Source organism: Balearica regulorum, chromosome 6, assembly GCF_011004875.1.
Source record: "Balearica regulorum gibbericeps isolate bBalReg1 chromosome 6, bBalReg1.pri, whole genome shotgun sequence".
Classification (NCBI taxonomy): domain Eukaryota; kingdom Metazoa; phylum Chordata; class Aves; order Gruiformes; family Gruidae; genus Balearica; species Balearica regulorum.
Window position 1 is genome coordinate 8,546,004 of NC_046189.1, and position 128,574 is coordinate 8,674,577.

Sequence of the window (128,574 nt, forward strand, 5' to 3'; positions counted from 1 at the left end):
CCATGGACATCTCCGGATTAAAGATCAAAACTTAAGTTGTGTTGCTGAATCCATGGTGGATCCATGTCCAGAATGCAGTCATTAAAAGATTACTCTTGGAGGCAGTGGGATGTTCCAGTTTCAGTGGGGATTTGTGAATGTTCCTATCAAACTCACATTTCAACTTTACTATTTTTGTTATAGTAACTCCAAGACCCCTGAAAATGTCTACTCATTCCTCCTTTCGGTTTGGTAGCATCTGCAAAGCAAAGATTAAGATTCCTATCAGGAAATGGCTGAATTGATATGGCAGCAGAAGATACTTTTGACTTACTCTGATTTTTGTGTGGAATCACACAGCATGTTCTTTAGAGGGCAGAGGCTCCTAAATTACAATGGCGGCTCCTACAATCGTCACAATCTTCTCTCAATGTCATGGTTTTTTTGTCACAGGAAAGATTGCTCCCTACCAAACATGTAAAAATATTTTGCTGAAGTTTCTAGAATTGTAATATGTTCTTTTGTTGTAACCTATTGGTTTTGTATCAGGTTTTTCACTTGGTTGACTAAGGCCAAAAAGCAGTTCTGTGATGCTTTGTCAGACATGAATTTGCATGTTTTTTCCTGCACAAATACTCCTAAATAAGGCAGCAGTCTTCTCTGTAGGGTGGATAGTAATACCTCAAGGAAACTAATTTTGCAATAGAAACATTTGATAGTGTACCATTCTCTGATATTGAGAACACAACAGATCATAATGATTATGAAATATTATTTAGAGAAACCTCAAGCCAGAGCTTATAGAAAGATGGTTTCTTACTCTAACAGCAAGAAAATAAAAATGTGCCAGAAATTAACGTGCGGGGAGTGGACTTTTCCAACATCTGGCTCAAACTAGCATTGTCTGATACCTAAATGCTTTTCCAGACCTTCTCCCAACAAATAATAAAACATATAAAGCTGATAGCACAATAGATACATTAGCAACCAAGCTCCCTGAGTTTTCTTCTATGTCGTGTAAATATATGAAGCATTTCAGTTTTAATCTTTGCATCCCTCTGCTCAGGTCCTCCTCCACACTGTCCAATCCATTGGCTCTACTGTGTCCTTTCTTATTGAGCTTGTGGAAAAAAGCAGATTGTTTCTTTTACTGTTCCTAAAGACATTTGCCAATAATAACCTCATAGGAATGAGCAGCAACTTCACAAGAAAGCTGGTCTTTTGTACCTGGGTTCTCCCTTTGTGACCATATGTATGCTCTCTTGGGGCAATCAGGGTTTAATGCAGGTGATTCTTTAACATAATTCATCATACTCTTCATAATATTTTTCATGATCTCTATTTGATACATTAATAAGCATTACCTCTGATTTTAACACAAGTTAAACTTCTGAATAGCACGACAGCAGGTAAAATAGGCTGGCTAAAAATATTCTACCTTTTAAGACACTGAATCTAACTCTCTGGTACCCAACTAGCCATTTAGCTCAAGAAGGCTGCTTTATGGCTATTCTGAACTCTGCAGAATATGCTTGAAATCACACACTTCAACAAAATCTTTAGACTCCTAGCAAGAAAATTGCAATCCACTGGACATAATAATCCAGAATCAAAATAACTTCTTTTTTTTTCCCCCCTGTAGCATAAAGACACAGTTTGGCCAACTGGGTGTATGGGTCTGCAGTTTCTTTGGCATTTCTATTTCAGCTACTGAACTGCTGATTTTGTTTTACCTTTTGTCATGAATTTTTTTAATGATAGTACCATAATTGTCTAATACTATAATTTTTACCTTGTTTTCTCTATGGTATTTGCCTACTTACAGGGAATCCTTCTTTTCTTCTGTTGTCATTTCTACATTTCCATATAGTTCTGCGCTTCCTTTTGCAATTGGTTTATGCTGTCTTCCTGGAGTCCTATTTTTTTAATAAATATAGCCTCTCTCAGTGAGATCAACTGCCTAGTGAGTATTAATCCTTCAGTATAGCCTTCATTTCCTGAAAAAATAATAGTAACTTTTACAAATCCATAGATTGTGAGAGTGTTTACCAGTTCAATAACTACTTTATCTCCTGTAGCTGTCTGAGATTGAGCAAAAGAAACCTAGGGGCCCTTACCCAACAGTAATACAAAAAAAGTAATACGTTTTGCTATTAACTCATATTTTTACTCTTTACTTGCCTTCATAGAGTAAAAATCTTCCTCACATTCCTCTATTTACCTGCTATGCTTTGTAGACTTTGGCTGTGTTATTTCCAGCTATAACACTATTGCTTGATGCATTCTTCTACTGCATATAGTACTCCTGGTACAGAATCTTTTTAGTATTAAAAACTTAGAGCTGAATATTTATGTTAGCTACAACAAAGCTAACAGGCAATGAAGGAGTTTGGAAGGGAGAGGCCATGAGATTTGAAGTTACGCTCTCATTCACCCAGAGACAACAGAGTACCCACTGAGCTAGAGGGGAGTACCAAATCAGAGGAGAAAGGGAAAGGTTTGGGTGGAAAGAGAGTGGGAGGAGAGGCATCTAAAACTGTTCCAGCCTTTCAGAAGAGCAAACAGTCAACCCAAATGTAAGTTCTTGACAGTCACTCTAAAACTGAGGTGCATGAATCCAAAACTGTGATTCAAAACCCCTCTTGTTCAGGGAGGACTTAAACCATCCATTCCTTGTTTGCCTTACATTTTGAGCATCCAGAACTCCTCAGTATACCAAGCTCTCTGGAAGAAGGCGCTGATGCAGTAGGCAGGCCATGATCGCATTTGACATATGCAGAGCTAGGCTCCTTTAGGAAATACAAAAGGAGCAAGAACATTTTTTCTTCTTTTTACAATATTAATATTACTTAATTATACAGTATATAAAGCAATATTAATACTGCCCAGTGAAACCACTGGGCATGTTAGCTGATGTATCCAATAAACTGTAACACTGTGATCAGTTCTCTCCTCTGTATCTCTTTCTGCTCAAAACAAATTAAGAGAAAACGTCAAGCAGGAATAAGAGAAAAAGCCTTAGAGAAGGCATTATTAAAATCTTTACAAAATGTAATATATATTTAATATAAAGGTGAAAGATCATTAAAACTAATCAACAGTAAAATAAGAATATGCTCAGCAATACTTGAATCCCAATTCTTTGTTCATTGTGATTGCAGATAAACTTTTTCGTTTTTGGGAACATTTATCATAACCTCCAAGGTCCACTGAGCATATCGGACAGATCTTTCACATTTTCTCACTCAGGACAGGTGAGTTATGGAAAACAATAGCAATAACCAACTCTTATAACTCGAATTTAATTTAAATGCAGTCTCTGCTATTATATTCTCACAACTACTCTAAAGTTCCTTTTCTACCATTTCTGAGGCCATTTGCAACAAAGACAGAACTGCGCTACATGTCATAAATAGCTGATATTTACTTAATATTAGTTTACAAATCAATCAACCTTTTGCAAATTATCATGTCATACTATGTTCATGAAATTAAAGCTGTATCTACATGAGGCTATGCCACACTGCCTGGATAAGAAGCAAAGCAGTTTAAAGCGGTGACATTCCCCCCACCCTTTTTTCTTGTCTGCTTAAAAAGGTTCTACAATACTTTGAAGAATGCTTAAACAGAGAAAGAGATGTAATACACATGTATGCTCTAAACGTAGTTAGTCAAGAGAAGGAAAAAAGCATGACCAACCACTTGAATTACAAAGACTCCTCAAGTTAACTACTTGGATTTCCTGAGAGCTCACACTTCAAGCAAGACTTTGCTTCAGTGATTCTCCAGCAATGGTTTTAACAGAATATCACCTTAGAGTGCTTTCTAGTTGAAGCTCTTTTTCAGTGCTCAAGGCACCCAGTTGAGGAACTACTGCACACTTCATACGGAGATAAAGATGCAAAGAGAGACTTGAAAAGAAAAAAAAAAAGTATCCTTCATAACGAAATACTCTTCAACAACCTCACAAAACATTTATATTAATCATGGATTGTAATACTCTGAAGAAAATCAGAGATTAAAAATAACTTTCAAACATGCATCTATACTCCAAATGTTATTTATTTTGTGTATCTGGATAAACATCCTGTAGAGGTATGATCACAGCCACTGGACATCTACCTTTGCATGAACGTATTGGAGCCAGCCATGACACCTCAGATTATTCAGTGAGAGGAACATTATCTAAAATTTCTCAAGGATCCAAAATGAGAAGCTAAATCCTCAGTCACATATTTATAGAAATTATTTCATGCAAGTAAAAAAGAAATCAGAGGTTCCTGCTTGGATAATAAAAGCAAACAGGTAACGTCAGCATGAACCTGTCACAACTTTCCTGTTCCCAGTCCCTACCTACCCTGCACGGACATGCATGCGAACAATTGGAAAACTGCTAAGCTCCTACCCTTTCAGGAGGAGGAAAGGAATGTAAATTCTTGCCTGCCTTGCTACAATGCAACTTTAGCGCTTGTCCAGAAACTGTTTTCTATCAGTGATAACTTACATTGACAGTGGGAATTGACTAAGTCACATTTTATTCAGTCTTGAATAAAAATTCTCTTTCTCTGGAGTCTCAAACAATACTAGTCAGGTAGCTTTAATAGGACTGCTGGTGATTACTTCATACAAATTGACACCTATCTTGTAAAAACTGGCACAAAGAGGGCATTATTCAAAATACCTTTATATTCTTATGTGTAAAATACTTCAGGAGAACGCATTGCAAATGAGTTATTCAAATAGCAACAAACCAAAAGTAAATACTTCTATTTTTAATTTCCTGGAAATGAACTGATATGGGACACACTGGAAGGAATTCTACAAAAAGGAAACCACTTACATAGCGAGAAGCATGTATTTAATTAAATGCTTTGCAAAGATACATGAATAAAGCTATGTGCATGACTTTCTTTAGGGATGGCCCCAGCTGTTTATTTTCTTTTTTAAAGGAACAAACAAAAAACGTGGAGAGCACAGATGCAATAAAGAAACAACAAAAAAGAAACCTAAGTCAGTTTGTACCCACATACTTTACAAAATAAAGCATGTTAGTGGTACAAAACATTCTATATACTGTATGACCAACAAATAAATGCACTGTAACATCGTTCTCTCAAACACCATAAGCCTAACAGCTAAGCTCAGAAAATGACATTGACAGTAGGCGTCTTTATTTCATCAGCCTTCTACAGAGTCATTTAGCACCATCACTTTTTTGTTGTTTTTGCCCTGCCTATCTTCTTTCTCGAAATAACAACAGAAGCATAGCACCTAAAATAAAAACAGGAATATTAAATGCATCCCAACTTCCAGAGATGAGGTAGCTCATGCTAAGAAATGATGGAATTTTCTTGCCTTGACAATGCAAGGCCAATAAGTCAAATTAGTGGTGATGCATGTCTGGATGTCAGCTAAAACCAATGAATTTCTAAACTTTCTTTCTCTTTATTAGCAATTGGTCTGGTATACATGTGAATGATTTGCAACATACATAAATTGGCACCATATATAAAACATCTGTATAATTTGATATGTAATGGCTTCCTAGATGGGCAAGTATTGGAAAATCAACAAGTATTGGGTTTAAGATGTATTTTGAAGATTAAGGATAATTTAATAGAATTACACAGATACATTGTGAGAAGTGAAGTCTGGCCTTAAAATTTAAGATATGGGACACCCCTACTGAAAATTCATATTTACCCCAGTAGTATTTTTACTTCATAAATAATTCATGGCTATGGAATACTCTTCTGAGCAGACTATGACATAGGAAAGTGCAGGAAAGACAACGCCAAATTAAGATGGATCTTGTTTGAAGAGATTTTCTTCTACAAAAGACTGTTAACAAAGACAGTCATTCTGTTAATGACTATCATGCTGGCAACCACAGGAAGACAAACTGGGGTTGAGGGAATATGTTTGCTTGAAATACAGCCAATGGTTCACAAAAGTGCTCTACTTTTCTGTTATTTAGTATGCATCCAAGCAAAAGAAATAATCCTTAGAGCTTAACATAGTTCCACATTAAAACTATCTATTTTGAATACCTGTAAATTTTGAAATAATTTGAAACAAAAGCGAGGAAAAAAGATTCATATTACTTTTAAAAGGTGGTCATCGATCCTCTTAAAATTGTACTGTTGTACTAAAAAGTTGGTTTCAATCATTTAAAACGGAAAGTTTGTAAGTAAAATAAATATTCAAAAGGAGGCCGGGCATTTAAAAAGAACCGTATATACAATGCTGATCCAATATCAGACATTACTTCAAGAGTCTCAGGATTAACTTCAATCAGTCTAAGTTCGTGTGTTTAATTGCTGCTGTTGCTGGGTATTGTGTTAATTTCCCCCCTTTCTCTTACACAAAGCAAACTGGCCCAATTTCAATTCCAAATTCCTGGTCGGTACTGCCAATGTCCACTGGTGCAATATCAATGATAGGTAAGCGTGCCACGTTCTGTGTTCTGTACTCAAAGACAGTCTTGCCAACATTCCCATTACGTTTCTGGAGGGGGAAAAAAAAAAAAAAAAAAAAAGAAAATAAAAACTTAGGCCAGAGCTCATGTCAGAAACAGCTTGAATTCCAGGTGGTGAGCCTGTTGTCTGAGGTCATTCAGAGAGATCTCACTGTATCTTCACTGACCAACACCCTTCTGTCTGTACTGCACCTTGATTATTTTTAAATTTATATATCTTGCTTCTACAATGACGCATAGACCTGTCAGATTGACACAGTAGGATTTCCTCCTCAAGCTGGACTGATTTTTCTTTATGTTAGGAAATTCTTCTCTATGTGTTAATATGCACCTGCACGCATATTCTTTGGCTATATTACTTTAAAGCACAGAGAGTACTCTAATTTATTTCAGGTGCAAAACTAATTTTAGAAATATTTTGCCAGTATCTCAGACTTGGCTGAGAATGCTAAAGAATGTGAAAAAAATGTACTACTTGCTGCTTTTTATGGCCTCTAAGAATTTTTTGAGGAAACATCTTCCTTTCCAACTCAGGCAGGCATAGTACCAATGGGTTTCCTCCAGTGTATTGCTGCAATACTCTTACCCATCTGGCAGATAAATGCTTGAGGTTATCTGACCTCTTTGTGTGATTCCACACAGAGGTACACAAACACTGGAAAATGCAGAATAGCAGGATATGTATCACAGTATGCTCACTAATAACTAGTAATTTAATAAATATCCTCTAAATAGTGCAGACTTCTACTATGTGAAGCTAGAATTGCAGTATAATACCTATTCTATAATTCATGGTGAAATTCTGCAGCATTTTAATTACCCCATTCTACAGATTTTTTCTAAATCAAAAAAGAACTGAAACCATTAGACAAACCAAAAAGAGAAGAGTCCTTTTTCTCCATAACAAATGACAAAACTCTCAAACTCACAGAACAACTGTCATGCAGAACAGTGTATCTGAATCGGCTGTTTCCCTCCGCTTTGATCTCCAGGTCATTGGCCCCCTTCAGAATTACGGCTTTTTTCAGGTTCTTAGTCTGGTCATCCATGTACCCAACACTGTTTTTACAAAGGTAAGTGATATTCTGGGAAGCTTCCTTTGATAGGAGGCGCAGGAATGTCATCTGAGTGACAGCTGTATCCCCGTACAGAAACTGTGAAGATAAAGAAACAGATCAACATATATTACATGAAAATTCATTAAAAGTTCATGAATTTTAGAAACATCTGTCATTATCATAAACCTGTCCAGGCATGACTAGCAGGAGCCCTATTACATAAAATCTAAGAATGGTTTCTTTTGTAATTTGCTGCCAGTTGAGGACAAAGAAATGTAGACATCCTGTAACAGGGATCATTTTAGAGAATTTTGACTGTAAAGCTCTGCAGCTGAACAAGTGAAAAGCAGTTGGGTCTCCACAGACATGTCAAGTTTTGGAATGAATTCTGCCTTCTTTTAAAAAGGAATTCAGTAGGAGCCAAACCTTATATATGAAATAGTGCATCAGAGCAACCTTAAACTAGATAAGAAATGGCAAGCACAGAAACCCTTTTTATGGTGTACCTGCTATATTGCAAGTTTAGTAGCTTGTTTTCTATAGGCTTTGTATTGTATTTAGAAGCATCAGAGTCAGATAGTTTGACTGTATAAAAATAACTATAGATTTGCATACAGACATTATCAACTCATTAACTTACATGGAAGTTTGTTTGAAAAATATTTTACGATGTGCAACTGTTTCTATAAAAAACAGAAGCAATTTTTATACCAATAACAAAAATTCTAAAATTCCTGAGATATTTTCCGTAGCTGTGCAGGTTTCATTTTATTCATGCTTTGTGAATCATTGCAGGGGAAAAAAAAAAAAAGGTCATGAATGACTAAAAACGTATACATTTCTCTGAAACTAGTGAAGAAAAAAAGAATGTCTTACGCACCCACACCATCATTTTTTACAAAATGTGTTACCTCTGTTTAGCAATCTCAGCATATTTATTATTTAGAATCTGTAAGGAATGCATATGACTGTTACAGAGATCATACTGTTAGTTATCAAATCTGACAGTGTTTTCAAAAATTAAACACTCTTTTATAGCATTCCTGAAGATTACTTCTTCCTCCAAAGAGAATCTGACTTACAAAAACCATACGTATAGAGGGAAAACTCAACAGAAAGCTAGGAGTGGAATTTTTGTTTGCCTGGAGACTGATGCATTCAGCACACATCATTCTGACACAGATAAAAACAATCATACTTTTTTAAAAAAAGATTTGCTGAGAGGATTTATAAAGTAAGCTTTGTAATTTTTAGCAGTAAAGAGCTTTCTCGGGGGAAAAAAAAAATATAATTCAATTAAACCAGCAGTGATTTAAATCATATAATAGGGTAAAAAGTTCACTTTTTAATGACAAGGATAGTGATTTACTGAAGTAGGCTGCTAGAGAAGTTGAAGTTTTTGGGATCAAGAGAAATAAATCTCTTCCTGCAATGGTATACTTAGAGCCAATCCTGCCTTAGATGCACTTGCATTGTTTCTCCCAGCTCTTTCCTATGTTTACTGTATGATAACAACAAGTTGAATATATAAGCCAGCAAATCAATACTTATAATGTTCTGACTGTAGCAGAATCTGCTCAGAATAGCAGATGAAGTGCTAAATCAGAAGGAAACAAGCTTCATAGAAGTCAAATCTTGACATTAAATACAAATAGTTACCTGTGATCCCCTGTTCATATCAAGGCCATACCAAATGGGCTTTACGTCAGATGACCTGCTGGCCCACCATGTTTTACGTGGTATAGTAGACGGGTTTGCAGAAATACAGGTCTCTCCAGTTTCCATGTTGCAGTATACTTTTATAGCATCTTCAACACATCCCTGGTTAGGATCAATCCAATATTCACCTGCAGAGAACGTAAAATATGATTCTGTTACACTGTTAAGATTCTTGAAATAACTGAAGAGATAAAAGCAAAAGTATGTCATGACAGTACAAAGCACAAAGAAAAGAGGCATATGTTTCACATAATCTGATGCATGTTCTGATGTGTGCATCAGGTATACACTGTAATGTTACTTCAAGATACAAGCTGATCAGTATTTTAAATATTTCAAAACTGGGGAATGCAGACTTGAAAGTTGTTTAAATCCATTGCAAAGCTCCTGGACGCTCCAAGTGCATAGAACGCTCAACGGCTAGACAACAGTTTTCCCTACATATGAGAAACTGATGGCAGCCCCTCCTAATGTTGATGTGGGAGGCAAAGTTTCAGGAAACAAGGAAAAAGCTGGCAAGGCCTGCTGCAAATTATCTCTACCTTCCAGTCTGTTCTGATTCATCACTGGTAATCCATATAAATTAGGGAAAGTCCCAAATGGCACATTAGTGCATTACAAATTGCCACTATGGAGCAGCAGCAGAGAATTCTGGATGGAAAGCACTCACAGGTTATCAGCCCACAGGTAACATTTTGCACTAATAGCAATTAAGCAAATATTCACAATTGGTGTACCAACCTAGCTCTGTCATATAAGTGGTACTCCATGATGAAAACACTTTCAGAAGTAGTGTTTCATGGAAGTATAAAGTATTTCAGATTTTAAAATACATCTGAATACATACTGAATAAATAAATATGGGATACACTAAAATATATACTTCATTGGTAAGAAGACGTTTTCAAGCTCCCAGTGTGAATGTCAATTTAGACCAACAAAATCTGCATTATGCATTTTTTCCAGTGACCAAGTATCTACTGGAAATAAGACAGAATCATATGACACATACAGGAGATGGTGTGTTTATACGTACCGCTCTTCTTGGATGGGTGGCACAGCTTCAGGTCATCACAAGTCCGTGCTGGGTGTTTCTTTGAACCATCTGGGCTGCGCATAGTCTCAATCTGGCTGCTCAGTGACTTCAGTGTGGCATGGACTCCTGGGTCTGTTTTATTGTGGTCATCTGGGGCTGCTTCATCTTCAGTAAACTCTGGTAGTGGATCTGCCATAGCATCATCATAGTGTCCCATAATGTCACCAATGGCAGCAGTGAGATGGCCTGGAGGTCCTGGAGGGCCAGGAGGGCCAGGATCACCTGGCGGACCCTAAGGTTAACAAAAAAAAAAAAAAAAAAAAGCAACAAAATTTACAGCAGAGTAAATACTATGCAAAGTGGTAGCAAAGCCAGCCACTAAAAGAGCAAAGCTTCACAGCCAGTCACCCTAATGTGTAGGGAAAATTCAGGTATAGATAAACAATTCATGTTTCTAGGAACAGAGACTAGAACTGCATGTGAGGTATTCTCTCTGCTTCATGCCCTCTCTGCCTGTCTTAACTTATTCTTACTCCTGATTTCAGACTTAACAGCTGGAAAAAGTCATTAAGGAATGGCCTCCTCATTCAATTTTTTAAGCACTTTGTCCCTTCTTGTTCAAATCCCTGTCTAATAACTTTATTTCTTAAAATTCCCCAACAGCTCTAAGTGATTTTTAGAGCAATCTAAAATTCCTCCTTCCCCCTGAGTCTCCTCAGGCACATTTTCAATTAGTAAAGCCTGGACCGAAAATTTGGCAGTCGAAGCATCTTTACATCTATCCTGCACAGCGCTGAACTTTCTGGTCACAGGTACGTGAGACAGAACGTGCATCATCCTTACTTGGCAGAGCAGGTGTTTTCCTGACTAAATGACGGGTTGTGAGGTCCTTCTGTCAACCTGAATTGTGACACTTGGGGAGGTAACTGAGTCTTGAGACAGAACATATCTGTTAATAAACATATCTCCACCTGCAAGCTCTGCCAGCTCTTCTTCGGCAGCAGAAAGTCTGTAACATAACTCCACTGTAAGTTTGATGCTCTGGTGCATCAGATGGTATATCAGAACATGGCATTTCCATTGAGAGTAACTACTCCAGAATTCACAACTAGTGCTCCAAATGTTTACTACAGAGCACACACCCAAACTTATACATACTGCATCTGACAAATGAAATCTTAACTTTTATTTCTTGCTTTGTGGTGCCAATTTACAGTTGCAGCAAGCCACCACGGAAAACAAACCCAAAGTTACTGGTATGCGATATTTCTTGTACTGTGTCATTATAAAGATGAAGGATCGGGATACACATTATATTCTTATGCTCTGCCATAGACTGGTCTTCTGGCACCATTCAAGTCTGGGTGCCTCAGCAGAAAAAGATACCGATAATGGGAGAAATTCAAATGAAATAGGGTGAATGTTAGCACGTGATAAACACAAGAAACATCATGCCTTACAAGACAGAAAACCAGCAGAAACTGCCTTCTCTGTCTTGCTCATTATTTTATTCCACCTTTTCTACTTCTTCCCCCAAATAAGCAATACCAGTCTTTTAAGTCTTCATGTAATCATCCAGACCACCCTTCTCTCAAATCCTTCTAATTTTCTAGCTTATCTTCCTTGGGATAGCATAACTTACATTTTATAACTTAGGGTTTCATGAATTGCTAAATGTGGAATATGCCTGGGGCATTTAGCAAAGGTTTAGGACTTTTTCCAAAATGGTCAAACTATTTTTCATTAGTTGTGCATCAGCTCATGGCTGATGTCTGTAAACCTCAGAGCAGGCTAAAGGTCAGCTGAGCTGAGTGTTAACGTCTGCGCTGTTCATTTGGACCAAAAGATTTCCTTAACGCAAGACATAATGGAGTATGCTGCTGGAAATCAGTCACATGGCTGTTCTAATTCAGTGCCACCTTTGTGGGGCTACTGACTTGGAACTACGGCTGGTTCCAGAGACACCAACTGACCTAAGCTTAGGTCTGAGGTTTTCAACTTGCCAAATAGCCATGTTGAACTGCAGACCCAGCAGGATCCAGCGGCCTAACTGCAGAAGAAGGCCTAGGTTGGCCTAAGGAGAGCATAGGTGGATGAGGCTGGGACCATCACAGGTCCAGAAGATGAAAACGAGTAAGAAATGAGTCCTTTCAATACACAGTTACTCTGGCTATTTGTTGGAGAAACTGTATCAAATCTTACCATTTGTCTTGAACTCAGGTTCAAGATGTTTGAGAAAGTGATGCAATGGACTGTAAAAAAAAGTCATTATCTGAGCTAACCTACTCCCTTCATATTCACCAACTTACCTCAGGTCCGGCTTCTCCCACACTCCCTCTAACACCAGGAGGCCCAATTGGCCCAAGTGGACCAGGACTTCCATCTTTGCCGGAAGGACCAACTGGACCTGGAGGACCCTAGAAAATATAAAAGAAAGAAGGAATGTATTTTAGCATTTAATAACAAAGTTGTACAAAACAGCCCTGTACAAGCAGTATCTTTTCAGAAAGCAGTCCAATTATTTGTGTCTATTACCAAACTTTTAAAAATCACCCTTTTTCTTGTTCTCTAAAAGTAAGAAGACAGTTTCAGTGCTGTTCTTCTAAAGTCAATATACCTTAGATCAACTGTGTATTTTTTCCTAAATCATTTAAGTGGGTTCAATTCCAGGTGCTACACAGACTGCAGTAGCTGCTGTACACCCACACGTATACAGATTCAGAGATATACTGCCACTTGGGAACATCCAAGGGAGTTGTATTTCTCTTTTACTTTGTGAATGACATACATGGGGGTATGAAAGGCAGAGTAGCAATTAGCAGAGCTGCCACATATATGGCTTTGCATCAGCTGCAGCAAAAGTGTCTGCAAAAAGAGACGGTAGCTCTGTAGTTATTGTGAACTGACCTTTTTACCTATTTATAAACTACATTTATGTCAAAGCTTTGCCATATTAAATAAGGTAATGTTGCTCAGCAAAAAATAGTAGGGTAATCACCACATGATACTGAAGTCAATAAGTGAAGCAGAAATAGAAACCTGATTGTGGAAAAAAACCAAGCAAGAAAATCCTTAAACCTGAATCATTATACTCACCCGAGGACCAAATGGGCCTGGAATGCCAGGACTGCCCTGTTCACCAATAGGACCCTAAACGGAAGAAATTATCATATCATTGTGATATTTAAAGCATATTCCTTTAGTTTTAAAGAATTAGTGTGTGATATACACAATTCTGTATGAATAGGATTATAATATACATGAACAATGGGTAATACCTTTCCCTCTTACAATTCATGTTCATTCTATTGTTCTCTTTTGTCACAAACACAGAGTAACAACTGTAATCACAATTTAGATTAATAGAATGTACTGGTGCTTGTCTATACATAAAGTTGTTTCTGCAGAAAAGCCTTGCTTTCATGACATTTAGAATCAGACTGGATTACAAAAGAATAACTGACAACACTAGTATGAAGTGGAAAGATGATTTGGGTGTTGGGTTTTTTTGTGGACTCTTTTCCTGCATGCTGGAACTTCCAGCTCTTGCATAGGATCAGTGAATAAATGTAAAAAATTAAGTTTTCCATGGCATTTCCATTCAATTACCACTGAAATCATGAAGTTCTTGCAAATATTAGTGAGAGATACTATCACAGTCCTCATGGGATTTTGCATTTTATTCCATGACTGTTGAAACACTGGCAAAAAGCATTTTACACTTTACCATGCTTATCTGAAGTTATCAACTTTTGTTATCATCTTGTGCTGACAGGTCATAGACTGTCAGTAATCAGTCACTGCAGGACTGGCATAAATGGAGAAAGAGTAAGAGAACACGTATCTTGCAAAGCACAGGTTTACCTCATCATGCAATAGTACTGAAAAATTGCATTAAAAATCTTAGCAAGTACAGACAGCCAGGCTACTCACAAACATCTTGTGGGAAAAAGTAACTCATGTTAGTTATTTAAAACAGGGGGGGGAAAAAAAAAAAGCAAGCAATGTTCCCGATACATTATTTAACTATCAAGGAAATAACATTATATTAAAACCAGAACTACTTACAGGAGGACCAGGAAGACCTTGAAGCCCAGTGAAACCCCTGTGTCCTTTCTGGCCCCTATCGCCTCGATCTCCATTGTCACCTTTGTCACCACGAGGTCCTTGGGGACCCTGTAAATATCAGTGATGAAATGTAAAATTCTGAACTGGGGAAAAAATATACCCTCAACCTCAAAACCCCCGCATTTGCTTTTAGATGCTGCATTCAGACCTCCCTCACTTCTAAGCTGGAAAGAAGGTGATGCTGGGGCAGCTCCAAGAATCTTAATTTTTTCACCAAAGAATAGGTAAATAATTACAGAAAACTGTGTTGTGTTAAATTATAGTAGTGGTAAATTGAGTCTATTAGGTTCATAATACAGTCACACAAACCCTCTGTGATAATGATACTAAATAATTTGCATAACAAAATTTTTAAGATTGAGAAATTTCTTTGCCTTACTGGATATGGCAAATGATTTTCACAGATGAGATTGAAATATTGTGGCGCTCTCACACACTTATAACGATAAAACGTACTTTCAGTATGAAATACTCCATGCTGCATCTTTACTTCTCACAGCTCCTTTCACCTTCACTATGATTAAAGTACAACTGAAATTCCATTCCCTCATTACAGACAACAACATTCAGGCTCAACATTCAGGCTCCCCAGTACAAATAGCCTGGTTCTATTACTGTCATAATTTCATTCTTGGTATTTTTGATAGTTTCAAACTTTTCATACCAATTCAAGAATCATTGGAAAAAAATGGCTTCTGCTTTCAATTCTATAGTTTTCAGCCCAAATTGCATGCTAAATTTCTCAATGCTAGATTGAAATAGTTTATCAATGGCATCATTATCACTAACTACTCAATAAACTTTTCCTGTCTCTCATATGACATCTACTCAGGGACAGGACAACATTCTTTTGAATTTCCCAAGTTTGCAATTAATTTTTTGTTCCAAGCTTGGATTATAAAAGAGTTATGTAACAAATAGATGGGGTTTGTTTGTTTTTCCATTTGGACTGAAGTCAGAATCTCATGAGTTGAATTAAGGCAGTTTCACAGGAACAGGTGATTTTGTTATATTTCTGCCATTTTTATATAAAAACCTGCATTTTTTGTTCAGCATTCATTTCTTTGCCCCTTATTTGAATTGTCAAACACAGACTCCAGCCCTTTGTTAACTCAGGTCCTACTGTCGCGGGGACAGCGACACACTCCAAATAAAGAGGCTTCCAAAGCATTTGTTATTTCTCTGCAAAGTATATTTAAAGAAAGTGTAGAAATACTAGTGTATTCAAACAGATTTGTGCAGCTTTGCAGCTCAGACTACCTGCATCCACTTGCAGTCAGAACACTACAAGTCGAAGCCCTGTTCAGTATTCTAATGTGGGCTCAGTTTCTCATACACTTTCCTATAAAAGTATCTCAGATAAAACCAGAGTGACCATGGAGAACTTACAGGTAAACCTCTTTTTCCTGCACGACCTGGGGGACCCATTGGACCTCGAGAACCCTACAAAGATTGCATACAGAAGATATGTGAAGCAATGCACAAAAGCACACACAACAGCTTTTTGATAAACCAAGTATTAAAAAAAAAAACAAAAAAAAAAGGTCTCACTTACAGTTTCACCTCTTTGACCTGCATCTCCTGGAGGCCCAACAGGACCTGGAGTTCCGGGACCCCCTGGGGAACCTGGTAAGCCTGCAGGGCCAGGCTCACCACGGTCACCCTGCAAAACATAATTTCAACATTATTTATCTAAAGAGGACTGGACTAGACCAAAGCAACAGGACTTTAGCATTGCTAATCTATTTTCTAGCAATTACAATCTACAAAGATACTTCTCCTCTCCTGTAAGAACTCAAGTCTGAGTTCGTAAAGGCAGGTGCTCTTAGACTTTAGCCAGGTTTCCTCAATTTTGAGAGGTATTACTTATTCAAAGCTGTGACATGCTTTCAGAACAAGTTCTCCATTCATGTTAACTGAATGAAGAGAAAAGCTACAATAAGTCCATAATAAAATGGAGATATCCAGAAGTGACTTAAGAAAACAATATATTCTTACACGTTCTCCAACAGCTCCATCTCGTCCAGGAGTACCATCATTACCAGCAGGTCCCTGAGTTATGGAATAAAAACAGGGTTATTGATAAGCTCTGTAATCTTGCATTTCTGTAAGAAGAACTAGAAAGTTGTTCTCCACCCCCAACTTCAAAGTCAAGGAGAATAACCACTAGACTGTCTTTTTTTTGCATATTATGAGGCTCTAATACTTACTTCTGGACCAGCTTCACCTACAGGTCCAGTGGCACCTGACTGGCCAATAGGTCCTGGGGGACCTTTATCACCAGGTGGCCCCGTGGGACCTTGTTTTCCTGGTGTACCCTAAAAAAGATGAGAAATATCATATCAATATTTTAATCACAAAACAAAGAAAGCACAAAAAACCTGCTGCCTGCAAAACACTACTCATTAATCCAGTCTGAAGTACCATCAACATTTGTAACTTCCAAAAACGGATAATTACAGAAAGAGTTCTGATAGATTTTGAATATATATTTAATATACTGTGTATTTATAAGCAATTTAATTGTGTTAGTCGCTTTTGAATAGGCTTTTATTGACTAGAAGTTGCACTTGAAGTCTGTCTAGTAGCAAGTCTCTTAAGGACACACTCCCTTGATACATCAGTATGTCTGACGGCATTATCTGCAACAGGTAAGGTGTTTTTGACTCTGGAAAAATGTAAGGTAGTTTGAAATAAGTAACATGATTTTATTTTTCTCTGTTTTAACAGCAACAAATCTTGTTCACTTGGAATAATTTCTGGCCAACTTTAACTATAAATTGATTTTACGGATCCAGTGGTAATGGCAGATCCTCCATACCACACCTTTTACTAATACTTTATTTAATGACTTGATCTCCTGGATCATTAGGCTTTCCAATAAGTATCTATAAATCCTACATGAAAGCAAAGAGAGCACAAATGGCAATTCTGAAGATTGTAGTTCACAATTTATGAAATAGCAGTTACAGAGTATTTACTCACATTCAAGTGACCTTTGGGTACCTAAATGAAGAGTCCGGGGTTGTTTTTTTTAAGGACCTAGTTTTAAGTCAAATAGGAACATTTTAACCAGAAATCTTAATGCCATTACCCATTTATTCTTAATTCAGGTTCAGATCTTCCATTATGGCAGAAAAAATCTCCCACCTCACACATTTCCATGAGAGGTAGTTACTGACTACTCTCTATATATTTTCTCCTGCAATTGGAGTTTTCCAACTTTGTCCTTGTGTTATGGGGCACTATGCTCTCAATCCCACAAAAACAATGAGAACGCCCAAGCTGGTGGTATATTGATTTGATCATTACTTACTGCAGGACCTGGCAACCCTGGCATGCCTCTTTCCCCTCTCTGTCCTGGCATACCAACAATGCCTCTTTGACCAGTAGTTCCTGCTGGACCAGGAGGACCATCTGGGCCCTGAAATCCATAAAGGATAAAACAATGTTACTATCATCACAGTAGCAATAAGTGTAAGTGACAATGAGACCAAGCCTAGAGTTGGTCTAGGGAGAATTAATAACATCAACCAGGACATACCGGCTGCCCATCTTCCCCTGCGTCACCCTTGTCTCCAGGACCCCCAGGGGGCCCAGCTGGCCCTCGATCTCCCACACGGCCATGAGAACCAGGATCTCCACGAAGACCTGGGGGACCTTCTTTTCCTGGCTCACCAATAGGCCCAGCAGGCCCTGGAGCTCCCTAAGAAGATTAAAACACCTCGTTACATTGGACCCTTTTCTGATCAGGACAAATAAATTTTAAGGACTGTGTTTTGATTAACTATAAATATGCATACTCTAAGGAAGGCCCAAAGTGTGAATGAGCTAAGAGCTATTACCGTCTCATTTATGATCCAATAAATGAGATGAAATAAACATCTCATCAAATTATGTCCAAGGTCCACACCCTCCCTCTGTCCTGGTTTTGGCTGAGATAGAGGTAATTTTCTTTCTAGTAGCCATATAGTGCTGCATTTTGGATTTAGTATGAGAATAATATTGATAACACACTGATGTTTTGAGTTGTCACTGGGTAGTTGTGGTGCCTACAGTAAGTCAAGGATTTTTCAACCTCTCATGCCCAGCCAGGTCCACAAGAAGCTGGAGAGCACAGCCAGGACAGCTGACCCCGACTGGCCAAGGGGATATTCCCTGCCAGAGAACGTCATGCTCCCTATAGAACTGGGTAAGCCAGCCTGGAGGCTGCTGCTTGGAAACAGACTGGGCATCAGATTGTTTTCTTTTCCTTTCGCATGTGTTGAGCAATTGCATTTGTGCATCACTTGTATTACTATTAGTATTCTCTTCCTTTGTTATCCTATTAAACTGTCTTTATCTCAAACCATGAGGGTTTTTTTCCATTCTCCTCCCCATCCCCTTGGGGTGGGGGAGTGGGGGACGGTGAGTGAATGGCTGCATGGTAATCAGTTACCGGCTGGGGTTAAACCACAACCATCCTACCCCCAATTTGCAATTCCAAACTCCTTCCTTTAAAAGACAGTCTTTCCCCCCGCCCCCCATTGTTTTCTTTCTTCTTTTTTTTTTTACCTCACTCACTCTTGCCCATTCTTTCCAATACCATCAAGCGAAAGTCCATATTCAAACTTTTCATTCACATGGTACAAATTAGTATTTTAATGGACCTTTGTTCATTTCTCAAATACTTTAAAAAGATTTCACGTTTACATTGTGTATTCCACACACTACACCTTTTCATAAACTTACAACGATTGCAAGTTATTTTTCTCATCAAAACATGTCACAGTCCTCTGTGTGGAGTTGAAACCTTACTTGCTGATCCACAGTTGATTTTCTGTTTCTGAAAACGTTTAGACATGAGAGATTCTGTGGCTTTGTTTGTTTGTTTTTAAATTTATTTTAATGGATCTTATGAGTAACTCCACTGATGAGATAACCTAGCAGAGGCCTCTTCCTTTTCCAAAAACTCTCCTAACTTCAGTCACCAGTGAAGAGACAAAAAAGTAAAAAGTACAGGAAGATATAGGTGGTTGGTTTGTTCCTGTAAGAAACTAAGTCATCAGAGCAGATTGAACAGCTCAAAACCTACTTAAGCCAGTGAAAAGTCTTGCTCTAATTTGGACACGTTGGCACTGGGTCAAGCCCAAGACTAATGAGTTTTATTTAATGAAGTTGGATGTAAGCGTACAGTCGCAGAAGTCAGTGCTGACAAGCTGTTCTTTTCCATAGCATCAGGCTATAAATACCGCTTAATCTTTCCTGCTTTATTTCATCTTCAGGTTTTAAACGACCAGTGTGTAAAACACATCTATTAGAAATATGACAATTGACTTACAGTAGGTCCTGGAGGTCCAACTCTTCCAGCAGATCCCGGGAATCCAGTAGCACCCTACAAACATTTTAATGCCAACTTTATTGAAAGAAATACAGCACTAGTTACCTCAAATGTTCTCAGCTGAATTAGTGAGCACATGTTGTAATTACAGACTGTGGAAAAATAAGCTAGGATGAGGAATGAGACATGTTACATACAATTTCAGTATGAGATTATCTGCAGTCAGGTCACAAAAAATAAAATCTACTTACAGGTGGACCTTGAGTTCCTCTACCACCTTTCAGACCAGGAACACCTGGAGGGCCCTAAGAGAAACAGAGAAAGAGAGGGGTGATAGTGAACACCTAGGACATTTTAAATAAACAAGATCAGCCCATGCAACTGGTTTTCTGACAATGTTATTTATACTTACCGGTGGACCAGGAGACCCAGCAAGACCCTGTGGTCCTGGAGATCCAGCATCTCCTTTCTGTCCAGGTTCTCCAGGTTCACCTTTCACACCTGGCTGACCATCAGGGCCCTATAAGAAATAATATTTAGAAGAGACATCAGGTCAGAGAATATAAAATCTTTCCAGCCTAAAAAAGTAATTTTGTAGGGAATTTCTAGAAGGCAAAAAATAACAGGAGAACAAATCAGCCCAGAAAATAGTGCATTTTCTTAATGGTTCAGTTCAAGATAATTTTAACAGTTCAGCACAGTCTTTGGCAGATCACAGATGGGATTTTCTGAAGTCTATGAAGCCAGAATTTCCATTTAAAATATTTTCTTACTTAACTCACGTTTTTCTTTCCTTTACATTTTCTATTTTCCTCAGCAGCTATTATACACCTCAAAGCAAAAGGGACTGAACAAACATTGTCTTTTCTAGTCCTTTTTTTTTCCACCAAGGGAAGCAGGTGCCTGACTCTTTGTGAAAGGCCTGAAATGCAGTATTTAGGCTGTGGGAAAGTTTGGGATATTTATCAGAAAACTCACAAACCTTCCATTCAGTCCATCAATGCATTCCAGCTTTCACTACTGACAGAGCAAATCTTTGCTACCTTCAGTAGAGGACACTTTATAACTTGCCTCGTTTTAATCTCAAAGGAGCAACATATTATATTCATGAAAATATGAAATATGGTGAACAATTACATAATCTTATCAGTGTCTAGGGTATTTATTGGCCCTTTTCTTTACTTAATATTCTGATGGGAAAATGAAACAGCTCTTTTTGCAACAAAAATGTGACTCATGTTCCAGAACACTGCAGTATTATTCATAATGAAGGAAACTAAGTATGTCAAAGCATGACTAAAGGAAACTCATTAGTGTTACAAAACACATACCGGAGGACCAGCAAAACCAACAGCGCCAGTTGGGCCATTTTCTCCTCGGGAACCCTGGTCAAAAAATTTAGAATAACTGTATTTAACATAAAGTCTTTCTATATACAGTATAATTTACAGTTAAATATACAAGAAACAATGTTAACTATTTACTGTCATAACTGTGATTATACTTTTGCTCTATTAATCAGAATCAAATGATCTTTTAATCACAAAACAAATGATGTTAACTATGATGTTAAGATCTGCCAAGTGTTCAAGACCGTATGTAAACTTTCAGATTTTCAGATGGAAGGCATGTGCAAGTGCTAAAACCACAACAGGAGAAATTCTGCTCACAATCACTTCCAGCGATGGCAGGATTAGCCAAAGTGCACACGCTTTATGCAACCTAGTATTCCAATCAGATAGGATGGGAAAACAAACAATAGTTCAAAGATGTATTCCTCTACAAGGTCCGAATGGGCTATGAGCTGCTTCAGCTAAGATTTCCACACAATGTTTGTTTGGAAAAGAAGGAGCTGAAGGCTGCCAAGCTCCAGCACTCCCCAGAGGGGGTGGAAGCTATTCCAATTTACAATGGAAATAAGGCTGTTCTGATTTATGGCAGAGACATAATCAATTCCAAGCAGTATGAAGGATCTAGAAGGGCAGAGCCTCTAACTCCCTAATCAAAGTCAACCCTTAAAATTGCAAATAGATGGAAGATGACAAGACTTAGCATAATTAGCTGAAAACTAAGATACACTTCTGTGCTTTGTCCATCTAAATATTTGTATGCGTACAGTAGTATCTGGTATGAGGATGCTTTTTAAAAGATTTAAACATTTAAAAGTGGTGGCATACTTTCAGGAGTGAGGTAAATGAGGGTAACTCAAGGTAAAGAGTGCCCTAAAACAAATGTAGGATGGAGGAACAAAATCTGCCAATAGTTTTCTAAGTGCACAGCATCAAGACAGGAACTAGAGACTTTGGCTACAAAGAAAGGGAAAGAAAAAGAGGAAGATACAACAGGAAATGAGACAAAACCTGGAATTTGGATCAGTGTTAGATATTGTTAACTTACGCCAGGCAAAAACCAAACACGTTTACTTACAGGGTTTCCACGGGAGCCAGGAGGACCAACTAGACCTCGAGGACCTGGTTCACCCTTAAAATAAAATGAAAGGTTATTTCCCAAGTAACTTATTAGACAAGTAGTGAAAATGCCAATAAAATATGACAATATTAAGAAGCTTCAGTAGAGAATGGCATAAAAATCTGTTTACCTTTTCACCAGTGGGACCTGCTGGACCCATTGGGCCTATTGGACCAGGGAGACCCTTTGAACAAATTAAGATAAAAAGAAGTTAAAAAAGTGATGCTTCAAAACAGTTGATTTAAAACTTTCATATACTTTTTATTCCTTTAAATTCTTCTCCTTTATCTCTGAATCTTGTTGGGTCTTTTAAACCTAAAATTTACTTGCATTTCCTCACCCAGTGACCAAAATCTCATATCTCAAAAGCCCTGCTTTTGTTCATTCTCTCTTTCTTCACTAACTTCATCTACTCTATGCAGCATTTATGAATAAGGCCAATGATAAAAAAGCCTTGGCTTTATTTTGCGTTCTCAGGAGGAAATGATGTCCTTTTTTCCCTGCTTGCACAGAAGCCCTCTATTTGTTTTATGCTAGTATTTCATTGTTTAAGTTAATGTTACTATGTCCAACATTACTTTTGAAGATTAATTTATATCTTGAAAACTCCTCAAAAGTGTCCTTTTTCTCTTCATAGGACAAATAGGTTCAAATCTCTCCATCCAAACCCATCAACTGCACATAATGATACTGCAGCACTGTTCATATTACAGTCCTGAATATTTAGATATCCCAGTTACCACTCTCTTTCACTAGAAGCAGAGTACCGCAAGCTTAGAATCATAGAATGGTTTGGGTTGGAAGGGACCTTAAAGGCCATCTATTTCCAACCCCCCTGCCATGGGCAGGGACACCCTCCGCTAGCCCAGGTTGCCCAAAGCCCCATCCAACCTGGCCTTAAACACTTCCAGGGAGGGAGCACCCACAGCTTCTCTGGGCAACCGGTGCCAGTGCCTCACCACCCTCATAGTAGAGAATTTCTTTCTCATATCTAATCTAAATCTCCCCTCCTCCAGTTTAAAGCCATTACCCTTGCCCAATCACTCCATGCCCATGTAAACAGTCCCTCTCCAGCTTGCTTGTAGGTCCTTTCAGGTACTGGAAGGCTGCTATAAGGTCTACCTAGAGCCTTCTCTTCTCCAGACTGAACCACCCCAACTGTCTCAGCCTGTTTTCAGAGGCGAGGTGCTCCAGCCCACTGATCAACTTGTACCAAGTTCATCTCAAACAAAATTCCCCCTCCCCCCCCAAAAAAAAATCTGCACTGTAACTTAGTTCAAACTGAAGAGAAATACAAAAAAGACAGCATTAACAAAGGATAGTGCATCACCATCAATGCTCTAGTGATAGGTAGCAGAGATATCTGCAGATACCTAGCTTTAGAAGAAGGATGTACATTTAGTTCATTACTTTATTAGTTACTGTAAAATATAAACTTGCCTTACAATGACTAAGAACTGTTCTGTATCTTTAGATACTATCTGATTTACAAATTCCAGCTCACAGCTGCTAATTTTAAGTGCTTCTGTATGCTAGGGTTTCTCAAAAAACCTCCTCTTTAACTAGAAATTTAGTCCAGTCAGAATCCTCATCTTTTGTACGTATTTCAGATTTCCAAATGCCTGTCAGTTAGTACTCCAACCAGTTTGCAAAACCCAAGAATCTCAGACAGATATGATTTAAGTAAAAACTAATTCAAATAGCTTTTGGGAAGAAAATATAGTCAGTGCATATACAGCAAACCCAGTACATTTGAGATTATTGGACAGCTGGTCTATGTAGAAGTATGCATGCAACATGTCTTGAACATGTTGGATTTATTGCATGTGAGCAGATCAGCCATGTTGTTTATGCACATGAGGTTCAAAGCTTTTCTGAAGTGTCAGCAACTTACTGCCCATATGGGGCTCAGTACATTAACAGGAATTTTCACCTGTGAAATTCAGGACAGACCGTGGGCAGCTCAATCCAAACAATAAGGAGGCATCTGCCTTAGTCCAGAACTGGTGGCTTTGCTTTTTGGCTATTGATCTCTGCCTCTCCCTTTTTTCATATTTTTATTATAGTCAGCTTAGCTGAATCCCAAAAGAACATGCTACCTCTGGGATTCCTTTCCATTGACTCCCATTTTTTTCTTAACTCCCATTATTGATTATACAAAACACAGGCTTGGAACACAGACGTCCTAAAACGTTGTGTACAGCAGTCTTGAAAAACTTCAAGACCAAATTTGAAGGGTAGGGGGAATGAGGATGACTGTCAACCCATGAATATCACCAAGTTCAGTAGTGTCTAACTCTATGAGCTGAGAACCTCTGGCACAATAAACAATCTGCTGTGTGGACAGTAGGTGTAAAAAGAGCGATAGATTTACTTACTCTTGCGCCATCGTTACCAGCTGTACCTTCAGCACCTTTCTCACCTATGCCACCCTACGGAAAAGACCCAGAAAGTCTCAATCATAACACTGAATGCTGAGCACTTCATACCCTGGAACAACTGCAGTATTAAGCGTCAGGTGATTCTACTCAACACAACAGAAATAACCAGACTTACTCTATCACCCTTGGGGCCAGGTGTTCCAGCAATTCCTCTTTCTCCAGGCATACCTTGAAGACCTGGTGGGCCTGGATCACCAGGCGTCCCACTAGGACCTGGGCTTCCCTGAAACAAATAAAGAACAAATTGTTGTCTATTCATCTCAAAAGTATCTTTGTCTCTAGGCTGCAGAACACACTGTGCTTGTGTTGAACTCTCTGGGGTACAGTTTTAAGTACTAATTTTGTCTTAAATTTGGACTTTATTCATGTCCAAATACTGTTCTTTTCCCATTGTGTTACTCAAGAAGTTCAGTTGTAATACCATAGTCCTTCCAAATACATTAGTATTTATTCAGTGCATAATGAGGATGAGAACCGGCAAAAAAAAAGAAGCTCAAGCATCTTTCTAACTTGACCTTGATGCCACATGGGTCTATTACAAAGTAGCTACATGCAGAAGTTGCCAGCGGCAGAGATGCTTTATTTATGCTTTGCTTCTCATAGCTTATGTCCATTACAGGTCCTGCATTACTAGAGGCACTCCCTACCTGAGGTGACCTTCCCAGGCCCAATTATATCAATTGCAGGTGAAGAAAGGCATGCAGTTTTCAGTATTATCTTTTAAACACTCAACCCTGCCAAGTCTCTTTGTGTAAACTGACATAGTTTAAAATGGAGGCATTGCCAGAGGGTTTTCTGCAGTTCAGAAACGGCTTTGCCCTGTTCTACTGAGAAACACAACAAATATTTTAAAATTCAGACCTATATAAATTAATATAAAATGTGATTTCTCAACATTTTAGTATCTTGCAAATTACTAATATTGTTATACTTGAATAACTTGTACATCCTCCTAGAACCCTTATATATACATATATTTCATGAAAACATATCCCTTTTATAATAAAAAGGTCTCTCTCTTATGTTCACGCAAATGAGCAGAATTATATATTACATCACTGTAGCAACACAAACCTCCATTCAGCTTACCTTTGGACCATCAGGCCCATGACCTCCAGCCATACCCTTTTCACCCTGGAGTCCTGATGCACCTGGTTCTCCCCTTTCCCCTGGATTGCCACGTTCTCCCTACAAAATGGACAATTATTATTTATTTAGAAGTCAAGGTACAGTCCTGATAGGCGAAATCCTAAATACACAGTAAGTGCAGCACTGCTATTTGAACAAAGAGCATGTGAACAAATTCTAGGATAACTGATCAAATAAAAAACAGCTTTATGCTTTTATTGTTAAAGGAAGAGGAAATAGCATGTTGCTCAGCAAACCAAAAACTGTCATTTCACAGCTGTAAATCAAATCACTTAGCAGCTAGTACTCAACACCACTTCATGAGCTATGAAACCATTAAAGGTGGTAGGTTTTACAGAAACCATCTTAAAATGTATCCATGTTTACAACCATTTTATTGGTGGGGAAAAAATCAAATATTCACTTTAGCTGTTAAAGTCCATATTATATATTAACTTTCAACCTCAGAGAACTGTTATGAATGTTTAAACTCTGAAAGAAAATATTTACCCTAGGACCCAACGGACCAACAGCTCCAGGATCTCCAGGCACACCCTAAGCAGAACAGAAGTCACCATTAGCATGAGAACATTATTCATAGCCTTATTGTTATGGAAATTAGAGACAAACATTTTCATTTCCAAAGTACTATGAATGCAGATGGATAGTTCTGAATATTATCTGTCTATGACAAGAGGAGATAGTCCAAATCAGACCAAAAAGATGGTCAGATTCTAGTAAGTGTTTTATCCAAAAGCAGTTCTCAGACAGCTTGCAGACTACACCAGTACATAGTTTGAAACAGAGTGGGAAATTAAAATACAAAGAGAAGAAAAGGAAAAACTACTTTATAAAGTGAATTCTTGTTAAATTACACAGAAATTACCTGATCCCCTGGCTTTCCTCCCTCACCTGGAGGACCTGGTGGCCCAGGCAAGCCCTGTAAAAAAGTAAATAAAATGGTCACTAACATGAAAGTTATGTAAATCCAGATTTAATTAAGACACCAAGAATATGTATATAGTATTATACTCAGTACAAAAGTATGCCTTCAGAGATCCCCAAGCAAAATAGTTACATGAATATTGCACCAGAGTGTTTTCCCCACTCTAAATGAAATGGCAGCCCTTTAACATTTGTAGGACATACGCATATCAGCCCTAAAAATAAAGTTCTCTATAAACAGAGATTGATTTAACTTAATTAATACTTCATTATCAAAACAATTCTTTTACTCCATATTTGGAACATCTTTGGAAAATCTCCAGATTAAAACTGAAAAACAACAAAGGTTTTCTCAAGGGATACAGAGCTGGTATTTAAGCTTTTGTCAGTTCAGTTTAGTGCACAGCTGATGTGAAAGCTAAGTACCACCAATTATTCCGAGCATCACTGCCTTAATTCTGAAGTTGTGTTTTGTTAAACATTACTTAATTGAATTTCTCCAATATAAGCTGATAAAGACATGGCTGTTTATTTTTTTCTTTAAACAAAAAAAGAATGCATATACCTGAAACCCTGTAGGACCTGGAGGGCCTTGTTCTCCTCTTTCTCCTGCCAGACCCTACACAAAAGAAAGTAGTAAGTATACAGCAGAGGAATATAGGCAGGCTCCACAATTTTTCTTCTCTCTGAATATGTATATTTTCAATTATGTATTTGTTTATTACACATCTTTACTTACCCCAGGCCAAGATATACCCTATCTAAAAGATGTAATAAGATGTATCTTATTTCTTTAAGATCCACCCCCCAAAAAAAATATCTGTGCTGACAGGAAAACACGCAGTTCCACTGAAAACAAGGAAGCTAGTAAAACGAACCATGAGAAAATTTTGCTCCTTGCAGTACTTTTTGTAACGGTCAGTAAAAGGAATTAGATTACTTATATATGTGTGCGTGTATATATATATTTTTCAATACAAAGCTTCCTATTTTTCTAGGAAAATGTTTTCTTTAAATGTTCTTCGAATTTTTTTGTTTGGAATCAACCACTGGCATGAAGATAGATAAAAATAGAAGCAGAGAGTAATGAATGGATGGAGTGATGGGCAGGTAGGCAGAGTGGTAAAACTTGACTTACTGGTGGGCCAACAGGACCGGAAGGACCAACTTCACCATCTTTACCAGGGGCTCCCTAAATGAAAATGACAGAGGAAGAAGTCTTGTATAGTGAACATATAGAACAGAAAAGCATCATTTTCTGTAATCACTGCAAATAATAGTCACACTCACTCTCTGTCCTGGGACACCTGCATTGCCTGCTTCTCCGGGTTTTCCAGGATCACCCTAATTTGCAGAAATAAAAATGACTATTTTTAGATACTGTTTCCATCAATTAAAATACATGCACATGTTTAAAGTTAAACAGATGTTGGCTACCAGGTGTCATACTCACACTACTACCCTTCGGCCCAGGAAGGCCCATGCTGCCTGGCTGACCCCTGATTCCTATTGAACCTGCTGGACCTGGACGTCCATCTTCTCCAGGAGCACCCTACAAAGGAAAAAGCATTTTCCACATTAAATTATAAATCTATTTTAGTCATATGAACCTATTTACCCCTGGAAAATGTTTGTATATATAAAAAATAACATTAACCTGGTTTGCTGCTACAGTTATCAGTCAAAATGCCTTTAAAGCAGACATAGCTTTAGTCATACTGTTGGATTTAACCAAATACTATGCAATTACCATCACTGAGCCATTATGTACAAATACTTTATTGTTTCCTTAAAGAGACATTGAGAAAAGATATTTAGTACAAAATGGTTTAAAAATACTGCAGCACCTGCTAAACAACAGTCACTGCTACACAGCCAAAACTAAAGGAATGTTATCTGCACTAATTTTGGAGTCAGGAATCTAAAGTGAACACTTAGAAGATGAACCTTCAGAAATCAAGAAAATTCAAGTTAATAAAAGTAATATCAGCGAGTTGGGACTTTTGAATTCCTGTTTCCATACTGAAAGGACTAATTTTTGTGTCACTTACCAAGGGGCCAAGTTTCCCTTCAGGGCCTTGAACACCTGGATTTCCTGTCAAACCCTAAAAGCAGGAATAATATTGATGTTACATTGTGCATATAATTCTAGAGCAATGAAGAAATGTAAATAAATCCAAAAGATATGCTCAGTTACTACCATGATACAAACATTAAGGTATTCTTTACACAAGAATATCTTCTCTGTATCACAGGTACTCATCTTCATCTTCACTTTAGAGCTTCATTCCACACTGCCTTTTATCTTCCCTTTTCATATTCTCCCTCTTCTTGCTTTCACACCTCTTGAGCTTCTCACAGGCTCATTGTTATTTCTGCCACCATTACCCAGGGTTCTACATCACATCTTATACTTGGTGCTCCCTTTCTCTCCTTTTGTGATATTCCAAATTCTCCTCAAATATTTTTCCTGAAAAAAAATCTCTACATGACATGCACCACTTGACTATGTAAGTTATCAATCACCAATTTAATGAAAGTCTGGCCTTCAAGTCCTGTTATCTGTGGCAACTATGTACTTGACAAGCGCACTTCCTTCAGTTGCATTAACCAGTCTCAATCAGGGCTATTTCTCCTTTTTTGAAGACAAATGAAACCTGTGCTTCCCAACATCAGCAGGAAAAAAGACAGGTATTTTGGCCTTTACCCTTTAAATAACCCCACTGAAACAAGTCTGTCCTTGTGTAACAGCTTCTTAATTCTGCAAAGTTCATTACTGCCTTTTGAAAATGTTATGGTAGATAGTCATGGTTTACAGTGTACTGTTATTAGTTCCTTACCCTTGCACCTGGGAGGCCAGGTTCACCAGGACGCCCAGGATCTCCCTGACCTCCTTTAGGACCAGAAGAACCTGCTGGACCACGCTCCCCTTGGGCACCCTAGAAAGATACCAATGGGCTACTAGTTAAAGGTAGCAACAGTAAGAGAAGGTTAAATAAAACAGGTATCTTATATTAAGGACCTATTTTTGCAAACAAAGTTCCAAATCATTAATACTTTCATTATTATTACTTTTTCCCCAAACTATAACTTAAAAGTTGTCTCTTCCATAAAACACATATATGTAAGGATTTTAGAATTCCTGTGTTTTTACCAAGAAGCTTGGAATTTAAAGAAACACTAGACAAATACATATGTGAGTCACTTTCTTGAAGTATTATAGCACTTATGAAAGCCAAAGACAGATAAGACCATCTGTTCAAGGGACAAGCCTAGAAAAAACTATACCACACACACAGAGAAGACAATTCTTCAAATAGTTACCTAATATAGAGTAATACATAAAGCAATGTAGTAGCAGAAACAGGTCAATGTCTCTTATCTATTTACATTGCAGCATAAGGGAGCATTAAGTCAGGCATAGGCAAGGAAAGCTGAACATCACAGGAATTGAAAGTGACTTTTCTCAAAAAAAATTTTAGTCTCAAAACATTCAGGCCCCTTTTTGGCATTTGTCAATTCCTTTTGATCCTACTTCCAATGATTTTCAGGATCTGCCCATTTGCCAAGAAGCATATTTTTTAATGGAACACTTTTTTCCTTTATATCTGCATGTATGTAAATTTTCAAAATTACCCAAATAAAAGACACTTTAAATTCATTTACCTTTGGTCCAGGCAAGCCATCAGAACCTGGAAAACCACGATTACCAGGAGCACCCTAGGAAAAGCCATAGATACAAGTTTATCATCTTAATTTTTGCATAACTTATTTGCAAATAAAGCACTAGTTTTATGGTTTGGGGGTTCAGTTTATTTCCTTACAACTTTCTAACTTCAATACCTTAAACTTGGGGCTTTTTTACCACTTGGAGTGGTAAAAATATCAATGGTTCACTCATGCATGCTGAACAGCTCCTATGTGAACAGCCTCATTGTAAACAAGATGGTCATTTGTACAGGGGTTAAGCAAAAAATCTGCAGATTAGCTTGTCCTATCTCCATAATTTCTGTTATCATACTATCCTGTGCACTGAAATCACAAACAAAAATATCCAGAGTAAAAATGGGTATGACAGATTTCTTTTCCCAAAAAATAATAATTAGAAGAAAGATCTATTCAGGATGCCAAAAACATCATGCCATATTTCTATATCCTGATCCTCAGGTTATCATTTTGAAAAAGAACATATCACAGAAGACAGTATCCTAAAATCACTAATCTGATAGTGAACCAAGTTTAAAGACACAAATTACCTACTGTTAGGAAAATAAAGTTTGACCACACCCAGCATGAAGCTGTAAGAAAATCTGGGTTGCTTACCCTCTCTCCAACAGGACCTGGTGGACCTACTGACCCTGGATCACCTCGAGGACCTCTTTTCCCTTCTTCACCTACAGGGCCAATGGGACCCTGGGGACCTTGTGGGCCCTAGTGAAAGTAAAATGTTTTTTAAAAAAATCATTGTTAAGGTCACCACTTCTCAGGTATATTGAAATAGACTGTCTTCTAAACATCATAAACATTTTTCCAAATAAAGAAGAAAAAGTATAGTTAGGTTTTGAATCACGTTACAGATGCAGCTTTTCAGCATTGGCTTTTCTCTTTTACATTTATAAGCTAATACTTCAGTAAGAAGTGCACTATGAATAAACCATAATTCTGCAGTTCAGCTGTCCAGTGCTTCTTATAATCACCTATTTGCTCAGATACAACAATTTGTATTTATTATTATCAATTGGACAAGCTGTAAAGGATTCAAAATTCACTGAGACTCTTGTAGAAGTTCTCAAAGGAAGGAGCAGACAGACAGTGGTAAGGAAACCATTGCTTCATCTGTACAGTTTTGTCAGTTATTATGTGATCATTTAACTGACGAGGAAAAAAAATCCTAAAGATTGGTTGACAAGTCAAACTGACTCCAACTCTGAAGAATCACTTTTCTTCCAAAATTCACATGGTTACAGCATGGAATTAGCCACATTCTCAAACATTAGCTGTGGGCTAAACAGCTATTCATACCATACAGGTATAAATATTTATATTAGTGTGTAAATAAGATATAATTAATGTATACTTAACTGCATTAAGTATAAAATGTATTAAAAGTAAGCTTAGAATAAAAAGGACTTTATTACGTTTAACACACAGATCTGTGTGCTCTTAAATGTCCAGATGCATATGGATCTATTTCTCATGACACGAAGAAATTAGAATAAACTCATTCTGCGTGCTACAGAAACCTCAGTAGATGCATTAATTGGTTTCTCAGTCCTTGAGTCCTGTAAGGTCTATACTGGGTAGGTGATTTATAACATTAAAGGACCTGCTTCACCAGTCATTCTTAGTACCGTCTAGCCAGGTTTACTGTGGTTTGTCTTCCACAATAATTACTCGAAAAACAAAAAGCATCAGAAGTGTCTTGAAAATTTTAAGAATCTATGCAAAATACTCATATAAGTCTTTGTGATTCCTTTTCATCTTACAAAGCATATGGAGACTTACAGGTTCACCTTTGGGTCCTGCTTCTCCCTTGAAACCTGGGACACCAGGGTCTCCCTGAAAACAAACATGAATAACACCCATAAGGTCAAAACTCTGCGTAAATCATTCAAACATTTTGGGTGATGCTATGAAACAGAGAAACATTCCCTAGTTTAGTTACTAGTTGTAGTTTATATCATACGATGCTTATAATAGTTTGTCTTTCCCCTTAGCATACTTTTTTATTATGACATTATCAAGACAAAAATTTAAATGAGACAATTTCAGGAGACAATTGTTACTGTTTGTCCAAGTTTATATAGACACTCTTCTTTCTTAGGCCTCTAAGAAAGCAAAAACAGTATTTTGGACCCACAGAAGATTCACAATATCTGAGTCTCAGCATGCTCGCTAGCATGTTATTAATCTATTTAAAGGAATGTCACTGCTAATCACTGTTGTAGTTTCATAGTGTGACACATTTGCTAGACATCATGATTTCCAGAGAGACAAAGACATCATTACCGGCTGGCCTCGAATACCAGGTGGGCCAGTACTGCCTTGTGGTCCTGGGGAACCAGGTGGGCCTGATAAGCCAGGGGGGCCTCCAGTGCCTGGAGATCCCTATAAATAGAAATAACAGCAAGCACAGTAAGGAAAAATAATAAAAATATGGAAATAAAATAAATCCATTTACACAATTTCTTCAACAGGTGATATGATCACTTACAGTTGGGCCCTTAGCACCCGGGGAGCCATCTGTTCCTTCAGTACCCTAAAAATAATGTACCAATCATTAAAACTAATTTTAATGAGGAGGGTATTGATAACAAAAGCAGATGATGATAGTTATTTTATCTACTTTACAAGACCAGACAATAAAGGCTGTTAAATAAACACAGCAACGTAAGATCTACTTGTGCAAATGCTAATATGAGTAACAAAGCGTGCAAATTAACGTGACTTGTAATCTTTAAGATCCTATGTTTCAGCTTAAGCTTTAAAGTACTTATAGGATTGAGACTATCAGGCTGTGTAACTTTCGGTTTTCCAAGTTGTTTTAATTAAATAATGAAAACCTATTTTCAACAAAATAAGCACAAAACAAATGAACGATACCTTTCATTTTCTGGGAAAAAAGTAATTTGAGCAAAACTCAGTGCCTATCAAGTGGGGTATTAAAATCCTCTGTAAACAGGGCACATGCACAAGCTGAGCCCTGGGGAACTCAATTTAATGTACTTACAGGAAGACCTTGTGATCCAGCTGGGCCCTGTGGACCTGTTTCACCTCTTTGTCCTTGAGGACCTTCAGGACCACGAGGTCCCGTTGGACCTGCTTCACCCTAAGATTGCACATGAGAAAACAACTGGAGATTATTTTGCCCTAAAAAGCAGCACTTCAAAGCAACTAAGGAAGAATACTGAGTTTATAAGAGAAAAACAATTCAGGTTTTTAAATAGCTTATTATCCTTAAAACGTATTTTTGCTCACCTGATTCTGCTTCTACTACTTCTACGTGAACGTAAACTTTAAAAGTACAAACAGAATTTTTCCTCAGTGTATACAAGGACAAGGAAACTTTCTACAGAGAAGCAGCACTATATAGGCTCATATTAGATCAAATATTTTAGATAGATATCTCTCTCTAAAATCCCATTATGTATCTGTAATTTGACAACTTTTTTTTTTTTTAGCTTTATTAAGCTAAGGCTTAAGCTTTAGAAATGATAACACGTCTAGGGTTTTTTTGGACCTGTACAAATTAACTCACTGTTGCAGCACTATGTTAAATATAAAATCCCTGTAAGATTGGACTGGATGCTCTAATTAAAAAAATTCCTCCTAGCATCTCCTTTGAATTTTATCTTTGTACAGGAATTTGCCTTTCGGAACTGATGGCTGTTAATATTGTGTTTTCATAACCCAAGACCACAACTTCATTGTGTGGTCTGCTTAGCTTTTATGAGTTCAAAGCACCTATTCTAATTTTACATCATCTGATGATTAAGCTTGAACGTAGCTCCTCCTTTTCAAAAGCTTCCATTGATTCATCATGTGATAGCTTCTCCAAACATTTATTTAGGTATTAAGTAGTGCTTATCCATACCACAATATTTTATGACATGCACTAAAAGGTCTGTCATGTAATTGTATACATTCTGTTAATACTCTTAAGATTAGTTTCCAAAAAATTGTTTCACAAATGTTGCCAGCTTCACAACAACACAAAACATCTGCTGAACTTGGCTACCTGACTAATTCAGAGTTTCTTCTTGTATAATTTTTTCCTATCATGTTTTAGGTGTGTGAAGGAACAAAGAGGAGCAACTGGATGGAGGGCAAGTATAAGAAGTATAAGGAAGCTGTGTGAGTTGTCTTTTCTATCTTCTTTGCAGACATATTCTCAAGGCTAGTTAAAAAAAAAATTGAGTGCTTTCTTGAAAAACAAGAGAGGAAAGTCCCACAAAGACAGCGCTGCATCCAGCAAAAGTATTCCATTTCAGCCTAATCACACAGAGCCACAAAAAGAGGTAATCACCATTTGGCTCTATTGTGATGAACAGCAGTACATCTCTGTTGGGGTTCAGGCATTTTTCTTACCAGTCTAGGTCATCTCAAAAAGTGCTCTCATCTCAAACTGGAAGTTTCAGCACTAGAAGGTACTGTTTCCATACCATCTTAAACTAGTCCTCGCAACTTAACTTGTAATAATGCATCTTGTTATTCCTTGAATATACTGAACAAGATTCCTGAGGCACATCATGCCAGTCATCTTATAATCACCCCTTAGCTCAAGCAAAAGTGAAAGCAAAGAAAGTATCCTAGCAGTGGTAAGTTGCAATTGCTTCATCTGACTTCTGATTTCTATCTTCTGTCTCAAGGTCTTGACTAAGATTGATTTCACAGCACCTCTTAGGGACTTGTATACGTATCAGTCTGAACTCTTTGTAGTCTATTACACACTTTTTAATTCTGTGTTGTTAGACATATTAAAAAGATTTTTTTTTTTTTTTTTTTTTTTACCTTTACACCAGGAGCACCTGGAAAACCTGGAGAACCAGTTATGCCAAGTGGGCCCTACAAAAGACAGACACACAAAGCTGTAATTTTGCAGTTTAGATCACACAGATCAGTATCTAATCACTGGGTAAATATAGTTCTGGGATTAAATGTATTTTTTAGTCATAAAACATTTGTTCATAACAAAACCAAAATAACTATAAATAACGTTTTCTAAGTGATACACATACACTTTATGGAATTGTGGTGCAGTATATTAATAATGTATTTACTGACTTCAGCAAAGTTACAGCTCTTGATTCAGCTATTAATGCATGAATTGCAATGTACACAGTTGACAATTATTATAGCAATTGTTTTTAAATTTCAGTTTTTAACAAAATATATCCTCTTTTTATATCTATGCCACTGTGGCATGGTAATGAAAAGATCAGATATTTACTAAGTGATCACAATTTGTCCTACAGACTGTAGGACAAATTAGAGTTGCAATTCTTTTAAACTTAAGATAGTAATCTAGGAAAAAAGAGAAATACAAGCCACATATATATTGAAACAACTGGGTTGCTAGACAAAATTTTTGAGGTAAGCAACTACGTGCCCTGCTTCCTACTCTTCCGCCCCATTGAGATTCCCAAATTCACAGCCAAATTCAATTGCAAGCTTTAAAACACGCCTTTTCTATCAAATTTTCAAGGCTGTATAGACAAAGATGTACAGCAGAGACAGTTTGCTGCTTGGATCTTTGTTCAGAGCTAGACAGGTATTTCTGGAAAAGGCAGTGGAGGAAAGCCTGGGCTATGGCACACCAGGAAACACAATGCTGTGCAGAGGTACATCTTCAGCTCCCAGAGCAATATAGCTCTTATCTAATAGCATTATATCTTGAGAGAGTCGATGCTGCATCTAAAAAGGGCTGACAGCTTGAGCAGATCGCAGTATTGATGTGGCTATGCCATTTCTGGTTCTAGAGCAAAACTCTTGGTGCACTGCACTGCAGAGTGTAGGTACACCTTGTGGCTGCGAGGACATGAAGTTTGGGCAAGGATGCAAACAGCTGGGGCTGCATTACATGGCAGACTGTCCAAACTCACTAGAAAGCAAACTTCAAGTGTATATACTTAAATATACCGGTATGATATGACGCAAACATTGTTTTGCTAAATGGAAAGACTTCCAATTAAGGGCTTTAGAGTAAATTTGTAAATTGTTTCCATTTTCATAATGCCTCTTGTGCTGAACAAGACATTCAAAAGACCTTTTAACTGAATTATAAACTCTCTGGATGGCGGCACACAGTGGTTACAAATATTCACTACAACACCATTCCCAGATAATTCCTCTTTATCTTGTCCTGATTTTCTCTCTTTTTGTAAAATATGATGCATACTGTGAAAAAATGTTCTATGTAATAAAGCTCTGCTGACAAGCTTAATAAGAACAATCTGTCCCAATGAGCATTAATTACAGACCACATTTCTGCCATGACCTTGCACTGAATTTCTACACAACCGATATAACAGCTCACTAAGTATATTTTGGAAAACCTATGTCCCAGTTTATTGGATCACAAATACGTCTGCCAAATCTCTTTCTCATTGCAGGAAGAATTCCAGAATTACAGTGTACCATTGCACTGACCCAAATAACAATGCATTTCATTAACAGTTCCTCCAATGAGAAACATATGTATTAAGTATCAGTATCTCCCTTGTGACACTACATGGGATTTCATCAAAAATGTTAGCCAACCAATCATCATGTTCACTGAAGCTGACCTCATATTTTATGCCAAAGAAAAATTTCAAGCTTCATGTAGAATTTCATATATCGGGACCTAGTTTTTAAACTTTATAATTTGCTTTCATTATTTAAAAATTTCTTCTAACAAGTTACCCTTCTTTCATGATATAGTAAGTAACTGAGTTTTGCACATTTCAGACACACTCATTATTTGAGCTTCTATTACAGTTAATTATCTCTTGATGAAGTTTTTAATAAAACAGTCTGTTCATTAAGATGACACAGGTAAATTACTTTTTTTCAGGACTTATATAACTATTAAATAAAGAGTATGGACAGAGTGAAATATTAATTGCAGGCAAGTGTGTTCTGGGATTGTGAGGATATTTTTGGTGTGTGGGGTGGGGTTTTTTGGGGTTTTTTTGTTTGTTTGTTTTGGGTTTTTTTTGTGTAAGTTGAACATCACAAAGTGGTAAAAGTTCAGGCTGGCTACATCAATGGGCAGAAACACTCAATCACATCCTAGAAGTAATGCTTTCCAAAAAAGCAAACAATAAGAATACCACATTTTTAAAGTGGGAGCTGGCCTTGCAGAAATAGTGCAAAATCATCATAAGCTTTCATTTGCAAAAGCAATGCATAATTAACTGTATGTATGTGAATCATGCCACTGGTTTCCTAAAACTCATGTGAATTCATTCAAATGCATTTTGCAAACGCACTATGAGATTGGATTGTAGGACTGAAATGATCACCCTTTGATACACCAACATCCACAGTTTAAATTGCCACGGTCATCTTCAGCCTTGTTGCAATTGCGTGAGAACTACAGTCATGCATACCAGGCTTCCTCAGCTTAGTAGACATTGACACATAGGCTTCTGGTTCTTCAGTTCAATGTGTGACTGTCCATAATGAAACGGCTCTCTTTTACATGTTTTGTAACGGATCTATTGCAGGTAGCGAGTTCTGCTATCAGTGAGTGGCATTTCTTCTTGCTGAGAATGGGTACAATCTCATTTGCCAACTTTGTATGTGAAGAAAGATAATATGCAATTATAAACTGTTTTATATTACAGTATGTATCTTTAAGACACTTATCTCCCTACAATATGGATCCCCCTTCATAAAAGCAGCAAAGCATCACCTCTCCAGGGAAGATGCCACTCCTCTGCAAATTAAAACCTTTAGATGAAGCAAACTATACCATTTCTCAGAGGACAGCACTAAAGCAAAAATGAGTAGAACGAGGAATCACTTACAGATAATTCCAGGTGCACTTAACTGTTACCAGCAACTGCCAACCAGTTTTTTGTGCTTCTTTTGGTACTGTCAAAAGGCAAGTAGGAAATACAAAGTGAAAAAAATAGGTGATTAAGAAAGAAACTTACCATTGGCCCTGGCTTCCCAGGCATACCATGCTGGCCACGTCCACCCTAGATATGAAAATAAATGGGATAGAGCATTTATAATAACTCTATATAATTTTTAAAAAATTTATTTATTGTTAGCATTTGTGATAACAGCCATACATACTAAAGTGATAAAAGAAATGCTGGATTGCAGAGCCCTCCAAACACTGGCAGGGAAAACTTCTGGAAGAAATTATGCTCCCCTTCAAGTTAATGGATTTCTCTGTTTTCAGAGATGCCAATATTTTGACAGTGTCATTGTATGGAGCACATAACATAAACACAGCACATAAAAGTCATGGGGAGAAATGCCAGGAAAAACAATTACTTGACACTGGACATAAAGCGACTCAAATATGATCTCATGTCAAGGCTAATCCCTCTTTTTGCTGAAAAGCAAAATATTTTTTTTAAGATGACAGCTTTATTACCTGGAATTAAATTATAAGACTTAAAATCTAAACTTTCATTTTAAACTTACATATTATTTCTAGTTCAGTAATTTTTTGGTGAAAATAGCCTCTCGAGAGAAATTTCATAGGAACAAAGGAGACATTTTTGTATCACAGAAAGAAGTGTTGTGAGAGTATTTGGCCTTGTGGGCAGCTCTAGTATGAGAAATTACCATACAGCTAGCATTCTCCTTTTAAAACTGTTTTTGACTTTTGAAATTTATAATAAAGGTCTTACCCTACAAAACTTTGCTCAGCCCTAACTTTCTTAAGCTACAGCAGAACTCGCCACAGAAATGACTGGCAGTCACATGAATCAACACTTTCAGGCTCAGGGATTTAAATTTAAGTAAAACAAGGGAAGAATCACAAGGAGAGAAAAAGAAGATCCTACTTACAGGGGCACCTTGTGGGCCAATTCGACCTCTTTCTCCTGGCATTCCTCTCGGTCCCTTGAAGAAAGAACAAACAGTGCATTATTTAGGAGCTCATCGTGGCAGAATAACAAAAAAGGGAAAACATAGTTCACTTAATTTTTCCCCCCTTAGTGGAGAGAACATAGACCACCCTCTCTTTTTTTTTTTCTTCTTTTTCTTTGCTTTTTACCTTTTTTTTTTAAATAAACATACTTGACTTTTCCTTTGCTTCACATAAGTTTTACACTGTATCGCTCTTCAGCAATTTTCTGCTCAGCCTTCTTTATTTGCTTTTAACAAGAACATGATTAGGTTCACTGAGACTACAAGCATGATAAGGACAGATGATGCAAGCAGTTATAGAACCAAGTTATTTTTTTTCCTCTTGCAGCTGTAGCCTATCTTGTCCTATAGCAGGGAAGCAGCAGCTTACATAAATCCTTTCAGCCTCACAGCCTTGCCAGTGGAAATTTAATAGACTGTAATTTCTCTTTTCCTGTTCCAACAGTATTTCTAGTTTTAAACACATTAGAATAAATTCTGTATATACTCACCAGGGTCAATAATGAAATCTCATTTACTACGTTTCATTCACAAACTAGGTTCCACTTCAAGGGTATTACATTCTGCATGACACAAGATAGTGCTTCACAGAGAGATGTCATTATCTGATATCAGAAAGGTGCTTTACTTCCAGAAGCACTGCTGAGAGTCAATTTTTGGCATATTACACTGCTCGTAAGTATTCCGATGTCCAAAACCACATCTAAATGAAAACTAGTCTGAGAAATAGTTTCCCTGTTTCACTTCCATGTCATGCATGCTTATCCTCACCATAACCTCCAAAATCTTCTGTCCATGGTTTTCTTAGCCAGTGCATTTCTGACTTAAATTATTGCATTTCTATCTCAGAGCAACCTAAATCAGTTTTTCTCATATTGAAATCACTCCACATGAAGCATCAACATGTAAAAAAAACTTAGTCACCCTACACTTACATGAGTAGGTAAACAATCACAAAACCTACATTCAAGTTTCTGTTGAGCCTTCTGATTTTTCATTATTATCTACGGCTGTGAATTGCAAAGAAAGCTTATAGTGGACCAAATTTGCTGTTAGTGTAATAGAAAACAAAGCCTTAATTAAGAGAAAATTCAGCTTCATGACATCAAGTACAGATATGAAAACCTTAAAATTCCTAGTGGCAATAGCATTTACAATCTTAAAGACACTTTTGTAATATCCAATACATGACACTCACAAGAGGACCTGTTGCACCCATGGCACCTGTTGGTCCGGATTCTCCCTAGAAATGGAAATGAAATGACACAATTAGAGGAAATATGTTTCCTCCCTGTCCTCCCTGCTTATGTTAGACCTAAGAGGCAGATCCGCACAGTCACCTGTGTGCATCAAGGGCACTGTTCCCCATGCTGGTGGGAAATACCATATTTACATATTCTCAGTGAAGCAGATTGAACTCCTACCTGTTCTAGCTAACAGCCCACAGGACCTACCTGCAGTGCTTCTAGCAAGCCTCCTGCTGTGGTTGCCTCCACAGAAGGTGGTAGGCAATCTCAGGAAAGAAACCTTTTCTTAGGCAAACACTCCTTCACTACTGATTTCACATTTAAATTCAGATTTAGGAAGATTCACTTCATTTACTACATTTATAATCTAAAGAAATAGTCCTGACCCACCTGTGATTACTGCCTGCACTAGGCCAAAAATGTTTTAAAATAACTTTTAATCCACCTTGAAAGAATTGTCTCCAGCTGGCTATCCTGTGTTACCACTGCTTTGACCTGAAGTTGTAAGGGTCAGTGAGGGTCAAAAATTATAAGAGAATAAAATTGTTAGGTGAAAAATAGTCCGTTTGATAAAATATATTCTTTCTTCTCTCCAATGCCTGTTTCTTTTAAGCCAATCTCTAGTATTGTAACCCAAAAGAGGAGAGTCAGATTATGTCATAGTTATGCATTAGTTATTTTATTATCTTTCATTATTTTGGCATTACAGAAAACATGCTTAAGTGTTTAGGTCTTTGGGCCATGAAAATACCTTTGCTCCAGCTGCTCCAATTTCACCTTTTGGACCGTCAAGTCCTTTCAATCCCTGTAAGAGTTATAAAAATACAGAGAAATTATATTTACATATGTACACACACAGAGCATTCCTACTATTATTGTTAAAATAACTCAATACTAAAGTGTTAAGAACGGCTCTGAGGTGGCAAGAGCAAGAAAGGAAAAAAAAAAAGAAGAAAAAAACCAGATGGAATAAAGTTTTTCAATGTTTCCAAAGTGGAAAACATTTGTGCAAGGTACATTTCCTTGGATTTGGTTTCCTTTTTAAAACAAGAACGTTTAAAAAAAATTCCTAAAACAACAAGAAGGAGGCTCTGAGCCATAGGAAACCTATTTATTCCTCCCTGAAGTAAAATTCTGGCCAGAAAACTTGGTAATTTGTAATCAGTCCATGTTGCAAACATATGCACCTTTCAAGTTCCCCACCCTAATGCAAGACTTGCCAACAAAGCGAGAGAATTGTCAGGTTTGTGCCTCCCGAAGCTCGACAGGGCTCACGCAAGCACGTTCCAGATTCCCAGATCACTTGAAAAGAGAGTGAAGAAAGCACTAGAGAATATAATACAGAGGTCAGCTTAAAAGGGAATAGTGCTGATTCTCTGCAAGGCCCTCTTCTCTCAAATGCTAGTGCTTCTCCTGCAATTGGTAGGACTAAAAGTGTAGTCAAATTCACGACTAATACAAAAGTTGTTGAGTATCCCTGCACTGAAACTGCCTTTAAACACCATCTATGAGGAGAGGGAAAATTTTGTTTCTTACCCTGTGACCCTTGAGACCTGGGAGACCAGGAGCACCAGGAAAGCCTCGAGGCCCCTAAGTAGGAAAAAGTAAAAACAAATAAAATCCTTATTTCTGCAGATAAACCTGTCAATAGTGCTGCTAACAGGGCAGAGGGTACCAGCATTAATATTAACTTTCCTAACACTCCTTCACCTTGGTGACAGAATATAGTGAGGCATGACATTTGAGCAGGTCACAGATGATACAGCATAACATGCTATGATGTTAGACAGTCTCAGCATTATGTACATTTTCACTGACGTTAAAAGCTTTCTTGTTTACATTGGTGTATGATCAAACCTCAAATAGAAGTAATGACTAGTGGTAGATCAAGTTTTGAAGCTTAATATGAAGAAACCTTGATTAAACAGAGGTCAAAACCCAGAGCTATCATTTAAAATAAAATACAAACTGAGACCAAACTGCACACGTTCTTTCAGAATATGTCAGGCAAGTTGCATAATAAACAACTGCTATTAAAACACATTTAACAATTAAACAAAAGTTACCTTGCACTTAGTTTCCTACCAAGTTTCCTGATTTCCTTTCAGGAAAGACTAAGTAATGGAAGGGAGCTAGGTGCCTCGTGTTAGAGTATTGGTCACACGAATTTACAATGGAAATCACATTAACACCTTCATACTCCCAGATAACAACAATTCAACAAACTGTTTAAACATATCATTTCTTCCTTTACGGTACCTCTGAACCAAAGTTCTCAAAAAGATTACAGTTCATACCTCTCAGCATAGCAAAAGATCACGAACATATATTACAGAAAATGAAGCGACACTGATATTCAGAGGAGGGAAAAAAGAACATCTGCGATCTCAGCATTAGAGAGAAGAATTTCACATATGGACAAGCTGTTTCCTTGTTAGCATCAAGGAACGTAAGAAAGGTCTTTGTCTTCCTATAGTCAATTATACAGATAATGTTTGATCATAAAGTTCAGTGGGAAATTACTCCAGAGTTTGCGGACTCCCATAGGGAAAATTACTTTATAAAGGTATGAAATTTCTGAAATTAATATATTGGATTGCTTAAAATTATTTATACTCAATGAGTTTCTCAGTGAAGGATGATCTCTGTTATCATACAAGGTCTTACGTGTAAATTTGAAATTGTACAGATTATGTTTATTTAGACTGAACCTAGCCCACAAAAGCTATTTATTTGGCCTGTGCTCAGTGGTATGTATGTATCAGCCTAGACAACCAGGCGATCAAATGATGAAGCTCACACATGGGATAAGTCACATAGCAGGGAGGCAAATCACGTACAAGGGGAAACAGCCATCAGGTATCTCCATAGCAGTGTATGAGCTTTGTCATTGATCAAGACACGGCACACTGACAAACTATCAGGGTATTCAGTGGTGTTCTCTACAGTGCTATGCAATTACAGCAAACTCTTAACAAGATTTTTGTGTGTGTGTGCAGTTGCAGTACTTCTTTCCTTCATTAGAAAGTCTTCTAAAAGATAATTTTATTGAGCAAAACAGCTTGATACAGAACAGTACTCCACAGACTACATTTGCCTCAAGCAGTTTACAACACACTGCATTTGACCCATAAAAATTAGGAGGAAAGCTTAGGAAACAACACTGCCTTGTTAAAAAGTCATTTCTCTCTCCAAGAGATCCTATCTCTAGTTGCTAATAAAATCGCCAGGCAAGAACTTGATGCTTAAAAAAGAAAAGGAGGCAGCTTAAGAGATGATGTGTATCAGGTGGCTTCAGTTCTGGGATTTATCTGTCCCCTTTTCAGCCACACTACAGCTCCCCTCCAGGTACAGAAACTTGACTAATGAAGGCAGAACTCATAATATGGGCCAAAATTATATAAGATGATAAAATTAGGTTATTTTACCATCAGATATACCTGTTTTATTTCTAGAGTAAACCATGACAAATACTGTCTGCAGTACAAGTACGTATTATTTGGAAATCCTTTAATCACATTTGTATATTGAAAATATATATACAAACAAATTATATATCCCCTCTTCCCCTGCCCTCAGACTGACTGTTATAAAGGTAAACAGTGCCACCCCAACCTGACATCATTTTAGAGTCTCTGAGCACTTCCTGCACATGATTGCGAATGACCATGTGATACACTGGGAAATAAAGTACAATTTGTACATACTGTCATCTGTTTCATGCATATTTCACCTACGAAACAGTTGAAACATGCACGTGAAATGACTGTCAGGATTAACTCAAGGACTTTTGAATCACCTGTTTGGTTCTGAGCTATCACACTGATCTGGATCATTAGAGTAAGCTAACTCAAGTACTTCAGAAATCGAATGGCAGAGCTTTGCACTCATTACTAAAAGATAGTGATGACGTAAGTATGACTACTTTGCTAAAACATAAATAATCATGCTCTTACTGGAGATCCTGGAAATCCAGGCTCACCGGATTGTCCTGGTCTACCAGGTTCACCCTAAAGAAAGAAAAAAAAGGAACACATGAAAATAGCAAATGTGAATATTAACTTATCATTCTTCCATTCAAACAAATGAGGACATTCACATCAGTATTATACATCTTCTCTTTACCGTAACAATTTCAATGATAGCTTGGTACTTCTCCTTCTGTTCAAACGTTTTAAAATGTGTATAATTTCATTCTAGGTCAGTGACTACTCTCTCTGTGATGCAATAGGAAAGGAAATATGGTAGAATCAAATAAGCGTATTTCATATATTATTCAAAGTCCTCCAGAGTCACAACCAAATATTCCTTATTTTATTTTCCTAATTTAATCAGTTCAAATACATCCAGGGCTCTGGGCTGCAGGAATATGAAAGGCTTCAGAAAAATAGTTTCTGGACAGAGAGGAGGTAAAGTGCTTCACAAATGCAACCAAAGAAACTCATATGTACATTGGAAATGGAAGAAGTTCTTTGAGCAGTATCAAGACTTGGTTTCACTGCACTGATAGTTAATTGTTTTCAAAGATTCTTATAATGCTTTGTATAGTTTAATGGGAGAGCAGCTGTTACACAAGCTATGGTAATTTTTATACTAAAATATCCGACATCTGCAGTTTTCAACTCATTTCCAAGTTATAAATTACAATTCAGATGGATTTAGTGTGCTTTGCAAACAAATAATATATAGCTACTGGTAAATTCTTAGGCTATCGTTGTGCAGTATATATATATGTATGCAACAAGTATAATACATCTTACATATATGCGTACATAGAGTCATAAAATCAATTATGAATATAATAAATTATTAGGAAATTTAAAAAAAACGCACAAACTAAAATTGTATTGTCCAGATCAAGATGAATGTTATCATTACAGTTTTTTTAATTAATCACGTGATCTCAAAGAGAGGAGATGCTTCCAATTGCCCCTCCTAACTGTGGTCTATTACTATGTCTGATTTCAAGAAAGACATCTCAGTCAAAGAACTGGCAGAAGCAAAAAATAATACAGACACAGTGCTTAAACCTTAGGTATTATGGTGATATTTAAGAAAAAGATAGGAGGGTTTTGAAAAGGGTTGCCAAGGTTTATAGTTATGACACTGCACTTCAGGAGGACTATGATGACAAAGAAAAGTAAATAGATAAAAGTAGTTACAACAGGCACATCTGCTGGTTAGTCACTGTCTCAAAGATGCCAATATTTGTTTTATTAAAAATAAAACAAGATACAAAGAATAACAAACTTACATCTTCACCAGGTTTGCCTGGAGGTCCCTCTGGTCCACGAGAACCAACTGGACCCTAAGAAATAAATAAAAGTGCTGAGAAGTCAATTTAGCCATCACTAAAATATCTATTTGCTCCATTTCAAAGTTTTGTTTTATAATAACAGATATAGGAAAAGGATGATTTTATGTCTGAGCACACTTGCTTAATTTTGTAGTGCTCTTTCTAATCATCCACCCCTAAGAAACCTATATTATGTTATATAAAAATACAGGAGGGATTCTTTAGGAGAAAAAAAATACATTAAAAGTCACAGTTGCTGTTGTTTCCAACCTCTGGCTCTTGCTTTTACTTTTGAATCAGTTTACCACCTCCAAAAAATAAATATTCTCATCACCCTTTGTGTAAGTTACACTAACCATCCTCAGGTCTGTGCTGGAAAAGTAATAATGACTGTTTATACTCTAATCATTATTATGCATGTTCAAATCAATTCAAATTCATTGATTCAGAACAACATGCTTTGCACACCACAACTCTTGACTGATGTTACTTAATAGGTTTGGCTGAGACAACACGAAAAATAAATCTGTTCTGAAGCAAGAAGTTATAATATATTGTCTGCAATTTTATTGTAGAAATGTTTGTATTTATTGGTCTTACCATAGGTCCTGGATCCCCAGGTTCACCAGGTGGGCCTGTGGGGCCTGCACCACCCTAAAATTAACCAAAGGTGAACACAGTTACAAATTCCAAAAAGTAAAAATATAAGGATAATAATTAAAATCTGTGATCAGGAAAATCTCAGCCCATGGGACAGTCTGGATTCTAATTCAGAACCAGCTCACATTGTAAAACGAGTGAAAGCTGGATACTAAAATCCCTCAAGCTTTAGCTAAGTCCTGTGCTATACACAAATCCCACTGGAAACTTAACACCATGCCAATACTGAAAACAGAACAGTCACCATTTTAATTGCTGTTCCCTCATTAAATAATGTGTGTTGGGCTAAAACTTTGTTAAAGATCTAATAAATTGTTCTTTTTGAGTTAATTTCTGTGTATAGAGTACATCTGGAGCAGAGCTTTTGAGAGCAGCATGTTTAGATTCACCTCTAGATGAAGATGCATTCATACATGCGTCACTGAAGATGGACACTGCCACAGAGATGCACACACCCCAGTTACCATGTGCTTTGTCTTCAACTCTGTCAGTTACCTTAAATCCCCTAAGGTGAAGTACTTACTTGTTTTCCTTGGAGACCTTGAGGACCTCTTGGACCCACTGGACCCTATTGAAAACATAACTTGTTACACACTGGAAAACACCCTTCCCCAAGTAACATTCATCCTACAAAGACAGCAAAAAGGCCTGATAGTGACCTCCAAAATAACATTTCTATGGTCAACCCTTGGAAAGGCTTTTAATTCAGGAGACTGATGTCATGAAATAGAGAAGTACATAGAATGGAAATCTTCAAACTCAAAAAGCCACAGCAGCATAAATTCGTTAGCAGCTGAAAATATGGGCTTGCTTGCTTTCTGGAATCTCACAGTCAGAATAACTGGGTTGCCTGCATAGCTCCAATGAAAAAAATGTAATAACAGAATAGAGTTGGGGGGAATAGTCTCTGCTTGAAGGGAATTCATTACTCAGATTAATCTCATAATGGAATCAATGACAAAAAAAATTCATGCTGCTGTTCTCAGACGTGAGCAGCAACAAGCAGCAATGGAAGGACATATTTTCATGAATCATACAAACCACCCAAACAGCTTCCAAACAGTTCTAGTTAGTTACAGAAAATTCAGATTTCCCTTTAAAAAGTTTTACAAGATTTTTTAGGAAAAATCTCATGCTTACTTGTAACTTATACCATGAAGTAAACATAATCTTGTCTGAAAGCAATTCTCTTGCTTCTAGCAACATAAAAACACCTATAGCAGACAATTACTTGCATTTTCACAGAGGGTCAAGATTTAAGTCTTTCACACACAATTCATTAATTTTTACTAATTTTTCCAAAGCAAATGTAGAAGAGTTACTAATAGGTAATTTAAAAATTCTAATCAACTTTAAAAATAAAACAAAAAAGAATGGTTGGTTCAGCTGAATGACTGTCAGTTACTCAGTTTACAAGGAAAATAAAAAAGCGTATCACAGAATATGATGAATCAATGTAAAGACAGTGAGTGCCAACTGACTTCAGTAGACTTTGTATAAGGCCTTAGAGAGACCTAGATATTGAAAAATACCTTAAAAGAAATATTAATATTAAAACGAGTCATATTTGAGAATGACAAAAGAAGAAGCAGTACAAGAGATGCAATGTCTCAAGACAAATTGAGTGAAAGGATTAAGCAAAATGATGGATGGCAACAAAGTAAGTAGGACAGGCTTGCAGAACAAATCATTGAATGTGCACACAGCAAATTCACTGGAGGTAGATATTCATAAAAAAAAGAAAGTTCTTTGAAGAAATCACTGCAAAAGTTAATACTAAGGCAAACCATCAGATTATCTTTAGAACCTTTCAAATTGTATTGAAACTGGGTTTGAAGGTTACTAGTGGGGACTTGGAGGCATAAGATTCAGGTAGGCAAACTCAGGGACAGTACAATCACTGAAGGATGGTTTCCTTTAAGAGTGAATGTTAAAAATAACACCGAAGAGGGTAACAGTATAGTGAAGAGAGATAATATTCAAAAATAACCCCAAGATTTCTAGCAGAGACAGCTTAGGGTGCTGAAACAGCTTTCACAGATGGCAAAAAATTTCAGTGCTACCATTAAAGTCCCAGTGCACTGAAAGTACAAGGCATATCTAAACAGTGAGAGATGCCAATGATAAAATTGGACCCATTGGAAAAGCAGAATGTATTTCTTAAAATAATAAACCACAGCTTTCACTTAACAGTTGGTTTCAGAAATAATTTTTTTAATTACTACCAAAAATAACTATCTTTGATGTCACAATGTGAAAAGAAGACTTCAGTTACGTATTTGTTTATTCTGCTTTGCGTTATACCTGACGCTTTGCAGTTACTCTGGAGTGACTCAAGATATGAGAACATCAGGAGCTGGGGTTTTTTATTTCCTTGTACCTTACTGTTGGTAGCTGCTATATTTCAGAAGGAGAGAAGGAAGACAAGAAGGCGGCTAGAGGTGGGGGAAAAAAAGCATTCAGTTTAACAGAAGAAATTTTTTTTCACTTTTTTCCAAGTACTGTGCAAAAATTCATTAGAACACACTGTACATGCAGGTTCTAGAGATATAGGAAGTTGAAGATGATGAGTTCGCCTTTGGGTTTTTGCACAGGCACTCCACTTCCACCCTGTTCTACAGTACAGGGCTAATTTGGTCTTACCACTGCACCAGGCATCAATCCCATCTGACTACCAAGTCCAGATTTCTCATCCAGTCCTGCCATCTGAGCTGCAAATGGCTGCAAAAATAAAAGGGGTGATTTTAGCTGTCAGTCATTTTGATGGTTCATAAGGCAAAACCAATGTAGCCACACCTTCATTATTTACATTGGCTTTGCAGCGCTGACAACTAAATTCTTGGTTTAATCATTAAAGTTCTCTTTCCTTTAAATTTGAGGTGGTTTAAGGCTTCAAAGTCCAGTCAAATGCATCATATTGTCTGCTTACTATTCTGACTCTACCTTCACTATAATATTAAACAAATGGGAAAATGACCTAAAAAGAGTAAAGCCTCCTGTGAAATTAATAGATTTCTTTTACTACCTTCAAATTTAAATCACACCTTAACTTCACCTGCAAAATTCCTTCATGTCTTCTAAGCCTTTTTTTTTTTTTTTCCCCCACTTACTGTGCAACAAGTTCAGAAATATCTTACGGGAAATGGAAACGTAGTTGATTTTATGATTGCAAATTAGAATGTTAGTCTTCTCAGTGTTGGTCTAAACAATTCCAGCAAGAAGTATACTTAACCACATTTTAATTTCTCTCATTAGTTCTTCTTTTATAATTCATCTTACTTTTTATTTTCTGTATTCCTAACTTGGTACACCACTTTCCCTGTACTATCGCCCAGATCCCTTGGGTTTAAGTCAGGTGGAAGTAATGGAACCCTATTGAGGGTTCTAGATTTGGCACTTTGGCTTTTCTAGATGCTAAAACCCATTGTGAAAGGTGTGTCATTTCCAAGGTTTCTCACGCTCAACTTGCCCCAATTTTTGGCAGAACTTGCACTGCCACTACCTGCTGTCCATTATAAATGGGAGACAGAACTGTGGGCACAGTATTCCACATTCACTGAAGCAAAGTTACACTTTATATCATGTGGATCTGGCCCAACACTCAGTTCACTTTCTACTAAAGCATGTGTAAAACCTACCCTGCTTAGTCCATCTGGTCCTGGGTGGGTAGGATGCCCTGGAGGACCAGGGTCACCAGGCTGGCCAGGGATACCAGGTTCACCATCAATCCCTTGAGGACCCCGAGGACCCTAGAAAGAAAATCAGAAATGCCAACAGTGTGCAAAGTTATTCATTAAAATCATTGTAACTGGCAAGCAACTGCCTCGTTTGTGATAAATCTGTGTTTCCTGAAAGATCTTCAAACAAACAACATCCCTCAAGATCTGTTCCTACCTTCAGATCAGAAACATTAGCTAAAATTAGTCACAAAACCAACACACAAGTAAACTGCAGTAATTTCTCTCACAGACTCTTTTAGAAACTCAGGCTTCCTATCAATTCCATACTAGAGTATACTATTCCTGAAAAACTATTTGGCTTTGCACACAATATAGAATAACACGAATTTACTTCTAAAATACACATAAACTCATATTAGCGTACATACTTACACATGCTTAGGAAATTCCATCATAAGGCTGGATTTTTACAGCTTCCTGACATCATGAATGGTTTAGACAGCTAATACTATTGCTGAATTCTCAACACAGTTACACTGCCAAAAATGCAGAGTAACTCCCTTGGCGTCTATGTTATTTCTAGCTAGTATGTGCAGAGTAGGCTATGTGGCCGTCCAATTGCTCCCATTTTGATCACCCACTTTTGATTCCTAAACTGCATTCATCTTATCTTGTGTCAGAACTAAAATTAAATATAGAAGCAGCTAATAAAACATTAGTGGAACAAAATCAATAGCAACAGGGCCAATATATCTATACTTCAATCGCAAATGCAGACTTTAAAGTGCTTGTCACTACTGCTTGTTTCATTAGAATAAAATGCTTGACTATGGTGAGGAAAAATTTTATATGGTAGAATGAGCTCTTCTGTTTTAAGGACCCTTAAACATAAAAGTTTGGGAGCCTGGCTCAGTGAGTCATCTTTACAAACACAATTATAATCAGACAGATTGCTTGTATTTCCATGAAATGAGGGCTGTGTTTCCTTGCAGTCTGCAACACATTTCAGTGGAATTTATGTCTGAGCTACTATAGTTTGAACTAGTATGGTTCGCATGCTAAAGAAAAAGCATTCCCTTGGGAAAGGGCCACACTGGGATAGCACTGACAATAGGATTCCTGGAAACTCCCAGTGAATGAGCTCATTCTCCTAATTCTCCATCTATCTTTATGGTCTGCAATTTCTATAAGCCTAGTGATCGGGGAAAATCTTTTTCTTATCAGACAGACATGTACACACACACCTCCCTACTTGCAGAATGAGTTGTGAGTAGATGGTATTCTGAAACAAATGAGAAGATTCATGCATGTTGGACGGAAGCAGAAGGTTCTAGCAGAAAACTGTATTATTAAATATTTCTATTATAAACAGAAGTAGAGACTGCCAAACATAAAAGTGCATACTGTCCAAAGGAGGAAAAGAATGTTATCTTCTTTCATTTGTTCCCAAAATAAAAAGAAAACAAAGCATTAGAGAAGAAAACAGTTGCCTATAGAGAATTAAGCAAGCTTCTATATGACTACTGATTTTCAATAACCAAACCAAGACACCTTAACAAAATCTGATATAGAAAAAAGTCTTTTTTTCAATTCTTTTTAAAGAAGGACCTACTTTTTAATCACCAAAAATTAACCTGCTTAAAGAGCAAAATTGCAAAGCCCAACCTCGAACCCAAAAAGTCCCCAAAAGCACGTTGTATTTGTACGTAGCAGCTAACCAGCAACATATGACCACTGTCTGGGGTTTTTAAAATAAATTCTTGATTATACTTTTATTTTATATTATATTTATATTTTATATTATTTATCTATTCGTATGTATATTTCTAAAAAAAAGCCCTTTGATTTTCTTTCACCAGCTCAAGGTCAGTGAGGGTTAAAAAAAAGGGGGGGGAATTCTCACAAAGACCACGAGGTGGCAGCGTTTAAACACGCAATTTACTCATTCTGGCCCATTGCTGCTGCTGTTCAGGGAACTATTACAGGTTTTGACTGTCACGGAATAAAAAGAAATGCAGATCGTGGTAGAACACTCTTAAACTACTATCTATTTTAACTGGTGCTGCAATGACAATCGAGTATAAATCCATACTGAAACAAAACATACCAATGGTTCTGAGGATGCTCAAGCTTACTTTCTGTCTTCAAAAGATCATTTGTAAACTGAAATTGTATCGTGCTCCAAAACTCCCCCTCCCCAGATGCATTTTGCAAACGCAAATGTGCTATTCCCTAGCTGTTTCTCTCTCATTGTTACACTAACAAAGAATTTGAAGTAAAAAATATGTTAATATTCCAGAATTAATTTTACATCCAAGGGTCCTGCTTTTGTAAAAGGCCATAGCAAGGTTGAGTTCCTTCTGCTCACTAGTCAGTAAGAGCCTTATTTTCAAAGGAGCTGACTGGTTCCTAATCCCCTGATATTCCTTGAAAGCAGTATAATAACCTATGTCAAAGGAACTCAAAACTATTTACAGCCTTTTGGTATTTTAGGTGCTTCTAGCTACCATTCTGTGGAGACATGCAAGGGATGCATGGCACAGAATCAGAAATGATTTAGCGTCTCATTGACAATACTGCATACTAGGAAAGCACTTCAGACATCTCTATAAACACAGTCAAGATTCCTCTGTGCACCACAAGATTTCACAATTACTTCCAGAATTCTTTTAAGCGTCTTGATACTCAATCACCAGACAAACATCTTATGGTGATCTAGAGAGCAGCAGTGGCTTGGCATCCATCTCAAAGAGGCTATGCGCTTCCTCCACTGCTTTAGAAGAAGTGTCATTACCATCTATGGACAGCAGGCACTCACTAGAGGAAGAGCAGAAAAGAGTCAGTTTTAGGCCTATGCCTAAACTCAGTATTGGCTTGCTCTCTCCTGAGGCATAGGAAATTATCCACATAAAAATTACAGTGATACAACTCTTCAAAATCTGCTTTTAGCAGCTTCTGCTCTTTGACCTAGCTTTTTCAACACGAACGTGTCGTCTTTGGTATTTTCAGCACTCCCTTTTGGCCATTCTGTGGTTCTCCACATGCAGACACTGACATTCCCTTATGAAGTCTTTATTTCCACTGAGCAATCTTGATTATATTATTCACCAGCATACCAACATATGTAGTCACATATTAACTCCTGCTAACTTCCTGAGCTTTGCCGTTTCTGAAATACTCTGAGCCACACAGCTCACACTGCTTCTGATAGACAGCAGTAACCAACAAAAAGTCAGCAAGTTCTTCAACAGGCGAATGTGATGTTCCAGTTTTGTTCTTTGTTCTTTTTTTTTTTTTTTTTTTTAATCCTGGAGAAAGCCATAGTCTCAGACACTGCTTTGGGTAACTGGCGAGAAAGTATGGCTTCTAGTGGAAATACTACTAAACCTCTGTAAATTATCTCAAAACATTCAGGTATAAATCTACTCAGGGAATGGTGAGGTATAAACATTTTTCTGTTTGTTACCTGATTCTTGGTAAATATGAGGAAAGTTCTGGTAACTCCAGAAGACATACAGACAGTTTAAAGCCATCTAACCTTTTGAGGTTAGTCCAGTACTTGATTTCTGAGATACTTATTAACTTACAGGTCTTCCCTTTGGCCCTCGTTCTCCTCGTGGTCCTTGTGAGCCTGGAGGCCCCTAAAAGAAAGATTAGAAATATTAAGTACCTGTTAAACTAGTTAACAATTAAAAAAGCTCTGAAAATATGAAATGCAATGCTTATTTGAAAATTAATTTGTGGTTTTTTTTTTTTTCCCACATGATCATAAAGAAAACATCTACAATCACCAATTATTCAATATTTCTTCTCAATTGAACATTGCCTGAAGGGAGTAGAACCAGGATGCAGAGATCAACAAAACAGTTTAATCTCTCACGTGCTCCATAGGTTAATTTTGCAAAGGTTTTCTGAGTACTGGTGGGTCTTAATGTGGAGATGAACGGGTTTGAAACATAGGTTCCTGCTAGTCCAGAACTGCTCTCTACTTAGCCACAGATGGGGAGCATACTGCACCTCCTTCTACTCTTGCTAGATCCCTGCTAGAAAAGCATCCCCCAGCATCATCCTGGCACCGAGGTCCCTAGACACGCATGTACTGCAAGCACACATCCATTCATTTAGGGGATGGGCTGACCTCAGACTAGTAAAAAATCCCATAATCTTGTTTCCTCCTCAAATGCATTGGCTTTGCAGACAATATCCACTACAGACACAGAAGAATCCTCCTTCACATTATCCTCACAATACAAAACAGAAAGGCAAAAAGTGGAAAATGTTATCATCAGAGAAACAGAAGATCAAAAAATACTCACAGCTGGTCCCGGGCGGCCTCGTATTCCTGAAACCTAAAGAAGGCAATATAAATTAAAGTTACCACACAACATTATGGCTATATCTGTAATGACTACCCTACAGAAAATTAGTTACTGAAAAGTAAATAGCAAGAGAGAAAACTAAAGTACCAGGCAAGCTGTAAGGCTTTTTGGGGGGGGGGGGGGGGGGGAAATCCACTGGTTATGTCTTTCCAATTTGGAGTCGTTTTATAGGCAATATGAGGAAAATCTTAGAAGTATCATTTTTACTCTAAAAAAAGATGAAATAAATAAGTGAATTACAATGACTTAGTCTCAACTTAATGATCCTTTTAACTTGTCTTCATGCTAGAAAGGGATAATAAAGATAGGAAGTGACAATTTATTTCACCACTTCTCAAGTGTCTCTACACTTTCCAAATACTAATTTACCATTATACCTCCACAAAATTCTAACTATAAAAATGAAGATTATGACAGATTTAACTCAATAAGATTTTTTCCCTAAAATGCAATGGACAGGAATTTCTAATATTACATATGTGAAACAGCATAATTAATTCCATTTCTTTCATTCCTAGGCTGTACATTTTATTGTATTTCCTTAATTAATGCAATTCTGCTTTAAAGCACTAAGATGTATACTACTATGGTGTGCTGATAAATGAAGCAAAAAATGGACTTACAGGTGGCACTATTCCAGGTTCTCCTTTTTGTCCCTGTAGGAAAAAGACAAAAAAACCATCAGATGGCAGAAAACAAGTGAAACTTCAATTAACCATACCAGTTTCACCAACACCATCCCTGTGATCCTGACAAATGCCGAGACTTCTCTAAGGATACAACTGAGACTAAACTAAGGTACCTGTGATTGCTAATCCATACTATTTTTAATGCCTATGGACACCGATTAATGAAGGCTTTAAGTTACCAGGTTTTCTCTAACTGCATAACGTACTGGCTGAAAGGAGAGTCAAACTAAAATATTACCATGATATTTAAATACTAGAAAACATGTTGTAGTTCTGTTATTGGATGATTTGATTCAATGAAATGCAGAGCCCAGAGCAGCATTCAGACTCCATTTCTTCAAGGTATTAAATTAAAATTCATATTATTATATTTATGGACATAAAAAACCTGCATGTCCATCTGCAGCATAGGGACAGAATACAAAATGGTATCTGAGAACTTCTGAATGAAGGACACAGCATTTGCCAATTGACTTTTCTTTGAGCTGAATGCGTTCACAATGATTACACGTTACATAAAATAACTGGGTTTAGACCTATTGCTGGTAACTGTGACACAAAAAGAGGACTTTTTCTAAAAGTTTCCTTTACAAACTTTCCTGCCTTGTTTATCAAGTAATAATAAGCTGGTTACAGTCCATTTATTTCCATAAACTGCCTCTGCATAGAGAGCTACTCAGTTTTAATGACTGTATATACTTGATCACCTAAAAATTATTTCCGTTATTTCTTGAAGCTGCTGACTAACTTAGAAGCTCATTTATCAGAATGTATTTTAATTTCTTTTGTAAGAATAAATCTTCTCTTTGTTTAACTGCACACTATGAGAGATGCTGCCCACCGAAGTGCAACTCTGTGCAAGAATACTTCATCCCTGTTCTTCATCAGCGCCCGCACCAAGCGACCCTGTCGAACGCTCAGGCCCCAGCAGAGCCTCCTGTTGTAAGGGACCTTCACAAGAACTCGAGTAATGGTTGCCAGTGTTTTACTTAGTGTTGACTCTAACCTGGCAATGATGTTATGCAAGCTGCCTCAGGCGGCCTGAATTATTACCACAGTGAGAGTAGAAAGGATGCCAAAACACTGTTTTCAGCATGGTTCCATAGATTTAAATATGGCTGAGGAGTATTTTTATATTTGTGCAATCCTCCAAGTGATTTATACAAAACCCCAGCTATTCATGGTCAAGTATATGAAATAATGAAATACAACAGCAAATGTAAGAAAATCAAAATTCTTATTAAAAATGCTGTTTAGATCAGTGTAAAACATTTTTTAAAACTTGAATTTTTAAGTATAACTCTGCATTGGAACTCATCACATCAATGCTGTGGGGTACCAGCTAGAAGGCAGAGTAGTTTTGGAGTATGTTTGCCTAGCAAAGGTGTCCCTTAGGCTCCTCTGTGTCCTACCTCAGTGTGTCCGACCTCAGTGGCTGCGCCAGCCTATGGGTAGTAGCGCAACAGGTATCTTGTGATTGATACCTGAATTAGGTATAGGCCAAAGCTAACACAAGGACAGCTAGACAAGACACATTAACGCCTTGCACCATAATACAGACGTGTCTCCTGCACAAAGTTTTAACAATTCCAGCAGGAATGGTTAGATGAATTGTGCTACCTACTGCACACTGGGCAGCTAAGTGTGAGCAAAAAACAAGCTGGAAGTTTTAATAGTTTGGCTTCTAATGACCTAACGGTCCCTTCCCTCATTTTGTGGCACTGCTAGTGATTAAACAACCAAACTACTCAAACTGGAATTCCTTTTATGTAGACAGCAGGGATTTTCAGTCAAGGGATTCTCTATATTAAGAGCAAGGGTTTTGCCTGCATCCCAGCATTTTTTCCATGTGGGCTGCAATCTCCCTAGCCACTAAGGAGGAAAGAATTAAGTGTTTTTAACAGACCTTATATTTAATTTCTGTGAAGTGCTCCAAGGAGATACAAAAGATTCTTTTAACAGTTGTAATACATTAAGAAAAAAAAAAAAAAAAGTGAAGGAAATCTTACCTTTCTTCCTCTACCTATTAAAAAGGACAAAAGAAGAAGAGAGGAAATTAATGTTTTTACTCTGAGAACCAGAATACAGTAAGAGTTGAGTGCAGGTGTTACAGCTAGAGCCATCCCAGATCCTGGATGCACAGAAGATGGTGTATCACCTCCAGGGAGCTGGGGAAGTTCCCAGGGACACGCGTACTCCCTTGTTCAGGTGTGAGGAATCAGAATGGTTTGCAATGATGTCCTCTGATACTCACCCTTTTTCAGCATTGCACAGAATAAGGAAAAGCACTTTAGGAAAGCAGAATATCTCGTGGGGAATTGGCAGAAGCTGGCCTAATGATTGACAGTGAAGTCAAATGAAGTTTTATTACTGACTTCAATACAAGCAATGTTGATGGATCCACAACATATTACATGGTATTTTTCAAAAGAGAGCTGACTGAGGGATTTTTGACCCTTTCTTGTTTGAAAAGCACCTGCAATATCATGTGCCTGAATTCAAAGCCACATAGCCATAGTCATATCCACAAATATCATTCAGAGGAATATTTTATTAATACCTTGACTAACAGTAAAGAATGCTGTAATGTATCCATATTGCTTTTATTTGTTGGGTGTACCTTGTTGGCCTAATGCCTCCCACAACACAGCAGGATGCACCATCTGTTTATTAATGCTTGCCACATCTCACTCCACCGCTCAATTACACAAGTCCCTACTACCATACTCTTTATCACTACTTTGTTCTATATTAAGCTAATCAACAGCAATTATATCTCCTGAAGAAATTGCTTTAATTATTTTCTACAGAATGTAGTTCAAATAATGCAATACACAGTATTAACAAGCATTATTTGCAAGTTAAGAGATTTTCTTTAAGGAAAATTGAGTGGGGATTGCTTCATCCAAGTCTCTCCAGGAAGAAGAAATGGACTGGAAAAGACATAATCTTTAAGGTATATCACAGAAAGTATGCAAACAGGGAGTTAATAATACTTCATGCTAATTTTTTTTCTTAAGTCTCACAAAAGGATCATGCATCCACATTTCTACTTTGGGGAAATGCTTTATACTGTTTACATATAATGTTTACATTTATTCATCTATTGGAGGGGCCCTGAGCATTTTATTAAAGCATACACTTATTTTATTATATATTTCACCTAATAAATATATATATCTATCTTGATATGTTTATTATATATATTTATCTTAATATATTTATCTTCAGTTCCAGATTAACCACAAAAAGAAGCCAGGAGTCAACCTCCTTGAAATATCACAATGAAATTCAGATCAATCATTTAGCTATAAAGCCATTTGGGCTTATATCAGTTTCATAGTCAGAAGAAAACTTTCTAGAACCAGCTCAGGTGCAACCCAAGATGGAAGACAACTGCCAAGTATCTACTCTCTTCAGATTTAAACTTCCATCATGGAAATACTACTAGAAATTTCAGTTATCATGAGGTTCCTAGTTCTTTGGACTGTCTCTCCTTTTGAAAAAGCAAACTGGAAAGCAATCTTACCAATGGTGGTGTCAAAATCACGTGTTGTATGGGGACACACAGGACAGCATTCTCCTGCAGGCACCTGTGGGTTCTCACACTCCAGCACATCTTGACACTGGATTTCATCGCAAAGAATAGCTCCATTGTCACAGACGCAAATTTGGCATGGTGAGGGCTTCCAAATATCCCTGTTCAGGTACATCTGGCCATTCTGAGTGCAGGCTATTTCTTCAACATCTTCTCCTGGGATAGGAGAGAGAATATACAACACGTTTTCCAACCATGAAATCAAAGTAGGAGTAGGTCTGGACAAGGAAAGAGCATATCTGGAGATGAGAAGCACCATCACATACACAGAGAAAACATCCACAAGAATAGCTGAAGTTGATGTTAAGGACTTTTAAATAGCAGTCATCTTAAATGTCTTATTTTATCACCTTATTTCTTGATTAGAAAGAAGTAAAATAGAGTCATCATGGAGTGCACAAACCCACCACAGTATTGAATGAACATTGCCTCATGAGTCTCTGGATGTCATTCAGTGGGGTACTAACTCTGTGTGGAAGAACTCCTGCTATGTGCCAGCTCTCTGTAACTGTTGTGCACAGGGTATTAGAGACATCTGGCTAGGGAGAAGAACTGCTGAGACTTCTGTACAAAACGGCATACACTACCTGCTCCCTGCTGCAGGTACTTTATATAGCCAGACTTATCACAGCATTGAATGGACATGGCAGTGGTGGTTGAAAAGAAAAAAACCTCATTTATTGGGGTCTTGGTCTAAGGTAAAGCCAACATGGACAATCAAATCTTCCAAACAGGACAGTCATCACTGTCTAGCGCCAACAGCCAGCAGTCTCCATTTTGCTCAGTTCTTATAACCCAGCTGGTCATGGCTCTGTGTGATTACCCCAGCACACAAATAAATTATTGCTATAGATATATATTAACTATATACAAAATATCTCTTAAATGTTTTAACTCTATATGAAAGACTATCCTATGTGGCCATTTATATAGGAACAGCATTGACTGACTATATGCATATGCCTTATGTATGTACACATTCACACATTTGTATGGAGGTCATTCTATTTTATTGCAGTTACATATATCATTTTTAACCTAATCCACTCCATTTACATCAGGTTTACTTTCTTTCTTGTGTTAATACTATTACTTTTCTTTCTTTTCCTTGAATTCCATTTTAGAATTAATTTATTACTGATTATTTAGAATGCATTCAATATCGTTTTTGCTCTCTTCTCTCCAACAAATCTACCAAGGCAGAACAAGTTCTCTGGGTTCAATTTATAACTTAAGACATTTCAAAAACTCTGTTTACTTCCTACTCTGTAGGCAAATACCCCAAATATCTGGATTATTTTTTTTAATCATGAGTGAGTATCTCCCCGTAAAAACAAAATACGTCTGATAAAGAATTCAAAATTCAAGTCAAGTGGAAGCTTTTCTTTGGCTATCCAACATTTTACAGAATGCCCTTTCAGCAAAAAAGAAAGATTTTTTCACTTTGGCCCAACAAATATTTCATCCTCTAAAGGAACACAAGTGCCCGCAAAAGCAATGAACTGTCCCCATGCTGTCCCTAGACAATGGGTCACAAAACTGCAAACCAAGAACCCCAGTGCCAAGGCACCCTCTGAGTAATACACAGCAAAGCTGCCACACACAGTATAAAATTATTCTTCTGACCCCCGGGATACTGCAGAGAAGATTAATCTTACCTGAGTGAGAACTCCATCTGACCACAGAAACCTTCCTATCAAGAATGTCTTCGAAACTGGACAATCCAGTTAAAACTATTATCTGAAAATTCCCCAAAAGCCCTAATTTCCAACTGATACAGGACTGGGAATAGGGGCAATTATATATATATATCTATGTCTATATATATAGAGAGAGATGACATCCCACTAGTCAAAGATCATGACCATTATTTTTTAAGAAAACCTGTTGTTAGCGTAAAAATTAACATCTCTAAGGACAAGGACAGTTTCACTGTTCTATGCAATTCTGTCCTAATTTAAACCAGATGTAAACAGAAAATCCCAAAGTAATAAATATGAACAGATTTGGGATTTCAGCTTCATGCCTTAACTCAAGTCCAGTTACTCCGTCAATGTCAAAGCTCGGAGAAGCAGAGCAGATGTGTCATTAACTGTTGCCTGCCATCACTAACTTCTGCAGCTTTCTAACAGAAACTGAAATCCAAATTTATACCAGGTCAACTCCTCTCTTCAATCAATTTATCACACCGACAAAATGACTCGAAGGGGTGCTGCAGAAGCTCAGGAGGAAATGTTTTCAGTGTGAAGTAAAGACATCAACCAAGTGTGCTGTACAGTCCATTTATGACATTGTGAGAATCATTTTCCAAACTGCAGATCATATTTTGGAAAGCACTCTTCTCGCTTCTCCCTTGTGTGCATGACATAATGCACTGTCTGACATATTTAGCCTCTTCCCCCCAGATGTCTGGCATATGGTCTATGTCTTCCTTAATGTATGACCTGCAGCACTGGTTGTGCTGTTCAGAAGAGCAGCAGTTTGCATAAATGAAATTTCTGAGTTACTGAGCCCAAAGTCAGCATTCTGTCATAACTTCAAATAAACCACATAGCAACTGCTTTGGCAAATCAGAGCTGAGCCAGATGGTGACTAGCTTCTGCCTGCTCAGCGGCTGAGAAAGAGGCAGACAAAGGCAGGGGGACAAGCACATACCAACTTTCCTATCAGATTGCAGATATGGTCATAGTAAAAACAAACAAACAAACAAACCCCACCCCACAATACTGCCAGAAAACACATTTTTAACTTTAAATCTTTTGATTATGTTTGATGCTTCTAGTTTTCCTTTCTGCTGTGACTGCATTACACCGAGAGACTAACCTGAAATGAGCAGCTATTTCAAAGGCAACTCATCCCGCATCACCTTTTGACATTTTCCTCTCAGGTCTGAACTGCAGGCACGTTATCCATCTATACCTTGACTGGGAAAGGCAGCAAAGGAAATTGTTCCACCATTCCTCCCTGGTTTGGAAATCTGCAAGTTCTTTTAATTACAGAGACCAAGTTACAAACTCTTTATGTCGCATGTTCTTTCTGCCTCTGTGGTTTTAAGACAAGGTGCTGAACGGCTTGAGAAGCAGCTTTGGAAATTCTCAATGTACAAAAGGATCTGCTAGCCCATTAACCAATTCTTTTCTCACCAACAAAAAGTATAATTCTGATTGGTACTGGACCTAACCAAAGAATCTACAGGCAAATCCACTGAAGTCGATGAAAATGAGTTCCAAAGCAGTCTGTATATATAAAAGGCAGAAGAAAATACATTGTAGGGTGTTAAGGACTCATTCAAAGGACCTTCATGAAAGACAATTTCAATTAAAAGCACAGTAAGTACAATGCAATTATTTTTCTACTATATATTGATCTGTTGGAGTATCAGTTTTGCTTTAAAGAACTATTTAATCAGAAGTCAGTCAGTCAGTTATAGCTAATATACTAAGCCATTGTATTCAGAGACTACGCATCAACAGTTCGAAGGTAAAAGAATCGCATCGTGCGCTGACATACCCAGGCCTGGTTCTTGTGACAACACTGAAATTGTATTAATTACTGGGGGGTAAACCCCCCATCTCAGCCACTAGATGGCTGTCAAAGCCCATCAGTCATTACGAGCGAGTGTCAAAGAAGCTGATGCACAGTAAAGGCGTGCTAGTCACACCCGGCCTGGAGTGTTTTATGGTGAGCTTGTTTTCCTTTCAAGTAAATTTTTCTCAAGGTTAATTCCACTCCTCAACAAGCCAACAACAGGTCAAGTGTTTTAAAAGACAGCATATGAAACCATTTCAATCCTGCACCACCAGAGATACATCATTTTGAAAGCAACACCTGGAAATTCACTGCTGCTTTGTTCTTTAAAGTTACTCCTCATTATTGCACTATTACTGTTCTCCTTGACTTCTGGTTCGCATCTTGCGTGTGAACAAGGAAAGTAAGACCTGGGCATAGAACCACGTAGAACAAAAAGAAAGAAGGAAAATGACACCATAAAAAGAGAAAATTTTTTTTCAACAGTGTCTTGAGCAAAAATATTTTTAAAGGGTAAGAAAGGGGAGAAAAGAAAGACTGCTCCACACATACAAACAGGAAGACTTGCTGAAGCTGTCTTCCTAAGGTCTTATTTTTCCTTGCAGAAACGTCCCCAAAGCCCCAAACTATATTCTCCTGTTCCCTGTCTCTGCTTATAGACAGCCTAATATGGAAGCAGTCAACCACCATTACCTCAGCTGAAGAGACGGCATGTATATGATGGAAAGGAATACATCTCTCAATGCCCTACTTGGGCAAAAAATGGCACGAGCAAAACTTGCAGATATATAGGCTTTCTGCAGACATGAACAAGTTTAGTTCATAGATGACATGGTAAGGGAAAGAAAAGGATTTGACAGCAAAGCAGCTCCATTTCAGTGCATTTTTACTAGTCCTACCAACACAATAATTAAAGGAGCCTAAAAGCTGACAGACCTACAGCTGTAGAGAACATTGTCTAACAAAGGCATAAGAGATGATGACTGGTATTCAAAGCACAGTCTGCCAGTTTTATGCTTTCTTCTGCCAAGAGGGACTTCTTGATGCAGACTGTAACCAAACCTCAATGCTTTTACATTTCTTAACACAAAAAGACTGGAACAGAAGAGTATGGTTATTTAATGAAAAACGGTTGGAAACAAAACAGCTTATGTAGGTAGCTTCTCATCCTGTCTTTGTCATCCTGACGCTAGTTTGTGCAAAGTGTAAGGAAATATAAGATTACATAGATACAATGGTTTTTAAATTTTAAAAAAATTCTAGAATACGAAAAGCTGAGTTTCAAGTTATGAATTATAAAATTCAATCCTGCTGACTCACAAAGCAGAGGTACAGAAGTAAATCAAAATGAAATACGATATGCACTAACAACCATTTTGCAGATGTACTGTTGTGCATGTGTACAGACCGCCCAGAGAGGGACAAGAGGAGTCTGGTATTAATAATCTTTGATTGTCAGCCTGTTGCAACAACAATGTAGGGCTTGATCCAGTTCCCATTAAATCAATGGAAAAAAACCCCTTATTTACTCCAATAAGAATCAGACCATCTGTTGTGTTTATCTTTTGATAACTTTTTCTAGTGGCAATAAATAATTATCCAAATTACTGTGCCATGCAAATATGTAATGTAAATGTAATTATTTTGAAAATCAGATACTTCTCAGGAGTGCTGATAAATACAAAACCTATTTTCCATTTGTTGCATGGAAATAGTTCTTGTTAATAATGATTAACCCAGTTTACATAAGTACTTTACAGTTACATACACGAGGATGAACCTGGAATCCCTTACCAATAAAAGGCTGAACTGATTCACAATTCACTTACTATGAAAAAATGAAATCAAATTTGCATTCAGACATTTCCACTCAGGATACATCATACACTTTATTGAACTTTAGATAACAGCTAGAGCACAACAATGCACTTACATTCAAATAACTCAGCATTCTTTTGGAAACACTGACCACTAACAAGGTCTGTAACAGAGTGTTAATTCACTAAGGGTTACAGAAGATGAATGTTCTCTCAGTTGCTTCAAATTCAGTTTACATCTCCCTGCATAGCCAAAAGAATAAACAACAAATGACACACAGATTCATCAAGAGTATCACGCAGAGGATTGCTTTATTACAGGACTGTCTAAACAAATAACTAGCACAGACAATCACTGGTCTAAAATAAGATGACTTTCTCAAAATCTGTGGCTCTGTGTTAGTTTATGCCAGCTGAAGGTCCGGATGAACATTTCATTTTGTATTTCCCCTATGGTTTCCTAAGGAAATTAGGCTTATGTGACCATACTGACTGCACTGTGACATCTGTGTCCCCAAGCCCATTTGATTCCAGGGGCTGATTTCAGCCAAGTTCGACAGAGACCTTGTGAGAGACCAAGTCACTAAGATAATTGTGCTCCTGCAAGTTTTGTGACCATATGCAGTTAGGAAGAGAAGGGAGTTCCAAGTTAATGCCCCACCATGGCTCCCTTGTAAAACAAGCGGATAATAACAAATCTCTTTCATGATACTTTTGGGAATGTGCGCAGGCACACAGTTTAAAACACAAACTTGTAGGAAACCAGGTTTCATCAGAACTGTTTCTTAGGAAAAGAGGTGGAGTTTTTTATTCCCCCCTGCAGAGTTCCTGCCCCCCAAAAAATCCTATAGGCTAACTTGCAAAGTTGATGATACGTAAGTGTTTTTAAAAGCATTCCACAGATTAAGACACTGAATGGTCTTAATTCCAAATGAGTTTTCAATGTGATTGAGGGGGTCAACCCTCTGGCAAGGAGTTGCCACCCTTTGTGCTTTTTTGCAGAAAAGTCCCAGGGTGTTCTCCTAAATGATGTAGACAATTTTAAAACATGTATTTTAGGGCTGGAAAATTACACTCTCAACTGTTTTTCCTGCAGAGTCCACAAATAACATTAAGTATGAATAAATACTGCTAACTATCAAGGTGCAAGTCACCTCCCAAGCCGAGACTTAATTAACTGTTGAAATTGCTATAGCAGTAAACCAAAGCCTTACTAAAGGCATACATTTTGTGGCCAGCCAGTCACTTCTGACTGGCACTAAGGGGAGGGAGTTTACCCTCTGAGATTCATCAACCAAGAAAACCCAACCCCCAAGCTCTAAACAACAGCCCAGAGGCAGAAAGCAACAGCAAAACAATATACCCTGACTCAGGAGAAGAGATAATCTCCTAGGTAAAGGGGTCTCTGAGTGTGATCTGGCAATTGGGTTTTGTGTCTTCCAGAAAATTGTGTCAAAATAAATAATTCTGTTTTCCACTCAGCACTATGATTCCAGATTTGGCTGAACAGGGAAAAGTGAAAAGAAAAAACTGTGCTTAGGATACTATTAGGCTCCTCTGAATGAATTCTAAATTAACGTCTGAAATGTACAACTGCTTCTCCACTCTTTCCGTAACTGGATAGAAACAACACTACCCTACATTTGGTCTGGTAGTACGTATTTCTCCAGCTCACAGGTTCATGTATTTATGTCTCCATTGGTGTGAATAGGAGTTTTGCTTGCCTTTTTATGGATAAAGTTAATTTCCAACAGTACAATCAAGAACAATGTTTTTATTACAAGATTCAACACATGCTGGATATAAAGGCAGAATATGCTGGGATCCCTTCCAGTAAAAAGGATTTCTCTTGCTGGTCCCACAGCACTATCCAATGTTTATTATACTGTTCAATTCCCTAAGAGCATCTGATGATGTTGTATCTGCATATTAAACACTATTCCTGAGCTACTGAACAAGACTCAACCCTTCTAAACACCCCGTGTTACGCTACGGACAGGGCAGGGAACTGTACAGCAGCCATGCTCTGCTGAAAGATAAGTCAGGCTGACCCTTTTCTGGTGGTTACTCCACAGATCTGCATACTTCAAAAGCACTTAGTTAAACTAACTCACTAGTGTTATCCCATGAATAAGGTTGGATGTAAACATGTTTTTACTTTGTTTTTCTCCATCTTTATTTTGGTTCACAAGTAGGATGGCTGGACATATTGCTTGGTGCCTGTAGGAGAATTGGGTGAAGGAAAGAGTTTGAAGAGCCTGATCTGCCAGCAGTGCTTATACAAATACTCTCAGATGACAGCAATCAAGCCTCAAGCGGGAAATAAAATTACTTCCAAATGTCTACGGCTGCGCACAGATTGTAATGGGGAGACATTCAGGCATGCCTGAGAAAACACTGCTGCAGATTTCAGCAGTTGGAGCAAATCAGTCAAAAGCTGAAGTCTGTAGCAGGGTGTCTGGTCTCTGCTGGAGCCCACACAGCCACAAATGCCCTGCTTGAACTTTGTCATTCAAGGTACTTACAGTGAAGTCAGTTCAGCTACAGCCATCTGTACTACAGTTTTCTTCCTGAGTCAGGGCAGAAAAAGCCTCAAAAGAGTGCTTATCATGGCCAATTATTGTGTTTTATTATTTCAAAAGAGGCTTGAGGCAACAGAGATCATTTGTTTTTCTAAGCAAAGTGTTGGAGCACATTCCTGACTGTGGGATGACATTTCTAAGCGGAATCACTTTCATTTGCAGGAAGACAGGCTGGTTCCACAGAAAGCAGATACTTTTGGTGACGAGGTTACAAAGAGAAAGTGCTGCAAGAGCCTTCATTCAGCGCAGGCAGAACAGGGCCAGGGCTCAGCACTGCTGAACGCTCACAAATTCGGCAATACAAGCATTGTCTTTAAAATTAAAACAGAATTAAAACTGCAATTACCACATTTCCCAAAATGTAAGAGGCTCTACTCTGGAAGCAAACATGCCCTGATGGTGAGAATCCTGCCCAACCTGCTGCTACTGCAAATTGAAGCAAATCCTGCCAGGGCATAAGGAACTGTGCCTAATGTTTTTAAACCTAAGTCTAAAATAGCAAGGTTACAATGAAAATATAATATTCTTCTGCTGTCTGCTTTGGCTTACTGTTCTGGAATCCATGAATGTTTGATTCTGGTCTTTCCAAAATCCAGTCTTGGCCTGCTGTGCATCAGTAAAAAATAATGCATTTTGGCTGTGAAGAAAATTCTCTCAGCAGCTTCCTGTGCCCGTATCAGCGAGACACTGTTTCCACTCACGGTACATTTGGATTCCTGTAGTAAATCTATCGGCGATTCACTAGAAGTCATCTTGGCTGTCCAGCCAGAAACCGATTGCCCAGGCAACAAGCCGTGCAGGGTAAGATTGCACTGTGTCAGCCAGGTTCTGAAACAACATTTCTTGAATGTCCCAGCACTGATCCTTGAGGACTGTCACCATTATCTAGCCACCAGCTGGACTTTGAACTGCCAATCATTACTCTTTGAACTTGATAGCCCCACTAGGTTTTCATTCACCTTGTTGTCCACACATTCAGTCCCATACTGAATATGGGACTATATACTTCCCTGATTTGCCAATAGATGCTATGGAAGATGGCATCAAAAGCCTTGCTAAACTAAAGGTAAACAGCATTCACTGCTCTTCCTTTGTGCACCAAGCCAATTATCTCATTGTAGAAGGCAATCAGATTTAACCAAGGGCAAAGGGAAAATTCATTTAATACGTAGCCCCTAACTGCAGCTCATCTTCTCTGCACCCATCTATCCAAACTCTTACAAGTGTCACTGTTCTAGTTTCGCATATGCTATAATACTCAAAGTCTAACTGATAAAATAACCATGCTCTGCAAAAGAACTGGTTTGCCTTCCTTGATTTGTAGGATTTAGCTCCTTTGAAGTCAGACAAAATTCATATGGATGTCTTTTCTTATTACATCTAAGAGAAACACACTTGTTGCTGCCCAAACATCCTCATTCTTTGAAGCTATACACATCAAAGTTCAATAGAAACCTATCATTACACATTGCCTTTTCCACAAAGCTTTTCTACACTGCGGTTTGCAAAGTGGACTCATGTAATCCCCTAAATGCATCCTTGCTGGCTAATATCACCCTCTTTTTCAACTAAAAATAAAGATTTGTAATTAGTAAGAAAATTCAATTCCATAATTAAAAATCCTTGCATTCCAACAGGCTCAGCATTTCAAACTGAAGGAAAAACTACCCAGTGTTTGGGTGGAGTAGGAAGGTATTGCTGGAAAGCTATACTCATAACATGCTGTTTGTACAGCAAAGCTATTCATTTGCTGAAACTCTGGGCCTCTGAGAAATTAAAAAAGAAAAATGGTAAGCAAGAAAATCTGCAAAAATTCCAGGAACAAAGCCTCTGCTTCTTTTCTGCTACCATTACCTTTACCACACTTCAGACAGCTCAGTCAGCAACTTCTGGTTTCAAGATGACATAGAACAGGCTTTGGCAGCCCTCAGGACATCCTAGCTGCTTTCTGCACAGCATCAGGGATGAAGGTTATAAAGGAGCAGCCTAGTTTTAAGTGTAATCTGAAGTCAATGCACACACATGTGCATGAGGAAGAGACAGTGATTTAGGTGCATCTCATGGCCGAAAGTCTAACTTCTACGCAAGTTTAACTTATTACTTACAGATATAGAAGCAACAGGCAGTTTCCTTCTTTCAGTGTGTAAAAGTAACAGCATCAGTAAGTGACGAATAGAGTTCATTTCATTTCAAGAAAGGTTAGGGATGAGAAAATCCTTGAGACTGAATATAAAAGCAACACAATCAGCACTGGTAAGGAATTTTTCTATTGTTTTGTTGGAAAGCATTGAATTACTGAAATACTAAGGAAGGTGCTTTCATTAGATACGTCCACTTGAAAACTCTTCCTTTCATTTTCAGGATGTTTGAAATTACCTACTTCAATCAAGATGACATTGGGGTTTGCTAGAGAGAACTTTATACCAAAAAAGTCTTTTAAAAAACATCCAAGTCACACTGAGGAAAAACATTGTCACTGACCTGACCCAGTTCTATCTTTTCCATCATTACTGAGTCATGAGACCTCTACAAGGTTGCCTCAATTCATCCAGAGTAGCTAGGGAAAACCCAGATATTTATAAGCTTCCTCTCTAGCTCAGGCTGGTAGCTGTATACTGCAACTTCCAGGATGTCTTCAAGTAGACTCTCACAATTGCAGACCAACATACTTTAATTCCTACTAGAAGAAGGATAGAGCTAGGTCAGGGGAAGAATATCCTTAATCCATTTTCAGAGTGTTGCTTAACTTCATTAAGTTTAAGAAGTCAGTTTAAACAAAACCCAGTTTCTTGCTTTGCCTTTACGCAACAGTCGAAAATTGTAACATTAACCTTATTAATGTTACTAAGGCATTAATGTTAATAAGGCATTGTAAGAAAAATCCAGTGTGAAATAAGAATTAGAGGTATCTTTGCCTATCTGGAGGCTCCCTGTTACTGCATTATGCCATTATGCATTTGAATAAAGTTACATTTTTTTATTTCAATTTCATTTTTGACTTGGCTTTGGTACTGTCCCAATTCTTGGTCCATACATATTAAAAATGAGCATTAAAAAAAGAAAAAGTGGAATGTAAAAAAAAAAAAAAAAGGGTCAAAGAAGAAATCCTATCCACCCTGTCATTTAGATGCATAACGTTGATAAATGTTCTTTAAAGAGACACATACCAGCCATTACTTTGCTCTCCTGCAGGATTATGGTTTCTGGAACAGAGGAAATGAAAGGCTTTCCTGTAGGCTCTCCTGCTCTTATTCATTTGATATCCCTCCATACTTCAGGGATGAAGCATTTTGAACTTTTGTCAGGCAAATAGTCCATACTAAAAAGGGTTTGAATGAATTAAAATTCAAGTAAGGATGCGTAGTTTAAAACAAACCAGCCGTCATCACCTCCAGCTACTGTTTGCTTTGAACTTAATCTACTTTTTATTTCCCTTAGTTCCTCCTTTCAAAACTACTTTATCATTTTTCAGATCTTTTTAATTTTATCCTACTACTGTTTATTTGATATGAGCCTTTAAAAGCCCAGGAAGGCAGCATCCAAATTACAAGAACATCTTTTTCCAAAGCAAAGCTATGGGAACACTGACATCTTTTTGCAGCAGTTAAGTCTCACAGCAGAGTTAGAAGCTGTGATCAGTTGCACGTAAATGCATAAAACAGAGAAAGGCTAGTTATTTTTCCTTATACAAAAAAGAATGAAAATTGGGGGGGGGGGGGGGGGGGGGGGGGTGTTGGTTGAGGAAAGCATCTCTACTTAAGGGAAGCAACTTAGATATTAGACTTGCAATAACTTTTAGGTAACAACTCCCGGTATGTGGGCACTCCAGTGTGAGTGTGTGCCCCATTGCTGGTGTAGATAGTCAGTCTTTCACTGGACTCAGAAATCTGGATAAACAACACAGGGAACCCTGACTTACAGCTGGGCTCTTATGTGGCCAAACCTGGTTTGGTCTTTGAAGTGGAAATTACCAGGAATCCTGCACATCACCTTCAACTCAGTTTAACAGTGAAAATATGTGTCCTAGTTTACCTAGGATAGTAGTACACAGCCAGCTAAAAAAAGGACTACCTTTTTTTATTATTACTTAGTCTTCAGTGCTATTAAATCACAAGCCTTTGAGGACAGAGCCACTGTCATCAAAAGACACTCATTAATGTCAGTGGGCTTTCATCCCATGCAAAGCATTGTTGTGTTACATTTAGAGACACTGACATTTCATGATGCATCACATCACATCAGCTCCCTATAAACACCTTTCAGTATAGGTTTTTTTCTCTCTAATGCAGTAGATCATTAGAAGCAACTATTTGTGGTACATGAAATGCATCACCAATCAGATCTTTCATAGAGTATTTAAGACTGCAACACAAGCAACAAATAAAGACAGCCCAATTACTTCTTTAAACCTTACAGTTTAGAACTTTTCATAAAGGACCTAAAGGTCCTCTTTAGGGCCCTGTGGGCTCTACTTGAAGAGGGAATTATCACAGGTTTTGCATTTAAACAATATTCTGTGATTGAAGCAGCAGTCTGGCATACAAACGTGATACAAGTGGATTCACCAGCTCTCTCCGATATTTTTCAAGTGACTCCCTGGGGAAGCTCAAATAATGTTTTGCTTGGTTCAGACAAACTCCAGCTTATCACAAGTTCTCACCTGAGCTTTTTAAGGTTTTACTTTTCCTCAAAAAACACCTTCATTTCCTATCTTTTTATGTTCCTATGTAATTTCATTTTCTGAACCACAAAACCCTTCCACTTCATCTTCTTCCTCCAAACGTCAAATTCCTCCTCTGAAAGTCTGTTGTTTTTTCCCAAGAAAAAGCCATATCTTTCCTTTACTTCACCATGTTACGTATCTTTGAGTGTTACATTAATAGGATACCATACACATTACAATTTCCCATTCAAGAACTGCTCAACCAAAATTTGTAAGCATCAGTAACTCCATAGCAAGAAGTAAGCCACATTTCCTCATCCTATTAGAAAAAATTCATTGCCACTCAAAGATCTAGCAATAGACAACTACTTGCCATTTTTATACTATCAGTTTAGCAATAGGAATCCAGTTCAACAAAGTACTAAATATGTCGGAACACTCTCTCGGTAACAATAGTAAAGTCCAATCCTCGTTATGATCAAGAGGACAGCAGTGAGATCATTATCTTGGTTCTTCAAAGCCTGTAAGATACTTATGTTCAAGTTACTACTCGCATTTCTGTGTCAAATAAGACTGGAATGTCTACATGCAAATTAATGTGTTTTGTTCTACCCACCTACTGACATTCAGTTAATCAGTTTGGCACGTTATACTTCATCAGGATGATCAAGAGCATCGCCAAAGGTACTCGTATTTCTCATGCTTGAAGAAAAAGACTGGAAGTATGGTGTTGCATTCTCAGCTGATTCAGAGTCATAGCTCTGTAAAATCAGTAGCTGTCAACAAACTGGATCTTCTCCAGTTTACGCCAGCTAAAGATTTTGACTTTCAGTCCCTCAATCAGCATCTGTTTTTCACACAGATATCTATCATTCTGTTCTAAAAAAGTTCCCAGAGGATTAGAAATAGCTGGCATCTATCCACAAAGTGCACCAGAGGTCTGTGATAATTTCCAGAACACAGTGTCCTACTGCTAGATTTATTCACACTACTGAAGAAATGTAATAATGCCAGTGTTGAAGAAACGTAATATTGCCACTAACTCCTTCTCCAACAGTGATCTGTGCTAATGTAGCTATTCCCAACAATCTTTCGTGCAAATAAAGCCAAATATGTCATCACTACATTATTTTTAAAATATTATTAATCCTACCAGGGCAGTAGGCTCACACCTACAATCGAATTCATTAATGGCTTATTAACATGATATAATTTTTCTAAAATAAAATGCACTAAAGGAAATAAGAAGCGATTGCTTCAGACATTAAAGATGCACACTAATGCTGTTTTAAGACAGACAGCGCCCTCAGGGATGAGTGTCCAGCAGCAGACTTACAATGCATGAGCCACACAACTGAGCTGCACATACACAGAGGCAAGATATAAACAACAAGCTGGACTCTGTATTGTATGTGCAGTGAGACCAAGCTCTGTATCTCATGCCAGGCAGAACTGTCATGCGTGTGTGCTGTGCCCAGACCTTCCGAATACTTGATGAATGGCCAGTACTCAAGAGCAGCTTTCTAACTGTCTTCAAGTATAACATAATTCTGGCTCAAAGAAAACAGTGATCTAAAAGTGAACTGGCTAACACACCAATGCACATCTCCTTGGTAGAGTGCTTTGCTGCCTGCCTCTTTTCAAAAATTCATGTGAGAGTTCAGACTTTCAGTAATGTCGTATGTACGTATACCAGATGCATATAATAAAACAAATTTATTTTGTAGTCCTAGACCACCCGCAAGACTTTTTTTAGGCCTTCAGCTCTGAGTTGGCAACACAATATGAATTAATTCTTCGCCACTTTTATTCACCAGGGCCTTATTCAAAGTTGAAAGCAAAACCCTCCAAGGCTTACAGTCTCCTAACTTGTACCTGTAGTCATGAATCTGACTACTACAGGTGACAAAGACAACAGACAGAATTGCATCAAATAAGCAAAAACCACAATTTTTCACAGACTAAATATAGAGAACCTCACCCTTAGTTTGTTTGAACAGATCCAGTTGCACTGAAGTTAATGAATCAACATCATCACTGACAGACTCTCCCATCGTTTACAATAGCTCTTCAGCACACTCATCTGCTGCAGCATTTTTTAAACAACTGGATGTGTAGCAATTTTAAGAGCTGCAGAATGAGATGCATGCCTAAATGTGGTCCCCTGCATTGTATCCCTGAAGAACTACCAAAACTGATGAACTGGGAGAATATAAAATGGAATACAGCCTTTTGCCTCTGGCAATGAAAGATGCATAAATTGATATATTAACTGCATGGTATCAAAAGGGAAAACTCCTTCATAAAGTTCATTCTTATCATGTCAGTAACTGCAGTCCTGTATGGTACAGACATTGAAGAAGAGAGCAAAATATTTTCATAGTGGTAAGTTTGACAAGAAAAGATAATAACCACCTTATTGGAAACAGATGGTTTACACTGCTATGCTATAGATAAAGTTGTATCAGCATCTCCACAAAAGGCCTCCTTGTTTCCAGCAGTTCTCAAGCTGGCAGGCAACATTTCTACATGAACGAACAAGATATAATCCCAGGAGTAACCTGGGGAAAAAGTCTTTCTTGAGCTAACGTTGGAAAACAGAGAAGAGAGGTGTTTGTGGGGGCAGATTGACAGAAAAAGTGATAGTATCTCAGTAGTTCACTGATTTCTACCAGAAATGAGTCACTATGCAAGGTCATATCTCAGTCTGCTTCTGTGGATGTTCATGGCATAACTTCACTGATGCAGGATCATAATGCACATCACCTCTTGTCATATATGTACAAATATGCATACATAATATACAGTTTTATAAATAGTTGTAAAGCAAGGATAAGACCTGTTGGCAACTGAAAATAACACAGATAAAATAGCTATTTGTGATAGATGGAGAAAGTTAGGTCCTAAAAAAAATTAATCTTTACCTAATGGATAAGCCATCACAGATTTTATTACTGCTGAAACAAACCCCAAATTAACAAACAACATTCAGATACATTTCTGAAAACATTAGTTCAGCTTTGTCCTTCCCAAAAGTATTTAACTGTTTTGAACTAGAACCGATGATCTAGGAAAATTTAATTCATGTATGCTAATTGTATCTATTGAAAATGAACAGATTTTTTTAAGATCTATGTAAAAAGTAAATATAAAATGCTTCTCTTACCACTTAGTTCTGGATCCAACCCAGAATTTAATATTATAGTTTAGACCCCTCTAATTTAACAATCACAAAACCATTTTTTAACTTCATTAAATTTGGACCAAAAGCTGTTCTTTGTACACTTACACAATTCACTGCACATTGACTAGTTCTCTGCTCTTCTTGTGCTAGAAACTTTGAGGTATTAGAATTTCCTCCTATATTAGGACCATAGATCCTGTCTGGATAGGAAATTAGCTCACTGCTTGACAGGGATCTTTTTGACAGAGTTTATTTGTGGTTGGTGGGGTGTTTTGGTTTTTTACTGTTGTGGGAGGAACTCAAAATGAATAATAAATTAAACATGACAGATTAAATTTGTATCAGATGCTGTGAGCTACTGCAGTTACTCTCATACATAAAACATGAGAACGTACAAAGTGCAACAAAGGTTACACCCACCTAAAGCTAGGTAATATTTTTATATATATAAATATATATAACATGAGATATTAGTAGATCCATTAAGTGTCCGGGGAATCCCCCAAAGAGGCAATTTTTAGAAACTTGAAGACTTGCTTTGTTTTTGAGTGAATGCATAATCCAGCTGAGCATTGAGCTCTGTGGCATTTTGGCAGGGGTGTAGCCTCCTGTACAATTCTGCACTAGTAAGTGTGGACACAAGAAACTGATATAAATTTGTGTTTAGTTTGGGGCACAGGGTGAATCTTCCCTGTTGATACACTGTAGGACAAATGGGGAGAAGTTTACTTCCAGGATGAGATGCACCCCACTGTGCACAGCTGGTAAACTGCTATATTACACAGAAATCACTATGATTTGATTTTAATGCAATACTCATAAATTCAGAAATCTAGTAATTTGAAACTACTATGGAGTATATTTTGCAGTTTTTCTGATTTAATTTTATTCTAACAGGAGCAAATATGTGAAAATGTGCCTGCCTTCAACATCAGGAATAAGTCTGACTTAGTGCTTAAAACATATTATGTCAAAAGAAAGACTATTACTTGGGCACTACAAAGTATACCTTCATTTTTTTAAAATTATCTAGTCATATTTCAGAAGACAGTGAATGGATAGACCTGTATCAACAAGGTTTGGGGACGCAAAATAGCCTTTCAATGTATTAGAAGAACAATATAAGTTACATAGTTTCAAGGTTGACCCACAAAACATGGTTCCGCATGTTTGGCTGCAACATTGTAACACATAGAAAGCTATAAAGAAATTGTGTTGGGAAGCAAACCTCACTGAGGCATTCCTCGGGTATCAACACTTGAAGAATATAAACAGCCTTGTTGTTTCAGGGCCCCTTAGACTCTTGACATTAAGCAGAGCAGCGTAGTTTACACTCAATACAGTCTATAATTCAAATATAACAACTTACAAAAGCACATAGCACAGAGATTGCTTGTTGTACTTTATAGAATCTTTCCAACAAAACAGAAAGGTGACTGCCAAAGTGAGATGCAGTTATGGCATTAATAAATAGAAAAAGTCAATTCTAAAAAATAATCTTGTGTAGCTGCTAAGTATCTAGCCATTGAAACTACCTATAAATCTACCCAAGGACTTCTTTGGCCCCTTAGAATTTATCTTCATTATATGCAATTAGAGCAAAGAATAAGTTACAAAAATGACAGAAGGCAGGAGCAGAGGAAGATCACTGGAGGAAGCTCTCTTGTGCGAGACCTGCGCATTTTTACCTCATCGCACTTGGTTTAGCAGCAGTTCAAGGACTCTTACACAGGCAAAGAAAATTATTTGTAATAGAGCTGATCTGTGTGCATGAAAGCAAAAAAAACCAACAAAAAACCACAAACCCCAAACCCAACTAAAAACTCCCCAGTCTGATCACTTTTAGAGACACGGCCCTTTTCCCAGATCGGGCTAAATATCACTGAAGGACATCCACTGAATCTCACTGAAATTAACTGGAATCCTCTCATCCTCTGTAAGGGGCACTGCAACCTGCTAAGCTGTAACCAGGCCAGCTCCAGATCTCTGGACAATATTATGCAATAACCACACTATAGTCAGCCTTCAAAAAAACCTCAAACACTAGGACAAGATTTCTAGTACATATGAATATTAATATAATGTAACAATTTTCAAATTCTAAGTAACAGAAATCCCTGTTGAGCTTTAATGCTTTTATTGAGGCACCAAAGAACAATAAAGATATGAGATCATGTCATGGTAGAAACAGAACAGTGGATAAAAGAGATGATACATTTCAACATACACCTTTTTAAATACTAAGGAAATGCTGAGGCTCCAAGACTTCCAACAGCATGCAAACAGACAAGACGTATGGTCTAATATGACCACTGACATCAAGAAGCACAGATGAGAGCCAAACGTCCACAAGATCTTCACCTGTGACTGAGAAACTGCATTTTCCAATTAGACAGATGAGGAACCATCAAAAAATTCAAAGGTACTTTAACAATTCTTGAGAAACTAGAAGGAAGAGGCACACTAAGGTTTTTAGCAATGATGCAATCAATAAAAACATAGTTCAAGCATGGATCCTACAAGGCCAGAACAGGGCAGAGCCAGCAGGATGCTGAGCCCCGCACCACAGCAAGCCGCCAGGAGCTGCAGAAGTCAGCACTCACTCCGGGAACTGCCCGGATGCCTGCACCAACGGAGCCGTCCAAAGAGTCAGCTCATTAAGCTTTATGAATTAACTAGTATTTAATCACTAAATTAGACTGATTCCACCCCCCACCCCCCCAACAGATGCTTACTGTCACTTCAATATGCAAAAGCATACTAGTTACATGCAAACTAGTTATTTCCAAGAAAAGTTCCTTTCATTAGACTATCTGTCACCACATGCTTTGCAGGATATCTCCATCTCAAAAGCGTCAATTAATGAGACTCAGAAACACAGGCGTACACAGAAATCTATTTTCAAAAAATCCAGAAACCAAAACATTGTCCTGTGGTAAACTAAAACCCATTGGAAACTTCAGATCTCTCAAAGCAGTCTGAAAGAAACTTGACAAGAATGAAACACAGATAACTAATGGCTTTTCCAATACAAAACAAAGCCACATATTGTCCTCTAAATTGCTCTACTGATGTCCATGCCGAAATAACAGATGAATTCATTTCCAAAGCAAACCCTAAAATCTGGCTTTATTATTCTTCAATGATTCTCTCATGCTTCATGAAGATCTGTTTTGAAAACTTTAAAATTAAAACTGAATCCTCTAACAAAGTATTTGTGAGAAGTAACTGAGCTTTGATTAAAAATAGCATAATTGTGTTTGTTTAAGGTAAATTTAGCTCAATTTACAGCATGATTAGACTTCTATTCAATTACTGCAGATGTAGTCTTTGGCTCTGAAATCCTCACTGGTTCAGCTATTGTTTCATTTTCCTTCAGTGAATGACTAGTAGACCTCTGATCAATACCTCCAATAAGCACTTACACATGAATTCCATCCTCACAGAAAGCCTGCCAACCTCAAGAGACAAAAGAGCTTCTGTGCCACGTTTTATATCTATTTTTATATCATAAGAGCTCATTTTTCTAGGCTATAAGTGGTAGTTTCCTGCCAGATCCACCCACGCATACTGCAGCTTCTCGTGGTGAACACTTCTAAACACCCAGAGGGGGAATTATGGTTTAACAAATATCAAAGCTCTCTACCTAAGGAAACCATTGATCTAAGTTTTGTGACCTAAAGTTCTAGCACACGATCCATTTTCTGCTTCTGCATCAGCTATTCATCTCAACATACATGAAAGTATGCCACTGCTGACCATTAGGACCATTGCTACTGCTCAGTCTTGGATCTTCTCCTTTAAAAAAAAAAAAAAAAAAAAAAAAAGATAATTCCTTGTAGTGGCATATCTTAGCTGATGGCTAAGAAACCAAACTATCAACACCATTTTTATCCTCCATTTTCCTTGTTCTGCCTAAAGGTTTAGATTGCTTCAGTTACCTCATCACTGAGTGTAATAAATGTATCTAGCAAAACTCTCTCCCCATTCCCAAAGTATTTTAGAGTAAAATTTAAGAAGTTGACTATAGCAAGTGACACTTTTTTTTTTTTTTGGTATGAAGAAGCTTGAAATAATCACTTTGAAAAATGCTTACCCTGAGACATAAGTGGCTTCTATGTTAGAGGAATGCTCCCTCAGAAATAAGGCATGACTTTGGGTCAGAAAGGAAGCAGCAATCATCAGCTTTTTTCTACTGCAAACAGGTGGTGCTTAAAATTTACACACATTCCTCTAATTTCCACTGACTACAGCACTTAGCATATTTTTAAATGGTTTATTTCAATTTATTTGCAATCTTCATGTCTGTTGGAAAGCATAATGAATACATGCTGAGATATCTAACAACAACAAACCAAATCATCACTTGCCAGAACAACTTCAAAGCTCTTAGACACAGCAAAATTCAAAACGATGCTGAAGAAATTTATCTTCCAGCCTCTTCTATTTACAGCTTACTAGCAGCACTGCCTTTTAAGTGTTATCTCTCATATGGTGAGTAGAAATACACCCTGCTGCTATTTACTATCTTCTGGCACTAGCTGCTAATCACAGCCAGACTACAGATGCCATCCTTTCACTCCTGGGACTCCAGTCACCCCCAGGGGACGGTGACAATCCTACTTCAGGGAACCCCAGACTCAGCCCTATAGCTCTCCTTTCCATTGCTGAATGGTTTTGAAACCTGAAGCTGCTGAATGAGACACGCACTTGCACTTAACAAGTGTGTTGTTCGGGATCTATTATCTGTTAGGAAGTTTTCTCTCAACTGCTTTTTAAAAGTCATTTTAGTACTTTAGACATCTGTCTTTAATGGCAAACAGCATAAAGTAACGTGAGATTTCTTCTTCTCTTCCTATTTTAAACTAAACCAAGTATCACCTCACATTTACAAAGAAAATTCTGAAAATACGGATCTGAGCCTAAAACAGAATTTTTGAATAACCCAAGATAGTAACTTCTGTTGGCAAGACAAATACTGATAATTTAAATTATTGACATAGTACATTATCCAATTGTTTACCAAAAGATAGAAATGTGGACAGGGTATAAAAAGCTGCAAAATCTCTTCTAGGAACTTACTCAGGGTAGTACTTTACCACCGTATTACAACAAAAATCACTGTTCCAATTGTCCTCAAGTGAGGGTTCAGTTTCTTCGCATGTTCAGGAGTCCGTGACTTCAAGGAACGTGAGCCACAGTCTGAAATACTAGTTTCCCTTTTTCCTTCCATTAATTAAAATCCCCCACAAAATTTTAGTTTATGACTTATGCATTACATTATTTTACAATATCCTGCTCTGTACTGGATAGCATATATAATAAATGGAAAACAGACACAATCACTCCAGGATTTCATTCATTCTAAATTTTTGATGGATTTATATGCATGGAATTTCTTTCTTTCAAGCAGCCCAGTCTGAAAACGTACCAAGTTCAACACACTATACTTAGTAGACATTTAGTACATGTTCTTACCAGTTAAAAACATGGGCATCGTAATAAAACAACAGGCCAGTACCAGCTTAGGATGGTAGGTTTACATTTTTTAAAAATTCAAACTCATTCAAGAGTAGACAGGAAAATGTTTGTACTAGAAGTAGACAATATTATTGTTAATCATTCTTCTCTCCTACCTATTTTTTATTTATGAAAGTGTGGCAATAGAGGCATTAAAGATAGAAGCAATTCATTTAGCTGTGCGAAACCAACTGTCTGTATATCATAAGGATAAAACATATTTGAGACTGCTGTACAAGGAAAAAAATCTGGGACACATTGTGATCAATGTATAGCAGACTGGAAACTTCCCTCCAAAAAAGAGAAAAATAAGCAGGTTAGGGGGAATTCTTGGAAAAGATTTTTTTTTTTTCCCCCTGTGTTTGGATGCTGTTGCTATCATCGCCACCAATTTCTAGCAATACTCAATTCAAACACATTTCTTAATTTAATCATCAAATCCCTTTCCAATCAGTCTTCCATTGTAACCTTTACAGCCATTATAAATGTGTCTACCAAACTTGAATTCTCAAAATCATCCATATAGCACTGCAAGCTATAAGCAAATAAATGAAATGTATATCAATCACAGTGCATATTAAATACATAAAATAAATTACATAAAAATAAATATGAAGATATTAAACCCCAGATTACTTACATAGTTCCTTAAATATATTTCCGAATGGATTTCATGTAATCAATACTAATGTACAGAGCACAGAAATAATATGCAGCAGTTCCTGGTAACATTACTAAATTGCACAGTAATCACAGAGTATCTCTATATGAGTAGTAATGGTAAATATTATCTTATAAAAGTCTCCATTTCTACTGTGCCTCAGTATCAATTTTCTCAGCCAAGTAGCTTCAACTTATAGTACCAGATATATTTTGAAGAAACAAGAGTTACAAGGGTCTAATGCTCAAACTTTGGTGTTCCCTTGAGCTATCTGCAGTTAACCAGGCTCCTACAGAAGAGCTCAGCAATGAACAGCTTGGGAGGACGCAAGAAGTACTAGAAAAAAAAAATGTATACCACATGGAAGACTAAGCACCCTGCCCAAACTTATATTTTAATAGTGCAGTATAGTTTCAGCTAGCCTCCTCCGTCTTTCTCTGCATATTAATCTCTTTTAATGCTGAATAGGTTACAGGCTTTCTCCCAGTTTATTTGGCAGAGATGCTGGCAATTCTCTCAGAACAGCATCACTAGCACAGCCCAGAAAAGTGGTTTTGAATTTGTGGTCTCTGAGTTTAAAAAAGAAAAAAGGGGGCGGGGAAGCTGTGAAGATAACTACAGCTATGTACGAAGTGCATAAAAAGCAGATAAGGCAATGTGTTCTGGTGACTGAGTGTCAAACCTGAGCCCTGACCAGAGGGCATCAGAGCCCCCTTCTAAGCCATCCCCCAATGTTTCTTCCTGATAGAAACCATGGCACAAAAGGAAATAGGCAAGTCAGGATTGTGGAAATTGGCCTTTTGCCCCAACATGGAACTGGGATGTAGTTAGGACATGCACCTCAGCCCCTTGGTTTAAAGAAAGCTGGAGGAAAAGCAAATATGTTGTTAGTAGATTTATACTGCTCTACAGTACTCCGCACCCCTGATATTTTTCAGGGCTCACATATAAAAAATGCTGAAAAAACATCATCCCAGGAATCAGCTGCTCTTAGCAAATCTGTCTGGGTTTCCTTTCCTGCAATCTCTGCACCCCTGCTCCCCTGCAGTTCCCACATATTTTGTACCCAGAGAACTAGATAAACATAATGAGATTGATAAGGCAAAATTCCTGACTGATAGTTACTAACCCAAGCATGGAAAAAAGCAAAAATAAAATCTACATTTCATGCGTCTTTGTAATTGATTACCTCCCACCATAGTATAAAAGAACAAAAGCACATTTTCCAGTATTTTAATACATATGGGAACCTGAGACATAGCCAGGAAGGCTATTTCATACGGAAATAGCTTCAGTCTTCCAGAGTTCAGAAAACTATTCCATTTCTTTAAAAATATCTCCCAAATCCCAAGGCAGATTAAATCCAAAAAACTGTGGAATAAAAATCAGTCTGAAAGCCCAGGTTAGCACAAAGCTTGATGAGATTCATTTTCACTCCTTGGCCAGAGCTTATTTTCCTTCCCATTTACACTCAACAAATCACTGCTTGTGCATTTCCTTTCTTTCTATTTCATGTTATTACCCTGACTTACTCAAAATAAAGAAAAAGTCCTGATCCAGGCTACAGCACCGGAAACGGTGCCATTCATCACAAGAGAAAAGCATTATCCAGCAATACTTCAGCTGCTCGCTTGGCAGTGTTCTTTTTCAATCTCCAATATATCACCAAAGTGGAGTTTATGGCTAGCAAGCACTACCAAACAGGTGGTGAGAGGACACCATTTCATAGGTATATAGGGCATTAACTGACACCTAATTTATAAAGTACATTAAATGTGCATCCCAGGAAAATGCACAGAAATGCCAGGTATCTGTAGAAACCCATGCTGGAGTATAAACAGCCCACCAGCTGGTTCTGCAGGAGGGAGCTCCAAAGAGCTTTTAATAAAGTATTCTCCAGTGTTTCCTAAATGTGGTGTCTGCATGCTCACCACGCACTGTGTTTGGAAAATGAAAAGCAGACACAAGTGGAGCATTTTCTTGTCAGTAAAGCAATGCCCCCCTGGTTTGCTGCCTGTTAAATTTCAACTACTTCAGGTTTTCAATTTTTAAAAATGTTTAGGACTTGATCTTCACACGTTGAGTCTTGCAGTGCCAGTAATCACTACAGACCATATGTAAAATGCTGGCAAGTTTATTGACACGTGGCACTTACCGACACAAAATCCTACACGTTACTAGTCACAGAGCTTACTTAAGTCAGTGGGTCATGGGTGGCAAAATTCCCCAAAAGGTCCCTTACAAATGGACGAGGTCTTTCTGAAGAGCATTTTTCTACACAAGTAATTCTTTTCACTGGTGATGAAATAGCACAACTAAAGATCACATCAGTTCCCTCCCCTTCTTTCAGCTTAGAACAATAAAATGTATTATATTTGGAGCTAGGAACAACTTACAGTTTGGACCTAGCTTGCACAAATCAATATATTGGTAGCAATGATAATAAAAGGAGATGGCTTCACACAGTTCAAATAACTGTGTGTCTTTAACTTGTTTTAGAGACCACTACAAAGTTTTTCCTGCAAAGACACATTATTTCACCTTAGGGAACCAGAACAGTGTCCAAGAAGCCCAACAACACCAGCCACAGCATTCAGCACATGAGCTGAAAACTTTGCCCATTGGGGCAAATCAGTATTAATCCCCTGTTCACCTATGGAGTTCGCTCATATATGAAGGATGGCATATTTTATAAAATACTATCAGAAATCATCATTCCAATCCCCTCCTATCTACATTAGCTTTACACAGAATGAAAAGTTATCCCATGTTCCTCATCTCTGTACAGCCAACCAGCCTTGCAAGCCCTGACAGCAGCTTTCAGAAATCACCACGTTACCAAAAAAGAAAAGGCAGCCAAATTGTTTTAGCTAACGTGTTCTGGGCGCAAAAGCAAGAAAGAGCTTGTAGGAAGAGGTCTTTGATCTGATCTATGAGCATAGTTAGGAACAGTAGACAAGCTTACTTCTGAAACAGAAGCCACAGATTTGACAATAGTTTCCTGGAATTTATTCAGACAAATATCCATTAGACTCTCTCTTTCTTACACACACACAAAGTAAAATACAGCTATACTGCAGTACCAAATACCTTTTTCAGAAAGTGTTTCAGACTGGTTATTTTAAAACTCTCGCACATTATTTCTTAGCCATCATTTACCTCTGAAGTCAGGTCAGTACTATCCTTCCTTAAAGAAAGAGCATAACTGAACAGATCTGGAAATTTCTAAGAGCCATGGTACAAAAATGCATTTAGAAAGCGTATTAGGCCATGTTGTATTCAGTTTTAGTCTGGTTGGGCCTTTCTGGGAATATCGAATACACACATTATATGTTCTAAATGCTTCCTGTTTTGAGTAAATACATATCCTGTGTAATTTGAAACATCATATGAAGTGTGTACCTTACAAATAAAAGGTAAAAGTTTTAAAACTGCACTTAGAATTAAAGTTTAATTTACATAGAGTTAATGAACGACTATATATTGACTACTCTACCGTTCATGGCTTTCACTATGACTTAGGAAATCATCAATTTCTCCTGCTATTCATGAGTAGCACACATTTATCATAACTATAACAATAAAATTCCTTCCAAAGGATATTATTAAGCATACTTATTATTCCATTATTAAATAAAATAGTAGTATGATGTATATACATCCTATTTCTACCTTACATATGATTCAAATATAACCACATCTTTCAGTATTAAGGAGTATTACATAAGGGATGCGTTACCCTATCTAATCCCATGATTTCATGATGACTCTGAAGATGCATGGTATTTTTCTTAAAACTACAGCATCTGGGTCATACAATTTATCAGGATTTAAGCTGTTATAAAGAGATAATTCTAGCCCCAAGCTTGTGGAAGAAAGCTTTAAAACAGAAACTCTGTGGGTTTTGTTGTTTTTTTGTTTTTGGTTTGTTTTGTTTTTTTTAAAAAGAAGGTTGGGGGAGCCTAAGAACCTAAACAAATGCAGAAGGCAACTAAAAAACTAAAAGACTAAGCTTATGATTATTTTTTTAACATGACTCATGATTTTATAAGGTTTTGGATTGTAAACACCGATATATTTCTGTTTCAGTAATTCCTTTAGAAGCATGCATTCATACCCTTTCTTACCAAATCTCAGCATATTCTGTCTCTTGAATTTCAGTCCCGTTCATTCCCTGAAATATTCTTTCACTATCCCCTAAAATTCTCAATTATCTTTTCAGAAAGGAAAGCATCACCTCAAGTCCTGTCACACTCTCCCTCTCGATCTAGGCTGCCACGTTCCAAACTAGTCCTACCCTATTCATGTTCCTTACCTGATATAATTGTGGTTGGTTGGAAATTAATAAATATAGATTGAGAGGCAATTTTTACTAAAAAAATTAAAAATGTATTAAATACAAATTTTGTTTCTTTGGCAGCAGGACAGTTATTTTTAGTTCTTGTTTTGGTGGGCTTTTTTTGTTTGTTTACAAAACTAGTATTAGAAAACACACTGTAAAATCCCAATGGAGACAAGATCGGCCATCACTATAGTGACACTACCTCACAGTTACTTTATAGTAAAATCCAGGCTGGTTTTCTACACTGACTTGAGTAAATGCATATTAATTATCTAGTGGTGAAAACAAATCATCTTGGCTCTGAGGACAAAGCTATCTTTTTGTTCACTTTGGCACAAAAAAGAAAATCAGTTTCCAAATTGATTTCATCACATATTATTGAACTAGCTCATAAATTCATTTAGAATATGCAAACTCTCATTTTGGTGACTGATAATAATCCAAAAGCACTTTTGGTGTTTATTACTTAATTGGTGCTTAATTATTTAATTATCAATACATCTGCTAACCATTAAAGCACTGCAGTTTTAAGCAGGTGAAACTAAATAGACAGAGGACATCTACAAAAATAGCCTCACTACCATTATATACAGGTTTATTCCTTAATTTCCTGTTGTAGAACTTCCTATTATGCCAAAGACCATATCAGAGAACAACATCTATATATATCTATATCTATTCCATACCTTATTACTGCAGCAAAAGGCACCCAGTGCCCAGCACTTGCACACTAATGCTGCGGTTCACTGACTGCATGTGCCAACAAGCCATAAGGAAGACCAAATATACTGGCCTGCTGCCATCACAGCGGTAGCTATGTGGAGCAGAAGAACAAAGCATGGGGTAAAAGTTCTAAAACACTGAATTCCTCCTCCATACCTTCATATGAGCCTTCCCTGTGTGAGATGCTTTTTTACTCTACCTACCTTGAATCTTCCTTGCTTCATTTTAAGTCCTGCAGCTTCTAAGGCTGTGGTGGCTGGATCACACCTCCCAGCAAGGTCTGAGCCATGCAGAGTGTGTGACTTACATCTGACTTACATCTGAAAAAGGCGTGATGCGACTGGATACCCTGGCTCAGTAGATCCAGGCCCTCTCCATAGCTTGCAGGGGAGAAAGTCAGACCTCCAAGACTCCAGCAAGATCCCATTGAGTTTTACTTGCTGAAAGGTGTGATGAAATTGCTGCAATGCCATTTCATTTGTGAGTCTACTGAGTGCAGGATGACACTTCAGTGACAAGGTTTCACAATTTCTGCAGAAATGACAGCTGCCACGGCCTTCCTGCAAGTAAATCTTAAATGTCCCTCTAAATCTTTAAGACAATAAATCAATAAAAAGCAAGCGGAGGCATCACCAGCTGTTAGCAGAGGTATCACAAGCTGTTGTAGCTTCCTACTTCAAACATAATGGGTACAGCTAAATTCTCACAGATTTGAGTAGTATGCCATTTTCAGCATACTGGGAAATCCCAGCTAATCAACTCTGCACGTGTAAACAAGGCCTTGCAGAACAGTTTTTCATATGGGCTTGTATAATTTTTTTCTGCTGCACATGCACCCCCCTTGGGCACAAAGACTGGGTCATTTAAACAGGACTGAATACATATAAACCATGGAGCTGAGAGACTGTCTCAGCTGTCTGCTCAAGTGCAGATGTTGCACAGAGAAGTGAGCGGTCAATGCAATAACTGCACAGGTGTGTTTTTAAGTCAGTCTGCTCATCTCCCCTGCAGATAAACAGAAAACATCCTCCCACATTTTGGCTGCATTTGATCTATTGTTTCTGAGAGGTTACAGTCTTCTGCATAAAAAATACGGGCTTAATAGCAGTCATCTTTGGCAACAAGTGTCCTATCCTGTCAGGTTTTAGATTTATAACAGCTAACTTTTCATAAAATTAAATGAGATCTTCACGAGGTACATTATTAACTGCATTTCAGTTTCATGACATTAACCACAACTACTATTTATCAGCATCAGATTGTTCCTTCTTTTTGTTTATAGTTTTCCATTTCAAAATGTTTTATTAGTAACCAAGCTTTAATTAATTGCATGTGCGTTTCCCCAATTTCCAAGAAAAGCTTAACATCAGCATTATATGTATCAGAAGCATGTAAACATTTTCCAAGTCCTATCTTTGCTCCTACATCCTCTCCCAAAACACATCTACATACTCACACAAAACAACATAAAAGCATGCCACGGCTAATAAATTCACCTTTACACAACCTCAGAAGTACCAAGCATTCATCATATTCATTGATCCAAAAATATCCAAGGGTTCACTCCTTTTCTGCAATATCAAGCAGTCTGAACTTAGTTTACCTTTCCACCTTGTATAAAACAACTTAATTTTAAATAAAAGAGAGCTCAGGCTGTAAAATCCTTTCCAGGTCATGAGAACAGAAAAAGCTCAATGATGAGTTCTGGCCTGCTGCCGGTCACACGTTTACTGTCAGGTTCTGGCAGGTCTGCAGTACTCACAGTCGATTTTCCTCAAACTGAAATCCTGACATGTCAGGTACGGTCTTTATATAAGGGAAGGCAATTTGTTTTACTTTCTGCTTGATATACACCCTGGTACAGTGGAACTCCAGATTCCTGAGCCCTCATTCCTGCTCCTGCTCAGGCTTCTTGCTCTCCTGCTCTAGACATCTACACCTTCTAACTTAGATTCCTCTTACTTGGTCTTTTGGACTGATACATCCCTGACTTCCTTCAATGACTGACCATCACTCTCAGAAACCACAGTGCCTTGCTCTGGGCTGCATTTCTCATGTCATATTATACAACTTTCTATTTGTTCACTCTTACCCTCTCAATATAGATTTAACATACACAAGTATTAATGTGCTTGTTCTTTGTCTTCTGTAGTTGCACCATTGTTATTAGTTGTCTCAATTTCCAATTAAAATTTCAGGTAAAATACATGCTTCAGTCAAGGAATTTCTTGGCATTTTATAAGATTCAAAATATTGCACTAAATGCACTAGTAACTTAAATGAGTATGTATTACCCTTCAAAAAACAATTGCAGGGTTGCATATGACAAAAATAGAGTCTGAATATTACTTCAAGTGCAAGGCAGACACAAAAACATATATAGATAGTGCAGAAGAAAAACAGCGCAGGCACATGTTCATCAATAAATTGGGCTTGATTCGGTTGCTTGAATATAGGTCATCTAGTGATAGTTTAGATGCCAAAATGTGCAAGACCTCCAAGTAAGGCTAGCAGATACAACGCAGGACATACAGGACTCATGCTCTTCTGGACTAGCAGTTGAAGGCAAAGCAGGATATATTACAGCTGTTCAAACGGCCCTAGATGTCTACATTTAGGCAACCGTTGTGTCCCAGATCCAGCACAGCATGTCAGTATGACCCTGAAGTAAACCATACACTTGAATATTTTGCTGAATGGAATGAAAATGGTAGGTTGTACTGACTGGGATAACCAACTCAGTACTCCTGTGGCTGAGTCCATACAGCAATTGATCTCCGCATCCATAGTCCCAGCGTATCTAAAGTGGGTAATGGCCCCCTTTAATTTTACTTACATACGTTATGTAATTGCCCCAGCTCGCCAGCTCATATTTGTTTTCTGCATCCACAAAATAAGCAGCTGGTGAAAATTAAACTTATTTGCCATTTATTATAAATCTACTGAAGAGTTATAAAAGTCAAAATAATTGAAGTGAGATAAAAGCACTATAAATAGATAAACATATGCTGTTTGCCTAACCACTTTGACTGCAGGAAGAGTAGCAGGAATTCACTTGTGGCTGTATTTACTGACCCTCAATTTATTTACAATATTTAGAATTCTGTCTTGACTTACAGAAAATGTCTTTGCTAAGGAGTGCAAATGCCTGTGTGCACCCAACAGGCTGTCACATGGTTTCACCAGCAGGTTCGGTCATGCTGCTGTATTCAGGATCACAGCAGGCACCAGTTTGCAAGCTTCATCCTACTTTTGAATAACCTACGCACGAGGCTGGGAGTTTTTTAATATTTGTAGAGTAACTTCTGTTTTGGTATGACTCAACTCCAGTTTCAGCTTGCACATGTCTGGCTTTGCAAAAACCTGATGTCTGAATTCAAATCGAATTATTACGTAATCTTCAGTTGTAAAATTCTTTAGAGCCTTAAGCCATGCTTTGTCTTTTATTGTTTTAGGAACATGAAAATCATTTACCAGGTATTTAGTTTGCATAATTAACACAAACCATTTGCTGCAAATTTTAATGAAGTTAGAAATATTTTGCTGATATGTAGCACTTTGAGGAGAAAGAGCAGAATTTGTTAGCTAATTCTGAAGTACTTAAAACCTCTGATGTAGCATCACATGTAAGGCAATCAGGGATGCAATTTGCAGATACCATGCCTAAAAATTACTAATACTAATAATACTCAGATATCTCTTTTGAAATTTATTTTTTCCTGCTGATTTCTTTTTCTGTTCATTGAATGAATTCAGAGAAGACAGACTCTGCTAAGTTTGATGTACAATCTCTTCCTAAAGAGGTTAGGATGCTTACCTTTGCATTACAGAAATTCTATGTTATACATATATTGTACATATATTCTAAAGTATTTCAAATGTGTAAATATAGTTTAAGCATCCTATAGTTTTAGAGTTATGATTAATATTCTGCAAGAAAATTATTTGTGAAATTCATAAATTAAGGAGACCTTTTTCCATTGTACCATGAAACCGCAATATTTTAAGATGGTATTTAATTTACATAAAATATTTTAAAGACGTAATAAATTTCATCAAAGGATATTAAGAGCTTTAAAGTTTCAAAAAAACCCCTTAGGTTATATAACATTACTTTGTTCCTTTTTTACTGTTGAGGAATGTGTAGTATTTGAAAGTTGTCCCTTGTTTCTGGTTGTTCAGCTGGAAAGATTTTTTTTTGTTGTTTTCTAATGAAATGATGTACAACTACCACTCAACCTGAAGTAAAAAGGGCAAATAAATTGCTCCTTTCAAATTCAGGCCTAAAAGTCTCCCAATTTAGAACAGTGAAATCTTTACCTCTCTGAAATAGTGGGCCTATTCATCTTGAGATACTTTGAGGACAGCTACTCACCAAGTACATTCTTTTCTTTTTTTTCTTAGCTGGCCAACTAGAGGTCACTTTTCAGAAATTTGACCTTAGTCCGCACTAAGTTGGAAAGATAAAATCACCTTTTTTTTTTTTTACTAAACTAAATTCTATTTAACACCTAATTTGTGTAAATTAATAGCTTTTATAAAATTGGAAAGCATTCTCAATATTGCTTTGCTCAGTTTTCTCATGGCTTGATAGCAATACTGATTTTAGTGCTAACATTAACATGTTAACAGGGAGTTGGACTCAACAATCCTTACGGGTCCCTTCCAACTTGAGATATTCTATGATTATTTCAACATTGCCTGCCTAATCATATATTGTGAGAAGACATGCAGTTCTGTTCCATGAAAAGAAATTTGTTCCAAGAATTTGCAAAGGGCGATACTGTATTTCATCTGCCTCTCTGGCCATGTCTTAAAAACATCTGAGGGAAATGGGCTTGTTTTCCTCTGATTTTGAAGTAAGGTGAGTCCATCTGAGATAGCAAGCTGAACAGAGCCCACTCCCACCTGTATGCCTCAGAAAAGTCTGCCCTACTCCACTGAAGATGCAGAAAGCAAAGCAAGGGCACTGCACATAATACTACTACAAGATCAAATTTACTTTTTAGGTTTACATCATTTGGCCATTTTATATTCACCCGTTTTTGTTCCAGTTTGGCTCACACACAAATCTGAGTTCATGTCACTTTTATTAAAAAAAATTAAAAGATAAATGAAATAGATGATAAAAAGATTAATTATACTGCAAGAACAAATGACAGGAAGATAGATTTGCTGAGTACATTTTGCTAATCATTTCAAAAAGCATTTCAGAGATTTTTAAGTGAGATATCTTTTACTTCCAAACACAGCTACATCGCATGCAACATTAACAATGCTAGTACTGAAAGAAAGCATCCAACCACCTACCTTTTGATCTACTGGAAAAAAACCCATCAGTTTTTTTCTGAGACACTCCACAAGTATTGGGGTTTTTTTCTTTCTCAGAAAGTAACCAATCCATACTCTTCACAGCCAAAAGTCTCTGCAATACACTGCATGTCATATTTTGTCACACTCAACAAACTAAATGAACAAGAAATGTACTACTTCAGTCTGCTTTCTTCTCAGGAACTAGCAATATCATTATCAAGTCCAAATAAAAATGTCCAATCCCCATGGTTTTTGTACCTTATCTTTTCTTCAAAGCAGTTCTTTTGCAAGGACATTTCATCCTTTGGCGTGTTTGTTCCAGATGAAAAAAATGGCTTCTCATTGCCTCAAAGCTGTTTAGTTTTAGTCTAGGTGGAAATCACTGTTTTCATACCTACATACATATTCCACAGGTTGTTTTTAAACTTGCTGTCCACACTTTTTGAACAGATTTTACTCTTAAACACGACAGTACATTTTGCTAATTTCTTCTACTCTATAAACTTTTCTCTGATTATCATTAGTCTCTTCCATATCTTTAAGAGAAATGTGATTTATCCACATTAAAGCTTTGTCATGGAAAAGGAATCAACCGCTTACTTACACTGCCTTGATCACAATCATAGATCACTTACAATGGGAAAGCACAACTTTTATTTTTTTTAATTAAGCATTTATCTTGACTCTCCAGCAATACAATCCAGAACCTGAGGTCTTTTTCCTTATATCATAGTGACAAACATAACTACATTCAGAAACATTTCTAAGTGAAGAGCTACGGTCCTTACATTCAGATTTAGAACTCCAAGTTCTCACGTTTCTAGCACTGGAGTCAAAGAACGTCCTGATTAGCTGTAACAATAAATAAGTAAATAAATGAAACTTCGTACTTTGAATTCATTTATAAATATGCAGAAGTGAAAGTCAACTTCTCCCCCGCCCCCCCTTGAAAGGGACTTGCCACCATTACACCCACACTAGAGATATTCATTAACACAGTCCCATTTCCTCAGGTAACTGATAGTGTGATATCTGGTTCACTGGAAAAGAAAAAGCAGCAGAATCATATATGAAAAGGCAGTTATGGAAACTGATGTGATGCCAAGCTATTGAGTATTATCAAATAGATGTCATCTCAGCTTCTGCATACCAACTATATGAGACTGCTTTAATCTACAGCTATAAAAATAAACACCACAGACCACAAAGATTAACACCGTTTCCTGCCTCTCCATACTGGCTACAAAATATTTTGATTGCACTTGTGTCCAGATCTAATGCAACTAAAGAAAATGCTTGTCAGAATGGAATTTTAGAAAGCTGATGTCAGTGTCATACTCTGTACTTCCATTTTCCCAAACTACTCCGGCCTTTTTCCATTATGAGGGAAAAAAACCAACAAACAACTCAGAAAACCTGAAAAGAATTATTTAAAGAAAAAAAAAAAAAATCTCATCTCATTATGATAACCCATTAACTGCAAAAGTAGGTCACACCACTAATTCACTTTGTTTATGTACGTTTCCTTGTTTATTTTTGTTCTGGACCACAAGGTGTATTAACTAATCCATAATATTAAACAATAACTTACATTCAACCATATTACTTAGCTTTGAGCCACTTCTGGAGAACACTAAATAGCACAGAAATTGAAGATCTTAAAAAAGAAAACAAAAACCCCCTAAGCTTTAATGGAAATGCATACTAATTTAGAGCCAGGCTGAAAGAAAGGTATACTCGCCTTTTCTTCCCAGTCCATTTCAGTGCTGGCCCATGATCCTGCAAAGCAAGAGACCAGCAAAACAACGAACGTCTCCTCTCAACACAGGACTGGACTTCCTACACTCCAGTTTCATGGTTCATGAATTCTTTGGCCCTGTGTCCATTTTCTCCCATCTACATAAATCTCAAATCAAGTTAGCAACCCTGGAAACATGCTCTAGCAAGGACACTGATCTTCCTGGCTTCAGGGGACAGCAGTTACAGAGTTTGTGGCAGAGTTGGGGGTTCTTTATCTCACTGCTTTGAGGAGTACTTGGACATGGAAATCAGTTAACAAATTTCCCAATGGTAAAAAACCTGATGTCTATGTACATTTTTTTTCTAGTAAATAAGGTTTGCTGAAATTAAAAGCTTACTTTTTCAAATCAAGTTAAATTAATTTTGTACTATTTTCTGCCTCTTGTTTGGAAATACAGCAATTTGACAGGAGAAACAATTTTTAAAGCATAAATTATTCCTAAACGTTCCCATCAAAGTTGAGAAAGAAATAACATCTCACTATGCCAACATTCACAAATGTCTTGTTTTTCTTTTTAAATGATACACCCTAATATTCATTCATCAACATAATAAACATTTTCTGCTTTTGGCCCACATATGCATAAGTAGATTCCTTTATATGTGCTTTATAGTTTCCCCCACCCTACTCTATTAAGAACTGCCACGTAGCAATTGGGAAATTTCTATACTTCTAGGACATGACATGATCTCAAGAAGTTCAAATAAATACAATTAGCTTATCTGGATGTTAATCTTATCAGCTGCTTTTCTGCCTGACATAAAACATGGGAAAGAATGACATGGTTATCTGTGGACATAAATAATTTGCTTAATTTTGTTCATTTTACTGGACCATAAGCTTGATGATATCCCAATGCTTTATTTAAATAATGAAACATTTCAGTCAGGAGGAGACAAAGCAGCCTCCTATGGCTACTTTTAGGTAGAATTGTTAGTAGTTTTATTAGTATCATCAGTATCTATCTTATGGCAACACTTGGAGCCCAGCGAGGACTTACCCAGCTCCTATGGGATCAGGCAAAAGGATCTGATCCTCTCTCAAAAAGTTTACAGTGGTGTCAGTGGAAACACAAAGTAATCTGCTATGGATTGAGAATTAATACACTGTCTCACTGCCCATAGTCTTTATCTCTGATGCAGGCTTCATTGGGCTCTAAACCCAGTCATTTTCATGCAAATAAACGATATCTGAAACAGCATCAACTGACCACTCATACGAGGTCAAAACTGGGCCCAGCTTCTCACCCAGAATGGGAGAAAAGGTCTCTTTCACGTTCTCCAATTAGAACATAAAGAAATTGCTCAGTAACAACGTCCCAACAACTGAACGGGGCCCTAATCCAAGCCTTAATTCCGACATTTCATCAGGCTATGTTGGATGAGGGCCCAAAAAGTAGCAAACAACGAATTGGTACATTTTATGTGTTGTTTTTTCCAGTTTAAAAGTATGTGCATTATGGGAGTTTCTCCCATCCCCAAATTACAGCCTGGAGGTTAGGGAATAGTTCCAAATTCATGGATGTGCTTTATATGCAAGGTAAGCATTAGTAAGGATATCATCTTCATTGCACAATTGCTGAATATGATTAGCATTAGCTAACACACCACAATGAATAGATCAGCACCACCACACTAGAAACTTGCCCATCATTAATGCACACATTATGATTTTACAGACAATGAGGGAAAAAACCCCATGTAGCACACCTGGTCTCTGGATAACGTTGCAGACCTTTGGCTTGCATAAGTTACTCCACTGAAGTAATGGAAGCACTGTAATTTACACCAGATGAAGATCCGTTCCAAGATCTGCCTCTTCCAAACAGAAATGTCATGAGACTAAGTCAAATAATCTGAGTTGACATAGCATTTTTTCATGCATTAGTTACCCAAGTATGACATTGCAATCAAAGGAAAAATATACTGCAAAATTATTCAGCGTTGAAAAAAATCCACTACAGATGTGACCAGTTTCACTACTGCTCAACTCAGCCTTTCAGAAAAGCGCTGGGTCGGAGTTAGCTTCAAACACAGCATCTAGACAATCAGAAAACCCAGATCAGTGTTGGGGTATTCTTGGGGGGTGAAGGTGTGGGACTGTTGGGTTTTTAGTTTGTGTTTTATGGGTTTGGTTGTTGGTTTGGGTTTTTTTTAAGAGAATAAGCTCAGGAGAAAACTCCTCTCCACTGGAAGCATCTTGTTCCAATCTCCCTGATTAACGTGCACCAAGAGTCCCATTTTTATATCTCTATCTACCCTATCATGTCAGTAGCCAACAATCCTTGGGTTAGTCTGGTGCCAAGAATAATGTTCCTGTATTTTCTCTTAACAAAGTCAGAAGAACAGTAGTCTAGAAAGAACCAGGGAGACAGAACCAGGACTGAAATTCACACCATTCTCTCCCTCAAATTAATAACCTACCAATCATCCCAAATACATTATCATTTTATATTATCAGAATTCAAATATGGCCTTTGATAGAAGTTTAATTACTGGAAAATTTCTACCAAAGGACAGTAGCTGAGAATGTAAGTTTTAAACAATTTTTTCTAAGTAAACTGAGATAATCCTAAACTGCCAGTTCAATTCTGATCTCAGAAAGTTAAACATAGCCTACTCCCTTGCCCGTTGCACAGATGAATGAAAGCAGACCCCTCCATTTATTGGGTTTTTAATCCTAGCAATGCTGAGAGACAGTTAAGCACTCAAGGTCTGAGACTCAGAATACACAGGGAAATGTCTGCAGCCTGCATCAATGACCTTTTGCAACCGAGTTCTGGTTTAGAAATGGGACTTTTCAAATGTCCCAGCGTGTTCAGTTCTGGGGGTTTGATCCAGATCCAAAACGCCAGGCTTGTTTAATAAGAAGATTCCAGGCAGTCCACAACTGACCCTGGCCAGTTGCACTGGAGCTCTAGCTTGCTGACGTGGAGGAGGAATACTGCACTGGGGACTGAGTAGGTCCAGATGCTGCTTCTCTCTTTAGAAAGGAAATTATAGTCTATAGAAGACGAGCTTGGCATAGCCAGCTTTCTAAGCTAGGAAATTTCATGATCTGTTGGAATATATTAACATGTACATTTTTAACTCCAACAGAGACCTAACTTGTTTCTGGAACAAATGTTTGATAGGGACTGAGTTGCAGGGCCTAAGGGAATGTGAGGGGCTGGATGATTTCATTTCCCCTAAGCTAAGGCAGTTGGCAAACATGGGTATGGTTTGCTGCTTTTTTGCTTTTATTGTTATGAATTGTGTGGATAATTGATGGCAGGTTGCCTAGAGCCTGGGATAGGCCTCCTTCATGAAAGCTGAAGTAAATAAACGGTGGCTTGCCTTCCTTTCACTGGTTCTGTGCTGATTTCAGAAATAACAAAGACTCGCTTAGCGTTTAAAGGTATCAGCCTAAAAGAGCAGAGCAGGCTCGTTAGACACAGCAGCAGCCTGGATGTCACCCTTGGATCAGTAACTGCTCCTGGGTCTCAGCACTGACTCCAGGCATAACCTCTTCAGGTGCAAGGGATTTTGATTTCCAAGCAATTTTCCTAAGACCATTCCCAGCTCTGAACTTACATTACATCCTGTGGATCAGAGGAAAAATAAAACATGGGAACCACTCAGGAGCTGCATTTAAAAAAAAAAAAAAAAAAGGGTATGTTTCAGTCCTCATTTTCTCAGCCAAAATTCTTCTTGTGCAAATAAACCTGTTAGTATCACGTTCAAAGGAAGTGTTTATCATCTCAGTTATACACAAAATCTGCACAGGTGTCTCTTCCTCCAGCTATTTCAATGCCTAATGCATGAAAAGTACTTCCACTACATGCAATGTATCTGAGGTTGCAAGTTGTACAGGAATCAAATGTAGTTAAGTTTCCATTTCACAATCAGCTTAGTTGTGAGAATAAAATTCCACTGTTCGAAACATTCATTTGAAAATTAATCACTTTGTTTACTTTTATGCTAATCTATCAAGGATCACAAGAAAAATGAGCATTTTTATTCTAATTTTCCAATGTAGAAATCAGAATCATAATTAGGACCATCGATCAATCATCAGTTTTCTAATTGTTTCACAAATGGAAATTGGTATATATTAAATAAACCATTTCTCCCTTTTAATGCTCAAAGTAATTTTCCTACAATGAAAAGCATTTTGGAGCAAATGAGAAGTTAAAAATCTGGAAATTCCCAGTTTGAACCAGTGCTAGATGGTGACCACTAGAGAGGGAGTTGATGCCAGGCAGGGTGCAAGGAAGTAGCAGGAACACAATGGTCACTGTTCATCTTGCTTGGAGCAAAGAAAACTGGCATGCGAAATGGAGAAATTCAACGTCTTAGTCAAATGAAAGTGAATTCCCTGCGCAAAATGTGTTTCTCGCCCTAAGACAGGAGCAGCAGGGCTGTCCTGTCAAACGCAAGTCCAAATCCTGCTCCACTGCCCTAAGTAAATGTCGCATTACCAGAGTAAGCTCCCTCCATCATCCTACTCATACTTTGGAGATAAGCTGCACCCTCTGAAGCCTCCTAATGCCCTGCCCTTAACTGAGGGCTGAGTAACAGGCTCACAATCATACCTGGAGCAGACAGGAGATGTTTATATGAGCAATTAATTTCTTGATCGATTGAACTAAAAATATCAAAGAATAAATTCACTTTGTGCTAAAATTCCTATAACTGGGAAATGAACATTATTGTAAAGGTATTAAAGAATGACATAAAGCCATTCCTATTGTTCAATAATATTGTTTCTAGCCACAATATGGAAGCAGCCAACCTCACAGCAGTGCTGATACAGAAAACGTGTTTCTTTCGTGGTGCAGAATTGAGGGAAGGCGCAGCGGAGGGCATAACTAACCATACGTTTCCCATAAATAGCTATATAATTTCAACTTAACTGCACTGTAAGCTCTATAAAATCCCTCTATGAAGTATATTTTCTACGTGTACCTCATTGTTATGGTTGACTGGATTTACATAATTATGTACAGTTTGAGGTCAATATGGAAAACAGGCTTCATTCATTACTGGCACGCTCTCTCCAAAAAGAATACACCCTGAGGAGCCCAGTGATCAGGCACAGAGGCAGAAGAGCCAACTGGTAAGGTACAAAGCCTGTGATTGCTTCATTGAAGAACATAATTACTCTTCAGAATATCTCAAGGGCAATAAATTAAATCCCAGATGCACATCTGGTAATAAATAATGAAAGAACAGAACAGTATCCATGTAAATCATCTCTCTGGTAACAGAAGCATCTTTGTCCAAATAGGACAGCACACAAAAATGTGTAACAGTCTTTTGCAAGACATCCTCCTGCAACTGGCATAAAGCTGGTGTCTCGAGCTCACTGTGAAACACCCTTACCCAGAAGGTGGTCACTGTATGAATAAATGTGTAGGGAGGGCCTTCACTACTGAGTGTTCCCTGTCAGTATCCGAAGGGAATATTCAGAACCAGCAGACAGTTGGAAATAGATGTTTCATCACTCTGTGTTTCCATTTCCCTAGCTATGAGCAGTGCAACATCCTTAACACATGAAGAACTTCGGCATAACACATTAGTATGTAGATTGGTTTGGAAGAGGATGCCATTTTACTATGATGTAGCTATATGATACTCGCAAAATAATCCAGAAATAGAGTCCTTTTCAAAGTCTACCTAATACAGGAATATTAAAATATGATTAATGAGGCACTTCAATTGATCTTGAGAAAAATTTCTCTTCAACTTTCTATTTCCCATTTTAAAACTGTATCAGTGCTTGAAGAACAAAAAACATTATCGCTGCCTTGAAATGTTAGTGCCAAGTCGCACAGATCAGAAGAGACTGTAATACTGACTCAGAGGTGCATCGCGCAGGAGCTAGGCTATGCTTCACCTAGGCTCCAAAACTTGCTTTAGAAACTTATTCCCTTTGAATTGGACCTCAAGCACCTAAGTCCTGGTATTATCTTTTTTAATATTAATTTCTTATGAATGTAGGTAACACCTTAACCTGAGTGGAAAACTTTCCTACACAACCAACAACTGATTAATTTCAGGTAATTGCTAGACTATTCACATGCTATAAAAATATAGAATTCAAATGCATGATGACTCAGAGACAATACGCGTTAATCAAAAACACAAAGTCATTTTGGGTCAAAGGCAGTTGTAATATATTTTAAGTTTTCTCTACTCTCTGTTCTGTTCTTCCTAATATTCTTATGCAGCTTGAGTTACATATATACCAGCCTGTTCAAGGATTCACTCAATCTCTCCTTTTTACTAGATAAGGGACATTCATGCCCAGACCAAACAGTACATGTTAGCGTACTCACTACTCACATTTCTTTCTGCAGAAAGCTTCTCTGAGTAAGCACCATCTAAAGTGCTGGCACAACATATGACTTGAGCTGTAATAGCATATGACACACCAGAAATTTCACAGGCTACAAAAACTTTAATTTTACAAGCATGTCAGATTCTTTGTAATACAGCAGTGAGTGTATTAACACAGGTGCTGGAAAACTCATTTTGCATTTAGTTGGACTGAAAGAAAAACATTGCCCTTCAGGCACTTTGCATGAAGACAATTCCATTTCCAAAACCAGAGCTGTGTGGTAGCAGGCTCCTACACGTTTCCCACAGGGGGGGACGAAAGGAGAAAGGAGAAAATTGAGTAAGCTAGAACAGAGGAAAAAGGAATTTTGAGGAAATACTTTGTGTTCTTCAGTAGTGCATCTATCGGTAGGGATAATGGCTAGCTCTGCAATTTCTCCCAGTCCCAAATCTACTACTGGGCTACAAAAATGTACAGCAGAGCTATACATGAAGAATGGCACATGCTTGCATCACCCTTAAGATCAGAGGATATGTTTAGTTCATTAAGACGTGAAAGAAACATTTCAGATGCCTGAAGAGATTGTGCTGCATTGCACAAAAATTATTCATACAATTGCTGTAATCGTATAGCATCTCTAATGACCTACAGGTTACACAGCAGTTACTTTTTCTTTTTAATATCTGCATTCCTGAAAAATTGACTTTTCTATTCCTAATCAAACTGAAGATATTAGCTGTTTTTCAGCGTGACAGAGGCTATTGTCAGCTAGAACCATACGCAATTTCTCTCATTAAACTTGCTTTAACCAGAGGTATGTGATACCATTTGTTGTCTTCTCAGAGCAAGGCTAGCAGTACTAGAAGCCTTGCTTTTACAGGACACACAAAGGGGCAAGAGAAGCATCTTTCTTATACTAGATAACTCCAGGGAGAAGAGAAGAAAAAAAAAAAGAAAAAAAACCCCAACAAACACCACCACCACCACCCCCCCTGGAAAAAAACCCCTCACCTGCTACCTACTGAGACAAGTACTACGAGAACCAGGCCTAAGCACGATCTAGCCTCAAACTTCACAGTTTGTTAGATATCAAAACGGCTTGCCTAAATATGACAAGATGTCCTTGCTCTACCATTTTAATAAACAGTTATAAGTCAATGTTGTCTGCAAAAGCAGAAGCATCAGAGTCCTAGTATTTACATTTCCTTGTGAACTGCATTACACTGTATAAACAAATTACTTAGAATTTCCTAAGTGTTGTAAACTTCAAGGAGGAATTTCAGTCTTTCAGCTTGCACAAGGGAAGTGATTAAAAAAGAGCACACACACACTTGCAGGAATAAGATGAAGAGTTAATTTAGCCATCTTATAAGGAAATAAAATCCAATTCAGGGGAAAAAAAATCATTCTGATATCTATTTTTTTGTGACCAGAAGTATAAGCTGGTAGTTCTAAAAAACAATCATTGGAAACTAGCTTTAGTAAAAGTATACCCTTTTGCTAAACCAGTCCCAAACCTATAGTTTCAAAGTAAACAGCTGAAAGTCAGAAGATGAACCACTCCATTAATCCTAACCAGATTCAGTTTTATATGATTATACTGGAAGATAACAGGGGTCCATTAAAACCATGCCTGTTTTCTTGTGCGAGGGTAGAAATGAAAGGACAAACTGGAGAACGGCTTTTACACATGGGCTCAAGACAGCCTGTACTTACACTGTAATTCATTACAGTAACTGCTGCATAGCATCTCAGCTCTCTCCAAGAACAAAGCCCTTAAGTAACTATTTGATGAAACTATACACTCTTGGATCCTAAGACTGTCCCAGCTAATTTAAGTATCACTGGCTAGTAAGTCTGGATAACAAGACTATCCAATAGCACATGCTTCCACTTCAACTCATTATATTTCAGCCCATAGACCAGCTTTATCTCAAAAGCAGTGATGTATTTTAGCTATATTTTTAGACTCATTTTTTCAGATGTTTAAACATTTAACCTATGGGATAAGTAGACTTAAAAGAAAAAAAAAAAAGCAGCACAAGCAGAATGTCTTACTCCTTTTCTGAAGGGAATTCTACTTGCCAAGTAGTACCAATGAAGTGATTTGGGCTTTGAAAACAGGGACGTTTGATGCAGACACAAAAAAGAGCAACGGGATCTTGCTCTCTCACGTGGCATTTTGAAATTGTATGCGTGTCATGAATTGCTCAGCTGTGATTCCTGTCCCAGTAAGAGAAAGGCAGGGAGCTATCACACCAGAAGTTTTCTTCTCATGGCACTGAGTCAACACACACTGCATTTATAGCACTTGGAATAAGCCACAGCTGTGTCCTGTTAGAAGACAGGACGGTAGGAGTCTCCCCTTTCTGGGCACAGTCACATTCCCTCCTACTACCATTGCTCCAGCCTACGGCTCCTGAAGCATTCTTCCAGGCAGTGCTTCAGATTAGGCTATCACTATCCAAGTCACTATCCAGATTAGGCATGCTTAAATCCACCCCAAACTTAAGCCTTTACTGAACATTTTGTAGCTCCACGTAAAATTTACCAGGAGTTCGTCTATCATACTAAGCACACAGATCATCTTTAGAATCCTGAAAGCCTTAACTTGCATGTTCTTCTGTCCTGAGATGATGCAAGGACCTTTTCTGGGTCAGATTTGAGCACAGCACAAACTCAAACCAAAGCCACTGAGATTCCCTTTGCTCCCTCGAAACCAGAAACTGGGCTGTGTTTATGTGCTGACATTTAGTCACAACTGGAAAGAACCTTCAGTCAAAATCACATGAATTTGTGCAAAAAGATAGCAAAATTCAGCATGGCTTAATCTGGGGTATGATTACAAAAAGTTTGCATAGCTCTAATATGCCAGTGATAGATTTTTAAAATACTGCTCACATGAAAATAATCTCTATTTGCACTTAACATTTTTCAGTATAATTGAAAAAAGATTTCTAAGATAACTACTATTTATTATAAGTAACTCACTACTATGTCATTTTTCCTAATTAATTCTTACTTCAGATTAATAGATCCTGATGTTTGTTGCCCTCTTTTAAATGAAAAACTGAAATACTTAAAGTTTTCATTCATTAAGGGGCAAACAAACTTGGTGTAAGCCATCTCATTACAAGAAATAAGGCTATTCACGTGCTTCAACTTAGGCTCTAAAGTACTCTCCTGAATGGGAGATTTAAATCAACAAATATTTACTTTTTGTGTTCATTACATTCAAACACAAACAAAATAAACTGCCTATCTTACACAGTGTCTGTAAAACAGACAAATTCCACCCTGCAGAGATTTCCTAGGAAACCCAAGAAGGCTCAAAGAAACAGAGAACAGCTGGGAAAAAAGAAAAAAAACCCCACACAACAAAACACAACAACAACAACAAAACCCTCCCAAAGAACTAAGTGCTCTATACCCTCAATTTTAAACCCATTAGAAAGATATCATTAATAAAAATTAGAGCAGTGCAATTCACATTGGTTGGCCCTGGCATTCTTCATAACGGCAAACATACACAGCCTGAAAAGATCCAAGATTTAACTCATCCCACCCAGTCCTCCCAAAAAACTAAAAAAAACCCTCCAAGAACTGTGAAGGTTTTGATACCATGTGGTAAAGCTGCAGAGTTTTAGTACACTAAAAGGATGGCCAACTCCACACAGAGGTGTGCATACCGAAACCTTACAGGAAGCGACAGTTTGTGAGTCACTGTCTAGAGATGTCTTCGCCGAGGAGCCAGATTCCACTTCTGAAATTAGTCAGCTATTCAACATGAAAATCCATGCAATTCAAGAAATATATTATTAGCACAATGACTCAGTATGTATATTATAGTAGTGTCCTAAAGCTTCATTTGAGATCAAGGATGCTTTGTGCTCAGCACTGCACAAATTCATAGGAAGGTCCTGCGCTTTACAGTAACAACATAAAATCAAAGCATGCTCAAGCTCCTCAATCTCAGTATCCAGGTTTAGGTAAAATTTTCTGTCACTACAGCAAACGTTTCAACCAGAAGAAACAAACAAACAAACCCCAAACAGGTAAAGGACAACTTGTCTAACCTCAGTCCTAGTTTTTGAAGTAGGTTTCCAGCACTCTGCCAGCCATTATGGTAATTCCAATATTCAGTGCTGTCACAGCAGCCATACTGTCGTGTTGGCTCTTCCTTCCCCACATGGCTCCACTTTCCATGCTCTGCTGCTCGCCAGGCTTGATGTCTCTTACATCAGGTTCTTCCCTTCCTTTGTTGCCAACGCATGTTCCAGTACTTTTTGACTCTTGCCAAAGCAAGCATTTAAACATCTGGAAATCATCCTTCACTACTTTCACCAGCAAGATGAGTCTGCCTTGCAATGTAGTTCCCATATAGTGGGAATGTCTGATGTCTTACAACATCACACTTTATATATACACATATATATAAAATGCACTACATATCTCTAACACGCTATATACTACACTACTCTAAATTTTAAACATGCAGTAAGTTACAAACACACATGAATTTCTTTTAAAATTTTAAGCATGTATACTGGTAGCTTTATAGCCCAAAATATTCCCAATTTGAGAGAGTTCTAAATTACAGATATTTAAAATAAACATGGGGCAATACATTACATTGAGAACAGTGTTCTTGTTGTAGTGCGTGAAATTTGAAATTTAAGTATATTATTTTTTCACCAAGACTTCCTGGGGGGGGGGGGGGGGGGGGGCGGGGAAAGCCTATAATGGACAAAATGAGATTTCATATGTAAAACTGGGAGTCTTTTGTATGATCTGCCTGTAATGACAACATCAAAGCACTAAAATTTGAATACTACATCTATGAAAGTCTTAACTGTGTCTTCAGAAGTTCTTGCCATATGCATTCCCCTTCACTACTCAGACCACTCAAGCTTTTAAACTCAAGTTTTTAAATGTTCAGTATTATACAATATAGGATGGCTAACAAATCAGATGCTGTTTGTTGTAAGATACAAAATATGCATAATGCAACAATTCTGTCTGTAGGCCCTTTGTCAAAAACATTGTTTAAATGCCTCACAGGCCTAAAGAAACATTGTCAGGGCTGATACATTGCACGTGAAAAGTTCTTGCATGTTCTGCATGAGTTAAAGAAAATACCCCTTCAACACTGGAGAGTCTTTAACTGCATCATGAAGCTAGGAAGCCAATTACCTTTTCTTTTAGAAACTAACAGATTTTCAATGCGTACATTAGGGTGTGTTGGTTTTGGGTTTTTTATAATAAAAGAAGCAACTCCTTCAATGGAAAATTAATACAGAGGAAAAGAGATACTACTTTCTGTCTATACCTCTGAAGGAGTGAAAAATGCAAATTATTTCCACTCCTTTTCCACAGCCTGAAATCACAATAGGGCAATAATGCCTCAGTCAGAGCACCAAGGGCTCCTTGAGAGTCATGAGCCCCACCTCACACCTGACACCACTCTGGAAGTTCCTCTTTTGCTTCCCTTCGTCTTCCTTTCTCATGGCTTTGGGCACAACAAGGATTAATCAGTCCAACAGGTTTGCCACACAGCAAAAACCTTGAATAAAAGAGATTCAGTCTCCAGAGTATCTGTCCTATTCAAGTCTGGGTCCCCTAAATTTCCATTTTACAATAATTTTTTTTTCCCATAAATTACCACTTAGCCTGACATTGGACTTGATTATTGAAGGATGAACAAAAGCCTCTCTCTCGTCCTTTTCCTTATACTTTTCTGCCTAATGGATCACGAAAACTATATTTTTCTTTACCAAGTCCTTCTATGTGACAAAGAATGGCATCCTTAGTTTTAGCACCCTCTGATCGCAGAGCACAACACAAACTCTGTTGTTATCATCACTCCAGACTACGCTTTTCTAAGATAATTCTCTTCTTTGTATTTCTTACCCATATTTTTGCACAGATGGCAAGTATTTAATTCCTCATTATCATCTGTGAATTTCATAAACATCCTTTTTCTTTCCTGATCTAGATTACAGAAGACTATGAAACCATGAAATTTCATCCACAGTAAAGATACATTACTCTTAATCATGTACCTTTATTTAATTTTCCCATCACTCATAGCAGCAACATTCAAGCCAATACAAGTTTAAGATTTCATAACACAGAGAACCAAATACTTTACTCGCAGTCAAATGCTTTTACATCAACACAGCATAAAGCCATCAAGCCTTTTAAAATTATTGGTGGCGGAACTCTGCAATGTCTTTCCCCTGTGTCCTGGTTTCAGCAAGGATAGAGTTAATTTTCTTTCTAGCAGCTGGTATAGTGTTGTGGTTTGAATTTAGGATGAGAATAATGTTGACAATACACTGATATTTCAGTTGTTGCCAAGCAGTCAAGGACTTTTCAGCTTCTCGTACTGCCCTGCCAGCGAGAAGGTGAGGGGTACCCAAGAAGCTGGGAGAGGACATGGCCAGGACAGCTGACCCCAACTGGCCAAAGGGATATTCCATACCGTATGATGTCATGCTCAGTATAGAACTGTGGGGTGGGCCGAGAGGCAACATGGCTCAGGAACTAGCTGAGCATTGGTTTCAGGTGGTGAGCAATTGTGCTGTGCTTCACTTGTTTTGTATATTCTATTATCATTATTATCTTCTTTTTCTGTCCTATTAAACTGTCTTTATCTCAACCCATGGATTTTACTTTTCATTTTTGATTCCCCCATCCCACTGAGCGGGGGGAGTGAGCAAATGGCTGTGTGGTTGTTTTAGCTGCTTGCCGGGTTAAATCATGACACCCTGTAACAATAGCCATGTAAATTATAACTCAACAGTACACACAGTGAACGATGCCAAAGGTCTCCCTTAGGGGACATAGCCAATTCAAAATTTGGGTCAACTGAACGTTCATAATTCAACATAGTTTGATTTCTCTAAAATAACACTGATGGCTTAAAGATGGCTAATTTGTCCTCATGCCTAATAAACCTAATCATATATCCTAGTCTAAAGAAAGTTCTTCTTGTCAGTGAGATTTTAATTATTTATCTCAACAATGTACTGTGGGATGCTGTTATTCAACCACTGAACATGTGAGGTTCAGTATTTAGAAAACTTAAGGGACTGTAGCTAAGGGAAAAAACCACTTCAAGACAGACAGAAAATGAGACAAAATAATTATCATAGGATAGCAATCACAATGGCATTGCATCATGTTTTCATTAGATCAAAAGATTTAATTGAACCCTGTAAAGAAAATATTTGTGAAAAGCACAGTGGAAAACAGGCAAGCAAGCAAGCACAGCTTCTGTTCACTGCTTCTGCTTTAATTTTTTCCTGACTTCCTGGGATATTTAACAGGACAGGAGACATAAGAGTTCAGCCTAGAAAGTGATTAAATATCAATCAAGGTCTTCTGCGATTTCATGGGAGAGAGAGGACTGCTTTAAACAAAGCCCTCAGCATAACCTCTGATACAGTAATACAGCTATCCAGGGACAGGTGACAGTTCTTCTCAAATGAGTTTATTCCTGGCTTTTAGCCTGTATTTTCATTACCATTTTAACATGCAATATTAATCTCAGAGTACTTGGGCCAGGACAGACTCACGATGATACCTTTTATCTCCCTTAATCTCTTCCTGCACTACACTGCCATTGTGCCTTTAATCCTTCACTTCAGATGGCAAGCTTGCTGAAGGATGCTGGCAAGCATTTCATGACCGAGGAGTATCTGGAGAAGATATCACATGGACCTTCTCAGCCAGACATCTACTGCACAGCAGGGAACTCAGTGAGACAGTTTACTCTTCTGTTCCTACTCTAAATGAGTTCATGTCCAAAACTCTGAATTCCTGCCAGCAGTATCAGAATCGCTGCTTGTGTTTCTATTCAGCCACATTATCCAAAGAACAGGGGCACCGAGATTCAAATTATTTCTTTAGTCCTCCCATGCTACCATTACATAGTCCAAAGACTATAAATGAAAACTAGTGAAGACAGAAAACACTGTGGAAGTTTTTCAGTATAAAAACAACTCCATTATATCATTCTCCCAACTGTGCTATTTACACGGAGCTACAGAAAAACACAAATTCTCCAAAACTCCAATTGAGTTTCAGCTGGCAGCAGCATGGCCAAGGAACAACCTTAGACCAGCTCTCCAAAGACAAGACCTATCTTCAGCAGCTAATAAAAACAGAATCCCAAAGGTCTGCATGAATAAAGGTTCCCTGTACAGAGAGCATCCCACCGCTAGCCCTCTGACAGTCATTCTTAGTCTTTGTGCTTATATAACACATGACCTTTCCGCAGCAAACACGGGTGGGATAGTGGAATAATGGAATTGTTTCTCACAACAAGAATAAAAGACAGCACAGCAGGCTATGAAAAATGTATGTTGCTTACTAAGAAAAGATAATTGTAAGTAACAGTTTGGATATTTTAATTACCACAGCACCAAGGGCTTATCAGCATCCAAACCTTCCTGCATGCTATTGTTTTCATAACCACAAATCAACCTATAAAACAAGAATTTATACGACCAAATTGTTGCGCCACTTCCTATAGACAGTGTAACTTTTTATTCTTTCTGGTAGTTCAGTAACAGCACTAACTCGAAAAATTTCTCAGAATTTAAGTCAGGAAAAGGATCATAGAACATAATCTGTGACAAAAACTGTGGAGTAAAGATACAATTTGTACATGCATAATGTATTGATTATATTAAAGATGTAAACAGTACATGATGTCACTTCTGAGGTACCTCTCATCCTCAGTGTTACATGACTTATAAGCCATTTTTCTCCAGCTTGATGGTACCTGATTTCTTAAATAACTTAAGAAGACTTATTTTATACCACTGAAAGAAACACATTTTCCTCATTCCCTTCTCATTATGCTTTGAATTAATGCCCCACACATTCCAGTTCAAATTATACCTGACCTTCTGCACGTGACAGTCTCACCAGGGCTTTCAAAGGGCATTTTAACAAGGTTGGTCTGTTGCAGTTTGAGATTTCAGGCAGTGAGTACAAGCCTTCCTCGTGCTCTGAAAGTTCAAACTCCAAGAAGTCTTTGTCAAAAACTGAAATTCCGAGTTAATCTGATTAATTTATTCATTTTACACTAAAGGATACTTGGTTTTGCCCTGTGCATTAGATTAAGAACAGATTCTTTTGTCTATAAAATACATCAAGGTACAAGCCCAATCTCTCTTCCCTGCCCCAACTGAGAGTCCATTGGATTGGCACTTTAATTTACTCTTTCTAAGAAGAATTTTTGAGAAAAAAAATTATATCATCAGGACTTCACACACAAAAATGTGCAGGGTCACAAAGACAAACATTGGTGAAACAATCAGTGTACATATAAGGATAGATCGCGTGCCTCCAGCTGGAATTTCAACTATTTTTTATTAATAATTTATTATTTTTTGGCACTGAGTTCGTTGCCTTTCTCTGTATATGGAAAAATAGTTGCACACAGGCCATGAACATCTGCTCATTTTTTTAAAGGATCATAGTGTTGCATGAAAGGTCTGCCTTCAGACCTTCTGTTTCCCCACACGTACACACGAGAATCCCTGTGCTTCCCTTCTCACAAAACACCAAAACCTAAGTAATGTAATGAGGGTGACCAGTTCTAATTCTAAGCACAAAAAAATCATGGAACTTCCAGTTAATCCATATAGAAATATTAAATAGCACTTAAACTCCAGGTGCTGTTCCTAAGCAAGGTTTCCTATGTAAATTTATAATAAATAATTGAAAAAGGCTTATTTTTATGCTAACGTATGCTATTGTTAAACAGGACCAGTCCTGCAATGATTTACATTAACAAATCAACCTGATAGAATGTTATCATATTGAAACAAATTGCAAAGAGAAAAGGACTTCAAGAAATGAAGTGTGAGCGTGCCAAAACGTGAATGAGAGCATGAAATGACCATTTGGTTTCTATGGCAATAATCTATATTTGTAAACATTGTGGCAAAAAAATGCCTCCACTAACAACTAAAGCACGCAATTATTCTTCAACCATACAGTGTTTTCTAAAAAAACCAAGCTAATGTGGATAGCTTAACATGACCCTCAATTTTATATATTCCATAACTTTGAGCAAAAGTTTGCTCAGCCTGAGCAGGAGGAATCTTCTTAAGGACTCTTCTTGTGGAAATTTCTGTGTAGAGTCTCCTTCCCACACTTTTACAGGCAGGGAAGCCAACCACAAATATTCAGATGTCATGAGTCAGTCCCCAAAGAACTGTGACCTTTTTTTTAATAAATAATGGATTCTCATTTTCTGCTTGTTTACAGCTATACTCACTTCTGTTTTCAAGTTATTTGCTATGATTAGACCCACAAAGATAGACACCTACACATGCATGCTTTCTCACTAAGAAAGCAGAGGTACGCATATGTTTAGCCTGGAGAACAGGAGGCTGAGGGGAGACCTTATTGCTGTCTACAGCTACCTGAAAGGAGGTTGTAGCCAGGTGGGTGTCGGTCTCTTCTCCCAAGTAACAAGCGATAGGACAAGAGGAAATGGCCTCAAGTTGTGCCAGGGGAGGTTTAGATTGGATATTAGGAAAAATTTCTTCACCAAAAGGGTTGAAGCATTGGAACAGGCTGCCCAGGGAAGTGGTTGAGTCCCCATCTCTGGAGGTATTTAAAACACACATAGAGACGTGGTGCTTAGGGACATGGTTTAGTGGTGGACTTGGCAGCGCTAGGTTAACAGTTGGACTTGATGATCTTGATGGTCTTTTCCAACCTAAATGATTCTATGATTCAAAGTGTCATAAGATTCTCACTAAAATTGTGAGAATCAGCAAGACAGAGAATTTTTTTTTCCTCCCCTTTCCTATCATTCTCCTTAGGAGCTTTGAGGACTCTTTACAAAGATGAGAGACCCATAAAAAGCAAAGAAGCATCTGGCATATATGCTCAATAACTCTCTTACCTCCTCACAGCTACAGCGGACTTTCCCTTGCCATCATATTCCCAACGCTTGCCTCAGTGATGAGACTGTGCAACACAGTAACTTCTCCCTAAAGATAACGCCTCTAATATCAGTGAGGAGATAATGAACATATTTAATAGCCTCCATTCAACCAGCTGAGCTGTTTGTCTCTCCATTAAGGCCAGTCCATTCTCCTCTCTCCTTTTCACAGCTTCCAGACAAAGTGAAAGACCTCAAAAATTCAAATAAGGCAAAGAGAATCATGAATTCAAATGGAACGACCATTGTTTGTTTTTGCTAGTTCACACTGTTGAACAAGGCAAATTAGATACTTTTAAATCAATACCAGGGCTCACATTGTTCTCAGCTGAAGGAGGGCTGACACAAGAGTGGGACAGGGAAGGATAAATTACCACAAAATTCACAGACATGGGTGTGTTGCAGAAACTGATGAGAACCTAAAGGCAATCCTATAGGATTGCAGTGAGAAATACGGGAGATGGCAGTAATAGACCATCACTGCCATGCACACGTGGCATTTGCGCAGGCAAATCCTCTTGAAAGAGGCAATTCCCACAATTTCAGCTCTGATTCAAGTTTACCAAGAGATTTTCCACTGAAGATGCGTTTCTAGTTTTCTTAGATTACTTTTTTTGAAGAAAGCAATTGCATTTACACTCACAAGTAGATGGAAAAGGATCCAAGAAGCATGCACTGCTTCTGCTAGTGGTTTCCTCTATCCCAAGTCCTAAGGAAAGATTATACAGTGTGTGGAAATCCCTACACCAGAGGTTCAGAGCTTCCAAGTGTTCTGTGCTTAAACAGCACATAATTTCAGCCATCTCCTGCGCACGTTTTGGCCCTACTGCATTTCTGAACTAGTTTGGGCCCCTACGTAGAAATTAAAAGCAAGAACTTTTAGTCCTTCTAGGATTTTGCAGTGCTGACTTCATTTCTAAATAACTTCAATAGGAACATTTAAAACAGCTAGTCTCCTAATGACCAATTTTGCTGTACTAGGTTTGAAAGTGTCTGGTTTTCATGCTTCTATGTGTATTTTAAGTGAGTGTACTATATAGTACTACCAGCCAAGTGTTCTTGAGTAAAACAGATCAATGTGCAATAGTTCCAATAGAAAAAAATGAATATAGAAACTGGCATTACTTAAAAGCAAAGCAACAGTTAAGCAGCATGTTTGATTTGAAGAAGCATTACAGTTCCTTCATTATTTTGTAAGCCATTTTACCTGCTTTATTATATTCAACTTACCTATCAATATCACTCACCCTTATCGTGATAAACTCTGTAACATACTTCTGCAAAAGCTATTTCTTTCTTCCACTGTGGTTGAGGTTGACAACCAGGGTTTAACCCTTCTCATTTTTCTAGGATTAGCATGAAAAATGACTGGTAAAATACTGTTTTACATACTTTCTGAAAGTTTAATTTTTTTTCTAATCTAAGCTTCCTGAAGTGCCTTCCTTGCCTCCTCAGATACCACCAATATTTGTTTACCACAGCACCCATGTTCAAGTGGTACACTTCACCAACTAAATGGGGAGAAGTGAAGCAGCTGCATAGACAAAATCACCTGCAGTACAATACAACGTCCACTGATGCTAGACCTCTGCAGAAGTACTAAACCAAAACAAACTAAGGGTAAAAACCTGCTTATTCTGCAGTATTTGTGGGCTTCAATCAGGAACTAAATAAAAACTAAACCCCCTTGTTTATGCAATTAAACCAGACCAATGTGTAGGATGTACCCCCTCTTCTTCTTCATTGTGCACCATCCCTCATAACACACTTAAATCGTTTTTGGGTTGGGTTTTTTTTTTTTTTAACATAATGAACATTGGAGAAGGAGCTTCCTTGTATGTATGGTAGACAAAAGCTATTACATCCTCAAACAGGAAGATGAATAAGTGAAGTAAGTGCAAACAGATGTCACTAATTTATTACAACATATTTTGCGCTCTGATTTACCATGTACCTGTCAGTTTCCTCAGTCATCAGTGTATGGAAAGTACATCCCAGAAGGCATTTCTACATTACTGGCTCATCCCAAAATTTCCATAATAGCAACAAACTGGTAAATTGCATGTAATAACCACACAGAAACCTCACATAAAATTTGCCTTTTATTTTTTCTCCAGAAAAAAAAAAGCTATCATTTTTACTAAATGGATACTAAAAAAATGAAGTCAATATTTTCACAAGTGTTTTCTTGTATTATGTGTAACTGAAAAACACACAATATATGGCTTCCTTTATGGCAAGTATATGAATTATACTCCCAAGATTACACAAAGTGCCCCCTCTATGGGACTTCTTACACAGCTGTGCATAGTCAGGACAGTCTCACTTTGCTTTGTAGAACAAAAGTTTCAGACTTCTTGCACTGTTTTATTCATCAGGCTTTGACTCCTCCTCACTTCTGCAACGCAGCGTATTACCAGAGAAGTTCAGTCACAAGAAAAATTAAACTCTTGAAAATATGCGATAAAATAATTGCAAACTGTATTGTAGGGTAACATACTAGTCCCTTTGTTGGGCATTATTTGGAAAAGCCCCTGTTACACTTGAGAAGTATGTGCAGGAGTACAATAGCTACAGACTGTCCCACAACTAGTCTTCTCACATTTCAGGAAACCAACATACAGCACGACATCTATCCAGATTAATGAAAGCATACAGTCGCCACGCATTCTCCTGACCATCAATCTCTCTCTGACGGGCATTGAAATGATATCACATAAAACCAGATATAAAGCAGCCTAAGAAAGTTCAGGTTACACGGGTCGGGTACGCAGCTTGCCAGCCCTCCTGCCTGCAGAGAGCTTGCTACAAACCGCCGCTGCTCCGCTAAGCGAGAACCAGGGGCGGGGGACGGCTGTGTGCCATCGCAGCCTGGCCCGGGCGATGAGGCAGCCTCTCCAGCAAGAGCCGGGAAGGGTGGGAAGGAGGAGGAGAAGGAAAAGGAAAAGAAAGGAAGAGGAAAAGAAGGAAAAAAAACCCACACACACAAAAGAAAAGGAAAAAGGGAAATCCACGTTTCTGTATTTCTCTAAAACAAAGAATGTGAGAAGGCAGATGTAGTTCAGCGCAAACGACTCCGCCCTGCGAGGCTTGTGTGTTTACTTCTCCCAGCTCGGCTTGCCCGGCTGCTCTCCCTTCAGCCCCATCCCAAGCGCTCCTTTTGCCGCAGACTTGCCGGTCGCCCCAGCCCCGCCGGGCTGTGCCCGAGCGCCCCGCAGCACTTGGCGTTTGCCCGTTCCTCCCGCTCCGCGCCGCAGCCAGCGCCGCAAAGCCCCGGCTTTAAACGCCTCCCTCTGCCTCCCGGCCAGAGGCAAAGCCCGAACCTCGCGGCCCCCTTCTCGGTATATAAAGTCTCGTTACTCTTGTACTCCCACTTACTACCCAAATCACACAATAAACACACTGCATACGAACAGGAGGGATTACTGTACTTTTTTTTTAGAGGGAGAGAGAGAAACTCACCACCATCATATTCTTCCTCTTCTTGCGCTTTTATGGTTACAAATCGCCCTAATAAAGCGGCAAGGATGAAAAAAGTTCTCGTTTGTACCCAGATTGCCATCATGCCTAGATATTAGACATGTATCCTCCTGGGCAGCAAAAAGTGCAGAAACGTAAGGTTATTTTAGCACCATGAAGCCAGCTGGGGAGTCTTTCTGCCTTTCAGCATCAGTTCCAGGACAAAGTCTGCGAGCCCTTTTTTTCAGCACCAGCTCCAGCGCAGTCTGCAAACACTCCTTTCAGGGGATGCAGCTTTAAATAGGAAGAATGCTGTCTCCACTTCTCTTCCTGCCCCTTTTCAGCTCGTTCAGGCTCCTCATCATCCACTCCCTGCCAAGCAACGGTCTGATTGATGGTAAATAACCGAATCAGAGCTGGCTTCACTCTTCCTTGAACTTTTCTCTTTACGAGTACGCTTGCAGGATATTTTCCTGCTGCTGTGCAGTGCATGTGCCGTGTCAGGACGATTAATTAAGAAAGCAAAGCATAGTTCCGTAAGAAGCTGTCGGGAAGAGAAAGCTCTGCTCTGAACACACCCAGCCCACACTCTCTGGGAACGGAGGGTATAGCCCCATTTGGAGCCGATTCCCTTATTAGGAACTTGATCCCTTTCCAGCCTGCTGAGAAGGAGGATTTCCTCCTCTTCCTTGATAACTGCTCCCTGCCTTGCTGCAGCTGCATCAGCAAACACGATTCCAGTCCCTTGCAAGGGGCCACAGAGCTATCAAGGCAGCTTGTTTCAGGAACCTGGAAATAACCGCATTTTCCCTCCAAAGGGGGTCTGGATAATCTTTCCTCAAATGCTTAGCGTGCTCTGTATTTACTGCCCTACCAGTTGGGAAGACTATTGCAAATCTCCAGAAGATGTTCTACACATTGAACACCAGAATGATGACGCAAACTATCCAACTACCTGCTTTTCTCCGAGGCTCTCTACCCCTGTTTCCTGACAACTGAAAACCTACCTAAGCCCCAGCCTAGTATTTAGCCCTTAACAACGTGCCTTAATTAGTATTCTAGCATGGGCACTAAGTAAATCTCTCTTTTGTGGATCACTTGCAACTGGGAGTAGGATGCTAGATTTTTTTTCTCCCCACAGTGTTTATGGTCTGCGGAACTCCATCACTAATCCCCTCAATTTGCTAAGAACTGGGGTCACCTATATCTACTGCAGGGAAATGCAGATCCATCTGTTGGAAGGTTTTCTATGTTCAGCCATTTCAGCTTGAGAACAATCCCATTTGAAGCAGATGGGGTGAGAAGTAAAGCTCTGCACCTGGATTCATGCAGGTTGGCAACACTGATTAACACAGCACAATTTAGCACTTCTCAGTGGTGCAGAATCCTAAAGCTTGTGAAGTTTTCTTCTGTCTCTTCAAAAGAGCAGCGGGCCCAGAAGAAGAAAGGTAACCCAGAAAATGGTATAGCACTGCAATGCTACATCAAACCTACTCTAGTAGCAAACCCAGAGATTAACATAAAAATATGCTGAAACAAAATCAAATTTCCCTGCTTTCCTGCACCAAGAAGCCTTGACACAGCAGTCAAACCCATACAGGGTTTCACTGAAGGAACATAGGATCCCTCAGTCACTATTGCTCCAGTGGTAACTATGAGAAAGAACAGAAATATTGAAGCTGTGCGAGCCACTGCAATTTGATTTTGAAAAGCAATCAATCATTCGTAAGTATCAGTTGAGAAACTCAGAACTGGAAAAACAAAAGTTAAAGTCTGTTTTGACAGGTTCACAAGTACTTGCCCTGGTTTACTGGTCTCAAAAGTCCTATCTTTTAGATATCTTTTATCTTTAGAACCCTAGGAAACCTCCCTTGGAAAGTTGATGTTCCATGATGCTGGCTAGAAATATCAGGTGCTTTGGATTATGTACCTAGTTTAGAACCAGATCCGACTTTTGCCATTTGCCCTGTTCTATATGCACATTAGTTAATGAGAGAGTGGAAACAAGAAAGCTTACAGCCATAACTCTGCACACTGCCATTGCTAAATCATCACATGAAATTACACAATGCAAAAATCACTATATACATTAGAAAATAATCACACTACACAAGGTTTCCCACAGTTGGGGGTAAACCGTCACTTCCGATATTAAGTACAGAAATATTAATATTAATAATTTAAGAGGAGAAAGGCTGACAATATGGACAGTGTTTTGACAAGTCTCCTGTGTGCTGATAAAAAACCATTACAACAGATATGTAGGTGTTTCTGAACAATATGCTACTAACTGGAGGGGATTTATGTGAAATTTCTTAAAGTAAAGCTGACAAGCGCTCAGAGAACTCACAGCTGAAAGTCCTCCATGCAGCCTAGGGAAAGCTACAGTGAAACCACAGGGAATTCAGACTCTACCCCAGAATCACAGAAATGGCCAAACTGGTAAAACTCACCTTTATAGTTGCTAACTTTGTTTTCAAAATTAGAAACCAAGTGTTCCTGCTTATTTCCCAAAGTCTTAAGTCTGGAACAGGTTGGTAAATTCCTAGTGTATTTGCAGCAAGAATGAGCCTTACAATCATTATCTCTTTATAGCTTCCGAGACAAACACCAGAGCAAGAACAGTATAGAATTATGGTGACTTTTTCCCCCCCCGACAGCTCATTGAGCAAAAAAAAAAAACAAAAATCAGAAGAACCTTTTACTATTTTCTATTTAACTTTTTTTCTGAGGAGTCTGAGAGATTTTTCAAAGGTACCTTCTGCCATTTCAAGTCTAGTGTCTCCTTTGGAGAGATTCCTACAGCAAGATCTAAAAATTGCCCTTCAAATCTATTTCTGCCTCAGTCTCACCAACAAATTATCCCACATAACTGAAACATATGAACAACAGAGAACAGAAAACAATGTAAATTGCTTAGCAAATCAATCCCCTTACTGCTTCCTTATAAATACTGCCATTATGGATGTGCATTAAAAGAGGTTTTCAATTTTATTACCAGCATTGTAACTAGTCATTAAATCTAACATTTTTCATTTAAACAAATTCACTTCTGGGCCTAAGTTATCTGATAGCATCACACTGGATACGAGAGAGAAATTCTTTAGTTAGCACCACTGTAAACAGAGTCAGACTAAGCAATTAAGAGTGGGCAGATAAGTAATTCCAAGTATGCTCAGTGTCACCTCCCCCCTCCTCCTCCTCCTCTCAATAGCGAAGAAACTAACGTTGCATAGAATAATGCTAGATATTTATGCAGCAACTTCTCTCCAACCATTTTCTACTTTTTCCATAGTTTTTAGGATTCTGTAAGAACAGAGGAATGTGGAATTTAGCAAACTAGCCTAAGGTCATACATTCAGTAGAAGTAAAGCCAGATACAGACTTTTTGGAACTCCTTTCTCTTCTGTGCCAAGGAAAACTTACATAAGATGAAAATTCCTTGGGAGGAGAATCCAGGGCCCCGACTCCTGAAACCCATTCCATCTACTCAATGTTATACATTAAGCTTACAGTATGTAACGAACCCAAATTTAGAGCCACTGCAGGAGGGGTAGGACTGAATACTCTCCTCTTTCTCTGGTCCATCTCAGTAGAGTAATAGATCTGGAAACACAGAACACAAAACCAGTCTCTTTCTACCAGAAGGAGATTCTTTGAAATTGGGATGGTCTCAGCTACCAACTTGTGGCTGATTTCTGACTCCAAGGACATGAAAAAGTGATGTGACATGTTTAAAAGATCACTTTCCAATGCTTCATGCTTCACACTAGAGCAACCAGATGCTTTCAAGTTTGAAGGATCTTTAGGTCAAATGAAGGGAAGCTATAAAACAAGAGTAAAATCTTCACACAAAAGATGTATGTGCTCCTTCATGATGAAGTCTTCATGGAACGACAGCTGGCCCCAAAGCTAGGACACTCTTAGAAATGTCAAAATACAGTACTCTGGAAAAAAAGTATAACTAAATACTCCCTAATATCCAGTCTGTTGATATACATTCCTTTGTTTTAAGCCAATAAGTAGGGACTGTATATTATGTGACCTAAAAATCACATGTGAAGTTCAAAGTTACTCAAAATTCAAAGAGCATTTTGACTGACAGATGAAGTTAAGGAATACTATTAGGTAATTGTGAGGACTCAGAAATACATTAAAATACAATTCATAGGCTTATACCTTCCAAAATCTTCAAGGTGGGCAGAAAAAAACACCAACATTATTAGCTTAGGATGCTTCAGAGCATGCATACATATGAGTAATGAAAATTCCAATATCCATGAGGGTAGCTCTTCAATAGAGTTTAATGACCTTTCACACTGTTACAGGCAATGTGACAGTGCTCCTGTTTTAAATTAATTTGTACCAAGCCTACAGAAATGCTTTCATATAAATAACCAAACTATCTGCTACAAATAAGATGCTGGAACAGTCTTTTAGCAGCAATAGGAAATCACTGGAATCGTGGAAATTGGTAAGAAGGTGTACTTGAATTCAAAAAGTATCTGTTCAAAAATGAGCAAATTTTCAAAAGCAGTGCGGTTTCACCAAAGTGAGCTTAAGTCAATGTGAAAGTTGCTATCAAATTTTATGTACGCAGTTAAATCCGTGGTAAGTGCTGTTTGAAATTTCCACCTTGTATAAGTACTTCAATCAGACATTTCGCTTAAAAAAAAAAAGGGCAAACTGACATACCACATTTTTAACTCACAAGAATACAGTCCACATAAAATGTTTTACTCATATTTCTTAGTATTAACCATTAAAATGAAAACGACTGAAATAATATAAGAGAGAAAAATAGTTCTTTTCCTTTGAAGTTTGTTCGCTTTGCACTTTTAAGACCCTTTACTGCATAAGGAATCAGTTTTCTTGTTTTATACAGGTCTTTCACATAGTAAAAGAACAGAAAATTCCATTATTTAAAATAAGAAAATGTAATAGGAAACTACAGAAATTGGCAAGAATATAAACAGAGGAACACGATACTACTTTTAAATCAGATCTTTAAATGGACTAGATTCCAAACTACATCACCTAAGACCTCTGATTTTCTTTCTGAGAAATCCACCAAAAAACCTAGTATCAGCTAGAAATGTAAACAGTATTACATCAGTAACATTACTGCCTATTCCCAGGAGAATTTTCCCATCGATGTTTGGGTAGGAAGTTTAATAAATGAATTTAAGTCCTTATGAAGAAGAGGAAGGAAATATATCTTTCTTGGTTACATTCAAACTTTATAATGCTGTTTCGGTTAGTTTTAATTTGGGGAAGTAGAATGATACTTTGCTTTTAAACTGCAAGTGTGGGGTCTTGGATTATGTCAATCATCATAAATCTGCTTTTGCTACAGGCAAGTCCAAACCCAATAAGCTCAGTAAGGTTATTAGCACTGGCAGCCTTTTCTTCAGAATGCCTCAATTAAATTAAACTCAACATTAGGCTAAGCAAAAAATCAAGAATAATTAGGGAAAGTCTTGCATGAAGTCCTTCTGCAAATTATATTTATTCTTTACCTAGAACAGGAAAAACAGTATCTTTATTTCATTATTACAAATTCATTGTCAAGCTAGTTTTCGTCTGCCCAAGAACTTAAAGTGATTAAGTAAAAATATAAAAGGGTCACAGCAAGCTACTCATTTAAATGGCAAGGGCAAATGCTAACCTGTAATTTAAATAGGCCCTAAATGATGATAGGCTTCCACTTTTTTTTTAAAGTATTAAATTCATTTACCTTGGGACCCTAAGATAGTTTCCTTTGTACTGTTTCATTGACTGAAGATCCATGCACATGTAGAGTTACAATCCTATCCAACAAGCAGATTCACATCTCCAATCTTTTTTCTGACCCAGAAAATCAGTGAAATCAATGGGGCTTTAAACGGAATTTGGCTGAAATTTCATTTTCAACCCTCTTCTTTTTTAGGAATAGGTTTGTTATAAGCTGTTTGAGCCTCACTGTTACTTCACCACCACCTGAAAGCTTTATCCACAGTTTTAAAAGAATACTACAGTGTTGTTTTATACTCACTTCACTGGCATGCCTTTATTTAAAAGTCTGTGTCTAAAACTCTATGTAGAACTATTTGGTCTTATTGTCACAGGTATCGGACCACTGGATAGTGCTTCAATATGCTCAGTGCAGCCCCAAGCACAAAATGAGCCCTTTGGTAACTTGCCATCATGTCCCAGTACAACATATCAAGTCTTTAAGAAACAAAATACTGTATCCATCATGTAGCGTTTAAATTGTGTTAACTAAGGCCATGATTAAAATCTTATGTATTTATTTTATCCATTGTTACTGGAGTTTTTAATCTGTTGCTGTTATTTAAATGGATGTAATTACTGCAGGTTTCACATATTCAAATTTATTCTCACAAAATGTAAGGAGCATTAATGACCCCACTGAAGAGACAGGAAGATGATGTGGAGATCAATTAAATCCTTACTGCCCACACCCTTATCACAAGGTGCATGTAGATGGAACCCTATATTCACTAGTATTTATTTGCAAGCTAAGGACCTAAGAGTATACATCTACCAGAAGCAAAGTAGCTATGTTATCACAACATGCTGCCTCGACCTATGTTCAGCTCTCCTGATTGTATAATTGTTTCAGTCTGGGTAAGAAAAGAGCACATAGTTTCCATTTTTGGTCTCATGGACTAACATAACATCAGTTGCAAATAAGACTGCATAATATTTGACCAAAGCATTGTAAATACACTTGCCAATTGTTTTCCCCATCATTAGACTTTTTTTTTTTTTAAAAGCATTAGTCTTCAGCCTTATAGTTAATTCTATGGAATATCCAAAGCCAGCAGAGTCATTTACTTGAGACAGGCCTGAGGAATAGAGCATTTAAGTCTGTAGCAAAATTCTTACCAACCATAACAAGAGTAAGAAGTTCAGGATACAGTCTTACATACCACATTGCTCCAACATTACATCTTATTTCCTAGCAAAATAAAAATGCTGAAAAAACCTGTACACACTACCTACCAATTAACAGAGTTGGCCTACAGATTTGAAATGAGAATGACTAAAGCAGCAGCAGCACTCCAAGAGGGACTTCAGAATCACCAGGCTACTCACAGTATATGTATGTTAAAATTAATCTTAGAGGAAAAAAAAAATATATAATGTTCCAAGGAAAGCTAGTTACTGATCAAGTTCTACAGACTAAGTTGCCAAATAAGATAAACCCCAAGGAAACCAAATGTACTGGAATTTATCTGTTAGTTTAAACATGAGACTTTTTCAGCAGTTGCTCTTGGCCTCAGCCTGCTGGCTGCCAGGGAGCTATGAGGGAACCACCCTGGGTGGTCTGCAGAAGGGAGTATCTTGAGCAGATGAGGCACTGTGCAAGCCAAAAGTGGAGATGGGTCCAAGGAGAATTTCCCTTCTCAGGAGGGAAACACTGAAGGGCCACTGAACTGAAGAATATTTTTCCCCCTACAAAACCATATTCATTACTACATCCCCGTCAAACAAAGTGCCTGTGACTTTACACACACTATAAAGTAGGAGCGAAGGGATCCATTTACCCAGGATATTGTTTCCCATGTAAAAAAAACCTTAGCAGATTTTTAGTGAATGTTTGATATAATGTCATACATTAAATTTAGGTTTGCCAGAAAATCTCCATTTTTAATCATACCAGTTTTGTCCTGTATAGTCAAAGAGCATTCAATTTTACTTACCCTCTAACACTGGGAAAGGCCTCAGCTCCATTGACAAAAGGAACTTAGCTTGCTCAGAGCATCTTACTGGAATTGCTCAGCATTTTGTAAGGTAATCTTCTCAAAATATATTCTTTAATAACTTTAATATTTTGTAAGAACAAGAAAGAAGAAACAGATTTCATAATTTTAGGGCAGGTATCCCCAAAATCATAAAACCATATCAAAGCAGTAGACGCCATGGTGAAACATTGGCCTGTTGAAGTTAGCAGCAATAGTCCAGCTACTGAATTCATGTCTTCCCTTGGGATGGATGTTTCTACCCCTTTCTAACAATCTTTTCATCACACTGTTTGATTAGCTAAAAAAGTTAATACATAAACAGGCATCCCTACTTGGAGCACTGAGCTTAACGCCCTTCTGACAAGTGCTAGCAGCAGCAGCCACCGCCACCCCATCCAATCTGTTTTTCTGAAATAAACAATGGTTCAAACCCTCAGCAACCACCTTGGTACCCCGATCATCTTCCGCTATACCAGTCTGTTCCTCTTGAGCAGTCACAAGAATGAGAATGCAGAATCGTGTAACTTTTTGAGGCGAGGAACAAAAGCAGACCAATAAATTAAATATACGTACACCTCATCAGTATATCAGCAGCCCTAGGAAGCCAAGTCATGGCTACTTCAGCTACTTGTAGGCCTTTCTCTTCCACGTGCATCTGGATTTCTTTTGTATGAAGTGTGGTCTTTCTCTGCACTCGCAGAATCTGGAGCACTTCCCTTGCACCAGACGAGCTCCACAGGGCCAGAATGACAAATGGTGATGGGCAGCTTGCACTTGCCCCATAAGATGTCTAAGAAAAACTTAAACAAACACCTGCCAGGAATAATGTGGATAGGGTTTATCCTACTTTAAAGGATAGGAATAGTCTAGATGATCTTTTTAGATTCTTTCCAGCCTTATTTTTCTTCCAGTAGGAAAATGTGATTTATATACTGACCACATTCTGTCTCAAAAGTGGAATCTTCTGGAAAATAGTATTCATTTCTATTGGACAATAAGGTCTGATAAATGGCAAACCAGGGAATGAATAAAACCCAATCTAAAAGCATTAAAAAAATGAAAAAGAAAAACTTCTCATTTTTAGTATTTTTAGACATGGACATTCAATTTCTCTTTCTTGGAAGCAGCAAGGAAAAAACTGTGTCAACATTAATCAAATTGTGGATGATTAACAGAAGAAAGGGGAAGAGCAACAACAGCAGAAGAAAGTAATAGAGAAAAAGGAGCAAGAAAGGAATCAACATTTATGTAAGTCAAGGATATGAGACTTGAATTTATGCATCACACTCATGTAAAGCTAAAAAAAGAAAAATTTTATCTGAGAGCTATAACTCTAGCACTGGGGGTGTTGCTGTCACTATTAGAACTGTAAGCCCAGGACAACATTAGATAAATGTCAGTACAGTTGCCTGGTTACTTATGCTAGATTCAAATACAGAATGCAAACCAGATTTATTGAGAAAGGTTCATTCTGCCTCCTTTACTTTTCCATTTCCCTTCCATGCTGTCTTCTTTCCAACTTTTTATAGCTTTTATGAGCTTTACTGCACTATGATTTGAATGCATGTGTGGAGCACATTTCGCACTGCCTTTAAAGATTAAGTGCTAATTGAAAACATAGTTTACTCAGAAGCAATCCATCAAGTCCACATTTAATTTTTGCTATGAAAAAACATGTTAACTAAGTCTTTTTAAAAATTTTATTTCAGAACTCTTCATGAGGTGGGCTTATTTTCAAAGCTATGGCCCATCAGCAAGTAGATTTTCATCTGGTTAGTGGGCTGAAACAGATTATTTGGGGGAATACCTACCCTCCATATTCACTGGCATGCTTTATTTTGACTCAAGTGATTGCTTCCATGATGTATTTCAGGAAAGCAGCCTCTAACTATATTTAAAGAATGATAGCTTAGATGAGCCCGAGATATTTTATAAAATAGTTATTAATGCTTAACGATTGTTTTACATTTCCTCAGTAGCATAACATAGCTGTTTCTCAAAGACTCCTATACCCTAAAATTCCCATGGTAGGTAAAAACTTATAAACGATCCCCTTCTATCTCCTGTTGATTATGTCATTTCTGACACAAGCTAAAATACATAAACTTCATGGTACCGCACACATGAACACAACCTCACCTTGTAACCCTTGATTCAGTAATGGGTTGGTTTAAAACATAGTCAGAGATAAGTAATAGCTACAGTGGGTGACGGCTTCTCTTCCCGCCCCCCCCCCCCCCCCCCCCCAGCTAACAACTTTAGTATCTGGGAAAGATTTATAGTTCTTAGAAAGCAAGAGTTTGCATAAAGGATTTATATTCAAGTACTTTTAAAGAAGTACCATACCATATCACACATGCTCTCCTTCAAATCTCCCAAGACATTTATTTACATCCACATTAATTCAGCACACAAATCAAGTCTAAACACCACAACACAGATCAAAACCCACACGTGTATAAAAAAAGCCCCAGCCAAAACATGGGCAAAACCTGCAGATCTCTTTCACTGCATCTATTTCCATCACTTAATGTGTTTTCCACGTGGACCCCCTGATCAAACTTCCAGGCACATGGAAAGATACACCTCAGCACTGTGTCCCACAGCAAACTGGTGAGCAGACTCTATTCACCTGAGCCTTCTGCAGCTCAGCAAGCATACAGTCCTGGTGATACTGGCTGCTCCCTAGGTGTGCAATAGAAATTCCTGGTTTTAACACTTTCTGTGCCCACTTTAGTCCATGAATATTGAAACTTTATAGCTTCAATTGTCACATATATTCAAACTTTATTGGACTAAGCTTTATTCACTTAATCCAAGCACAAACACATCCACAAAAACTAAGTATAGGTATGAGTTAATTGCAACTTGCGTTTCTTGTTCACGCTTGTTGATTAGAGACATCTCATGTTGTGTTATTTTGATTACTAACAAATTTTTCAAGTTACTTTCAAAAGGATTATTTGGCTTTGTTTATTTAATGTAACCTCACATTATATGGTCTCTTAAATACATTCCCAATCATATATTAAGAGGCCCAAATAGAAAGTACTTGACATTCCACAGATTTTAGGATGCCAGGAAAGAAATGTTTGATTATAATTGACTATTTCTATGCTTGTAGAAAACACAGATGAAAATGCTGTTTCAACTTCTTCCATATACTTCCAACATTCAACACTGCAATAATTCATCTATGAAGAACAAAGTTTAATTTGCATGAATGATACTTTCAAGCAGGATGGAACAAATGCTTTTGCTTAGTGTTAATAAAATCTAAGATTTTGCAATGGAAATACAAGTTTTAAATATCTATTATTATTATTAATTCATATACACTTAAAAAACTAGCAATAGGAAGATGTCGCAATTCATATTACACTTCCACTGAGTGAAGGCGGATGAATTTTCCAGATTTTTCATCTGCTTCTTGCAACTATTTTTAGAATAAGAGACTAAGACAGTGACATGAAATCCTAGACCTATTCTACTGAGAATAAAGGAAAACTTTTAATAGAAAATCTTGACCTCATTTATTTGCATTCAAGAAGCCCATGACAATGTCCCTCTGAAGAAAAAACAAACACGTCAGAGGTGAAGTCCTATCACAAACTAGACATTAATCCCAGCCTTACCTTATAACACTCTCTTAGGAATAGTTGTCAAAACTGTCACAAGCCCCACTGAAGTCAGTAGGGCTCCATGCAGATGTTGACTCAAGATGTGGCAAAGTCTGTTAAAGTCACCAGCATTTAGTCAAATATTCCTAGGGTTTGGACATTCTCCAGGCCTTGCTTAGTTTGCTTAATATATCTTCTCTTTCTCTTTTTGTTTTGTTTTTTAGCCTATTCAAAATCTTAGATTCAGGCTTGTACACAGGCTTTTCTGAATAATCTTCTAAGAGTACTCTAATATATAGAAAATATAGAGAGGGGAGGTAAAAAAAAAAAAATACTCCCAAGTTTCCTCAGTACCACAAACTTTTAAGAACACTATTTATACCCTTGCAAGAGAATTTTTAGGCTCTTGAAAAATCACCTCTCTCAAACCGTGTAATAAAGTAATTTGCAATGAGGGTGGGACCTACAAATCACAGAGGGCTTGTTGCACTGCAGCTTCAATATCAGTACTACAAGAAAGTCTGCCCACTGACCTGCTAAAGTATGTCTTTGAAAAGGACTGCCACCATGGTCAAAGGCAAAACATTTGTGTGTCAACAGTGAATTAAAGAAATACAGATTCTGTGGACAAAAAAGAAAGCAGATGGAGCCTTTTACATTCTCCATAACCATAGACTGAGGTTATGAGACCACGATACACTGCTACAGGAACATAGAATCGTTTAGGTTGGAAAAGACCTTTAAGATCATCAAGACTAACCATTAACCTAGCACTGCCAAGTCCACCACTAAACCATGTCCCTGAGCGCCACATCTACACGTTATTACGATAGCCTTGTAATGGCTATTTGAATGTTTGCTGCTAAGCCTAAACTTAAGGATTATTAAAAGCCACCATCTTATATGTAGGCTAGGGCAGACCATCGGAAGACCAAGCTGAACTTAACACACATATAGACTAGAGGAAGTACTTAGGGTGGCACACAGACAAGTATTTTCTTTGGCAGAGAACAAGTCTGTATAAACAGGAATACAGCTGAATCCTGCACTTTTTACAGGATCTAAAGTATCTAAATTAAAAATAACCCAACAAAACCACTACCTCAAGTTATAATACATAGGAAAGAAAAGAACAGATACATGCTTTAGTGTGATTCCTTTATTTTCATGAAGTTGGATCATTTTCAACATTTTCAATAGCATACTCCTTCAGTTCTTATTGTAATGTTTTTGAAACTCTAGATATTATGTGTTGTACCCAAAGGACCATTAGTTTCTACGAGAGTGGATGTTTCAGTAAAATCCCTCAGTCCATTTAAAGACTGTTTATTTCCAAGCCAGCATTAAGCGCCCTTTCTGAACACAGGGGTCAGCAACTGTCAGAAAAGCCAAAGACAAATGCTGCTTTTCTAATGACAGTCAGACACGATTCAAACAAACTGCAGAAACAATTATTCTAAGTGCTACTGAAACTTAAGTCTCTGATAATTACCAGCCTTCATGGAAATCATCCTCCACTATCTAGAAGCGGCATATACCAAAAATAGTTCTGTCTTCTGTTAACTCACATGTATGCAGGGACTACTGGAAGACTTCAAACCTGTACCTTAGCTTGTGTATAATATTCTTCCCTAAACATAGAGGTGCCCGATATTCATCTTGGCAGGGGAGCTCTCAAAGTTTTGTCCTATTTTTATTTGAAAATGAATTCATCCATAGTTAGTGAGGACAGACATAACTGCAGTTTATTTTTCTTCTGCTGCTTTAGCAAAACTTTCATGATCTACTTCAGGCCTATGAAACTTGGTCCTTCTGCAAGGTATCTCTGTTGGTCCAGGAATTCTCAAAGTTAAGCTATTTCCCCCCAATGCTTAAAGGAAAATTCAAGTCTAAGGCACTTCACTAATTTGTCATTTAGCAATCTAGCTCAGAGAAAACCCTTTCATATCCTTGGAGTGCTGTTGCAGTACTCCTTTAAAAGCAAACATACTTTTAAAGTAAGAGCTAGCAAAGGATTCATGTAAATGTTACTTTTTCACATTTAAATTGATGAATGCAAAACTTCAGTTAAATATGATGGCATTATAATTATGTGTATACTTAGAAACTTAAGGACTTGTTTGTGCAAATCACATAAAACCAGTGCAATTCTTCATCTGTGCAATCCTCGGTTCCCATTGTGGAAATGGGGACAGGTTTAAATAGTTAACCTGAGATATATATTTTCGTAAGAAAAACAGCTGTGTCAGGCTTGGAAAAATCAGTCACTAGTGTTCAAAGAAAAACTGTAAAATATTTTGAAATCCCAAGGTCATCAATGCACCTGTGTAAGTCTCATTAAACTTAATAGACATTACACACATTTGTTGAGGGCAAAATATACTCTCTTACAGCTGCAGCTCTTGAACGACTGTTCATTTTCATGGCTTTTTATGACTGTAGGTCAGATTACATTTTAAAATGGCAAAAGTGGTAATATGTTTCAGTAGACTAATCATCTTTTTTTGGCTTTGGGCTTGTGTGAGCTTGAGGCTTAGCTCTGATTATGAGGTACGGAGCTGCAAACAGCCATGGCTCACAACATTGCAGCTCTTCCAGTCGCCTACATACTGCCAGGGGGACAGAGAGGGACTAGGGCTGGTAGGGTAACGTGCCAGTTTTAAGGAGGATGTCTCTGAGTGGCTCAGCCTCTTGTTCTCTGAGCTTTCCCACTTGCTCAGAAAGAGGAGTCCTGGGCATGAGCACAGCTGCTCTCCTGTCTGCACCTTGTGATGAAACTCAGGAAGGGCTCATGCAGCAGCGTAAGGGGTAGGACACAACTGATCCCTTGTTTAGCAGATGTTCCTTAGGACTCACTTATTACCTCTTGCTAGGGTTTCAAATGCATCACTTTAGATTGCTATGAAAACTGTTAGGGCTTTCACATCAGGTCAGGGCTGGGACAAAACCTAGCATAGAATGAGTGGAGCCATGACCTGGGAATGGCTCACAGGCTGATCTCGGACACAGCAATATGTCACTCCCATAAGGCTAATGAGTGAACTACAAAGGAAACAATAGTCCATCTTCTGCCGGTCCACCTTGCTCTACTGCCCTACCTGACTGCACATGATACATTACATATTCAGCCATAACATTTCTGTTCACATTCCTCTACCACCTGCCCCATCCCACAGTATTTGAACATTTGCCCAAAGTAAGCTATATCATTATTTTGTAAAGGAAATAGTACTGAATGTGTGGTATTGCTTTTTTATACCATTCGTTAACAATATTGTAAAATTACTTAATATAATCCCAGGTCACATTAAGTCATGTCTAAGTTTTCTGTCACAGTGTTGACAAAGACAATTATTTCTGCAAATGAGATGTGTTCCATTTTATGAATCGGGCAGCTGACAGGATCTGCAGGGTTATGAGAGCGTATGAACAGCTTAGTGACTTTAATGAATAGCAATTAACATTTGTCTTTT

The 128,574-nt window shown here is 37.9% G+C and overlaps 1 protein-coding gene and 1 long non-coding RNA gene across 3 annotated transcripts; both read right to left on the minus strand.

Moving 5' to 3' along the window:
• Positions 1-1,839: 1,839 nt before the first annotated feature.
• On the minus strand, positions 1,840-3,788 carry LOC142602321 (uncharacterized). Its single transcript, XR_012836020.1, has 3 exons — positions 3,679-3,788; positions 2,666-2,768; positions 1,840-1,976 (listed from the first exon to the last, which is right to left on the minus strand). It is a non-coding gene; the product is annotated as an uncharacterized LOC142602321 (long non-coding RNA).
• Positions 3,789-4,820: 1,032 nt separating this feature from the next.
• Positions 4,821-114,055, minus strand: COL5A2 (collagen type V alpha 2 chain). Of its 2 annotated transcripts, XM_075756145.1 has the most exons (54): positions 113,734-114,034; positions 58,776-59,000; positions 57,256-57,269; positions 55,181-55,213; positions 54,495-54,527; positions 53,766-53,819; positions 50,137-50,247; positions 49,142-49,219; positions 47,022-47,066; positions 46,439-46,492; positions 45,797-45,850; positions 44,499-44,552; positions 42,079-42,132; positions 41,294-41,347; positions 40,494-40,538; positions 39,215-39,268; positions 38,344-38,388; positions 35,213-35,266; positions 33,432-33,530; positions 32,916-32,960; positions 32,711-32,809; positions 32,207-32,260; positions 31,025-31,132; positions 30,368-30,421; positions 29,542-29,640; positions 28,753-28,806; positions 28,155-28,253; positions 27,992-28,045; positions 27,840-27,893; positions 27,267-27,320; positions 26,643-26,696; positions 26,267-26,311; positions 25,718-25,816; positions 24,744-24,851; positions 24,566-24,619; positions 22,318-22,371; positions 22,146-22,199; positions 21,050-21,103; positions 20,131-20,238; positions 19,970-20,023; positions 19,719-19,772; positions 17,943-18,104; positions 17,715-17,822; positions 16,609-16,716; positions 16,397-16,450; positions 15,954-16,061; positions 15,788-15,841; positions 14,339-14,446; positions 13,367-13,420; positions 12,580-12,687; positions 10,271-10,562; positions 9,175-9,362; positions 7,387-7,611; positions 4,821-6,486 (listed from the first exon to the last, which is right to left on the minus strand). In XM_075756145.1, exons 1-54 carry the CDS (start codon positions 113,834-113,836, stop codon positions 6,340-6,342), a joined length of 4,491 nt encoding a protein of 1,496 aa, XP_075612260.1. In that variant the 5' UTR covers positions 113,837-114,034; the 3' UTR covers positions 4,821-6,339. The 2 variants fall into 2 exon arrangements, with proteins under 2 accessions (XP_075612260.1, XP_075612261.1); XM_075756146.1 differs by lacking the exon at positions 57,256-57,269 and having other exon boundaries at positions 58,768-59,000; positions 113,734-114,055.
• Between the last annotated feature and the right edge of the window lie 14,519 nt (positions 114,056-128,574).

Bases quoted from the DNA above. Each gene is read 5' to 3' on its own strand.
- COL5A2 (XM_075756145.1), bottom strand. From the start codon at position 113,836: ATGATGGCAATCTGGGTACAAACGAGAACTTTTTTCATCCTTGCCGCT. The intron at 49,220-50,136 runs GTAGGTTTTACA...TTATTTTTGCAG, and splicing joins GACCAGATGGACTAAGCAGG to CCATTTGCAGCTCAGATGGC. The intron at 12,688-13,366 runs GTGAGTATAATG...TATATTTTCTAG, and splicing joins CAGGCCCATTTGGTCCTCGG to GGTCCTCCAGGTCCAGTTGG.